This window comes from Watersipora subatra, chromosome 5 (genome assembly GCF_963576615.1).
Source record: "Watersipora subatra chromosome 5, tzWatSuba1.1, whole genome shotgun sequence".
Classification (NCBI taxonomy): Eukaryota; Metazoa; Bryozoa; class Gymnolaemata; order Cheilostomatida; family Watersiporidae; genus Watersipora; species Watersipora subatra.
Window position 1 is genome coordinate 58,500,316 of NC_088712.1, and position 144,179 is coordinate 58,644,494.

Genomic DNA, 144,179 nt, shown 5'->3' on the forward strand with positions numbered 1-144,179 from the left:
TACCCGAGACAGCTATAAACAAAGCATGATCCAAGCTATGCATGAATTTTTATTCTTATTAGGATTGGAAAAAGTAACCAAGAAGTTTTGTACAAAAATGAGAAATGCTGAGCATAACTTCAGTCTGTTAAAGGTTGACTTGCAATAAAATTCACATTTCAGTTATTTAGTATCAAAAGATTCACCATGTCTTACTCTGTTGTGTTGTAGGTGTCAAATACGTGGAAATGTGATTACCAGCTCTTAAAAGCTCAAAAACGAAAAGTCGCCGTAGATTGGAATCTGTTTATTTATCTGACGTAGTCATTCCAGTTTGGTTATCGTCTTGTCACGTATGTTCTCACGTAAATTGAAAGGCCAATAAAAAGCTTAATGTAAAACTTATCGTAGCACTAGTTTATGACAAACTATTCGGGTTTTACCGAAGACCCCGTATCAAATATAGATGCTCGCTACTTTACAGTTTTCTTTCAGCATTATTCAATCGTCAAGTCGTAATCTGATCACGTGACCCAATACTTCGCAAATAATTTTTGCAGTTCTTTTCCATTATCACAGGTAACCAACAGGTTCGTCATGATTATCAGACAATGATATATACTCCTTCGAGGTAAGGTTAGAAAGTTTAACGATTTTTTACAGTAAGTTATAAGATATCAGTGCTAAAAGTGACAGCATTACAATGACGATAAAACAGACACGGAAAAACAATAGACATAGTTTTATTGAATGCGTGAAGTATATTTGTGAAAATATTTCGACGAATGAGGTTGCATGAAAGTGTAAACAGAAACCATCCTGTAACAACTACGTCCCATTTGAGCCGTTTTGGAAAGCGAATCCAAACTACGGCGGTCTCGTGTGGCTGCGATTAACTGTTCGTTTTTGAGTTTTTAAGAGCTTGTAATCATATTTCCATATACTTTGCACCTACAACACAACAGAGTAAGACATGGTGAATCTTATGATACCAAATAACTGTAATGTGAATTTTTTTGCAAGTCAACCTTTAAGCAATATAATTGCGAACCAACGTAAATGGCCCTGATGTTAGAGCTTACCAGTGATCCACTAGTACTTAACGTATGCTATTTCGCTTACACACAATGAAGGCATGAGAAAAGAAAGTAAAGGTAGCATGAGATAGATACACGCATAAGGGAGCCTGGTTCTCTGAAGAACATTTAGCAAATAAAATCAGTAGTAATGTTATTTTAATGTGAAGGGTTGAGACAGCTGTACGTAAGCCATGCAGCCTCGCTTCAAAACTAAGCTATGATATTGCACCATTAAATAGTCGCAGAGATCAAACCAGCCACACTTCATAGAAAAAGGCAGTTTTACTGTTAAAAAATACGTAACCAGTTACAACATATTTATGAAGCACGTACAACTTAGTTAATTAACCGTAACTTAAACTTGAGACTTGACCAGTAACAAAAGTAATCTTTGCTGTCTAAGTTTCGTAAACATTACAGGGGTTCTAGTTGTATTGTGTTTGGCACACGTAACCGATGATGGGTAAACATACTCATGACACAAGACACAGCTTTTCGGCTTCCCATATTTCCACCCAGTCTTGTAACGGGCGCTGCAGTAGGTAATATCAAATGTACGGGTGTTAAGTATGCTATTTTTGAAACGTTGTCGTATGACCAACCATCCCATATCCTTCAAGCAATATCAGCTGGCTCACATGGCGGGGTTACCGGAAACGATGCGCTAGGATGATTGCTCCAATAGTTTGATAGTTTAATAGGGCTCGCTAAAAGAAGCAAAAAGCACAGGCGTATAACTGATTGCACATACTGCGGCGGTGTGCAAACCCAACGTAAACTACAACCTGTTTCCGTGGAAAGTTGAACTAGCATTCCAGAAGCGAATGTACGAGCTTCCCGTAATAGTTTACGACACCAGCAACAAAATGTTATAAAATTCGTTCTACTGGCTAGGATCGGCTTCTAGAGTAACTTACTGTTTACTAAAGACATACATAATCTTAAAGCTGTCTGTAAGTTGTTGAAAATCTGAATGGTACACGTTTAATGATTTACTTATCCTATTAACTCGCACTTTGGACTCACACAGTTGTCGGTGATCTGTAACATCAGATTGATAAGCCCAACCTTGCCTCACTAATTTTTAAACGGTGGGAGATGAGTAAATCAGCAGTTTTAATAGGGTTGATTGTGATGTTTGGTATTGTAGGAGGTGTACGCAGACTCTTTTAGTAGTGCAATTAATGAGAACGTTTCATTTTATACTGAATGAGATAAATCAGCATGAAAAAATAACGGCACTATTTGTGTTGTTCTTAGTGTGGGGATTTCTGCCATTATAGCAAAATTATGCACCAAAGATCTGCTCGCTCGAAGCAGTTCTCCGAGTTACCTCCAAACCACTCCCAATTACTTCAAATTTATACCGTGCATACTTTGGTTTTTGTGAACACCTGCTTTATATTGTCAATTTCATGCAATTAATGAAGCATAACTGTTTGCATAAATACTCAGCAAAACATAAGCAGGTACTAACAGTTTGTTTTAAAAGTTGTGTTTATCTAAGCTTTTACTTTGTGGTTCTTTCAGCTAACTCACATTTGTTGCTCATTAACTAGGTTTAGATTACAAGGATAATAGCAATAATTTGGCTCTAATATTTTGTATACAAGCATAACTAGTTGTCAGTTTAGTAAGTAAGCATAAGCAAAGCTTAATTTGAAGCATTGTTATAGGTGGGTATGGAGAAATCATGTTATGCATAACTAATTCAAATCCATGCACAACATCAGTGTTGAATTTGCTTCTTTCGTGTTATTATATTTTGACTATGTTCAATTTGTGCCCTTTTGCTTAGCTTGTGGGGACTGAATTGATCATTACTGGTTCAGGTTCTAGTGAAGGCAGTAAACTATTAGAAACAAAACTGATATTTACCAGTTAAAGATACTTCTTTATTCTACAAGTCAAACATTAAACAACGCAACTAACAAAATTCAAACAGTAATATTAATGTCAAAAGGTTAAAATAGCCAATAAAAGTTACAATCTTACTCGAACGGTCGTCCATGTTCGTTTGTTCAGTCCTGTAACGCTGGGACTCTCGACAGTCAAATGCGACTATGACACACCACAGGTAAAAAGTTTCAGCGTGTGGTAGAGAGTTTCAGCATGTGGTAGAGGAAAAGAGACTACAAAGGCAAAAGAGGCTCCTCAGCAGGCAGAGGGGAGAGCGCCTAAGCAGGCCCGCGGAAAGAGAGGGGCTCCACAGGCAGAGGAAAGAGAGCCTTAAGCAGGCGCACGGGAGAGAGAGAGAGAGTGCTGCAGGCCTTTGGGAAAGAGAGACTGAGTCATTGGAGCTGTTCTTTTTTATAGTTGTTGATCATTTGGGAAGGCTAGCCTGTAGGGAGTAGATTGAGCATTAAAGTTCAATGCTTTATGTCAGGTGTGCAAAGATATTTTGTTTGTGTAAGTCTCCAGCTAGTGTAGGTGATGTGAACATGTAGGGTGGAGCTCATAGCTTACTCCTGGTATCTAGGTTGTGTCTGGCAGAGGATGGAAGATCTATATACGTGTAATCATATGATTTATCTCCGATGTTTCTATGGTGGTTCTTTGGCAGGGCGATTGACTCATTTTCTGTGATGGATTCCTTCCACATTCGAGTTCCTAATTTGCCTGTGATTGCATTTCTAATTATTGGAGCCTTTGATGTTTTGGGCATGTTGTTCGTGAGCATTGTATGTATATCTTGTGGTTTTTTTTCGCTCTCTGTTTGAATAGATTAGCTTGGCTATCTTGTTTTGGAGATATTTCCATACAACAGCATATTAAGATTCATAGGCAGTATGACATTTAAAAATCTGCTATTTCATAGCTATCCAATTTGATAATGTAACTCTATATATCACTCAAGGTCTAGACCTTTCAGGATTTTACAGTACTTCCTCTAAATGAGTTTTAAAGCTATTTAATTGTACTGTATTCTCTGTAATTCAAACCTGTTTCAAGGTCAAGTACTCACTTTAGTCACCTAATCCTTTTTAGAGCCAAACTGGTGACAACAATTCTGATATCTTGCGAGCTTTTGCTAAAAACTACTCGACTAAAGACAACTAAATAACCTGCTATCAATACCATTCCACATCAATCTGTGAATCAATCAAATCACACAATCAATCACTCTGAAGTAATAGAAAAAATGAGTGTTTTCTGGTTGCTGCGCAATCTTTTCATTATAACAATACATAACCCCATGTTCCCAGATTAAATTCATTTAGTAGCTGTGAAACTTACAATGGTTGTTATACTTTACTGAATACCAAAAAAGAATTAGTCATAAAACCCAAGACAGTTTCATAGCTCTGGTTAATACATTCTAAATGGCTACTCAGGTTATTGTGGGCTTGCAAGTGGCAGCTGCATCTAAAAAAATTTCTATGCAAGCAGCAAATTGAATACATAGACAGTTAAAACAAAAATACTATTGTATTTACTATTGTATTACTATTGTATAGTATTACTGTTGTAGGTTCACAAGTATTGAAACGGGTTGGCCTTAGATATAGAAAAATGGATGACATTGACTTTGATGACACCATTACCAAAAAGGTACGGTAAAAAATGTTCAGTACTCCGGGCTTAAAGGGTTCGGGATAGTTAATAATAGCATAAAGGTACGACCAAATGAGCAAAAATTTCGAAAGTTTCGGTCGAAGTCACAAAATAGACGAAAAACGCAAAAATATTTGTCCTAAACTCACAGAATTGTCAAAGCTTATGCATGCACACCGACGTCGATGAAACCCTTTCAATTGGCTGAACAAATGATTAGCAAGAGTGATTTTAGCAGTTTTCATGATTTGTTTACTTCGACTAATGCAATACTAAAAATACCAACGTAATTCAACATAGTAAATGCAATGCAACTGATTAAAGAAGGTGCCATCTCTATCGCAATCTAATTAATTACATCGCATTTACTATGTTGAATTTTGTTGGTAATTTTCTTGCGTGTCGCTATATTTGTCTCAGACTAAACAAATCACGAAAGCCGTACCTTTAGACAGTTAAACTGCAATATTTTACTGCACACAAAGAGGATTCTCTATTCTGGATGTTCCATGGTTCATGGACGCTGTTGCGACATCTTTACTTGCTGGTTTAACTAATCAACTGTTTTTGTATGTAAGTTATTGAAGTTGACAGGAAATGGTGAATGATAACATCTGTCAGAGTGCTAGAAATAATGGAATGCCAGAATCTGACGTCACACTCGTATGCCGGTAATTTTGGTGGCAGTTGAGTTACAAAGCAAACAACTGTTTTGATCCGAAGAATAATAATAAATAAATATTATTTACTATACATAAAAATGGTGACTTGACCCAACTTTGTTCTACATCCATGCTTGCTTGTTTTTCTCTTATGACTGTAGTATAAAGCATCGTGTTTATAGAATAGTTGGGTCTCTATTTTTAGGCATCAGCAAGAAAAGGTCGAAGGGCACGAGATGCTGATATTGATGACATTATAAATGATGCACTTCCAAGTAACAAAACGCCTCAAGCTGATAAGTCGCCTAAAGTGAGTTAGACAGTATTAACCTGTCATCTCATGACCTTGACTCATAGAGTTGCCAGTTTAGTATCTGTTATGAAAGCTCATTAACAGTGGCCACTTCCCTGAAGTTACTCATTTTACATTTGAGTACAGTTTATATTTTTGAACCTATAAAAACATGGTTGTGGCTATTCCATAGTCTGACAAGAGAAGACAGGTTTGTCATTGCTGTTCAAAGAAGTTTCTGTAGATTCACTGAACTAATGTTACAAAGGAGGTAAAATCGGTAGCTGATATGAGAGGTTATACAAGGAGGATTATACAAATTATATTGTTTCACCCTGACATGCATCACTCAATTCATTAACTATTGATGATAAGATTGCCAAGGCATTCAAGTATCAGGTATTAAAGATGAACTTGCACGACATTTTAGTAGATTTTATCAAAATGTATGTTTCTATTATTTACGATTCTTGTTGATGTTTGAGTTGATCTACATGTAATTGCCAGGTTGTTTCAAGATTAAAATCAGAAAAACTTGATCCCGGTTAAAAATCTTAGAAGAACAATACATGTCAAAAGCATACCGCTAGTTGTTATTGTTGGTATTGTTGATATCAGCTATTGCGTTCAAGTTGCAGTCTTAGGAGTCTCTATTCTGTCAGTCTTTTTAAAGCTATAGACATCATGATTGCACTTTCGTTTGATCTGAGTATCTTAACCGTGATCAAGTGTTGTTAAATTCAATATTGAAACATCCTGGCAGTCAGATCACCTCAAACATCGAAAACAATCACAAATGATAGAAAAATACTGATACTTTCTGATAAAATCTACTAGAATTTTGTGTATGTTTATCTGCAATTGTATATTGTTCACTTTAATGAAGATACATTCATGTGTAGTTAGCCTCGTCTCTACTATCTGTACAATGAACTGGGATGCTGCTGTAGTCTTTACTAGAGTATACAGTCCTATTGTTCCATGTCTAATATGAGCTGTAATTTAATATAATTTATATTGTAAGTGGTGATCAAGGACCCTGTGATGCTAGGCTAGCATTAATGGTGGCCATTTCACCATTTGTGGTGGAGTTTGTAGTTTTAATAGTGGCTGTGTAAATCTGTTGTATTATCTCTCTATAATAAATGAATATATTCTGGTATGGATACTACACTCATATTTTACCGTGTGCTCTGTTGGTCTTGTCAATAGCTTATTACGGTTGTCTGAGTTGTGTTCTCCTTTCATTTGCTGTTAATCTAAAGTTCTAGAAATAGAAGATTAGAGGGTTGGTCTATAGATGGTATAAACTGGTTACTGTGCTAGGAGAGTTGGTCTATTGATGGTATAAACTGGTTACTGTGCTAGGTGATTTGGTCTATAGATAGTATACACTGGTTACTGTGCTAGGAGAGTTGGTCTATTGATGGTATAAACTGGTTACTGTGCTAGGTGATTTGGTCTATTGATGGTATGAACTGGTTAGTGTGCTTGGTGATTTGGTCTGTAGATGGTATAAACTGGTTACTGTGCTAGGAGAGATGGTCTATTGATGGTATAAACTGGTTACTGTGCTAGGAGAGTTTGTTTATTGATTGTATAAACTGGTTACTGTGCTAGGAGAGTTGGTCTATTGATGGTATAAACTGGTTACTGTGCTAGGAGAGTTGGTCTATAGATGGTATAAACTGGTTACTGTGCTAGGAGAGTTGGTCTATAGATGGTATAAACTGGTTACTGTGCTAGGAGAGTTGGTCTATTGATGGTATAAACTGGTTACTGTGCTAGGTGATTTGGTCTATAGATAGTATACACTGGTTACTGTGCTAGGAGAGTTGGTCTATTGATGGTATAAACTGGTTACTGTGCTAGGTGATTTGGTCTATTGATGGTATGAACTGGTTAGTGTGCTAGGTGATTTGGTCTGTAGATGGTATAAACTGGTTACTGTGCTAGGAGAGATGGTCTATTGATGGTATAAACTGGTTACTGTGCTAGGAGAGTTTGTTTATTGATTGTATAAACTGGTTACTGTGCTAGGAGAGTTGGTCTATTGATGGTATAAACTGGTTACTGTGCTAGGAGAGTTGGTCTATAGATGGTATAAACTGGTTACTGTGCTAGGAGAGTTGGTCTATAGATGGTATAAACTGGTTACTGTGCTAGGAGAGTTGGTCTATAGATGGTATAAACTGGTTACTGTGCTAGGTGATTTGGTCTATAGATAGTATACACTGGTTACTGTGCTAGGATAGTTGGTCTATAGATGGTATAAACTGGTTACTATGCTAGGAGAGTTGGTCTATTGATGGTATAAACTGGTTACTGTGCTAGGAGAGTTGGTCTGTAGATGGTATAAACTGGTTACTATGCTAGGAGAGTTTGTCTATTGATGGTATAAACTGGTTACTGTGCTAGGAGAATTGGTCTGTAGATGGTATAACGTGATTATGCAGTTTGTATAGTCCTTATGAAGAGTGCATAGCTTTGGTATCAATTTCTAATTTCTTCAAAGAAACATGTTTACCAAGCTTGACTGTCATGCATGAAGAATAGGACAGTTTGTTGCTAAGGTGTATAGTCAGTTTGCTGTTTGCTCATGAACCATTCTAGACCTCTGGTTTCTTTGTATAGAGTGGGAGGCCAGCAATGAGAAAAGGGGGATGGGGAGATGATGATGAGTTGGACGCTGGCGCATCCAGCAAATCAAAGAGCGGTCGACGGAGAGGAGAGCATGTAGAGGAAACCATCAAGTGAGTCGTGTTATTTGGTCTCAGAGAAATAAGAAAAAGATGTGGTTTTTCATACAAGTCTTGAATTCCTGTGACTCTACCTGGACATGGTGTTTTTTGTAAAGATTGTATAAGTGAACCCGAGTAGCCTTTTCTGGCTGTTACTCACCAGTTTTATTGTCCTTTGCTACTCAAATTATTGATGCGTTTTGATTGACTGGACCGCATTTGTTGATCCGATGTGTGGTACGTTCGACCAATTTTGACAGCGGCTTGGCCAGGTAGTGCGGTCCATCCTTGTTGGTCAGCCCTTGTTATATATCTCCAGTATTTATCTTTCATCCAAGTAGTGGCAGTACGTCTTTTGAACTCGAGCGATCAACACAACAGCTGTTTATGATTGATAAACTATTTTTCTGATCAGAATGTCTTGATACCTGTTCTGTTATTTATTTTTATTGGATTAAATGAATAAGCCTTGTACAGGGTTCTGATCAAATAGCCTACAACAGTAACAAGTCATCTCCAAAATCAGCTAGATTTAATTTCACCTTTAAACACTTGCAAGCTATGAACCTAGCGGAAAACTGCTATAGATAGTGTCATCGATGCATCTGTCTCTAGTGTACATGTGCTGTCAGAAAGGTTTTAAGTTTGATGCTTTGGATGATCAGCACTAACACAAATATTTCATGTTCTAATTTTAAACCCCTATGAAATATACAATTAAAAGTTCATATTGTCTTTGTAAGTTTTACTGAAAATTCTCTATTTAGATTCTTGATGTTTTTAATTTTGTAAAGCCCAGTTGTTGGTACAGCTGGAAAGCTAAACTGAAAAACTTTCCCAAATATATGTTTTGCATCCTTATTTTTCATAATGTTGACTGAATGGCTTTGCAAAACATGTTATATCTGCAGTTTACGTCCTTGACATAACCATTCACAAGCTCATCTGTCCTTATCTGCTCTAGTACGGATATATTGCTTCTATATGAAAAGAGCAGTCAGACGCTATTATACACAGCAACAATAATCAATAATTTACTATTGTTTTTTATTATAAAAATATTATTTCATTATAGAAATTTTAATTTTGTGGAATTTTCAGGTTTCAAGCCAAGTTATGACAATTTGAGATTTTGCATCTGCTAGATTGCCATATTTGTTTATAAAATCTAAGCAGTGTTTAAACGAGAAAATAGCAAATTCAGGGAACGAGCTTAGCTGTCCCAACTCTGTAACATGTCATGGCAGAAATAACGCTAACGTAAATTAGTCTTTATTAAACAGATGAAATCAAACTTCCAACGAGAATCACCTCTTCGTATGAGTCTCGACATATGACATGAAGTTTAAGCAAATATCTATTGTGATATGTAATGTTATTTCTAGCATACACCATGAAATATCTCAAAACATTGCAGATTGTAAATCCCTACATGTGTACGCAGCTCTCCTGCGCATCATTTCGTTCTGTAGGACTTCTCTACAAAAATGAAACCTGTTTTTAAGCTGTTTAATTTTACTGGTGTCTTGTCAAAAAAGTGTACTGTTAATATATTCAAACCTTGTCATATGTTTATTTCTCCGTATACACCCTTTGACATGCGATGTCAAGTTTGAGCAAATATTTCTCGTGACATGCGAAGGAAATTGTAACATAGAATGTCTGAGTACAGATATACTCAGTTCCCCTTTACATAGCTTGGCTCTATCTGGTCTAATGGTGCTTCGCACCTTTTTATTCTAGTTTTATAAAATCATAGATTAGAGAAGACTAGGTTGAGTGGTAAGAAAACGAAGAAGGCAACACTTCTAAAAAAAAAAAAATAATAAAATTGAATGAACTAACATTTGAGGATCAATCGCCCAAGATACTTGATAGTTTCTGTAAGGAAGAAACACAAGAGATTCTATGAAAAGAAAACCTTAAAGGCGTAAAAGTGGAGTGGATAGCCGTGTGTGATCTTTAAAATATGAATGTCAAAATTATCCATTACAGAAACAAAAAATATAATCAAGTTATGCTTAGTTATTTTTCGTGTGGTTATATATTGGTTTTGTATCTGTATAAGTATCTTTCTTGAATTGCCAAAGTTATACCTCCGTTCACCTGTCTTTAGGGTAAAGGGGTTGTGGCAATAACAACCTCTTTTTATGGATGGTTTTATATATTAAGCTTTTTAGATTTTTTATGATTGTTAATTAGTTTTATTGTAAAGCTAACTAGATGAAGTATTTGTCATTAGGTTTTGAGCTGTGTAGCGAATTAGATGAAATGTATGTATTTTTATAAAATATTTTGCTTTAATATATGACAGTTTTGACATACAAAGTGAACCTGAACAGATTAACTTTGGTAGAGTACATGGAAGGAAATCTACATGTAAATGAAGTGTATCAACACATTGAAACAAGTGCGCGAGTGATCGCAATCAATTGTAACTGCGAAATAGTCATTAAATGGTCAAATAAATTAACTTTATAATGCATCTGTTATTATTGCAGTACTTGTTACGTAGCCCGAATGTCACACGCCAGTTTATAGTCTCTGTGACATTTCATATTCATGCTTGCTGTTTTAGCACTGGGTTTAGCAAGTTTGATGATGATGATGATGGCTCTGATAATGGTAAGTTCATTGTTTTTATTCCCTGATTCATTTATAGTCTTATGATTTTATTGGCAGTAGGAGGTGCTTGCTGTTCTGAGAGGTTGCTAGCTGATTGGATTGAAGGTTAGGTATGCAGACTGCAAACATCACTGAGTTGACAATGTAAATATCTTATAACTGAGCTGTTTAAACCTATATATATATATATATATACATAAGTAAAAGCGTAAGATCCGAGCAGAGTGCTCAATGATAAAATCAGAGCAAGTTAAAATCAATAAAACAGACTATAACTTCAGATAAAACACTTTATTACTATTAGTTTCATGCTTGGTAAGAGCAATCTTCAGATTGCTCTTACCAAGCATGAAACTAATAGTAATAAAGTGTTTTATCTGAAGTTATAGTCTGTTTTATTGATTATATATATATATATATATAATGTATATGACCTATATATAGATGTATATAAACTATATATATATATATATATATAAATTGTTTCCTCACCCTTGATATCCTGTATGGGTGGTAATTTCTGCTCTAACTCGGGTCTCCTACCAGAGACCTGGGAGTTTGAGCACTCGCCTCAAGATCTTAGCTGTTCCCAATAGCGCATTTTTCTGCAACTCACGTGAGTTGATTGCTGTTGGTATTTGGGCAAGCCACATTTTATGCACAGGTGTTATTGCGCCCAGTGCCCCAATGACTACTGGAATTACAGTTGTTCTTACATTCCAGCATTTTTCAATCTCTTCTCCAAGAGGGAGATATTTCTCGACCTTTTCTTTTTCTTTGCTGGCTATATTGTAGTCATTGGGTACTGCTATGTCTATTATAGTAGCTCTCTTGTTCTCCTTGTCCACCACCACTATATCTGGTTGGTTTGCTAGGACATGCTTGTCAGTCCGGATGTAGAAGTCCCAGAGGATTTTAGCATGGTCATTTTCATTCACCTTACCAGGAGGTTCCCACCAGTGTTGTGGTTTATTAAGGCCATACTCGTCACGTAGACTTTTATACACAACACCTGCGACATGATTATGTATGCGTTTCCTGCTAGCTTCTTGCATCCACTGATGATGTGTTGGATGGTCTCAGGTGCATCTTTGCACAGTCTGCATCTAGGATCGTCTCTAGTGTGATAGATTTTTGTTTGGAGTTGGCTTGTTGGGAGCACTTGCTCCTGGGCTGCCGTGATTAGCGACTCTGTATTGGCCGTTAGGTTTCCTTTGTTCAGCCACATATATATCTGGTGAAGATCGCCAACCTTAGATATTTGTTGGTGGCATATATATATATATATATAAGTTTAATACTTACGTATGTACACAACTTATGTATATACATAGTTATATGTACAGTGGTGATCGCAATTATGGGACCAATTAAAATAAGCGCATTTTTTGTTGTTGATTCATATATTGTTCCATCGGTATAATGTGAATTATGACAATATGCACATCAATGGAAAGCTCAGAATGTACTGGATAAGAATATTATGTAAAACTAACTGATATTTGCTTTATTTGTTTGATTTTGGTACAATATGGCATTTTTGGCATAAAGTGGTACAAAAATCTAAAACAAAAAACGCAACTTAATTTGACATATTTTTATAACGTAGCTCTATAAAAGTTAATTGGTGGCGTTTTTAAGTTCCTTTAGAGTATTTCTAGCATCTTAGTATTTGGTATGACACCATAAGCCTAGACTGACCTGATAGGATATAATGGGTGCCCATTAAACATATTTTATTACTAGAGTGCACCTTTGGTGGTAGACAGAATGTCTAGAACATTTTCTTTTCAAATATGTATAATATATATAATATGAATGGTCTGAGATTATAGGGAAAGGGAGTTTATGTCATAAGTGAAAAATATTATTATGAAATTACCAGGCGGTCCCATTATTATGATCACCACTGTAAATGTATAAAACTTATGCATAATTATAAACCAAACATATACATAGTTAATTTATATATAATTATACATGTACGTATATATACATAAATATATATATATATGTATATATACATATATATATATATATATATATATATATATCCATATTCCTCTGTTTGTCTACACTCATTTGTTATTTAAAAAGCTGAATGGTTATTAGCATTTATTGTCCACTTTCTCTAGCAGGATATTTGTTCTTGACATGGTTAGACCCTCTTCAAATCACCTTGACCTTGATGGATGAGGGACAATTGCTTGCAGTCACAGTAATAATGTGGTTTTGTTTTGACTTTTATATGTTTTTAGGGACATGCTTGCTTGTTTTCTCTTTAGATATTCCGGTTATACCTGACCTTGAAGAAACTGTGACAGAAGATCATTCTGCACAAATCGCTATTGCACCCAGGTATTTTTGTCACTCTGTGATCATAGTCTATCTCATTACATACTTGCACGCTATGAATTATTCTCACTAACTTTTTTGTTGACACATCTGACAACCTTGTTCAGAGTACAAGAGTGTCTAAAAAGACATTTTGAGTGTAGCATTGGTTCTACATCTGTACATTATTGCGGTAGAATCTTGGTATGTCTTCAATACGCCTTTGTAAAAGGCTTTTATCATTGCTCTGAGTAGAGAAATTTTTATCAAACCTACTTAGCTTCTACTGGCACTGCTATACAATGTGGAATTTTTAACAATTTTGCTGTTTTGTAGTGTGGCTGTGAACAAGGTCACATCTTATCAAGACCTAGACAAGGACCTGCAACGGACTGCGCAGTTCTCTATGATGGTATGTCTGTTAATTTCACTTCAGCTAGCATGTGCTTCACATCTTACGCTGGATGCATGTTTTCATTTTTTGTAAGCCTCTCCATCTCTACACAGGGTATCGGAAGTGGTGTTCTTCAGGCCATCCAGAGATCTTGGTCTTCTTTTTTACCAAAGGATCTACTTGCTTACTCTCTAATTCGTTAGAGATCTAAGGCTACTTTACGCCTAAGGTTTCAGCAGTTGCTACATTTCTTGTTGGCAGGCCTGTAGCAAAGTTAGGCTTTTTCATAGCATTAATTAGGACTGCCTTGATGAGCTCCTCCAAACAAGTAGCTAGCCCTAGAGCTTTGCTCCAGCAATAACAATGCACATGTACAATAGCAGTCCTTTTCATCTAACACTGAGTCATTTTCACTATCACAGTCTTGTGGAACCCTTCTTCTTTCCTATAAAAAGCAGTCAACTTGGAGATTCATCATCATGTCCCTATTTGCCTTTAGAACCTCTGCATAGTTGGTGCTTCTAGCTGACGACCGCCCTGGCTACACTCTGCAGCAGTGGCCGGACCATCGTTGATGGCATTTCTACACATTTTCTTTCTCTTTTCTCCTTTTTCCGCTCTCCCTCTCTCGCTTTCTTTCTCTCTGTCCTGGAATTTACTGCAAGGCAACTGGTCCGCTGAAGGTCTTTCTTTCTACAGTTGAAGCACTAGACTTTCCCACAGTTTCTCCCAAGTTATCTCTTTTTTTCCACACCCTCTGCATCTCTTCTCGGTGCACTCTATTCCCAAATGGTCCTGCACCAGGCAACTCATACGGCAAATTTTTCCTAAACAGTTTTTAAAGTCTGCTAAAGAATGTCACAATGTTCAAAGTTCAAGTGACTGACATACCCAATACACAATCTGTTTGCCCTCTGCCCTGAACAGTCGGCTGCACACCTTATGGGCAACTGAGCTTTAGTCTTCATAAAAAAAACTCAACCATTCGGCCATCCATCAAAATTTTTTTTTTAAACTGGCTAGACAATGGCTACCTTAGGACACTTATATTTTGCTAGTATTTAGTTTCGTGAGTAGCTCGCAAAGTGAAATTTTGAAGCAACTTAATTTCGCAGCTCTGATGAGTGCGAAAATATAGTGATGTGAAAATAAATGCAGTGGAACAAACATAATTAGATTCCTCAGGTTCAGCTCACCGATCAAAAAAATTTCAATTTGTGACTAGTTTGTAATTGTGAACCACAGGTAGAATGGTGTGGGCAAGGTCGATAATGCAATTTGATCGCTTGCTGCCATTTGTTTCTTGGACTATTAACAGGCCCGTTTTCACTGGGGCAGCTGGCCGGCTGAGCCGCCCCAACTTTTTGAGAATTTTTTACGGTAAGTACAGTCCATCTCGGATAACTCGCCCTCAGATAAAATGTAACATTTCATCTCAAACACAAGGTCAACTCAAATGGATTTGTTTGGTCAGTTCCAACGCAATGATAAATTCCTTCAGATAACTCGACCTCAACATCATTTATTTGAAAAGTTATTTGCCCAACGGCCATGGACGCGGTTTTTATCGCTGTAGAATATCACTTCATTCCAAGCCATAGAGACAAACATCAACTTCTAGTAATTCTTAGGCATCATTACTATCATCATCAGAGGCAAAATATTCTTGTTAACGACTTTTATAAAGGTTTGCAGAAGATTAAGTTTTATCAAACACCCGCTTGGCCATGTCCCATCGAAAGCATAAAAGCCTCCGAATGAACTTAAAATAAAATCCGCAAAATTGATCTTTGTTAAAACGCTCAAAAGAAAAAGATGTCTTTTTTCTGAGTGTTTTAACTGCGGTCATGTTTTGCCTATTTTGATTTAAAAACGTCTTGTCAGTCACATCACTTAAAACAAAACAAATCTCAAAAAATTACAAGTTATTGAAGAGGTGTCAGTGGTGAATCCAAACCTTTCCAGAGCCATGCTGCTTGTGTAGTACTGCGAGTGTCAGTGTGTCTTATTTTCTTTCAACACACGGTGCTCACTGCATTGATTGATGTCTCCAGCAAACGATAACGCTACTAATGCGTGTGCATTGACATCAAATTTCTATCATTATAAATCATTCTTAATGGGAAAATAATCATAATTAATTGCAAAATAACAACGTAATAAATTTTGACAGTTAAATTATTTTGTTGGTTTATATTTTAACGATGCTATAGTGGTCGTTAAAAACATTAAAATAATTGTCGTTGTAAAATTCCATTCTACAGTATCAACGAACAAAGCTATTTAGTTTCGCTTTTTCGCTCCTTTGTTATGATAGTTTAGTTTCGCACATGAAACTTTCGCGAGAGGATGACACTGCGAAAACACGAAAGTTAGATGCCGCGAATACATAAGTGTCTTAGGGTATTCATGATAATTAGTGTATGAATTTAGGACAGAACAAATTTTACACCGCAGAAGATGATTTTTTGGGAAAGTCAAAGGTTGACTTGCAACAAAATTCACATTACAGTTATTTGGTATCAAAATATTCACCATGTCGATCTCTGCTGTGTTGTAAGTGCAAAATATGTGGAAATGTGATTGCAAGCTCTTAAAAGCTCAAAAACGAACAGTTAATCGCAGCCATCTTAAAACTGCTGTAGATTAGAATCCCTTTCCAGAATGGCTCAAACGGGACGTAGCTGAACAAGATGGCTTCTGTTTACACTTTCATGCAACCTCATTCGTCGCCATATTTTCGCAAATATTCTTCACGCATTCAATAAAACTATGTCTATTGTCATTACGTATCTATTTCATCATCATTGTAATGCTGTCGATTTGAGCACTGATATCTCGAAACCTACCATAAAAATTTGTTTAATCTTTTAACCTTAGCTCGAAGAAGTGCATATCATCCTCTGATAAACATGACGAGCTTGTTGGTCATCTATGATAGTCAAAAAGGGTTGCAAAAATTTTTCGCGTTGTGTGGCAGGAACTATGGGTCACATGATCAGATTACGACGAGATGATTAGACCAAGTCGAAACAGAACTCTAAAGTAGCGAGCATTTATATTGGATACGGTTTTTCTGTAGCACCCAAAGAGTTTGTCATAAACTAATGCTATGAGATGTTTTATATTGAGCGTTTTATTGGCTATGGAATTCACATAATAACATCATGTGTCAAAATAATAACCACGATGAGTTGAGTATGTCATCAAAATAAAGGGATTCTAAACTACGGCGTGTTCGTGATGGCTGCGATTAACTGTTCGTTTTTTAGCTTTTAAGAGCATGTAATCACAGTTTCACATATTTTGCACCTACAACACATCAGAGTAAGACATGGTGAACCTTTTGATACCAAATAACTGTAATGTGAATCTTTTTGCAAGCAAACCTTTAAGAGAAGTTCAGTTAGGCATCGCCAATCTGTTTTATAGAATTCAGGAGCCCTTTACAGCATAAAATGTTAGAATATCCATCAGTTTATAGAAACTTGTCCTAAGGACGCCCTGAAGCTACCATAACTTTCTTACACAAACTTTTGTCTAGATTTTTCAATGTTCTGTACTGCGATGATATTTAAATATTTATCACCGTTTTGCAGGATGGAGATGTGGACTTGAAGCTTTTAACCCGCCACTTGGTGTCAGAAGCCGATACCGTAGAGGATGACAAGATGTGGCACTGGGATCATCTGTTTACAGAGATATCATCGGAGTTGCAGACGGAGTGGGATGCCAATGATGCGGATAATGCGGAACTGATGGTTTCATAGACACTTGATTTTCTCTATTGTTATCATGGCTTTATTTATTTTTCAAGATCTCGTAACTCCGTCCATTCAGTGTAAATGCTTTAAGCAAGGCTGAGCTGGTATATACATGAACTTGTATTGTGTTCTGACCAATTCGGTTGCTGCTAACAGTAACAGTATTAATTCATTTCACCTCTATCAGTTACGCGAAATAAGTTGATAGAACTTTGCTTCTATATAATTAATTTATTATATCTTGGAGGTGTATTTCATGCATTCAACATATGGACTTAACGATATATTCCAAACATTGATAGTGCTCAAAGTACTTCCTCGATTTTACTCTGGCGTGTCAGGAGTTTCTGTCATGGAATATTTTAGAGTTACATCTAGTCTTTGTGAATGGTTAGACGAAAGAATGTACTATCAATTAATTATTATCGATCAGGCAACATTATAGCCTAGTACAAAGATTACAACAGGATAGTAAGATAGTAAGATATACTAACTTTTCCTGTTAGTAAAATATACTAACAGGAAACAGTGATGTACTATGGACAAAACACAAACATGCCGTGACGTGACGGTAAATTCAACCAGTATGCATAGTGTGTACTCTTGAGCATACATGTAACACTGAATTAATTGGATAATAATCTATCTGAGTACCAGGTCCTGTGAGGATGTAGGCAATCATGGTTCTTCACCACTTCCTATAACCATGATTTGCCTTAGCAGGTTTCAACAGTGGTTTGCTATTGCCTTCTATTGGGTGTTTTTATTGAGACACCATCTTTAGCTAACTGGTTATTGGCTTGCAGAGGAGCTTCTCGGGTATCATAATACAAATATGGAAATACATTTTTCTTGCTGGTTTTGAGTGCGGTTGTTGTTCAGCATTAAAGGTTTTTAACAGCTGTTATCAGCAATGTGTTCAAGGTTGCTTCTATCCGAATACTCAGTTACAGTTTTTCTGTGACCAGAATGTTTTGTTGCACCGCTATGTGTAACAGCTAAATTAATGAGCATAAAGTGTTGCGACTCCAGCTAACAAATCTTGAGAGTTCTAGAAACAGTCTTAATAAAACCTTGGAATCTAAAGATTAAAAATCATTGAAATGTTGTAGATTCATCGGCTGAATAAAATAAACAGCTAGCTGAAATAGAACTACATTTTATACCTGTTTTACCTATACCAAATACCTGTTTTCAACTATCCAATAAACTTGAAGTGTACTACGTTGTCTTGTAGTAAATGTTAATTAAATAATAACCTTGAATGACCTGCTGCTCTGTTTAAATACCGTATACGCACATGTAATAATAGAAGACTAAACTAGAATTATGATCAAAAACTTGTAAGCAAACTATCTATATATATAAATATCAGTGTTTGTCTGTTTGTTGATCTGTCATTTGTGTGTCCAGTTATAACGATAAAGTTATGGGAACAAAAAACCCACTTTGCACTGGAATTGAACTCACAACATCAGGTTTGCAGGCAAACATTCTATACACTGAGCCACACAGGTAATTGCAATACAACGAATTTATTGTACACATAGTCGTTACACCAGTTAACATACACAAACTTGAAGCACTTGCGAAAATAGTATTGATTACTACTAGCACGCTTTAAAACCTTGATTGATTGCATAAAAGATCAATGCGCCATCATGTAATGTTTATAAGTTGGTTTAAAGGATTTTATTATAGTAAAGATTTAGACAAGTTCAATTTACTAGCTTACTAGCTTAAGTTACCCAAATTAACCAATTCCCTAATTTTTACATTGGCTAATTAGTCAACTTAGCCAATGACAACTTCATTACTTGCCGCTGTTTATGAGCTGTTTTTATTCTCCGTGCAACACCAAGCACTTAACTAGTTAATAATAAATACAAGACTCCGCTTGTTTGGCTGTTTACATGACTTGATATATAAAGCTAGACAAATTTTAGATTATCGAAAGTATACTAGTACATTTAAACTTGTAAACTAGTGTAATAGTCACTAGAGCTGAAGCCGCGCTAGGGAGAATTAAAGATATCCTTTCAGTCTCTCATTCTCCCTTCGCTTCCAGTCAATGGCGCAGTTATAGCATTATAGTTATATATTACACAACAGACTCTGGTATAATAGTATTATTGTTTTCATAAATTGTTATTTTAAGGATAAGGGTGTAATGTATGTATACTGAAACTTTCCGGCGTGTAGGTTACTAGCTGTGGCATTTAGGTGTCAGTTAGTTTACTAGTTTACACCTAAATGCGAAGGGAAATGTGAGACAGTCAAAGGAGATATTTTATTCTCTCTCTCTTACGGCTTGTAGCTCGGTGAGGAAAGGCGTATGTGTTTTGTATCCTGCTAGTAAAGAGTTGTAAAAGACCCACTGAACTAAAGGCTCTTTAGTGCACAGTAGTACATACAGCCATCTTTTATTGGTAATCGATAATATTTGTGTATATTTTCATTGGGTAAATCGCATGGTCATAGGCATGCATAAAATAATTTTCTTCCGCCTCTCCTTCATCTTCTAATATCAGCCAGTGCTCCTGCTGCTGACTGACTAGACCCATCAGGTTATTCAACTAGTTTATCTCAGTCAAATAGCTTATCGGAGAAGTAGAGAGTAAAAGAACGTATTCTCCTTCTCTGTTTAATGTTTGTATGAGACTGCCAGCAAATATGTGTAAATATCGATTGCCTAAACAGCATAAAGCTTCGATATGTGTATTTCAAAGAGCTGTATGAATTTAATAAGGTATTGATTGTACATAATCAACAAAATACATTTGCTTGAAGTGGCTTTTGTTAGTCATTCATAAAAGTGATGTAAAACAATGTATTGACACTATTGATAAAAAATTTTTGTAAACATATTTGCCGGTTGGATTTGATTTCTATTAACTCAAGTAGCATGTAGCTTGTTGAACATGGAAGCTGGAGCTGACCAAAGAGGTAGTAGAACATCCAATAGTAGGATTATTTTCAGCGGCAGCTTTTGAAGCCACAGATTCACGGAATGTCTTTTGCTTACCTTCTGTACACCAGGTGAAACTCTCTGTTTCAGAAAACAGGAAAAGGGCTCATGATGGAGATGGCAAAAGCTGTGGATATTGCATGCAGGTTTTGAACAAAGACCGAGATCCTAGAAACCTGGCCTGTGGCCATGCATTTTGCTTCAGCTGTCTAAAGGACGCTCATTCTAGCAGCGATTCAAGTAACATAAAGTGTTCAACATGTGGGTGAGTAAACTATATTTTGCATTGGTCAGCTTGATTTAAAACAGCGTGAGCAAACTTCAAAACAGAAATTTTGTAAAAACCAATTGGCTCATTTTTTCTAAAAGAGTGAAAGATAACAGAGTAAATGATAGCAGAACACAATCATATTTTCAATGTTCCTTTTACTGGCATTTAAGTTACCGTTGACTATGACGGATGTTTTTATCGATCTGATCCTTACAGCTTTGTGTTAAAACTTGCATAAAATAGAATGCAAACTCAAAAGTGATATGATCTTATTTTTATGACTTGATAAAATAACAATAATTAAAGGCTTCTTACTGATCGGCAGACTCTATTTATGTACTGAATGTGTAGTCTCTATGTTATGTTGGTCTACTCTTATGTTGTATTGAAACTGTTTTAGCATAATCTTCTTTGTCTAAGTTTCAACAAGGTTGAAAACAGAAAACTTCATAAGCGGCCATAAGCATTTTTGCACTCCATTTTCCTGCGAGAGTTGCTGGTGATAGATTAGGCAGTGAGAGCGTCTTCTGTTACAGATTGATTATAAAATACAGTCCTATTAAATCAATTCGCTATTGCTCAGCGTTAAGATATAAACTTGAAAAAACTTCAGATATTCACTAAAATATAAGCGTTTTGATAAGTTTTTGACTCATCAAAACGAGTTGTGATCTTTATTTGCATTAATTATTTACGGCCGCAGTTTGAGTGTCATATTTTCTCATCCAATTAGGGAGCTGATCAACCATTAAGCCTGTTCTTTTTTTTCATCCTTGTTATACCATTAAAACAAAAATGTTAGAATGATAATTTAATATATTTAAATGTTTTATTTTTCATAAATGACTGCTTGATTATTCTTCTATGATGTGCTATATACCTCAACCAGAGTTATCAAACAACATAAAGGGGGTAAGAAACGCTGTGCACTGTTTTGAGTCGTTTGCTCTCTGTACGCTAGTAAAAAAAACATAATTTAAAATTCACAAAAGAACACTTCAAAGAGGTTCCTATTATGTTCACAACACACGTTCAACATAAATCTTGCAAAGAACAACTATAATTAAGTTTTCCCACATTATAAATGATTTAATTTTACACAGGAGCTTAAATATATGGTGATGTCTTTATTTAAAATATACTTACAATGATTCTGTCAGCTCTAACTCTCATTTTAGAAAAGTGCAGAGTTGTGATGTCGATGATCTACAGTCACTTGCAACAGCAACTGATGGTACTGCTTCTCCAGACGTCTTATCACTCTGTGACAGATGCCATGATAAATCTGCTGTCAAATACTGCAATGACTGTGGAGAAAAAATCTGTGCAAGACATCTAGTGGTGAGATCTAAGAACTTGATATGAGTTGTCTTTAGTCAAATCACTGATGTACTACATAAAGCTCTACATTTTCTAGATCTTTTCAGAAGGTGCCATGTTTAGGCAATACAGCTTCCGTTCTTCAGTTTTTGCCTAAAACTTCGTATTAAAACTATACTGATTATAAACGAAATGAACAAAGAATCTCAATTAGAGGTTTTCATGTCAGTTTAGATATACTAACTCAAACCTATAGAATGGTAGCAAATATTTGAGTAAATTATGCCAGACCCATTCCAGCCTTCTTCATACTGAGACTTGCTAATCAGTGTCATGTATATTTTATTATAAACTTAATCACAGGTGAACCAGATAAGTATATGCTATAGAATTGATCTAACAAACCATGCCATAAATACAAAATAAGCCTTTTATGTGAATTTTTCAGTATCGAGTCAAATAAAGGAAAATTAACACAAAATAGATTGGAGGCAATGAAACCAGTATTTTTAATCAGCTCTGTGTCTGGTGTTTTTGCTAAAATAATCACAGGATCATGCTTTCATAGATTTCACAGATGTTGCAATCACTGAAAAGCAGCTTAATTTTTGCAACATCTTGGAATGTTGACTGTTGTTTGCTGATGAGTTGTTCAAAAAAAAAGGGTCAGCATTTTTGTAAAAAAACTTGTACATCATTAAAAACTGACCAATGATTTATAACTGTAATGAGTTGTCTCTCTTATTTGTTGTTGTAATATAAATTATATTTCAAAAATAGCTAAATTGTCCTTCAAGTCAATCCATGAGTCCTCATTACTCCATCTCTTTAATTGGAAAAACATGAATTAATTTTTACTTATGTGACTGCATCTTAATCACGTACTAAGCCAACAAACAACTTATTTAATAGTTTGTAATTTTGACAAGCCTATTTATTTTTATTCTGTAGAGTTTCGATTTTCAAGTGAGCTAAAATAATTGTTTTGAGCTAGGTACAATGGCTGCATAACTAACCATAATTGAAGAAAAAATACTGTATTGACAAAATGTATGTAAAGGTTATCTCTGGTTTGATTAATCGAAATGAATATGATTTTATTTTATTAAAGTTTTATTAATCGCTTACAAAAACATTGATTAAAATCTAATACATAATACATGTAGATTATAAGCTTGGGTACAATTTACTCCTAAATTATTCAACAACTAGCCGATTGTCTGCCATTGCACGGGTATTAAAAGTAGCTTATAGACAGTGGCAGGTAATGTAGTTGCCTGCCACTTGCCATTAACCTGGCACATTGCCAAATGGCTAATTAGAGTAAGCTAGTATACGTATTGCTAAACTTACTAATAAGAACCGTGAGAGCAAGCTTTAGTGACGTTGCATGTTACACAGAGTTGCTATGTGGCGTTTAACCCAGATAATGGCTATCTGCCCAATGATTACATTGTATTCGTGTAGCTTAATGGGCTAGCTTGTCGCTTGTGAACAGGAAGTTCTGGGATCAAATCCTCTGTTAGAAGCACCAAACAACAGACTTTGAGATTTATGTATATAAACTGACTTATGTTTGTAGTTCCATGAGGGCTATTTTGAGGAAGCGCATGAGACAGTAGACATTCAGAAATACACAGAAAATCCAAGTTTATATAACAAGGTCCTCACTTGCCTGCACCATGAAAATAAAATGATTACCATGGCCTGTGCAAACTGCTACCAGTTTAACTGTAAACAGTGTAGCATAGAGATGGCGACCTGTTCCAAAGTACCTGATCCTGATGTTCTATTGGAAGGCTTGAAAGGCTCCAGTTATTATTCATGCAATAGGAACAATGTAACACAGTACATTAACAAATTTAAAAGAGGTAGGTATTTGTATTCAAATATCTGAGGACACCTGCTAACCTATACACACGAATAATACCAAAAACTTGGCTTCATTTTTCCTCAAACCAGCCGTCATTCGTTCAGTGGGTACAAAAATTATGGTGAAGTATAAAATAAAGTCAAGAAACTAGTAACTTCTCTGTAACTAGTATTGGTCTTCATGATCAAAAACTCCTTTGGTATTTATCACTGATGACTTCTATTCAGTTGGTTCTGGTTGAGATATATATATAATACTAGCCGAATGCCCTGCATTGCACAGGTATTAACAGACAGCTTATAAACAGTAGCAGGTTATGTAGTTGCCAATGGCTAATTTGAGTAAGCTAGTATATGTACTGCTAAACTTACTAATAAAAGCCTGGCTCTTGTTAGTAAGCTGAGCAATCTCACATTGCTCTCACTTGCAGCGTCACGTGAGAGCAAGATCTAGGGACGTTCCGTGTAACGCAGAGTCGCTAATTCTAATTTAGATAATGACTATTTGCCCGATTAATTCATTGTATCCGTGCAGCTTAATGGTAACCCATTAAGCTAAGGTTTGTCACTTGTGAGCAAATGTTTTAAGATCAAATCCTGTGCGAAACAGATTTTGATTAAATTGAATTTTAATCGTCATAACTGGACATAGGATGCACAAAAAGACAAACACTAAGAATTATATATATAAATTATTACTGTGATGATCATCTAGCTGAGTGAGACTATACAGCTACAGTCTCTGCGCTACACAAGTTTATTAGCTAAATTATATAAGTTGATTGGTATATAGATCTGACTGTTTCTATGGTGACCATAAAATCATGTTTTTAAAGATGATTTTGTTAATCCCTGTTTTCTTGCTTGAATCAAATTGTCTCTGTGAAGAGTGCTCCATACTCAAGATTAAAATTATTTTTAAATATATATATATAAGTTTAATAACTGTATTTGTTCTGAACTGTACACTAATTACGCAAGAGGGTTCTTCACATTACCATTATTTTTATTCAGGTCACGCTTTTAAGTTTCTGGATGAGATACAAGCCCAGATAATCAAGGAGTTTCAAGGAGAGCTGAACAACGCATCATTATTGGTAGATAAATGTGTGAAGCTTGATAAAGTAACTTGGAAACAGCTAGACGCTTTACCCGACCAGTGCAAAAAAATGATTGTTGATGTTGAGGAGAAAGCAAAGGAACAGGTATTCAAATGCTATATTTTTAGTCTTGACCTGGGAAAAGCTTTGGGTAGCCCCAGTGGTATTTATCTTACTCTGCAAAAAATGTTAAAACTTTTCCTAACAACTTTACAAATGCTGATAAATAAACGCCGATTTGTTTTTATAAAGATTTTAAACAAAGTGTCATTTTACTTCAACTGGCATCAACCTCTTTATAGGATGCTGTAAATCTTCAAAATGTAAATTAGTTTAAATGACTACCTTCCATAGGCCTACTCTGCTATAGTGCTGGTGCAATTGTGCTCCATTCAGTACCTATAGGAAATCAATCACCTCTCCTGGCTTAATCTAGTGTCAGCTCATTGAGCAGCAAAAGAAGGAGCTGATTAAAGAGATACAGGAATATGAAACACTCTGGACAAAAAAGATTATTAGCTTCACCGAGAACTTGACACAGACAAGAGAGCAGATTGAGGAGACCATAAAATCAGTGCGAATGTTCTTGAGAGACTCACCGGTAATTGAGCTGGTGAAATCTAGAGAAGACAAGCTAGCTGCTCTGCGCAAGGTCAACAGCATATACCTTAACTCTAGCCCTCTTCCACATGTGCAAAGGCTGAGGATAGGTCAGCGGTGACATTTTACTGTTATTACTGAAACAGATTTTACTTGCATAGAGCAATATGAGGTTACCGACCAGTAGTTAGTTTCTGTCACCCATTATACAGGAAATTGTTCAGAAGAGAAATTTATCATGTTTTCTTTGCTACTAGGTTTTTAGAAAAGCCCTTTAAGTACAAGTCAAGTAAATAGCTCACCATTAAGTCAATAGTATGAACAATTGCAAGCAAAGATCTATTTCAAAGCAGTAATAATAAAAAAATTGGAAATTTTATGTGCTTGACTTTTCTTTGCGATTAAATGCTAAGTATTATAGAAGACTCCTTCACGCTCCATGCTTGACTGTAAAATATGTTCTGCCAAGTAAAACTAAAAACAAAAATTTTATTCGGTTAAAATAAAGCAAAACAAAAATATTTTTTACTATAAAAAAGCAGTCCATTTGACGATACTGTTGGCCTATTGTTGTAGTAATACTTTATCCTAACCTTGACCCTTGGATGATTTTATCTTAACCTTGACAAATAGGGGTCAAGGTTAGGATAGAAGATAAATTCCGATGATACCCCAACTCCTTACATTCAGATTGGTGAACCGGCGCTGTAACACCTGCACCAATCGATCGCCTTCAAGTATTTATGAACAAACGCGCAGCTACCCATTGTCTGTTTTGTCAACACATTTGATGATCTATCACGGCCAGCTATGATGTTATGGAAGTCATATATATATATATTAGATATAACAGTATACGCACGTTACTTTTGAAGATTGCAAAAATATTGCACCCCGCATGAATCGAGCCCATACATTCAGCAGCTGCATGGGTGTGAAGCTCAGAACACTACCATTAAGCCACACGACCACTTTGTCTCTGCCTACAATAATTGTGCTTATAACCGCTACATGTCATGATCTCTCAAACAACAATTATCTTCAAATATCCAAGTATTAACCAATAGACTTTTTGCAAGCATTTGTGGAAGTCTAGGCAAGTGTTTTTCTTTTGCGCCATTAAAGTTTGGCAGATGAAGTATGTATGCTCCCAACTATTCTATACTACGGCAGGGCGACTGCATGGCATAGTGCTTAGTTCGTCTGTTTGTAAAATCAGTGTTTCCGAGTTCACTTCCAGTCAGAAACCAGTTTTTTGTGTGTGATTTATTGCTATAACTAGACATACGACAAACCAACAAACAAACACCCAAATTTGAATATATATGCATGTGTAATTAAATAAAACGTTATATTATATAAAGAATGTTATTCACCTTTTAAGCAGTAGATGCCAATGAATTCAGCATACAGAGGTGGAGGTGGCTGAGGAAGAGCATTTTTTAACCTGAAATGTCAAGGCTGCTCTCCTTGACAACGCTAATTATGATTTTAGTGGTCACTTTCTAATATGCGAACAAACTAAAAAAGATGTGGATTGTCTTAAAACAAACTACTGATTTTGGTAAACTTTTAGCTGAGTTGACATTTACGATAATCATTGCTTAGTTGGACCCTTTGAGTTACATTTTGCCAGCTTTATTTATAAAACAAAAGAGAACTTGATGGAGAATATACATGTGACATGTATACCAGATCTTACTCATCAGTTATGCGATACCCGTTGTGACAGCTTGTTCAGGACAATGAAAAACTTTCAATTTCTGGCTGATATGACAGGTAGATATCTGGCTAAATTTAGGCTCGTAGTTCTAAAAACCTATAAATATTGGCTACTTGTGTCTTTTTGTCCGATTACACATAAAACAAAACGTTGAAATTGATATTTTAGTCATTTATAAACATAAACATCCTTGTCAAAAGATTTCCGATAATGCCGTAAAAAGTAATGTCAAACCTCTACTCTGTACACAAAATTTAGAGTAACGGGAGAGAGCACTTAGCCTGTGTTGTCCTAATTTGTCCTTTTTAGGGAAACTATTCCTACAAGGGTTTCATTCACCATTGTTCTCTGTCGATGTAAAATCGTAATGGTAATCGTAATAGTAAATCATAATGTTTAGGATGCCAGTCTGTGACTATCTTTTATCTTTAATAAAATTACCCATTTCCTATAAATAAAGGATAAGCCCCTCTATAACAATTGATATATTCAGCTTATGTTGATAACCAAGGCTACATTGAAGAGAAGATAACTGCTTTTCACACTTTTCCATCAGCCAGTTTGATGTTTATTATATTTAAATAATGAATATGTATTTTGTAGGTTGCAGCTAGTTTTATTCAATTGACTCGTACTAATCTTCAATTCTACTCAATGTTGACTAAAAAAATTAATTATTATTTTACCACAGCCATGCATTTTATCAAATCCATGATCATGTTATGATAACAGTTACTCTCCAGTTAGACTGCCACTGCAAGTGGGATTGGCAAATATGGCAAATCAATGGGTTAGGCAGGTTGGACGTACTATTTTATACTTTATTACTTATATTTTAGCTGCAGGAATTATTATACTCTAGTTCTCAGGCTAAGATGTAGAATATGCGAATAGGGTTGAAACTGACAATCATACTATGATTTACATCTTAGGTAAGAAAATGAGAATGGAGGTTGAATTCAACTCTCAGCACTCATTTCCTTCTACACGCAAAGACAGCAGCACATCAAGAAGCTACTATGGAGCTAGCCCACCAGAGGAGTACTGTGGACATGAATGGGAAACTCAGGCAGCCGCCTAGGTGTTATTCAAATAAGTAAATATTCCAACTTTCAAAATCACTTCTTGATAAAGATGAAGTTCTCAAAAGATTCCATATCTAACTTGGTCCTGACTTCGCTGGAACATGATTGGCTTAGCTGTTCTTACCAACATATCATTTCTTGAAAGCAGTAGATCTTGACCAATCACAACTGTCGCAGACTGTAAAAAATTGAAAGTGTGGATAGTCGCCCTGGCTGCAGAATTTGTGAGCTCGTGTTTTGTGTAAATGCAAGTAGCATTTTTAGCTAGTATTATTATACATGTATAATTGATTAACATTTGGGTTGATAAACATAGACCTATTAACTATACTATAATTAATAGAGTTATTCATCTAGTATAGTTAATCGGTCTATGTTCATAAATATAGTACTAAGTAGGAATTTTGATATATTTTGTGACATATTTTGTTGTTTGCTGTGGTAGAAAGCAATAAAGATGCACCATAAACAGATAGCCTTATGATTATTATATTACAGTACATAGTACAACAGTACAATAAACCGGCCAGAGGTTTGTGAGGTTTTTACTTCGCTGTTCCATTTGTCTGTCACATAGTCCAATCTTGATCAAAAATATGACAGTCAAACAGACTCATTGTCCTCTAATCACAAACACACAGGAACAACGACTGCACACTTTTGTCTTTTAGTGTTTCTCTCCTCTTTCAGAGTAATAAACATTACTAGACATATAAGCAGAGCAGTGATAAAACAAAACATTCACTTTGTAATTTCTATTGCATGTTCTTGAGGTCGTTATCATATGCAGGAGTCATCTCCCCAGGATTGAAAACCCCAGTTTTCAAAAACAATGACTTCTTTTGAAGGATAGTTATTAGCCTGATCTGAGAAAATTAAAAAGGCCAGTTTTTTTCAGTTTACCTGATTTGTCCGTTGAGAAACTTTAATAATTGGATAGATTCATTTGGCTGGTTTGCAAACGCAAACACTTGAAAAAGAAGTTAAGTACACATTTGTGAATGTAAGCGTAAATCCTTTATAAAGCACAGAGTCTCAGGTCATAAACAACTAGGGGTTAAAGTAGAGCATATAACAGCTTAATTTTTGTGATAAATTTAGTTTGGAATAGACCTAGCAAACCTATTTTACATCATGAAATATACTTCAATGTGAATGCCTGTATAATTAAAATTAATGTTCATTACTAATATTAGTGTTAAAAATAATTTTTCACCTAATTCAGTCAGCTATTGCATATTTTGCATTCAAACCAGGTGCTCGCCATTCTTTAAAGTCTTTCAATACCTAAAAAAAAAAAAATGGCGCTGATAACACAACGACATAGCGTTTAAAGAGGGAGTGTTGGGTAAAAATTGGCTCTTCTAATACAAATATTCTATAAAGATTTATACCTGAACATAATCCGATTTCCTTCTTTTTGAAATTAATACGTATAAAAGTGTCACTTGTTTGCTGAAACATCTCTGTCTTATGAAGGCATTTATTGTTAGCAGCTGCTCAAAAGGTCTTTTCACGCACTTGAAGGTTCCATCCAAATACAGGGTTTTCGATTACTTTAGCTGAGTGTCAGTGGAAAATATTAAGTGCCTTTCACCATCAGTTCGAATGTCCGCCTACAAGAAGTTTTTTGGTATGGCATCAAGTGAAAGCTAAAAAATATTTTAGATACTGTTTTTTTGTTTGCGTCACAGTTAGATTACCATATAAGATTTTCAGATTACCAACCTCCATTTGCAAAAAGTGCAAGTGAAATTGGGTTTTCTGAGCAGCAGTACACTCAATAAGATTATAATAAATTTTTTTAATTAAGGCCGGCTATCTTAAATTTATATTAAAATTATGTATAATAAAATTCTAAGCTAATTCACCTCAAAATCTTTTGATTTTGAATGTTTTGCTCTGTTTCTCTCTTTTATTTTATTGGCCATTCTAATTAAATTTTGTCTTGAAAGACTGCTGCTGGTTGTAAATTTTGTCATAAGTTTTTTTAAGTTATTGTCTACTATTAAAGTACCACTTGAAAAAGGTTTCAGTTTTGCTTTTTTTAAATCTATAATATCAGTCAGATTCATGTACAGCTTTTCCATAGGCTTATCTTTACTAGAAAAAGCTTCAGCCAAACGTTACATTAAATAAGTTTTGAGGATTATTAATGAGATTGAGTTCCTCTAAAATTACTTTTCTTCCCATAGTTATTAAAGCAGTTCGCTCTTGTAGGTATTCTTGTGACAGACATGTGTAACTCGGATGCCTTGTATGCAGATTCAAAACTGTGGCTCTGGTTAGCCTTGGTTCTGCATTCTTTTTTGTTTGCTACAAATCAAATAGACATCTACCATTCATTTTTTGTAAGTTTTATTGACGACATAGCTGTCACCATTTGATGACACAAGTATATCTCCTTGCTGCTTGCTCCCGACTGGATAAATCTCATACTTCACCGCACTAAAAAAATAAATTTTAGTTATGGTTATTTTTCTATAAACCAACACCAGAATCTCAAACATTTGAGACGAGGCAACTGCATTACATTACCGCCATGAACATATAACACATGTGAATGGTACATGGTGTTTTTATTTCTGTTTCAGTTCTGCTCTCCGCTGATTTCTCAGATGTTTTTGGTACCACCTGACAGCACGACTACCTAGATGTTCATCTTAATCTATGCTGAATAATAATTTTGTAGTTTGAATCGATCTAGAAGTTTTGGGCCTGCAGCCATCAAATTTGTATTTTCTTTTATGTAATAATATATATGATAATCATATAATGTAAACATGTAATCATACATAATTGATAAGTGAATCCACATATATTATTGTGTATTTAAAATATGAAAATCACTCATTGTCGTAATGATGATTCATTAAAAAAGCAATAAATTTTTGGGGTCATATTTATTGTATGGTTAGTGCTTATGGTAATTATATTTATTTAGACTTACGTATCATCAATGTCATTGTTGTTAGATAGCATATGTTCTATTGTTTGGCTGTTACTATAACTAAAATTATCTCAAATTTTGTGAGCTACCAGTGAAATAAATTATTTTTACAGTGTTTATGTCCTTGGTAAATCAACAAATGAAGTCTCAAAGATTTTTTGCTTAAGGCTGCAGTCATGACTACTTTACCGCCTCGATGCCGCACCCACATGACAAGTGGGTGCGACATGACATAACATGCGACATTGTATGGGATGCTTTAATTTACAATGTATACATATTATAAAATACATTTGTATATATATTTATATTCTCATATTATAAACATAAATATAAATAAATATATAAATAAATAGTAAATAAATAAATATAATAGATAAATATATATAAATATATATATATTTTTATATAAGTCATATTAAATGTTGTCGCTCGTAAAACGGGTTGTCAGTGATTTCGAAGATTCACATTGTGAGGGAGTTTACTCTATTACTAGTTGGTTAGGCTCATCGAATAGTAGTAGATTCTTGTAGGGATGTGCATCAACATCGATATTTAATTTACTGAATTACTGCATTGACACGCTTTATTGACGAGCAACAGAATTATAACAATGCTCAGAAGGTGACTCAAAGTTTTCTGAGCGTCAGGTGGTTAAAGATTGGGCCAGACAGGTTATGGTTAGAGCTGACAGGCGTCAGTAGCGTTGTGCTGCAGAAGAAGATAAGAGAATGAAGGTAAATTTATCTTTAACTGTGAGTAACCTATACATATATTCTAAGCTAACTAATAATTTTAGTACTCATAAATACATCTACTAATATGTAAAATCATAAATTTCTGCTATCACGAATCATCGTTTCATAACTTTTGATCATCTCACCGAACTATAACATTTGATTAAAATTTTTTTGGCAGCTTTAGCTAGTAAATTATATTTATGATTAGAATTTTTGTTAATTTCTCACTTGTAAAAAGTGAGTAAAATCGACTAATCAATGCTTATCTTTAACTCTCAGAAACAAAGCTTCGAATTGTTGGCTTTGCGTATTTATGCTTTTGTTAAACATTTATTCATTTTTAAAAATACGCTCGCAATCTATCTAACTCTCAAATTGAAAGTTTTTAGTAGATACGTGTTAAAAGGACATATATGAATGACTTTTATTACATTTGTTTTATTGTTAGAGGATGTTTACGGGGCTCATTAACAGAGCAGTCGTGTCGGTCTAGAAACTGCCACAAATGGGAACGAGAGACACGAATGTGTGCTGAACAAACCATAATATGTTTTGTTTGAGTTTGCTGCAGTAGACTAAGTTGTCCTATTATATGAGCTGAAACTATGTACATGTAAATGGCTACGACTTGGATGGATGTCTTTGATAAAAACTTTCTGCTACGATGAAACTTTTTTGGCTTGTAAAAATTGTATAATAAAATAATACTTATTGTTGAAAACAATGCAAAACATGGTTTCCAGAACATATTGAATACATCATAGCTAGGGCAAACCTTTGTCAAAAAAGTCAATTTTTTTACATGTTGGGATCACTTTAAAACACAAAAATACCACATATGAGCACCCTAGGTACATTAATAGTCAAGTTTTAAGGTCAATAAGTTGTCAGTTTTTATCTTTTAGGTCAATTTTATGTTTGAGGTCAAGTTTTATATTTTTGGGTCAATTTTCACTCTTTATGCATACTGGGAATTCAGAATTTCCCTTATTAAGGTATTTGGGTATTTCCCTTTCCTAATGGAAATTTGGTAAGTTTTTTACTCTTGCTTTATTCTTGTTTGTATAGGATGAGTCAGCATGGCATGAGGAAATCTGCTAAGCCACTGGTTGTATTTATAGCATGCCCAATTATATGACTAGTATGCAGTCAGTTTTACACTAGCAAAGATGCCAAAAGCTAAACAATCAGCACATGGGAAGGTTCTTCAGATTATAAGAGAGTTTCCTACCAAGTTTACCAAGACCCCAGGCAATAAACTGTATTGTAAACTTTGCAGTTGTGTAGTAAAATCTTCTAAACGATTTTTTGTGGAAAGCCATCAGAAAACTTTCAAGCACAAGAAACAAGTAGAACAGCCTAACCAGTCAACGCAAAAGTTTTTACCAGTAGCATGCAATGCATCCGATATGTAGCTACATGTATTAATGTTATGTTTTCAAACTACACTTGGATTTGTTAATTTATTAATTTGTTCGATTTTGTAATTAATTAGAAAACTATGTATTTTAAATTTAAAGTCAACAAAGTAAATTTCCCAAAACAAAAAGGTCAATTTTTTTTGATTTTGAAGTCAATAAAAAGTTTGCCCTAATCATAGCCCTGTTGCAATCTGTGCTGGAATCTTTTATGATAAATAGATTTATTAAGTGTAATCAGAGCTGCATTGACAGGTACTTTTGCGTATCTCGACTCAACTCCATCGGACCAAATATTAAATTAAAAAATGTTATGTTCCACCCTAGTAAGTGAAAACAAGTGAGTCCACAAACCGCCAACCAAGTACAAGAATGGCTTTATTAATCTTTTGCCGGAATAGCTAGGTTAATTGATTTCAACGAAAATGACGTCTTGTGTTCACTATTGCGGTCAACTCATAAAACCTTTTGTTTTTTTACTTGAATTAACTAATCGACTGTGACCAGTGCATTTTTTTCTAAAAATTGATACTAATAATAACTAGATAATGTTGACTATACATAAATTTTTGGGATGCAGTTGGTTTCGCCATATAATCAAAGATTTCATTTTCGTAGATGGCGACGTGCTTATTTTATTTAGTAGCTAGTTTCTGGTGTGCATAGCAACTGAGAATTTAGCTGATACAAACGCTGCGATGAAATAAGTTGACTCGACAACCTAATTATCGTAGACCGGCAGAATCATAGTCGGTACTCAAACGTTTACACAGCATTTAGAAAAAATTAATATGACAAGTTTTTAATTTCTCTTATTTGAGGCGTTTGAGAAATTTATAATAATGTATCTGTAGCTAGACTTAAAATTTTATTCTAGCCAACATGAGCAAATACAAAATAAAATATATGCCAATAGAGCCACGTAGGAGTAAACTTATATCACAATAGCCTACGTGAATACGAGAGATACAACCAATATATATATATATATATATATACATATATACACACACACACATATATATATATATATATATATATATATATATATATATATATATATATATATATATATATATATATATATATATACCCAGAACTTGCCTTTTAGTGGAGATTTCGAAAAACACCTTTTATTGGGACTTTGTTTAAGGTTGACTTGCAACAAAATTCACATTACAGTTATTTGGTATCAAAGGATTCACCATGTTTTACTCTGTTGTGTTGTAGGTGCTAAATATGTGAAAATGTGATTATAAGCTCTTAAAAGCTCAAAAACGAAAAGCCGCCATAGATTGGAATCTGTTTATTTAACTGACGTAGTCATTACAGTTTGGTTATTGTCTTGTCGCGTGATGTTCTCACGTAAATTGATAGGCCAATAAAAAGCTCAATATTAAACTTATCATAGCACTAGTTTTTGACAAACATTTCGGGTTTTACCGAAGACCCCGTAGCAAATATAGATGCTCGCTACTTTACAGTTTTGCTTCGGCTTGATCTAATCGTCAAGTCATATTCTGGTCCTGTGACCCAATACTTCGCAAATAACTTTTGCAGCCTTTTTCGATTATCTCAGGTGACCAACAGGCTCGTTTCGATTATCAGACAATGATATGTACTCCTTCGAGGTTTGGTTAAAAATTTAAATGAATTTTTATGGTAAGTTATAAGATATCACTGCTAAAAGTGACAGCAGTACAATGACAATAAAATAGACGCGTAAAAACAATAGACATGGTTTTATTGAATGTTTGAAGCATATTTGTGAAAATATTTGGACGAATAAGGTCGCATGAAAGTGTAAAAACGAAAACCATCTACCACAACTACGTCACATTTGAGCCGTTTTGGAAAGAGAATCCAAACTACGACGGTCTCGTGCAGCTGCGATTAACTGTTCGTTTTTTAGCCTTTAAGGGCTTGCAATCACATTCCCACATATTTTGCATCTACAACACAACAGAGTAAGACATGGTGAATCTTTTGATACCAAATAACTGTAATGTGAATTTTGTTATAAGTCAACCTTTAAGGGCTATTAAATTACAATTGATATATATGTATAATATACTATCCAATAGTCAAAGTTCTTAAAACATATTTACATTGTATATATACATGGGTAAACAATATATATGGGTAACTAACATTGACTATTTGGTATTTAATATACCTATACATGTATGTATCAATTGTAATTCACTTGACCTTCAAAAATTCCCAAAAATAACCATTTTCTAAAATCCTTAAAATAGGCAGATTTTTGAGTGTATATTATATATATGTACATTCTATTATATATTATTAGGTTATAATTTTGATAGAATTTATTGCAGTTCAGTCCGATAGTTTTTTTGCTTATGTACCTAGCCTCTGGATTTTTGTGGTTGTTCTAACACCATCACAACACACTAAACATTATACAGACATGTTCATTGTCACATGTTCCGTAGCTGACTGCCCTTTGTGTTAAATTAATTAGTCCAGTGCAGTATGTCACCTGAAGTCTAATGGGCTATTTTGGGCTGACTCATGCTTCCGAATCTGGCCAGTTCCGGCTGGATTAATGCTTTCAGTATTCTTTGCTTTGGGTGCCATCAATGGAGCAGCAATTATTTTGGTGCAATTTCTGGAGCTTGGCTTAGCGACTCTTGAAATTGGGTGGGTTTATGTCCCATTTTATTGCCTCTGCTTTGGCGTTGTCTGCGGGGAATCAGTGCACCAGATGTTCAGCTCATGACAGTAACCCATTAACCATTTTTTATAACTTTTTACATGCCTGGTACACCATATAAATACACGTCAGCAACTCACCCAGATCAGTCTCTACAACTCATCAAGACAGCAACGTTACAAGTTCGCTCTTCAAAACTTTATTTATCAATTTATGAACATGATACTTTTATTATAGTAGAGACATTTCAAGCAATTATACCTGTTGGATAAATATTTTAAATATCTTCCAAAGTACTAGCAAGGCTCCAATGAGAGGAGAATAGAGGTACGTTAATTTTTATTCATGACATATACATCTGATTTATTTACCTCTTGTAATATCCGCATACTCTATTTGCATATTTTATTCATACATTTTATCCACTGCTGACATCATCATAATCATATTTTACTTTTTATAATTTCTAGTTTTTACGGGATTTACTGGTCAATAAACCAATTATCTCTGTCCAAAAAACAACTCCAAAAAACTCAATATGGGCCTCAGCTACAGTAAAAACTCTACTCCAGAGAGGTTGATGTAAAGATGCGTCGAAGCTTACGAAATGGGTATATGCCCGGCTAAAAGTGACGTCGTCTCCGAAGCAGCCTTCACAGCACCAGAAACTCTAATACCACAAACTCGAACATTAACATTTAAGGATATCCTCATCTACACTATTCAACAACAAGAGCATCGGAATTCATGGTCAGTGGTGAGCGATTTTAACTATACCAGGCATTTCAACCTTTTCAATTTTTTAATAATTGTAAGGTTTATGTGTTCCTGTCAAGCTGAACTTGAGTGTACCGATCCCTGTAGTTTTTGCCTTTGTAGTGGAGTATTCGGATATTTATTCGCTTTGCTCACAGAGTCGTTGTTGTTGGGTACGGGTCGTTGCCCTTTGTGCTTGTTCCGTTTATTTGTGGTGCGCGAGGCGCTGTGTGTTTGGGGGGCTCTCTTTTGACTGACTGGCTCTGTTTTGTGGGGTGGTCAGCGTGGGATAAATCATGGCTTCAGGTGATAGCACTGACACTATTAGTGAACTGCATAGAAGTGATAGGATTAGAACGAAAACTGAAAAGGCTCTGCAGTCCGAGCTGCTTGAGTCCGTTAGGAAGATTAACTCTTGTGTAGTTAAATTTAACAAGCTCGCTGCAGGCCGTGATGTAAACAACCCTGTCATCCTTCCCCAGATTCAAAATGTCGTGTTAGAAGCTCAATCTGAGTTACATGTTCTTATGAAATTCCCCACTCTTGATCAAAATGATGAAATTCAAAGTCTGGCTAAGCAAGTTTCATTGATGTCAGATTATATAACAGCGGAACAAGCTAAAAATAGTGACAGCATTAGCTATCGCAGTGCAACCTCAAAATCAGCACGCTTTAGGTCTGAAAAGGCAATTAGCTTATCTAACGCTTCGTCTAAAAGTTCTATTCGTGCAGTTAGAAGCAAAATTGATGCTGCTAACATTGAAATTGAATTGCAAACATTGCGTGAGCAGGCCGAACTCAAGGCCCAAATGGATAGAATGCAACTTGAGCTCCAGGCTAGTCAACTGGTAGCTAAACAGAAACGGCTTAGGGCTAGGGCAGACATTCTAGAGCAATATGATCCAGAGGAGCGGGAGGAAATAGAAGACGCACTTGAAACTAGGTCCCAGCATGGCGATACTACCATTACTCCTATCCAGTCGGTGGTAATACCTCAACCTGTTCAACCTAGTGTGGTCTCAATTGGCTCCAGCAGAGCTTCCAATGCTAGTGATATCGCTCAAACTATTAGTCACATTAGCGATACTTCAGTTATTGCAGATCAAATAGCTAAGGCCATGCGTTGCAATCGACTACCGGTCCCTGAACCGTCTATTTTCACAGGAAATCCCTTGGAGTATGTAGATTGGGAAATTTCTTTCCGCACTCTTATTGAAGATTCTGGTATTCCTGTATCAGACAGAATCCATTACCTTAAAAAGTATGTCGATGGCGCAGCCAAAAAAGCTATAAGCGGATATTTCCTGCTTAGTGACAGTAATGCGTATTTCAAGGCTAAGAAAATGATCAAAGAAAGATTTGGCTCAAGTTTCGCTGTAACTGAATCATTCCGTGCTAGGCTAAATAACTGGCCCAAAATTAAATCTCAAGACAATGTAGGCATTCAAGACTTTTCGGATTTCTTGTCACAATGCGAAGCTGCAATGGGGTCTCTTGATGAGCTGCAAATTTTAAATGACTCACATCAAAATCGTGCAATGTTTGAAAAATTACCCGAATGGTTGGCCAATAAATGGAAGCGTAAAGTTTTTCAATATCGCAAAACCTCTGGTGGCTACCCTAACTTTTCAGCATTTGTTAGTTTTGTTAGAGATGAGTCTGAAATTGCTAATGACCCTATCACTGGCAGTGCTCCAATCATGAGTCCTACCTATCAATCAAGCAGCGAAAGTAAACGACCGGCTAGGTCATCAAATTGTTATTCACATGCAACATCAGCTAATGCCAATACGGCTGACAAGTTTTGCGGCTACTGTGATATGAGTAATCATAAAATTTTTGACTGTTTCAAATTCGCTAAGCTTTCTCGCTCTGAAAAAAGCCAATACATTTCTGCTAAAAGACTGTGCTACCATTGTTTACTTGGTTCTCATGCTAGAAAGGACTGTCAAAAGCAGTTTAAGTGTCGAAAGTGTCAGGGTTCGCATTGCACTAGCATGCACTTCAATGATCCCTCACCCAAGGTAAATCAGCATCGGGAGACGACCAAATCAGAATCTGAACCCAAACCTAGTCATCAGTCTAAATCCATTTCTACAGTAAATAATGCTATTGCTAAAGTCAATGCACCTAAATCTGAGGAATCAAAGCCTCAACATGTTAGTGCAGAGCTATCACAGCCATCACCTAGCCAAACTAATGAAAAGAGTGAGAAAACCTCTTCTAACTGTAATGCCACAAATACCAAATCTGGTCTGAACTCTATGGTTGTACCCGTCTGGCTGTGTGACTCAAAGACTCCTGAACATGAAATTCTTGTCTATGCCATGTTAGATACAATGTCAGATGCTACCTTTATAACCAACCATGCTGCTAGGGATCTCAACATAACTGGCAAATCCACTTCCCTAAATATGTCAACCATGAATAGTATTAACAGCGTGAAACAATGTGAAGTTTATGGTAGTCTCATGGTTAGAGGCTATGATAGCAGCAATAGAATAGCTATCCCTAATGCATACTCTGTCGGCAGCATTCCCTTTAATCAGTCTCACATACCTACACCTGATGTAGCGAACGCTTGGCCCCATCTCCAGCATCTAGCTAGTGAATTCCCTAGGCTGGAAAATTGCCATGTGGCCCTGCTAATTGGCTATGATGTATCCAGAGCCCTCCTCCCACTAAAATCTGTAACTGGTCCTAATGATACAGACCCTTTTGCAGTTCAGACACCCCTCGGTTGGTGCATAGTTGGTGATACTGGCACGGAACATTTAGCTACACAATCTAACACATGTCACAAGAAAGTTATGCAACAAGCTAGAGGCATTCCTGAAGTAAAAGCTAATTGTCATGCCACTACGGTCACTGAACCTAATCAAAACAAACCCATGGTATCTAGACTTGTCGCATTTTCTACGCTAGAATCAGCTGTTAGGGCAATTGTAAGATTGCAAACTGTCGTACAGCATAAACTGAATCCAAGTGTAACTCTATCCAGCATCGCAAAGCAAAAGAAGGCCACAATTCAGATAATGAAATGGGCACAGCAAGATGTCTTTTGGGATGAATATAAACAAATAAAATCAGGAAAAATTCTTTCAAATAGCAGTTTATCCAAACTTGATCTGTTCATTGATTCTGACAATCTAATACGAGTAGGTGGTAGGCTTCAGAACTCCAACCTCTCTTACGACGAAACACACCCGATATTGCTCCCAAAGAAATCCGCCGTTACTAATCTAGTGATCGATTATTGTCACAAGAAAGTTATGCATCAAGGTAGAGGCATGACCATGTCCGAAATCAGAAATTCTGGGTACTGGGTCTTAGGATGTAATTCCATTGTCGCATCGTTTATACACCAATGCATAACTTGTCGAAAAATACGGCGTCCAACGGCTAATCAAAAAATGGCTAATCTTCCAATCTCTCGTACTGAGCAAACTCCTCCTTTCACTTACGTCGGGAGTGATTGTTTTGGTCCTTTTCATGTAAAAGAGAACCGAAAAGAGTTGAAAAAATATGGTGTTATTTTTACTTGTATGGCCTCTCGTGCGATTCATATCGAACTCGTAGATGGTCTATCTACTCATGCCTTCATAAATGCTCTACGTTGTTTTATCACCATCCGTGGTCCTATCAGGCAGCTCCATTCTGACCAAGGTACTAATTATATGGGTGCTGCTAACGAATTTGCCAAGGCTCTCAAAGAGAGTACAAATACAGTATCTCGCTTCGCCACAACCAACAGTTTCGAGTGGGTCACTAACAGCCCTTACTCAAGTCATATGGGTGGTTCATGAGAAAGACATATCAGAACAATCAGGTCCATTCTAACTTCAATGCTCACAGTCAATGCTACTAGACTTGATAGTGCCACTCTTCGCACATTTCTATATGAGGTCATGGCTATGATAAATTGCAGACCTTTAACCACAGCTTCAGATGATTTTAACTCTCTGCCACTTAGCCCTAATCAAATTCTCACTATGAAAACTAAAGTTGTTCTCCCACCACCTGGGAAATTCGATGACCATGATGTTTATTCACGAAAACGCTGGCGAGTCGTTCAGGGTTTAGCAAATCAGTTTTGGACCAAATGGCGCAATCATTATCTGCATGACATACAAGCCAGGCAAAAATGGCGGAAGATTACTGACAACATTGCAGTCGGTGACCTCGTGTTAGTTTCGCAGGATGACAAAATACGTCGCGAATGGCCACTAGCTAGGGTTGATACAGTATATCCTAGCACGGATGGATTAGTTAGAAAAGTTAGAGTACGAATTAGTAATGCAGCAAACATAACCAGCAAAGGTAAAAGAGTCAACAATGAAACTTGCTTAGATCGGCCGATTCATAAGCTTGTGTTCCTGCACAGACCAGCTGATTCATAAACAGTGGTTGTTTGTCTGTTTTGTGTATAGTTGTAATTCGAGCACATGTTAATCTCATATTTTTAGCCAATATCCTAATAGCGGTATAATATTTTATTCGGAGTCGCCTTCTACTTATTTCTATAATATAGTTAGCTTCAGTTTCTTAATTTGGACTTCCGTCGTCAAATTAATGGGGGGAGTGTAGCTGACTGCCCTTTGTGTTAAATTAATTAGTCCAGTGCAGTATGTCACCTGAAGTCTAATGGGCTATTTTGGGCTGACTCATGCTTCCGAATCTGGCCAGTTCCGGCTGGATTAATGCTTTCAGTATTCTTTGCTTTGGGTGCCATCAATGGAGCAGCAATTATTTTGGTGCAATTTCTGGAGCTTGGCTTAGCGACTCTTGAAATTGGGTGGGTTTATGTCCCATTTTATTGCCTCTGCTTTGGCGTTGTCTGCGGGGAATCAGTGCACCAGATGTTCAGCTCATGACAGTAACCCATTAACCATTTTTTATAACTTTTTACATGCCTGGTACACCATATAAATACACGTCAGCAACTCACCCAGATCAGTCTCTACAACTCATCAAGACAGCAACGTTACAAGTTCGCTCTTCAAAACTTTATTTATCAATTTATGAACATGATACTTTTATTATAGTAGAGACATTTCAAGCAATTATACCTGTTGGATAAATATTTTAAATATCTTCCAAAGTACTAGCAAGGCTCCAATGAGAGGAGAATAGAGGTACGTTAATTTTTATTCATGACATATACATCTGATTTATTTACCTCTTGTAATATCCGCATACTCTATTTGCATATTTTATTCATACATTTTATCCACTGCTGACATCATCATAATCATATTTTACTTTTTATAATTTCTAGTTTTTACGGGATTTACTGGTCAATAAACCAATTATCTCTGTCCAAAAAACAACTCCAAAAAACTCAATATGGGCCTCAGCTACACTTTTTCTAAAATAATTTTATGCATAGTTCAAGGGTTGCCAACAGTAATGTCATGCATACAGTTTCTTGTCAAATCACAAGCATTGTCATTTTTACAAATGGGTTCTAAGAATAACCTTCAGAAATTGTTGAAGTTGCCTATCTGTGCAAGAGCGGTAGATAAGTCACTATTGGCCTCTTAGATTACTGTCAAGTCAATGAGTTTGGGTCACAATGACATTCCAGTATCACTGCTACTCCATGTTTTTGTAAATTTGAGGATTTGCGAAAAAATTATCTGAAGGTGGTTGAATGAAAATTTTTCATTGACAACACATGAGTTGCACCATCACAATGTTGAACATATTTTAATACAATGGAAAACCTTAAGAGCTACTATGCAGAGCATAAGACCTATATTGATAGTTAATTTAGGCATGCCAGTATTACAGAGCTTTAATGGAATTTCTAAATAGATGGTCAGTTTGAGCAATGATATACAGCCCCAATGGGGGCTGTATATCATTGGTTTGAGACTGCTATACGCTGAACAGAGAGGGTCCTGCTAATTATTACGCAACATCAAAGTTACAAGTTTAACAAAATAAATTATGCAAAGCAGATGTTTGTCTGCAATAATAGGATTATATTATCTGCAGAAAATAAAATAGCAAATTAAAGCTGGTTCCATAAAATTTTTCAATTGCATCACAATCAACTTGATATATACAATGCATGCATGGAATGCATGCATTGTATATATTAAGTTTTTCCATGCAGTGTATAGTGGCAAAAGTTGATGTATACAGTGCATGCATTGTATATATCAAGTTTTGCCACGCAGCGTATAATGGCAAAACTTGATATATACAATGTATGCATTGTATATATAAAGTTGATTGTGATGCAATTGAAAAAAACTATGATACCAGCTACATGTATAATTTGCTATCTTATTTGGACTCGTGAAACGATGATGAACGTACATGTATGTTTGTCTAAATTGACCAATTGCCCAAATCGACAATTAACACACATTGACATTGACAGCCAGGGTTCAAAGGTTTAAGAACAAGATATCAGTTTGCATATCCTCTTACTTGAACCTTTAAGTTGTACAGCCAGCACTAATCTCTGCAAGTGTCTTCCCTACTTGTAATTACCTTACTACAACTTCATAGGTAACTAATTAATCATGTTCAAGTTTCTTCAGCCAATGGCAGTTATTCATTCACTTATTTCAGCCAATGGCAGTTATTCATTCACTTATTTCAGCCAATTAAAAAAAATCAGTTCAAAGAAATGTCCCAACAGATGTGATTCCTTAGTGATGGCCCCACTCTTTAGTCATAAAAACCCCTATCCTTTGGAAGGAAAACTCCAAAATACTTCAAAACTTATTTTGTAGTCCCACTGATAACAACTATGGCTAAAAGTATGTATTACAAATACCATTTTCAATAGTTATATACATATGTATTAACTGTATAGTTATTAGGTCTATGGTTGCATCACTCGCTACATCATTTTGGGCAAGTCTGGCCATGTCTTTTTTTCCTGACCGCTTTTACGGAGATCGATTTTTGTCGATTTTAATCTTTAAATATCTTGACAATGAGATCGACTAACACAACAAGCGGCATCTCAACTGATAGACAGAAACAAGCACCTTTTTTAAAAATCAACTAAAATTCGACGCAATCACATTTTTAAGGAGCGGCCACAAAAGCAGATTTTTTTGTTGGTTTCGACGAAAATCCCGAAATGAACGAAAAACACAGAATTATTTGGCCAAAATTCACTGAATTGTCAGAGCTGTGCATGCATACCAAAATCATCGACTAAACGCTTATAATTTGCTAAACAAATTATAAGCGAGCGCGAAATTAGCAGCGTTCGCGATTGGTATAGTCCAAGACACGTATTAAGACACACAATAAAAGTACCAGTGCAATTCAGCATAGCACTTTTAGCAGCAAAACCTACACTTTCAAAAGAGTTTCCTTTTGCAGTACAGTCAAGATTTTTAAGGAATCAAGTCAGTTGCATCGTATTTACCATGGCGAATCTGTACAATAGAGTTGTCTACTCTTGTTTCAATATTACATTGGTGTCGCTTGCTTACATATATGACAATAAAACAGTTGTGCTCGCTCACGCATGTCACCTGGATGTACATCTTCATGCATCTTTACTGTGTTCTAGCACTAATAAACCAAGACTCATTTGCCTTACAAAGCACATATCACATGGTGGCAGCGTAGTGCTAGGGCATGGGTGATGAGGAAGATGGAGGTGAGGCCAAAGCTATAACACTTGATGTTGAACGTTACTCAGCACCTAAGCTAAATCCGTCTGACCGATTTGACTTTTCTGATTCAGGTAAGTGGACTAGGTGGCGCAGCAGATGGTGCACCAGATAGCGCAGATTTAGGGAAGCTAGTGGACTAGATACTAGCCTGTCTTGACAAACTGTTGTTTTTGCGTAGTTGTTCCCCGTCCGCGGGCGAGCAACACAACAGCTTGTCACATGACGTACTGCACCTGATGCATCAGCTGCACTTATAGGGAGTTGTTCTCGTCCGTCTATGCGGCTTGGTTGCGATGTTATGTCGGTCGCTCTATTAATAATCATAACGGATTTCGCGTAAAAAATTATGCAGAAAAAAATAAGATTACAACGTTTAACCAAATACCAGTATCTGTTGTAAACGTTAGTAGAATTCAAGAATAAAATAATTTGAAAATAAAATCTATAAGAACAAATAAAACTGACTGATACAAAAATAGAATTAAAACTGACTGAGCGCACAAATAACGACATGTTTAGTCGCTGTTGTTGTTGTCTAAGTTCTCAAGTTCTACTAAAGTTTACCGCAGAGACTGGTCGCTGGTTGAACGTTATAATCCTATTTTTTCTACATAAATTTTTGCGCAAAATTCGTTATGATTACCAATAGAGCGACCGACATAACATCGCAACCAAGCCGCATAGACAGGCGAGAACAACTCCTTATAAGTGCAGCTGATGCATCAGGTGCAGTACGTCTTGTGACAAGCCGTTGTGTTGCTCGCCCGCGGATGGGGGAACAACTATGCAAAAATAACAGTTTGTCAAGACAGGCTAACTAGATACCAGACCGCAGAAGGAGCAAATAAATACGTTGATCTATACTCGAGGAGAGCAAGCGGAAGATGTTGTTTTCAGTAGAGACATACAGTAGAAGAGACTGACTATCAAACTGTCATAGGTGCCTTTGATAACTACTTTGGTGTTAGAAGGAATTTGGTAGCTGAAAGGGCCAGTATTGCCAGTACCAGACTTTAAGAGAGGATTTAGTTCGAGATAGGTTGATAGTTGGAGTGGCAGATGCCAAATTAAGCGAGAAGTTGCAAGCAGAAGCAGATCTAGCGCTAGATGAAGCAGTGACTATGACCAGGCGGTTTGAGTCGGCCAAACAAGCACTCACAGCAGTTAGAATACAACCAGCTGCAGACATTCATGCTATTTAAGTAGCCCGATAAAAAAAGTCACGCGTGTACAACAAAAAACCATTCTCCAACTCAAATACAAACCACAGTACTCCTACATTCTAAGGAGGACTGTCCAGTTGCTAAATCCCGTTGTGACCAATGCTAGAAATTAAGACACTGGAAGAAAGCTTGTCAAAGCCAGTCACAGAAGTAAAATTGTTTACCGCCGAGATCAACAATCACAGTAACAACAGTAGCACTAGATCATGGACTGTAAATCTAAAGATTGATATGAACAGCACTGTGAGTAACATTCATTTCAAACTAGACTCAGGTGCAGCCGCTACAGTATGTGGGCCAGCTAGCATACCACGAAATGTAACATTACAGCCTGCTGTCAACAAGCTGAGAGGTGCAAGTAACATTGGCATACCTTGTATAGGTCAAGTAGGTGCTGTCTTACGCTATGACCTACTGACTGTACAAAGACTATCCATGTGGTGAAAGGTCAAACCACTAACCTGCTAAGTAAACCTGCATGCCAATGCTTGAATTTGCTTACATGTAATGTTGATGCTGAGTCTCGTGATATAAACAGTGATATAGATGGCTGTAACACGCTGTTTTATGGTCAAAGGTCAATCAAGGCCAAATGTCATATTGAGTTGACTGATGATGCTAGGCCATATTCTAATTATGTGCCTAGGCCTTTTTCATTCCTTTGCTGGAAAAAACTACATTAGAACTTGATCACATGTTATCACTGGGTGTTATAGCTGAAGCTCAGCAACCGACTGATTGGTGTGCACCAATGGTCATTGTTCCTAAGAAATATACTGTTAGAATTTGTACTGATTTTACACAACTGAACAAATATGTGAAGCGTGAAGTTTTTCCTATGGCTACAGTAGAAAATAGTCTTTCTAAGCTGAGTAGTAGTCGGATCTTTTCGAAGCTGGATGCAAACAGCGGCTTCTGGCAATTACCGATGTCAGAGAAATCGCAGCACCTTACCACGTTCTTAACTCCTTTTGGTCGATTTTACTATCGAAAATTGCCATTTGGTTTGTTGTTCTCACTCGAGATTGTTGTATCATATTATCACGAGAAGTATTGTATTACAGAAAACACAGCTAACAGGTAAGAAGCACATTGAGGAACTGACTTAGTTAGCAAGCCGATAGCTATGGGTCATTAGACAATTATGTGATTGTAGCACAGCTAAGAGAAAGTGTGACTGCACAGCTAATATGTAACACATCTCCCTCACTATTCTGAGTTTATGGTTAGTCATGACCTTGCTAGAACTTAGAACTGTCAAAGTGATCAGGTCGTCTTCTATTACGAGTAGGATATCTGGGACTTTGTACTGGCCTCTCATCAGGTACAGATTGGGCAGGTTGGACGTTAAGATCATTCGAAGCTGTGATGATATTGTCATTGGTCGATGTATCATTAACTTGAAGTCTAGCTTGTAGCTGATTGATATGTTGTCTCCATACACCACGATCTGTTCGCACAGCATACAGTATGTTACTCAGCTTGTTAATTATTGTTCCAGGTATCCACTTGAGTCCAGAGCTATAGTTCCTTGCATAAACCGAAGAGTCTACTTTATACCGTGATGATTGAGAAGATGCTTGACCTGGTAAAAGAGTTTTCTTGTTCTGAATTGGTTTTAGCAAGGTCAGAGTATTTCTCGGCTGTCGTCCATGTAGAACTTCAGCAGGTGATTTTCAGTTTAGAGAGGGATGAGGCAAACATCTGTATGTGATTAAAAGCAGTTGTAGGGCAGTCTTCACTTTCTTTCCTCCTGCACAATTCATCTCTACAGATTGCTTAAGAGTCTGGACAAATCTTTCCGCTTCTCCATTCGATGCAGGATGGAATGCGGGTGATGTTATAGGTTTAACGCCATGCATGGTGCAGAACTGATCAAATTCTTTTGACACAGATTGTGGGCCGTTATCCGTAACGATAATCCGAGGAAGACCTTCATGTACAAAGATCTGTCGTAGCACGTCAACTGTGTCCTTAGAAGTAGTTTTTCCTACATCTAGCATAGCAACGTATGGATATCGGGAATGTGCATCCACACAAATCAACAACATCTGACCTTTAAAAGGTCCTGCATAATCCAAATGAATTCATTCCCATGGTAGTTGGGTAGACGGCCAACTTTGGTAAGTCTTGGCCGGGTCACTAGCACAGATTCGGCAAAGTTCACAAGCTTTGATTACCTGTTCTATGCCTGCATTGATGCTAGGCCACCATGCGTATCGACGAGCAAGCTGTTTTACTCTTTCTACACCCTAGTGTGATGTATGCAGCAAGTCTAACACTTTACTCCTCAGAGCCTGTAGAATGAAAACTCTGGTAGTGTCATCACGTTGCAAAAGCACAGCCTCTCCATGAACAAAAAGAGACTCCCTCATATTCCAATATGGCCGCAAATTTTCATAGCTAGCTGTAAGCTTATTGGGCCAAAGGCCATTCAGTATCCACTCTTTCACTATCTGTAGTGAGTTGTCTTTCATGGTTTCTTGTTTAACAGCTTCATCGTTAAGGGAACCATGATCGAGCTCCTCTTGCATAGTGTGTGAGACCTCAATGCTCTCCTTCTCTTCATCATGGTCAAACTTCGGGTCAGCCCCTTTAGGTAACCTGGACAAGCCATCTGCATTGCCGTGCTTTGCTGTAGGTTTGTACCTGATGTCATACTGATAAGCCATCAGTGTGAGGGCCCATCTCTGCAGTCGCTGAGCTGTTAAAACGGGGACATTCTTTTTTGGTGAAAACATGGCAACCAGGGGTTTATGATCAGTCATGAGCGTAAAACGTCTCCCATATAGATACTGTCTAAACTTAGTCACTCCATTGATGATTGAAAGCACTTCTTTCTCTATCTGTGAGTCGTTCTTTTGGTGCACACTCAATGTCTTTGATGCATGTGCTAGTGCTCTTTCAGCTCCATTTTCCTTTTGTAGGAGTACTGCCCCAATTCCATAGTTAGATGCGTCTGTTGCTAAAACCAGCGGTTTACTTTGGTCAAAATGGGTAAGTTTGGTAGCCTTTATGACACATTCTTTAAGAACATGGAAGGCCTTGTCACACTCATCAGTCCAATCAAACTTGACATTTTCACATATAAACTTGTAGAGGGGGGCTGCTTTGCTAGACAGGTCAGCAATGTATGAGCCATAGTAGTTGATCTTGCCCAAAAACGCCTGTAGCTATTGTAAGTTCTGTGGTCATGGAAGCTGTTCAATAGCCTCTATTGCAGAGTTCGAGGGAGTCTTGCCACTCTTGTCTATTATGTGACCTAGGTATTCAACAGCGTTCTTAAAAAACTCGCATTTCTCTCTCTGTATGCGGAGCTCGTACTCCTGTAGTCCAGCTAAGAGTTTGTTAAGATTAGACCAGTGCTCACTCTCACTGCTACCAGTGACAATCAGATCATCCAAGTATGCTGCAATTCAGGTAAGTCAGCAATCATTGAGTCCATACATCGCTGAAACTGTGCAGGGCTTGATGCCAATCCAAAACACATCCTGTTTTAGCGAAACAAACCACATTGAGTGTTGATGACACACAACTTCTTTGCATTATCATCTAACTCTAGTTGCAAGTAGGCATCTGCCAGGTCTTTCTCACTTTTCTTGCCGCCTCTCAACTTTTCTAGCAACTCTTCAAGGCTTGGTAATGGGTGTTGATCAATTGACATTTGTTGGTTCAACATCTTGAAATCACCACATATACGCACTCTTCCATTTGATTTGGAAACTGCTACTATTGGAGCAGCATAATCACTAAAGTCCACATTTTCCAGAACACCAGCTTTAACTAATCAATCTAGCTCTTCTTTTACAGCTTGGCGTCTAGAGAATGGAACTACACGAGGTTTAGAAAAGCTTGGTGTGCTTCCTGGTTTCAAGCGTACTAGTACTTTTAGCTTTTTACATCGACCGAGACCTGCCTTAAAAACGTCAGAGTACTTAGAGGAGAGTGCAGCAATTTTGTCCCTTAATCCAATAGGGTTACTTCCTGTGACGGTACAGGTAACATCACAACTACCCTGTGTCAATATAGCTAGTCCTGCTGCGAGAGACCGAATTTGTCACTCCAATCTAGACTAAAAAGGTTTGAACCTTGTGTTGTGTTTACAACAAGAAGTTTGAGATTTGGTTTTTCCACATCTCCTACCTTCACACTAACTGAACATTGTCCTTTAATCTGTAACTCACTCTGCCCATATGCTTTAAGATGGGTACTGACAGGTAAGAGGGGGATGATCCAAGACTTTGGTAGCCTTGCAAATCAACTATAGATCAAGTAGCCCCTGTGTCCCATTGAAGCATTGCATCATGACCATTGACAACAGTTTTGATCCAAACCTTTCTATTGACTCGTTGGAAAAGATTATCTAAAACTGCATGTACTAAATGATAAGGTTCACTTGCATCAGTGAGCACACTTAACACAGAGTTTTCAACTGTCCTAGCAGACTGTTCTGTCTGACTTTGGGTTGCTGTCTTAGCCATACAGACAGCCTCAATGTGACCTTTGACCTCACATTTCCTGCAGACAAATGCTCTGCAGGGACAGTTTTTTCTGTCATGTTTTATGTAACAGCTAGGGCAAGACTTCAACATACCTGTGTTCTGTGCATTAGCTTGTTGCTTTCCATTGGTTTGTTGACCTCGGCGTGATCTTTGCTTGTACTAACCGGACATTTTGTTTACTGTGTCTTCAATAGCTGGAGAAGTTGTCTACCCCTTGAGAATTTTATCGGTCTCTGTTGTCTGTAGGCGTAGGTTCGCATCCCACTTCTGACACCAGTTGTTGTATTGTATTATTACGAGAAGTATTGTATTACAGAAAACACAGCTAACAGGTAAGAAGCACATAGAGGAACTGACTTAGTTAGCAAGCCCATAGCTAAGGGTCATTAGACAATTATGTGATTATAGCACAACTAAAAGAACGCGTGACTGCACAGCTAATATGTAACAGAGATATTTTTAAAAAAATGTCTAGAATTTTAGGTGATATTGATGGTGTAGTAGTACACATAGATGACATATTGGTAATGAGAACACAGGAACGAACGAGAACACAACTCCAGACTAACTTTCGTGTTACGCAGCATACAATATGCAGGGTTGACATTAATTCGTGGCAAGTGTGCTTTTAAGCAGAAATTTATCGAATATTTGGGTCGCCGCATTGACGCAGATGGTATTCATGTTGATGAGCGTATATCGGCACTGCTAGAGTTTTTGACTCCTACATGTGTGCGAGATGTACGCAGCTTCTTAGACATAGTTAATCAGTACGATAAGTTTAGTTCATCAGTGGGACATATTAGTAAGCCATTGAGAGATCTTCTCAGCAAACAGTCAACTTGGATCTGAGATGCGCCTCAACAACAAGCTTTCAAAAGCTTGAAGATGAATTTAGGCAAACACCAGTGCTAGCTCCTTATGATGCAAAGAGAGAGAGAGAGAGAGACATATCTGTCAACTGATGTGTCCAAAAAAGGTCTAGGAGCAGTTCTGAGTCAAAAACAACCTGATGGTACCCGTAGGTTAGTCGCAGCAACAGGTAGATCCTTATCAGAAGCCGAACGTAACTATGCCGTTATTGAAAAGGAATCTGTCGGAGTTACTTGGGCAATGTCGAAGTTTTCTAAATATCTGGTTGGAATACCTATCTTGCTGGATCACAGAACACAAGCCGCTTGTGTCATTACTGGGTGAACAAGTGATCAGTAAGTTACCTCCACGTATACAGAGATTCAGGCTAAAGTTGACATGTTTCAAGTACAAAATTTGTCATATCCCGGGTAAAAAGAACTGGTCCGTGGATACCATGTCGCGTTACCCAAGTGATGTGCCGTCTGAACAGGACGTGATGCTCATAGATGAAGTAGAAGGCTATTTGAGCAGACGATGCTGATGCCATGTAGTGACATTTAGTTAGGCAAGTTTCGAGTAGCCCAGGACAGAGATGAAGTGCTCTTACAAGTCAAGCACTATGTTTTATCTGGGTGGCCGCACTACCTATCTAACACTGATACTGTGTTGAAGCCATACTTTGAGAATAGACGCTACATCACTCTGTACAAAGGTTTGCTTACTTTTCAGAACTGTGTCGTAATACCCCATGCTGAACGGTTAGAAACATTGCGCAGCATACATGAAGGAAATTTGAGAATGACTAAATGTACTGAGAAAGCCAGACTTTCAGTGTGGTGGCCTTGCGTGACACAGAATATAGAAGAGATGGTACGAAACTGTAGCACATGCAAGGTGAGTGCACTAACTGTGAAAGAGCCATTGTTGCCAACAGCTACACCTACTCGTCCTTGGCAGATATTAGGGACAGATCTATTTATACACAAAAAGAAACATTATCTGCTAGTAACCGACTACTATTCCCGCTATTCTGAATTAGCACAACTTCCAAGTGAGACTAGTAGATGCGTGATTGATAAGATGAAGAATATCTTTGCCCGTCACAGTCTCCCAGAGTTAGTTATATCCGACAATGGATCGCAATACTCATCCAGCAAATTCAAAGAATTTGCTCAAACCTACGGTTTCCAGAGTATAACTTCGTCACCGAAGTACCCTAGAGCTAATGGAACCGCAGAGAGAATAGTTCAGACAATCAAGAATATCCTGAAGAAATCGGAGGACCCATACTTGGGACTGCTAGCCTATTGTATTTTACCTATACACAGAGGGCTGTCTCCTGCTGAGTTACTGAGGGGTTGCAGACTTCAAAATAATGTCGTACAGCTACACTATTCAGCTACCACTGCAAAGAACCACATAAACTTTCAGCGCAAAAATGACGTATATAAAGTAAAAATGGAAGAACAACGTGACACCACACATGTTAAGGAGTGTCCTACACTTGGTAAAGGTAGCGACTTTTATATCCGCGACCTAAAATGCTATGGAACTGTGAAAGACATATTGCCCGGTCGAACATGCATAGTCACAGCTGGCAAAAAGGTACGACGTAATCGGTCTGCCTTAGCGAGCACTCCGACAGAACACAATGACACTACCGGGAATAATGTTGACACTGACATAACGTCTAGTGCGACTGTAGGTAGAGTCACAATCTGTTGTCGATATTCTGCGTCGCAGCCATCCCACAGAGAGATCCGATCACCTCGACGCATGATTGAGGAGTATTAGATTTCTGTATTAGTTTGTGTAATATGCACTTACAGGCAAATAGCGCGGTCTATCATTTGCCATTTATGTTATGCTTTTATGTAGCAGCAGAAGTAGTGCTGTTTGCAATAGCCATTTATTGTACTCAGTCAATAGCTTGGTGCTGTTTATTAATTAGTACATATATGTATATAAATTAGTTGTTTCTATAACAATAGTGTTTTTTGAGTGTCTTGTAATCTTAGAAAGGAGATGTACAATAGAGTTGTCTACCCTTGTTTCGATATTACATTGGAGTTGCTTGCTCACATATATGACAATAGAACAGTTGTGCTCACTCACGCATATCACCTGGACGTGCTTCTTCATGCATCTTTACTGTGTTCTAGCAATAATAAACCAAGACTCATTTGCCTTACTAAGCACATATCCCAGAATCGCGTTAGTATTTTTCTTGCGTGTCGCGTGATGTTCTTCGGACTATATAAATAGCACAAGCTGCTAGAATTGTGCTTGCTAATAATTTTTTTAGCCAATTAAAAGTGACTATAATATTATCACTAAAAGCTATTTTGTTCTAAAGCGGATAGTGCTTGCGGAAGCCATATTACAACTAAAAAGTTCGATTGACAGAAAAAAATGTTCGTTTTTTACTTGGAAGTTCCCTGATCAAAAATTATACATACCTAATTTGCTTCGGGAAAATAGGCTAATACATGTATTTCATAAAGTTATTCCAATAACACTCTTAAGGCCCTAGAAATACTAATGATCGTTTGCTATGTTGTCACGAATCATAAGTAGGCCTATTCAGTTACTACACAATCACGGTAAATTTTGCAAAAATGCGTCTCCAGCAGTCGATCATAGAGTTTCCATACTCATGCATAGCAGTGAAAGGAAAGGTTGTATGAGACGGCCAGAAAATACGTGTAAATATTGATTGCTTAAGAAGCAAAAGCTGTAGTAATGTATATTTTAAATAGCTCTTCATGAGTTTAATAAGGTATTCATTTTGAATAATCGATTAGCGCAATACGATTGTTTGCCATTCATAAAAGTGATGTAATTCAATATATTGGCGTTATTGATAGATATGGTATGTCAAGCTTTTTGCTGGCTGGATTTAACTTATATTCATACAAATTGCTAAAATCTCATTGAACATGGATACTGGAGCTGATAAAAAAGGTAATAGAACATCCTATTGTAGGATTATTTTCAATAGCAGCCCTCGTAGCCACAGGTTTATGAGATATTATCTGCTCACTTTCTGTACATCAGATGCAACTCTCTGTTTCAGAAAGCAGGAAAAGGGCTCACGATGGTGATGAAGATGGCAAAAGCTGTGGGTACTGCATGCAGGCTATAAACAAAGACCGAGATCCTAGAAACTTAGCCTGTGGTCATACATTTTGTTTCAGCTGTTTAAAGGAGGCTCATGCTAGTAGTGGTTTGACTAACATAAAGTGTTCTACATGTGGGTGAGTAGTCTCGACGCTGTGTTGGTCGAGTTCATTTGAACCAATTTAAATGAACTTCTGTTTGTACAAGTTCCAACAAAGTTACAGGCAGAAAGTTTTGTAAGCCTATTGCTCTCCCTTTTTGGATGATAGTTTAGGATGTAACAACCCTTCAAAAGCTGTCTTCTATTAAAAATCAAATATAAAACGCATTCTGATTCGCTGAACCCATTACTGCTCAATGTTAAGATTTAAACCTGAAAGAACTTGAGGTATTCACTATAATATGAGCTGTCTGTTTGTGTCTAGCTCCCTCAACTTAATGCTATGCTTAGCTATATCTTTCTATCTCAGTCTGGGTCTGCCCTGATTCCTGTTTCTTTCGTAGAGTTGCGAATGTAATAATTGGCTTGGTTATTGCTCAGGACCAATCCTGTGGACATAACCAAGCCAACTTAGTCTTTTTCCTATCATAATGTATGTTATGTATGCCCTCCTGTCTCAGGTTTTTGGGGTTTTTGCCCTTATCTTTCCAGGTGGGATTCAGCATGCTGTGTAGTTGTCTCATCATGACTGCATGCGGTCTCTTCACCTGCGTTTGATACACTGTTCAGGTCTCAGTTCCATGTAATGCATAATTGTATGGGCTTGTATAGTTTCAAATAAGGAAGCATTGGTAGTTCCAATTCTGTGACTGAGTTCTTTATCAATGCAGAAGCTTTAAAGGTTGATATAGACTTTCTGCGTTCTTTATGTTTATCTTTAGGCTGAATTTTAATGCTGCTTACAAATGGACGTATAAGCATTAGCATGTCCCCAGCCGAGTGAGCAACCAAAGCGCTGTCCTCAGGGAACAACATCTCAACAAGGAACTTGGTTGTGTGTAATTGAGTTCGACCTGAGAGACTCTGAAAAGATTGGCGCTGTGTCTCGTTTGGGCGTAGACTCCTTCACTGTTGTTTTTAAAAACAAATTTGAGCGTAGCACCAATATATAGTAAAAAAGGGTTGGTACCAGGACACAGCCTTGGTTGACACCATTTTCTACAGGAAACTTCTCTGAAGCATGATGCACTTGGACTACTTAAGCCTGCATTTCATCATGAAAAGATCTTATCAATTTAATAACTTGTCGATGTAGCCTAATCTCTTCAGAACTATCCAGAGACCTTGTCGTGAGATTATATCAAGCCTTGGTGAAGTCAATAACACAGCGTACAAAGACATGATTTGTTCTAAACATTTGTGCTGTACTTGTTGGAGGCCGAACACTATATCTATTGTACTACATCCTTCGCAAAAGGCACATTATATCTCAGCCGGTACATTCGCGATATCACTTAATTGATTCTGTCAAGTCATACACGGCTATAATCTTTTCAGCAATTGAAGAAAAATGCCTCAATAGTTTCACAGTCCGTACAATCTCTTTTTTTAATTAAAGGTGTGATGATAGCATTTTTACAATCCTGTGGCATTTTTTCCTTCTCCCATTTATATTTTTTAGCCGCTGACAACCATATTTTCATACTTCTGCTTAGCTCCCACATTGTCCAATTGCTCTGTTTTCTTTTGTTGAAGGTTGCCTTGCAACAAAATTTACATTACAGTCATTTGGTATCAAAAGGTTCACCATGTCTCACTCTGTTGTGTTGTAGATTAAAAATATGTGAACATGTGATTACAAGCTATTAAAAGCTAAAAAAAAAACCATATAAAAAATGGCCGCCGGTTGGAATCCCTTGTTTTGATGGTGTACTTAACTCGACGTGGTTATTGCTTAACATGTGATGTTAACGCGGGAAATGAAAAGCCAATAAAAGGTTCAATATAAAATGTCTCGTAGCACTAGTTTATGACCAACACTTGTGGTTCTACCAAAAACCCCTTATCGTAAATGCTCGCTACAGCATTTGGCGTTTGACAGCAGACTCTAGAATATCGCCTGGGTGGTCTGCACAGTACCTCTTATGCTGCATTGAATGCCAGACTCTATAAATTCTCCCATTGTTGATGGTCTCCCCTATTACCTTCTCCTTATCTAACTTTTTATTTAGTTTTTCCTCTAGGCCTTCCCGAATTTGGTCGAGTTTCCCATGTTTTTTTTTATTCTGACTACCCTAGAGCAGACTATATTCTGGTCTGTACAGCAGTCAGCACACCTGTGAAGATGAGTGTCCAAAACACCTCTTAGATCCACTTGTTTTGTAACCAAGCAGTTTAGTAGGTTATAATGCTGGATCTTAGATGCATCTATATTGTCTTACGATGATCCTTGATGAAGATTGTGTTAGTGATGAAGAGATTATGCTCTGAGCCGTAAGCAAGTAGAAGTTTATCATTAGAGTTACATTTTCCTAAACCTTGATATCCGATAGCTCCTTGCAAGTTGTGACGATAAGCTAACTTATCCCTGCCTTTGAGTTTAGCCATGGCACACTCTCTGGGAAATCTAGTCAGCGATACACTTTCTGGGAAGTCTAGTCAGCGATACACTTTCTGGAAAGTTCAGTCAGTTTTTGTTGGGTATTTCACTTCATTTCAACAGATTCACTCCTAAACCAGAGCTGGTGTTGCCGGTTTAGTCGCTGACAATCATACCCCTGATGCAGGTAGTATCGCTCTTATTGGTTATCCCATAGCACCTCAAAAATATCAAATACCTTTATCTCTCTTTTGTTCCTTTACTAATAAATTTCCCGCTCCATATACTAAGCAGGTTCAAAACTAAACTGTTTATCAACATTCTGAAGCATGCCCACACTTTAATTTGAAGTTTGTTAACAAATTTATCCTATTACCATCAACGTTAAATATTTTTTTGCCACGTCCCAATTTCTGCCAAAAACAGAATATAAGCAGCGTTGAATTTTGTGTATGTCTAAGAATCTATTGACAAGTTTTCTAAATCGTCTGTTTTATGCGTTTTCAAATATTTTGCTTTTAGCTAGCTGTTGCTTTAGCAGTGCTAAAACATACCCATCCATTCCAATTTCTAGTTTGCAAGAGATGACTTCAATGACATTTGGAATTTTCCTAATCATACTTGTTTATTTGAGAACCTATAACCTCTATAACCTTTGACAGATTGTTCTTGACAATTCTGATTTCCACTTTTAATCCACTCTTTCATAACTTTTTAGCAGTCTTTGTCTAAATAGTCAGAACTCTTGCATGCATAGCATATTTATAACATAACTGTTTAACCTTATAAATGATAACTAACAACTTTTAAGTAATTTCAAACCTTTGACTTATCAAAACAAGTTGTAATCTTTATTTCTTTTAATTTTTCAAAGCTACAGTTTGAGACTCAGTATTTTCTATTTAATTAAAGAGCTGATCAACAATAAAACCTGTTCTTCTGTCCTGTTCATCACTGGTATATTGTTAAAACAAAATGGTAGAATGATAAATCAATATATTTAAATGTTTTTTTCTGCACAACTGATCACCTGATTATTTTTGATTATTCTATCATGCACTTCATACCCCCATCAGAACTATAAAACAACATAAAAGTAATAGAAACACTATGCACTGTTTTGAATCATGTACTTTCTGTACTTCAGTGAAAAAACATAAAACTTGCAAAAGAATACTTTTAAAAGGTTTCTAATAAGTTTGCAAAACATACTCAAGATAAATCTTGCAAAAAATAATTATAAAAAAGTTTTTTCACAGTCTAAATGATTTAATTGCACCTAAAAGCTTGGATATGATATATATTATTTTTAATTAAAATATACTTACAAATCTTCTACTAGCTCTAATTCCTTTTTTATAGAAAAGTGCAGAGTTGTGATGTTGATGATCTACAATCACTTGCAACAGCAACTGATAGTACTGCTTCTCCAGACGTTTTGTTGCTTTGTGACAGATGCCATGATAAGTCTGCTGTCAAATACTGCAGTGACTGTGGAGAAAAAATCTGTGCGAGACATCTAACGGTGAGATCTAAAAACCGGATGTGAGTTTTTTAATCAGTTCGCTGATGCATTACATTAATAAAATAGCTAATTTTTCTTTCAAGTCATTGTATGAGTATATTTCCTCATTGCTGCATCTGTTTAATTGGGAAAATATGAATTGATTTTTAATTGAATTGACTGCATCTTAATCACGTACTAAGTCAACAAAAAACTTATTCAATTATTTGTAATTCTGACAAGTACATCCTTTTTATTCTGTCAAGTAGTAATCTTCTGAACAAACTGAAATATTTGTTTTGAGCAACACTTATGATCAACCAAAAATATACAAAGCCTACTGTGTGTATAAAACGTACATAAAGGTCGTCTCTGGTATTATCAATCGATGTATCCATTTACGCAAACATTGATTGAATTCTAATAATAGCTTACCGACTAGTGTATGAGTGTCTTATCATAAAGTCCTAGACTATTCAACAGCTCCCTTATGTTTGTAGTTCCATGAGGGCTATTTTGAGGGAGCGCATGAGATAGTAGACATTCAGCTATACACAGAAAACCAAAGATTATATAACAAATTCATCACTTGCATGCGCCATGAAAATGAAATTGTCACCATGGCCTGTGCAAACTGCTACCAGTTTAACTGTAAACAGTGTAGCAGAGAGATGGCAACCTGTCCCAAAGTACCAAATCCTGATGTTGTACTGCAAAATGTGAAGAGATACGCGTATATGTCTTCATCAACAGATACTGCAATAAAATATATTAACAAGTGCAAAAGAGGTAGGAATGTATATTATTACCTACATCAAGTAATCTTATTTTTCATAGTTTGTGTTTAGACACGGCTGAGGCATATACATTAACTAGCTGTGCTACCCGGCGTTGCTCGGGTATAAAAAATCAGCTTATAAACAATGAGAGGTAATGAGAGTTGCCTGCCACTTGTTATTAGCTTGGCAAACTCTTCTGATTTACATTCAGAGAACTTTAAAAACTCCCTCATTTGTTATCAAAACTTGCCATCATCTGTTTGATGAGTACAAAAACTACTATATAGCGTAATCTAAAGTTAAGATATTAGATTTATTATTATAACTAGTAAAGTATTTAATACTTTACTAGTTATAGTAAAGTTACTAGTAAAGTATTAAATACTTTATTATATTAAATATAGTGATAAAATATTAAATACGTTATTGGTATGCATCACTGATGACTTATATTCAGTTGGCTACTATACGTATAACACTAGATGAATGCATTGCATTGCGTGGGTAATAAAGTAAGTTTTTGTACCCAATAAATTTAAGTTGAAGCTGAATTATACTAACGCTTAACTTTACTATATTAAAAACCATGCCTGCCATGCTGAAGCCAGTAACAGAAAATAAGATGGCACTGTGATATCTCACCCGATCATGATCTTAAGCACGCTAGATGAAGTGTGAAGCGTACTATTTTAGCCAATTGGCATTAAAGGTGGTCAATTTAATAAGTATTATTTGCACAGTTATTTTATAGTATTGTAAGGTAGATGTGTAATTGATAGTATGTGTGTGCAGAACTAGAGGTCCCGAGTTCAATATCACTGCAAAGTGGATCTTTCGTTCATAAAACTGTATTGTAATAATTTGACAACAGACAGACGACAAACACACACCAAGATATAAATAGAGAGTGCACCCTCGCAGTCGATTTAAATTTGTTCCAGGGTCAACATCGTATGGTGAAAAAATTGTATGAAGAGGCACGTAAACCATGGTAATTATATAATACAAAATTCTCCGGGTAACAATCATCAAAATTTTATACAAGTACTGTACATATTAAAAATTAGTAACAAATTAGTATGTTAACTTTAGTAACTATAGTTACCTACAGTGAATTTAGAATATATTGTGCATTTATTGGTTATGATCCTAAGATTCCACTAGAAACTTTGAGCAATGTTGTTCTTGAAAACATTCTGCTAACACGTAAGGAAGTGAATTTTTTAGCAGGTTAAGAGAAGTTTTCTGATCAATGTCCTTCTGTTTTAAGGAATTGTAACTCCAACTTCGTTATGGGTTTTAAAGGGAAAATGTTACTGTTTCATATGAGAAATGCTGAACTGAGAAAAATCAGTCAGTATGTCTCTTTCAGGCATTGTGAAAATGTTTTCGGCGAACATCATTCCGGCTTCTTTGTAATTTCGGCATACATGAAAAGTACACCGACTGCCAAATTTGAGCTCTGGCGAAAAAGTTGTTGAATTCCTATGGTGAAATAGGATTCAAATGGAGAGGTGAAAAGAATTATCAAGTTCCTCTTCGTAAAGTGAAAAAGTCATATATTAGGGTAATCATATCCTGAGGGTGCACTGTATATATATATATATATATATATATATATATATATATATATATATATATATATATATATATATATATATATATATATATATATATATATATATATATATATATATATATATATATATAAATGTTTATGCATATATATAACAGCTGTAATTGTCAGCTATCTGAGTTCGACTATACAACAATAGCTTCTGTTCCTCAATTTATCAGCTAAATTATATCAGGAAAATTGTTAAATAAGTCTGACCATTTCTATGGTGGCTATAAAATCATGTTTTCATTCAATGATGACTCTGTTAATCATGATCTTCTAAGTATTTTTAAATAAAATGGTTGATGCGAGAACTGTCTCTTATTTTGAGAAGAAGGTTTAAAATCATATGAAAATATGTCAAAAGTCTACAACTCGTGTTTTGGAAACTTGACACTAATTCAGGGATGCTTTTTACATTAGCAATTATTTCTACTCAGGGCACATTTTCCGGTTTCTGGATGAGATACGAGACCAGATAATCAAAGAGTGTCAAGGGAAGCTGAAAACTGCATCATCATTGGTAGATGAATGTGTGAAGCTTGACAAAGAGTCTTGGAAACAGCTGGACACTTTACCTGACAAGTGTAAAAAGATGATTGTTGATGTTGAGGAGAAAGCAAAGGAACAGGTATTCTGATGTTATATTTTCAGTGTTGACCCAAAGAAGCTTTTAATAACACCAGTGTTATCTTTACAAAAAATGTGAAATTTTTCAACAGTTTTGGGCCTACAAAAATACAGTTGGAAATGTTAATAGATAAAAATTTGTAAAAAAACCTTTTACTTCTCCACACTAGTAAAAATCAGGCACATTGAGCTAATGAATATTAAGTGTATCTGAATGATAACATTGTGGCAGCATGTTTACAATGCTAACAATGGCTGAATCAATGCTTGAGTGATGAGAGAGTTGGCGTCAAGCTTGTGGGTCCTTATATATGAAGAGGGGCCCACCCTTTGGCTTTGTATTGGCTTGTAATTTTTTTCTGGCCAGCTACCAGCAAGCGGGTTGCAGTTTTTGTTGATCCCTCAGTCAGGCTATGCCATTCCGTTGTCTTTTTCTTGGGCTGGGTCGTTAGTCTTTTGGTTGTTAGGCCGAGCTGTTAGTTTTTCAGCCCTCTTAGGGTGGGCTGTTGTTCTCCTGGTCTGGTTGATCTGAGCTGTTAGTCCTCTGGTCTGACTGAGCCAAGTTGCTGGTCAGCTGCCTTTTGTCTCTGTCAAGGCAGAGTTGCTGCCAAACGAAAGAAACCAACAGGCGTCACCACACTCTCTCTTCCATTAAAAATCTTCAGAGACGCTAATCTCACTTTTGGCGGTAAAACTTTAGCCCTATTGCACATTGTGGTTGGGCATACCTTGCAATTTTCAACTAGTCTTTTTACCATTGTTGTCAGACCCAGTCAATACCAGGTCAAACAGAGGTGACCAGTTGTTTTACCTACCCCCGAGTGGCCGAGGCATGTGTCTGCCGCATGGTGGGTTCTCATGTGTCTGCTGGGTGTACAGCATGTAATTTGGGCTGGCTTTGAGGGGCAACTCGAGCTTCTAGCACTTCATTCTGTTTTATCTTGAAGGATTTCTGGAGTTTTGATGCTCGTGGTTCCCAACACTAACTGTTTCCAAGTGAGCTCCTCATTGTTGGAGAGCGCCGTACATACATGATGGTGCCAGGTCCTCAACCAGCTGCTTACAGCTTTGCCAGCTCTCATCCAGTAGCGCCTTGAGTCACCACCCAAGTCATGCCAAAAAATCTCACGGAAGCCTTGGCCAGCTCTGGGTCATCCCTTGTATCTGCTTTATTAAGAGCAGGTTGGCTTAAGTGGCCTGCCATTTTACATGCAGTCCTTGTGACCTTTGCCACAATCTTTGGGCTTCTCAAAAGTTCATGCCCAAAGTCCTGGTTCTCCTGAGCCTATTATTCTTTGGTAGGTTTACCATCCCTCAGCTTGATGAGCTCTCATTGTCTGCAGTCTTTGCAGGTCCACTTTGCAGAACCACTTAGTCCATCAGAATCACCATTGCTCAGCCCCGCTCACTGTTCAAAAGTGTATCAATATTCAGCCAAAAATTTTTGCTACCTAGTTGGCGGTTTTTTTTATGGCATAAGCCATGCAGCGAGGGATTGTCTGTACGCAGCGAGATTTGTGGGCCATACAAATTGGCCCGGAAATGCTTGACCACTTAGACCACAGCTAACAGCACTCTTTGAGACGCTCAGTTGTTCCTCTCTGGGTATGCCATCATTTTGCTGTAGTAGATGATCATCCTCTCGCTTCTGTCTTGTACCTTGGACAGCACTGCCGCTACACCACATCCGCTTGCATTCGTGTTTAAAATATACTGCTGGTTTGGATTAGGAAATCCCAAAAAGAGTACCAATGAGATACTGACTTTTAGGTTCTCAATGGCCCCCTGCTTGTTCTCTCCAACTTCTACGTTTTGCTTTGCTTGTCACCTTTTGAGTGGCCAGGTCGCGGTAATAAAACAGGGATATATTACCGGTAATATCGTACCATGCACAACAAATTTTGCAGCTTTTTGACTTTGTGGAGAATGGTCCACTCAAGCCTTTTCAAGATTTGCACCCATCCCGTGATTGCTGAAGCTTCAATTAACAAACTTGAGGCTACTGGAGTTCGCACTGAACTCCTGCACTTAAAACTTTGAAGTGAGCTAGCTTGAACTTTAAACCAGCTTCTTGTAGCCATTGGAATACCTCTTTCGGCCTGTGCAAGTATGTGTCAAGGCCTTGAACAATGACTATGATATTGTCCAAATAAAGCATTTGCATTTTCCAATGAAAGCTATTCAAGACATGCACCATTTGCCTCAAAAAGGTGTCCAGAGGTAACGTCAGCCTAAAGGGCAAGACTTTCCACTCTCAAAATCTGAACTAGGTGGCATAACCCAACTTCTCTTGCGCAACAGCGTTAAAAAGTACCCGCCAGTAACTGCAAATTAGGTTTAACTGGCTTCTGAACAGAGTTTCGAAGCTGTTGTTGATCAAGGAAAGAAAATAAGCGTCTTGTTTGGTTACTGTGTTTAGATATCTATAATCCACACAAAACCCCTACGTTCCGTTTTTCTTAAGACTAACACCACAAAGGAGCTGCAGGCACCACTAAATGGTTTGATCAGTTACTTTTAGGGGATGTTGAACCTGTCAGTCTGCTTCTACCTCCTTCCCTGGTCCCAGGTGGCGGAAGAGTTGATTTATGGACCAGGTGCTTTTCGTTAACAAAAAGAAGTGTTCCACTTTGCAAGTACAACCAATGTCTTCCTCACCTATGCTGAAGGTGGCCTGTTATGAGGTCAGCAAGTTCGCTAACCATTCAAACTGTCAAGGCTGATTGCAGTTCTGCCAAGCCATCTTGAACATGCTTTTCAGGGAAGCCTTCACCCTTAGTCCATCCTCACTGCTCCTCCGGCTTAGCTTGTCTCGGCAGGACAAAGGCAGTTCTTAGCCCACCTGATAGTCTTCTATCTCAGTAGGAATACCTACCGTAGAGCTAGACATCAATGCTTCATGGTCAAAAAGTTTTTTAGGTATCGGGTTGGTTGATACAGATTTTATGTCTAAAATTTCCAAATATCAGACATTTTAAAATTTACAATGCAATTATAATTCTATTCGATTTCTTTGTTATTTTTTACTATTTTCTATCGACTGATATTCATGCTCGCGATGTTAACAGGCGAGTTGTTAAACAGTGCTTAGAGCGCAGGACACAATAGACTGAGCTTTGCCCACTTTACTTGATGGATCCGTGTACCGAAACCCTAACTCGCAGGTCAAAATTCGAACCCGCAAGATCAAAATGCTCAGTTTCTATTACCCGAGTCTCGAGAGAAGATAAAACCGTGAGGTCAATGAGTTTTATTACCTGTGCCCAGCACTAGCCTACCGTGGTGTCAGCTAGGAGTGTTAGGAGTTGCTCAGTTAATGGCAGCCACCTCTTGACTGTGCTTCTATTTGGCTCAGGCTGCTTCAAGCTGGTAGCCAATGGAGGCTCCCACGAACAATTATTTTTATTAACCTCAACCAGCAGTAGTTTCCCATGGTGACTCAACATATAATGACTATCTCTGTCTAGCTGGTACTAGAGTGTTCCTAACCACTTGCGCATTTCTCAGCTGCAGGTACCCATATCTTTCTGTATACTTCAGCTGCCTTCCATTTACTGACACTACAGCTGCAGAAACTTCTTGGAGCACAGATGAGTTATCAAGAAAAGTACCCTCAGAATGGTCTCAAAAATGGTGTCTTTCCTGGTTTAGCTCATGACGAAGACCTTCTCTGCCTTCACATCTTGCAGCCTAATAGGTAGCCGGATGTAGAACGGTAGTCGAGTCCCATCAGCCTCAAGCGGTGGCTACTGCTCTCCTCGATCTAACCCTACACAGCTCTAGAAAGCCAATCAAACACTTGCCTGCTCAGCACAATGGTGGTGCATCCGGTGTCCAACAGGAACTAGACAGACCAGCATTGTAGCTTTCCTGAAAAAAAAGTTGAGTTAAGCCAGTCTAACACCTGTGTTTGGCCTAAGTGATTCTGTCTCTGCCATCTTTTAGGCAAGCATCTGATTTGCATTGCCCGGTGGAAGACTGGAGGTGGTTGGAGCCCATTCTGCTACTTTCAAGGCAGGCATTCGGCAAACCACAGGTTTAATCATCTATGTTTTAGAGCAAGGGTACCAAACTCAATTGTACAAGGGGCCAAAATTCAAAACGCAATCTAGATCGCGGGCCAAACAGGATGAAAGTTTATTGAACACATTAAAACTAAATGCTTTTGGAACATAAATATAGATAAAACAGACAGGACTGTCATTCTGAAACAAACTTCAGGTTAAATTGACCCGAGAAGTACGCAGCAAGGCAGCTGAAGTGTTGCAATATGGGATCTGTAGTTCTGTGCAGTATTATGTCATCAGTGCTTCATATCGATTGCCACAAATAAAAATAATGTAAAATGACTTGTGGGCCAGATCTGAGTACAAGGTGTGCCGGATGTGGCTCGTGGGCCATGAGTTTGACAAATGTGGTATAGAGTCTGACTTGGGCTTTGTAGGTCGCTGTTCTAAACGTGGGTCAAGCAGACGAAAGAGCTGTAGAAATTACATTCAGTGTGCACCCCCTTTCAGTGACAATATCTGCTGTGACTTAGACTAGTTTGGGTATGCAAAAGTCAAAACTAATATGTTGTTGCAGCTACCGTTTCCACTTTTGTGAGAAATCTGGAGAAATCATGTTTTAGAATTTATCTCCCCTGCCAATAATACTCCCCTTCATAGAAGCAGCAGATTTGCAATTTTTTTATAATTATTTTGCCTTGATTTGGTATCTCAGTGGTGAAGTTAAAATTGATCTATTTATTTTTTAAGATTCCATATTCCATGATATATATCATAAATTAAATAATATATATTTGTATCTACATATATATATATATATACTCATGCTATAGACAGTACTGTTTCGGCTATTGACGTTTCATAAATGCAGCTCAGAGCAGGCAAGGAAGATAAATCCCATTGCCAATGAGAGTTGACTCACTGCCGTGAAACAACTACATGTAAGTTGCCTCACAGACGTTAAGAAAGTCAATGTGCTGGCACATGAGTGCTCGAATCACAAAAGTGATGAGCTGTGCACAAGGGCTAATAGTGCCGCACCTCTCACAGAGCGCTCATGTATAATATATATATATATATATATATATATATATATATATATATATATATATATATATATATATATATATATATACAAGTGTATATATACACATGTATATATGTATATACACATGTATATATGTATATACACATGTATATATATACATATATATTTACACATGTATATATATACATGCGTATATATATACACATGTTGGTATATATACACATGTATGTATATGCGTATGTATATATATTTATATGCACATATATATATATACATATACATGTATATATACATATATATGTATATATATGCACATATATATACATATATATACATATATATATGTATATATATATATATATAATTTATTTATATATATACCGAGGACCTAATGATCACGGTCCCAATACCTTACCAACTGCACTATCTGTCCTGTATATATATATATATATATATATATATACAGGACAGATAGTGCAGTTGGTAAGGTATTGGGACCGTGATCATTAGGTCCTCGGTTCAAACCCCAACAAGTGCACTTTTCTGGTGGTCCTTGGACAAGACCCTTGCTTGTATAATGTCTACAACCTCTATGATGAGTGCAATAACTAAAGCCATGCCGGCTCGGACGTTGCCCGGTCAAACAAGGTCCGCGCTGCCTGTAGCTGAACCAGGACAAGGCAGTGAAAAATGGGCTACTGGTTCAAAACGGATGAAATGGACTCGGACTGATAACACGGACCTCATGCAGTGCTACTTTATGAGTGAACCTCAAAAGTGGGGCTATATGGGAAGGATGCGTCAACTGTGGATAAATATGCGCCCTGAATTGCCACTAACCGCTAAGCAACTTGTAGCTCAGAGGAGTAACATAATCAAGCGGCACCTCATATCAGAACTTGAGGTAGATGACATTAGGGAACAGTTCACCCAAGTAACCTGAACCAACGAGGAGTGCATATCATCACACACTGTCACACATACACGATCATGTGTTGACTCACGGGTTGAAGAAGACATGCACTTGGACCTTGACTCAAGGGTGAGAGAGCTTGCGGAAAATATCATCAACAAGATGTCAGCTGCTAATGATTATGGAAGCAGGGTACCACTACGAAAAGTTAGCAAGGCCATACCTAAGAAGCTGTTAGAAGACTGGCACTGGAGTCAATCTCAACTGGATCAATCAGTGAGACTAATGTCTTAATCTACAGTACAGCAACCGTCATCTTGGAGGAGATGGATATTAAGCCAATGCCAACAAGGCTTCAAGCCATTCCATCCTGGCAACTGAGGCTACAAAATAAGATCAAGGACTTGCGCAGGAAAGTTAGTAGGCTCAGTGAGAGATCTAACCACAGTTTGGAGCGTCCAAAAAGGGAAGCCACAATAGAAGCTCTAGAATCTGCCAAACAGCAGCTAGTAGCACTCTCGGCACGACTGAAGCGGTACACCAAAGAGCGGGATAACAAGAGAATGAACAAACTGTTCATCAATAATCCATCTAGAGTGTATTCCCAGTTCAAAGGTGAACTGAGAGGTCAATGTCTGAGCCTCCCCGATCTAGCACTTCAAAGTTCTGGAAGGACATCTGGGAGAAAGAGACTACTCATAACACCACTGCAAATTGGCTGAAGAGGCTTAAAGAGAGCCATCAACACACTGTGGCCCAGCAAGGACTCACCATCAGCAAAGAGGACATCAAGTGCAGAGTGCAGCGTATGAAGAACTGGGCAGCACCTGGCCATGACATGATTCAAGCCTTCTGGTTAAAGAAATTGACATCACTTCACACTAGAATGGCTAAGCAGATGGAATGCCCAATAGAACAAGGTGACCATCCAGAATGGCTGACCAAAGGACGAACTGTACTTCTAATAAAAGATCCAAAGCAGGGGCCGATTCCTAAAAACTATTGACCAATAACGTGCTTGCCCATCACTTGGAAACTGCTCTCAGGAATAGTTGCAGGCAGACAAACTGGAAGAGCACATGAGTCACTATATGACCAGTGCTCAGAAAGGAATTGGGCGCAACACCCGAGGAGCTAAACATCAGTTACTGGTGGATCGGACGGTCTGTCACGACAGCAGGAGAAGGCAAACCAATCTTGCCATGGCTTGGATTGACTACAAAAAGGCCTATGACTCAATTTCCCATAGTTGGATACTTGAGTGCCTCAGTATGTACAATGTTCACCCTGCTCTTGTGGCATTCATCAAGATGTCAATGACCAAATGGAAAACGGAACTGGAGGTTAATGGCAAAAAGCTGGCGAGTGTACAAATTAAGCGAGGCATCTATCAAGGTGACTCCTTATCACCGCTGCTCTTCTGCATATGCCTAAACCCTCTAAGCAATACGCTGGAGGAGACTCAATATGGGTACCAGTTTAAGTTTGGCACCAAGATAAACCACCTCTTCTACATGGATGACATCAAGCTGTACGCTAACAAAGAAAGGGACATTGATTCGCTAATACACCTCACTCAGGTATACAGCAAGGACATCGGAATGACCTTCGGTATTGAGAAATGTGGAAGGCTAATTCTTAAGAAAGGCCATTCTATGCTCACAGATGGCCTAAGAATGCCAAATGGTACCATCAAAAATATAGAAGAAGGGTACAAGTACTTGGGGATTATGCAAAGCAACATCAACCACGAAGCCGAGGTATGTCACAAAGCCATTACCGAATACAAGAAAAGCCTTCGGCAGGTCCTACGGAGCCAGCTCAATGCCAAAAACCAAGTCATGGCAATAAATGCCTATGCACTGCCAGTAATAAGATATCCAGCAGGCATAATAAAGTGGACTGAAGAAGCCATCAAAGAAACAGATATAGCAACTCGTAAACTGCTGACCATGCATGGATCACTCCACCCAAAATCTGATACTACTAGATTGTATCTTGATAGGAAAGATGGCGGTAGGGGACTCAAAAGTGTACAGCAGACAGTGAAAGAGGAGGAGCAAAGCATCAAAGTATATGCAGCCTCCATGGCTATCTCAGATAAAGTTGCTAGCTGAATTTCAATCGGCTGCTCTTACAACGGACCTACGCCCTGATGATGAGGAAATTGACTGGCACATGAAACCTCTTCATGGTGCTTACCACCGACAAATATCTCAGGTTGGCGATCTTCACCAGACATATATGTGGCTGAACAAAGGAAACCTAACGGCCAATACAGAGTCGCTAATCATGGCAGCCCAGGAGCAAGTGCTCCCAACAAGGCAACTCCAAACGAAAATCTATCACACTAGAGACGATCCTAGAAGCAGACTGTGCAAAGATGCACTTGAGACCATCCAACACATCATCAGTGGATGCAAGCAGCTAGCAGGGAACGCATACACTGAGCGGCATAATCATGTCGCAGGTGTTGTGTATAGAAGTCTATGTGATGAGTATGGCCTTAATAAACCACAACACTGGTGGGAACCTCCTGGTAAGGTCAATGAAAATGACCGGGCTAAGATCCTCTGGGACTTCTACATCCAAACTGACAAGCATGTCCTAGCAAACCAACCAGATATAGTGGTGGTAGACAAGGAGAACAAGAGGGCTACTATAATAGATATAGCAGTACCCAATGACTACAATATAGCCAGCAAAGAAAAAGAAAAGGTAAAGAAATATCTCCCTCTTAGAGAAGAAATTGAAAAATGCTGGAATGTAAGAACAACTGTAATCCCAGTAGTCATTGGGGCACTGGGCACAATAACACCGGCACATAAAATGTGGCTTGCCCAAATACCAACAGCAATCAACTCAGGTGAGTCACAGAAAAGTGCGCTATTGGGAACAGCTAAAATCTTGAGGCGCGTGCTCAAACTCCCAGGTCTCTGGTAGGAGACCTGAGTTAGAGCAGAATTTATCACCCATACGGGGTATCCGGGGTGAGGAAACAATTTATATATATATATATATATATATACATGTATATACCAATTTTTCTACTGGTTTTAAAAGAACATTTTACCATATTCAAGTCTTGAGAAACAGAAATAGCCAGGAAGACAGCTTTCCTGCTGGTGCAGCAAGTGCTCAAAGAAAACAAGTTAACTTTGTGCAACGTAGGAGATAGCCCACTTGATCACTGACTGAGTATGATGCTTGCTAGAGCACTGTAAATTCTGGTGCAATGCAGACAATTGCTAACTAGCTAACGCTAATAAAAGGATCCAGAGAAGGTTGAAGTTTTTTTGTATAAAATATGCACAAGAATCAATATAACCATACATATAAAAGTTTGTACGTATTGATACCCTAGAGGGCAGGGCTTTAGCAAGTTTAGTAGGTAATGTGGATGTATCAACTATTTTGAGTACCTAGTTATAGGAGTTACATACATATGATGATTTGTATTTACATAGTAGAAAACAGGCCCACTTGCAAAAACATGGTTAAACAAGAAATAAAATAAAACATAAAATGAGATATATAAAATATGATTAAACATGAAAGAAAATAAAACATAAAATGAAGTGAATGAAACATGAAAAACATGACACACAAAAAGTATAAACAATGATACATATTATACACGTAATGTACAGTATTGTTTTTATGTACCAGTCCACATGAGTGAATTACACACTGGAAATTAAAAATTCTTTCTAAAAAGCTCAATCTAATAATACTTCTTCAGGGGCGCTTTCATTTTTACCTTATTTGCTAGATTCACTGTTATAATTTGTGATTTTCGACACTTTTCTTTTGACAAAAAATCTATTCAATGAAGTCTGTTTTGGATGACTCCTCAAAATTTCTCTATAACAGCTCATGCACCATCTATTAACATTGGTCATAATACAGCCTGTAAGAAACTTTTCTGGATGTTTATTTCAATGAACCTAGTAAGGTTTTCATACCAACTTATAGCTTTCTTGATTTCTGCCGACGTAGGTTTTCTGTCTCTTCTACTTCCTCTCTACCACTAAATTGTTGCTACTCTTGAATGCTGATCTTGTGCTAGTTTATATGTGTATATATACTAGCTGAACAACTCGGTGTTGCCTGAGTATTAAAAAAATCTTTGGACAGAAATTTATTTGTATTTAACATATAACAACATTTGCCATTCTAACTTTTAAACTACATCATATCATGAGATAAGTGTTTTGTGTAGTTTAATTAAATTAAGAGAGAAAATAAAAATGACTGTAAAGGTTTTCAAACTTTGTCAAACAACTTTTAAATGTGATATCATGAGAAAAATGCTTTGAGCAGGTCGAATAAATTAAAAAAATAAAACAACTGTAAAAAGGTTTAGATGTAAATGTAAATAATTAGCAAGTAATAGCTAAATTAAGTTGGTTTTCCTACGATTACAATAAAAGATGATTCGGTAATGATACAATTAATACGAACTGAGAAAACAAAATAAAAATCCTGAATATGTAGAATTAATAACAAAAATTCTTGCATAGAAGTGTGTGTGTGTATAAAAAAGGTTACTGTTCCACCAGAAGCTATCTATCAAAATTTGAAATAAGAGAAACAACGCAAAAATATTTTTTAAAGGAACAAAACCTTTGTTTGTATTTAATGATTGTGGAGTGCAAGACATCAAATCGGAATCCAAAAAAGTTTACTGAAATAAGTTAGTAGCGTAATAAATTTAGATGTAAAATAAATAGCAAATATGTAAACTACAAAATTTGAACTAAAAGAAATAACGTAAAAAGAATTTTTAAACGAACAAAATCTTTGTTTGTATTTAATTATTGTAGAGCGCAAAGTATCAAATCAGAATCCAGAAAACATAATGTAACTGGGGAAATTTTTTCTGAGCAGCTGGAATAAATTTGTAGCGAACTAAATGTAGATGTATAAAATAAATAGCAAGTATGTAAAGTATGAAATGTCGATGCAACGTATATACTTTGGTAACGTATATAATCAGCACAAAAATCGTAAAAATTTTTAAGTTCGAGATAAATTATTAGCCCTAACGAGAAAAAATTGAAGGCGCATCGCATTGCATATACTTAGGTCCCAAAGCTTTTCTGAATAGAGGCATCAAAACTGGTGGAGGCAAAGCTAAAATAATTAGAGTGCGCATGGTGTATACTGTATATGGAAACGTCTTTGATCCCTATGCTGTTCTAGCTCAGTGGTAGAGCGTCCGTCCGGATAAGAAACTTTTTGATGTGTTTGTGGTATTTGTGGCAAGTTAAAATCCATCGGAATGACACACAGATATATCCACACACATACTTTGAGAAATATATACATAGATTTATATTCACATGTACTTCTCAAAGTATGTTTTATGTCTGTCTGCATTTCGGCTATAGCTATTAAAATCTTGGAACAAAGAACCCATACCGAAGAAGATTTGACCTTGGACCCTACCATCCACCAGTCCGACGTCCTACCCAATAGGCCACAGAGAACGAGTTGTTCAGTGGCTGATATAAGTTGCTATATGGAAGCACATACCCACCGGTTTTGCATGCCATGCAGGGTGATTGCGTAAGTAAGTGATTGTCATTAGTTAGCTTACTAAAATTATCCATTGGCAATCTACCAGGTTATTAGCAAGTGGCAGGCAACTCTCATTACTTCTCATTGTTTATAAGCTGATTTTTAAAACCCGGGCAGTGCTGGGTAGCACAGCTAGTATATATACATGTATATATTTCTCAAAGTATGTGTGTATTTGGATATGTCTGTTTGCATTACGGCTATAGCTATTAAAATCTTGAAATAAATAATCCGCATCGTTGAAGATTTGATTTTGGACCCTCTCGTTCGCAAGTCTGGCAGCGTACCAACTAGGCCACAGAGATTGATTTGTTCGCTAGAAAATATATGTCGCTAGATGCGAACAAATACCTAACGGCTTTGCGAACTACACAGGGTTATAGCATAATGTCAGAGAAGCTAGTAGCTTTCATTATTAAGCGTATTCAAATTATTCATGGGCAATGTGCCAGGCTGATAGCAAGTGGCAGGCAACTCTCATTAACGACTAAACATCTCAACTCACTAAACATCCTTTACAAATAACTTGTCAAGGTCAAAGCAACTGAAGAAATCATGCCTCGAGTTAATTTACTAGATTGATGGACATACCAGCAGTTTCAGTTTTAGCTACATAAAAGAAAGCTCTGGGAGAAATTGATTTGTGCCAGTAGTAAATGATTTTTTTACACAGATCATGCATATAAATTCAAGTATATGTCTTGTTGTGGAGAAATGAACAGCAGAACTGCATCTCATCTGGTGGCTCATCTTGACAAGGTGTATCATGAGTAGCAGGTTTCCAACACTTTTCATGTGGCTAATTGAATGTCAGAACAACATGAATGACTGAGGAAGTCACTATCACTTAGGCATTTCAGATGGATAATCCAAAGTGAATAAATGAATGCTTTGTCCATTTGACTAACAAGGGTGAAATTGTGGTTAATGCCTGGCTAGATCCGAATTTAGTTATTTTTTAATCAGACCCCAAGAAACCTGAATAGAAGCGGCTACATCAGTTTTGTACAGAATGCTATACCGGGAATTTTTTCATTTTAATTATAATTAATTTTGTAATTAAAACAGATAATAATCATTTTATAAACTAATTTTAAGTCACATTCTCTCACCTCATACATGTATGCATGTGTGAATGATAAATACCTCAAACCTAAAACAATACTCACCTCCCTGTGTTTTTCCTAGCAAGCTTAATCCTGTTTTTGTCAGTCAGCCTCCGATAGTATGTTATTCTGGGAGCCGAGTTAAAAGCTCACAATTGGATAGAGACCATCCAGGCTTTTTAAAAAGTATTTTTCAGCTTTTTAGAAAGCCACTAAATGTTTGACTTGCGTTTTTAATTAATTTTATTAAATTTTCTTTTTTGGAACTATTTACGTGGGTAATACAAGCCGCGTCAAAGCTCAAACCGTGCATGTATAACACGAAAAAGAAACTTTGGTCAGCCGTGTTTCAATCTTGACTTTAAACTAACTGTGATCACTCAAGAATAAGCCAATTAAATTTAGTTTAAAAAAAGACAACTTCTTGACATCTACTAAACCTGAACTGTAGAAATTCTCCTACTAGTGGAAATGGTAGGCATGGCAACTTATTGAATATAAACTCTACACTGTCAAATCTATCTAGTAACTGCAAAAAAATTGCTACTGAAAAAGGGTGCCTTTGGAAATGAAAAATACACTTTTTGGGCCCACTGCCTATCTCCTGTATTTCTCTCTGATTTGGAATCTATATGGATAAATTCAAGCTTTTCCAGAGCTTCCCAATAGTTGCGGGCAACAACCAAGAGCTCTCTCTTCTGGTTTCAATATATGCCTTCAGCGTTCTTCTGACTTGAGTCCAACCCAACTCTCCTGACCCAGTCAACCAACTGATCTATCTGGTACCGGGGGTTGTATGCTGCATCATGGTGCTTCATGCACTTCATCCTCCACTTCATCCTTTACTGGTCTGCAAAATGTTTTGCTACTACACTGCTCACTCTCCCTGAGTTGCTCATATACTGTCACTTAAAGCAGTATCAAGACGCTCATTCATAGGTTTGTTAGTTTGTGGTTTCTGTTACACTTCTGCCACCATTGTAACAGATCCGTAGTGACCCTTTACTTATAAATACTAATAAGAACCAGCCACTTCGAGCTCGTGCCATGCAAAAACCGGTCACATCAAAGTTCCAGTGATGACTGAGTTGGCTGTGCGCTTGTTGATCTTTATGCATGAAAAAGAGCTTCACCCTCTGACTCGAGGAGTGACTGGTCCTTTTTTTTCGACTGACTTGTTTTAGTTTTTGTTGGTCCTTAAGTCAGGCTAGCCCATGTCGTCATCCTTTTAGCCTGGCTGGGCGGAACTGTTAATCTCTTGGTTCAGTTGGGTCGAGCCGTTGGTCCTTCGGTTTTGCTGGGCTGAGTTGCTGGTCAGCTGCCTTTCTTCCTGTCAAGTCAGGGTCTAAAAAATGGCTTGTCAGCGGCCACCATGCATTGACTTAGCTGTATTAAGATTTGAAACAAAGTGTCATTCATTTAGCATCAACTTCTTTACAAGATGGCAACTAGCTTCACAATTTTCAATTAGTTAGAATTATGTGTACCTTCCAGCTCTGGTATAGCGGTAATGCAACTATTTTCATTTCAGCACCTATATACAATCAATCAGCTCTCTTGACTTATTCTAGTGTCAGCTCATTGAGCAGCAAAAGAAGGAACTGATTAAAGAAATACAAGAATATGAAACAGTCTGGACAAAAAAGATTATTAGCTTCACTGAGAATCTGACAAAGACCAGAGAGCAGATTGAGGAAGCCATAAAGTCAACGCATATGTTCTTGAGAGAGTCACCAGGAGTTGAGCTGATAAAATCTAGAAAAGACAAGCTAGTTGCTCTGGAGGCGGTCAACAGCCTATACCTTGGCTCAAGCCCTCTTCCACATGTAAAAGAGCTAAGAATAGGTTGGTGGTGACATATTACTATTATTACTGAACCATTTTGCTGGTTATTTTCTGTTACCCACCATACAGAAGTGGTTCAAAAAGAAATTTCTGATAACTGGGTTCCCAGACAATTATAAGAATTGGTTATAAACTTATAAAAGTATAAGCTAGGTGTAAGTCTAGAAAATATCTCACCAGTAGTCAAGTCAGTGGTATGAACAATTGCGAGTAGTAATCGATTTCAAAGGTAAATAACAAAATAGTGGAAGGTTCTACTTACCTGATTTTCCGTAGTGATTAGATGCTAAGTATTGCAGGAGACTACTTCTCGCTTGACTTCTATTCTGAGCTTGTGCTGTTAATGAGCAATGATTAGAACAATGTTGGATTATTATTTTACTAAGTCAATGTGATGTTAACCTACTATGTTATTACTCACTATGTTAACTTACTTATTATTCTAACTTTCAAACTTCACATCATGAGGAAAATCTTCTTGTGCAGGTTAAACAAATTAAGAAACAAAATAAAATAACTATAAAAGTGTTTAAATGTAAGTGTGAAATAATTAATAAGTACTAGCTAGATTAAGTCTGTTTTGCTACGATTACAATAAAATATGATTTGGCAATGATACAATTAATACGAACTGAGAAAACAAAATAAAAATCCTGATTAAGTTGAACTAATAATAACATTTCGCTGCATAGAAGTGAGTGTGTATAAAAAAAGAAGTTACTGTTCCAGCAGTAGATATCCATCAAAACTTTGTATACAACAATACTGGTACCTCTCGATACTGGTACCTCTCGATACTGGTATAAATGTAAAAATGAAACATCGAACTGTCTTTGTCTGACCTAACAGATAGAGAATGTGACAAACTGTTTACATTTACGATGGTATTTGAATGTCTATTTCGACTTTTTCTACTCAAAATAATACAATTGTCCTTATGGAAATTATGGGCCTTTACCGATTTTACAAATGAACCTTACAAAAAACCGGAAATGGAAGTTCACGAAAAGCCGAAAAAGCATCGTATTTCGTAGAGTTAATAGAGTTCATAAAGTTCAAAGTAATAACTCTACGAAATATAATAAAAACTACTAACGGAATGCCCGGTGCTGCACGGGTATTAGAAGTCTGCTTACAATCAATGAGAAGTAATATAGTTGCCTGCTACTTGCTATTAGCCTGGCACACTGCGAATGGAAAATTTGAGTAAGCCCACTAATGAGAGCTAAATACTTGCTCTAACAATTGAGCACGCATAAACTTATGCTACCGCTCCCCATGACGTTGTGCCATTTTGTTGTGTCGTAACGGAGAGCGGTAGCGTATTTGCACCCTTATAATGACATATATTGCCTGATTAATCCATCAAGCGTGTGTGGCCTAATTGGTAAAATGTCGAACTGGGAAACAGGATGGTCCGAGATCAAACCTTCTGCAAAATGGATTCTTTGTTCCAAGATTTTAATAGCTACAGCTGGACATACAGATAAAAGGACAAAGACAAACTTTAAAAAATATATAGATGCATATATATTTCTACAAGTGTGATGTTGGACAACCTCTGATAAACAGTCTTTCTTGTGTACTCGATTGCTAATTTTGTTTTATTAAGATAGAGTTTGCTAGATCTTACATTTAAGTCTTCAATAGATTTTTTGTCATAGTTACTTCCATACCAGTTTACCTTTGATGCTTGACATTGCTCTGGCTACAGTTGATTTCAGATAACCTATGAGTTCATCAGGTTATCTCTTTTTTAGTCTTTCAGTTTTTAAAACAGCTGCAGTTTCACTCTGATGCTCATGCTCCTATTTTGGGATAAAATATGCAGAGTTTACTGAGAATGACGAGTCCGCTAAACTTTAAATTTTAGGTAAGAAAATGAGAATGGAGGTAGAATTCAATTCTCGACGCTCCTTTCCTTCAACATACACAGGTGGACTTCATGGCTATAGATTTGGTAAAGAGCTTGAAGAGTACCATGGCCAGGAATCGAATTGAATTTTTGTTCCTAAATTATCAATTGCCTCAACCTATTGATAGTAAATCCGTGCTTTCTTACCCCTAAGATACCTAAACTCGCTATAAACATTTGAATGCAGAGATTTAGTATGTAGCTAGTGGAATGTTTATCAGTATCTGCAGACATCGTTAGTCATAAATTATTGTATAAAAACCATTATAGTTGAGTTCTTTTAGAGCTCTAAATAATAAAATATTGCTTTGTTTCTAAATAGACTGACAGACTTGCTCTAAAAATTTTGCTCTTCATATATGTGATATTCTAGAATGCAGTCATCTTTATGTATTTGTATTTATATTATTTTTATGCTGGTGTGAAGTTTGTCTTATACACTTTCTCATCAAGAGCTAATCAATAATTCTATATATTTCCCAATTATATTTACATCTTACTTTGTGTGAATAAATAATAGTGTGTGAGTTATATTGTAATTCAACAAAAAACTATCAAACTATCAACTGATTCAACATAAACGATCAAACAAACATACATCTATGAGCAAAAATTATTTCAAAAAGGGGAACTCCCATAGAAGCAGGTTTTTTAAAATGTTTGTAAAACAACTATAACAACTATATGATGAATTTTCAGTTTCCATTTTGAAGTTCTCTTTTTGATGGTTCTTAAAATAAACTAGGGTGTTGAGATGACTTCAAAATAGAGTGTGACAATGTACCTTTTGACAAGCTCGTCAGAACTTTTGGAAAACAAATTCAACCCTTCGAGAGGAGAAGTGATCCTAATGTCGCCTCTATTTTACACTTTAACGATATCGGTCACAGCATTTTTTCTAAACCGTCTTCCATATACGTTGAAGTATCAGATTGAGTTAAACAAGGAACTACTATGAGTCGTATACAAATATTAATTATTTTGATGGGGTCACTTATAAAGCTTTAAAAAAAAACAAAGCTTTAAAGTTACAAAAATAGACTTTGATGCGCCATCACATTGACTGCTATTACGTCATACGGTGTTCCTGAAGAGTGTTCTCATCACTCATCAAAACGATTTATTCTTCAGGTCAAATTGTAAACCACATTATGAACAAATCTGAAGCCAATGAATTGAATTAAGACCTTTGTGACTTACCATCACAGTGTAGCTCTGTGATGGTAAGTCTGTTGAGCAAAGAAGAAAGCTCTCTCAATCTCCCGACGCCTTTCTACTAACCCTGACTTCTCGTACCTTCCCGTAACCTCTCATAACTACCTGTAACTACCATGACCTCGGGCATTAGTGTAGCCCGCGGCCCACCAACTCGATTATACAACATGCCCTTTTTCTTTTTCTTTTTTGTATGGGCCACTAACCTTCCAGAAATACATTGGAACTCATTCACCGACTCACCTTGCTGGTGAAGTTTACCTTACGCTTTAACCCAGGTCTTCGTCCATCAACACATCCTGTGTACCATCGCTCTCGAGCAACCCGGGGCTGCCGTCGTACTCGGCCGCACTGCTCTCCTCACTCTCCTGATCCTCCACTCTCACTGTTGTATAAATCAGTGTACTCTTCTCGCTACTGCCAGCTCCATTGCCAGTCTGCACTGGCTTTTCCATCACTCTGACCTCCGCCGCTACCAATACTTTTACCGTGACCACTGTCACTACCAACACTCCTTCCACCAACATCTCCAACACTACTTCCACCAACCCTGACAAGCCCGGAGTCTTTTGGTTGGGTCAGTAATGACTCCTCAACCTCATCTCCGTCTCTTCCGTCTTTACCTCGCTCTCCCCAGTAAGAGGCAGGCTCAACAGGCTTCCTGTGGGAGGTCTCTACCTGGGCCGTAACCGGCTGCACAGGGGATGGCACCACAGAGCTGGGAGTTGGCATAGGTCCAGACCTATCTAGCTCGACCTCACCTGCAACCAGTGCAGGTCTGCTACTAGCAATTCTCCTCTGAACCTCGGCTAACTCCTGCACTACTACCCTGAATGCCTTGACATTTTCCAACTCTATGACTGCTGCCTCTCGTTTGGCTTTCAGCTTAGCTAATTTCTCTTTCGACTTCCTCCGCACCTCCCTTTCCTCTCTTTCAATCTCTGCTACCTTTTTCTCATGACCTTCTCTGTCTAACACTCCATTGCTGGATATTTCGGCTAAAAAAGAGCAAACCTTTTCCATTACAGACACTGGTTTAGCTACTTTCTCAGCACCTTCCCTTACCTCATCGTGACTCTGTTCTCTATCACACCCCATAGACACTTGCACATCTCTGGTGCCTTGGGCTGTCCCCTGTTGGCTACCAATTTCCACGTATTCGCTACTCTTCACTTCCTTGGTTTTGCAAGTCCACCAATCTTGACCTGTGTAACCTCTCTGAACTTCGCTCTCTCTGTCAGACTTATTTGTCAGGTTTTGCAACTCGACATCATCTGAAACATAACTTGACCCAGCAATAATGGTTCTTGACGAAAACGGCTTAACTGGCTTAATACTTCTACACTCCTTAACAGCCTCAAACTTACTTTCGCATACCGCGTTTACAACAGCAAATAATTTAAGCTGCCTTAACTCAGTTATGCCCAAGAAGTTTGTTCTCAATCCTTTCACCACGTATACCTCTGTCTCCATAAATCTATATTTACTTTCCAACTGAACACCTGCTTTACCGACTACTCTTAGCTTACGACCATCTATTCCCGCCAAAACAGTAGATGGCTCCTCTAGCCGTAGGTTCAGCCTTTCGGTCGTCCCCTCGGTTACAGTCGACACCTCTGCCCCAGTATCAAACGTAAATTCAACGTTCTTCCCATTGACCTTCAAAACCTGTACAATTCTCCTTTCTAGTCAACTGTCATCCTCATACTTATCCCTAGAACCAGAGAACCTAACACTTCTGCCCTTACTACTATCTTGGTACCTCTCCTTATACTTCTCCCCCTCAAACCTATCCATACTGTTGTCCCTGTACCTACTAGACTTGTCTCTCATCTCGCGGGAGCTTTCTCGGCCCCTGTACCTCTCCCTACTACTGTCCCTGCTACTATATCGCTCATAGCTATTATCCCGACTATCTCCTGACCGCCTGCTACTACCTCGCCTGTCATAACCTACTTCTCTTCTATCCCTACAATAACGGGATACATGTCCTCGCTGTCCACAACAAAAACATTTAATGGAGGGACAACTCCTCATCTCATGCCCACTTCGTTTGCAATTGTAGCATACTCTACCTTCACTGCCTTCTCTACTGCTTGCTCTATATCTAGAGACATGCCTCTCCCCGCTATTATCTCTATACTTTCTACTGTCACTGTCCTTGTTATACTCCCGGCCTCTTGTCCCATATCTACTAGTATCTTGCTCTTCACTACCATAATACTCTCTACTACTCCTAGGGCTACCCTTAGGGGAAGATCTACCTGCTGAATCATAACTTCTATCTCTATCATTACTCCTGTACTGCACTCGGCTATCAAACTCTGATACCTTTGCTACTTCTCTCTTAACCTCACTCTTTAAATCGGTACTTCTACCCTCACCTCTCAAAAATCTATCAGAGTTGTTGGCCATTTCACGAGCCCTCAATGCCTCCTGCAATAACGCCCAAGTAAGATTGGCATTCTTCATTAACTCTCTGCTTACTTCTCTATCTCTCAACCCGTTAACCGCCACAATAAGGGCAAACCTGACCCTATCATTATCGTTAGTCACCTCTGCATATCTGCTCAAACACTCTACCCGTTGTAAAAACTCTCTATCACTTTCCCCAAGTGTCTGCCTAGCCGTAAGGAACTTATGCCCCTTTACGAACATACTCTCCTGTCTACCATAATAATCCTGTAAAACCTCCACTGCCCCTTCATAAGTAGAATTTACGCCATCTACGTCAAACCCAGCACCCCTCAATACTTCTCTACCACTGTGCCCAATAGCTCTCAATAGTGGCACTAACCTAGCTCTACCTCTCATAATAGGCACTCTGTTGCCATCTTCATCATTTACATAACCTCTCCTCTCGACAGCACTCTCTATACATAAATTCATCTCCTCTATAAATCTCTCCCACGACCCATCACCGTGCTCACCGAACACCAGCTTCGGAAGACCACTCTCCATCTCTTACCCGATACAATATCTCCCTCGCCACAAATTCACTCTACCCCTCTCGTATAAAATTAATGTAACTCCCACCTCCGAATATGTAATAAATAATTACACCTCACCAACACCGCTACTTCACCGCTACAACACTACCCTACCTCACGTTACCTCACCTGCACGCCCGTGAAAGGGTCTATTCAACCGTTTTAACTTACTCCGCAACCAGAAAAATTATCGCTAATGATAACAAAAAAAGAAAAAAAATCAGAGCTTCGTCAACTGCGCCATGTTATATAAACGTGCGTACTCACATGTGGTTGAAGCTAAGAAGAAAGCTCTCTCAATCTCCCGACGCCTTTCTACTAACCCTGACTTCTCATACCTTCCCGTAGCCTCTCATAACTACCTGTAACTACCATGACCTCGGGCATTAGTGTAGCCCGCGGCCCACCAACTCGATTATACAACAGGTGATAGTAACGATCTATCTTCTCATGTATACCGTCACTGAAACCATGGCAACCACTATGGCAACGACGAAGAATTTAGTTCTTATTGATGTAACCGAGTCATTATTAGTACCATTTTGTGGACACTCTTTTACAGATCACGGTCAAATATGTGCTTGTAAAGATTAAAGAATGTCAAAGTTGTGCTCAATTACAGGATTAAATTTTTTAATCTTTCCATAGAGGCGTTCTATTAGAGGGTTTTATGTAAATGTCTGGGTGGCCAAAGGATATGCAAAAGAACATTTTAGAGTACACCCTGTGTGTGGTCATGTGGTGAATACACAGCTCAATCCACAAAATGTATTATGTGTAAATCTTACATGTTGCATTAAAAACAAGTGTTACTTCATGATACAACACTTGTTGATGATTCCTGCAAGTTTAATTGGCTAACAAACAACCAGAGAATTTAAATATTCATGAAGAAAATAGCTGTATTGCTTTTGCAGATAGGTGTGTCTTAACAATAATGAATCTACTGATGAAGCACCTTCTATACCTCACAAAGCTTGGGCATGTCTTAAAATCATTAGATACATAGTAACACATGCAAAATATTGTGTGGGAAGTCAGAGAAAGTACTGAATAGCGGTGAAGACTCTAGCGGCAAATACTCTATGGCAAAATAAGCAAAAGTACTACATAGTTCATAGACAAGAAAAAGTGAGTAAATGCTGCTAAGTAATTATCCAAACAACATGTCAGCTAGAATGCCAGATGACGTGGGCGTAGTCTCTCAACCTGTCAGTGTGCCTGTTCATGTGGGTGAGCTCCCAGCTTCTCATCCAGGGCCCAGTGATTGCTGTGTCAACTGTAAACAAATCCTTCTGCAACAAAAGAAACAATGTTGGTTCAGCTCTTCTGATAAAATTATAAGCATTTTACATAGGTCTTCCAAATTTCCAATTCGCTACTAACATTCATTGGCAGGGTAAATGTTTAAAAACGTCAGACAGCTAACATAAGCGCCTAACTCATAAATTCTGATTTTGAGTAAACTGAAAAAAATAAATTTATGACCAATATATTTTATTTTCAGGAAAGCACTGAATTACAAATATATACAAATTACAATTACAAATTATGCTTGTGTATTGGTATTTGACTTCCGGCACTGGAAAGTGCCTTCTCATGACTTAGGCATAGTTGGTGCATTCGTTGACGAACTTAGGCACATGGTACACGTAAGCGAATGATTGTTTATTAATGGATAGATTGTCCATGCTTATTCTAATGAGGTAGATCGTCAAAGAAGGGGTGGCTGAATGCTGGCAGGATGTGCTTCATTGACTGTAGATCGTTGTATTTCCTCTCCTTGATTTTGAGTCAATCCTGGAACATTGCCACCCAGGTGAAAGGTATGGGTGAAACTGCCACTCTTTGGGGCAGCTGGTTCTATGAGTATCCAGGTTCAAATATCAGTGTTTAGTTCACTTCGCCGTTACTTTTACACTGCAATCCACGTAGCTGGTAGACTGTGGGGTCTCCAGCCTTTTTGCCTGGTCTTATGCTTAGCAGGTAAGAACCCGAGAGCTTTTTGAAATATGTATGGTCTAGTGGTCGAACTGTGTAAGGAGTTGGGCTTATTCTAGCAGTTTGCATAATTACAGCAGTTTTACAACAATAAGTTTTGTTTCTGCATGTAATATAAGACAATATGGTTCATTTATTTCACTTGTTCAGAAATGTATATTTGTACCATTTGATAGATTATTACTGTATAACTTATAAATATGCAGATTTATAGCATGTTATTTAATAGCATCCTTGCGACTATCTTAATACGGCTTACAATGGATTGATGCTCATAACTCCACTTCTATTGTACATAAAAAGCTAGTTTTTGTTGCAAACTGTAGCAGAAATGTTGGTGAGTGCAGTGAGCTTCTATTCAACAATGTTAAATATAGATATAAAAACAAATGTCTTCAAATTTAGAAAGAAATAAAAATTAAAAATGCTAACAAATTTCAAAGGGCACAGGCTATAATATGATTGCTGGTCAATTGCAAGCAATAAATATCAACTGATGGAAATATTTCTCAATTATATTGTTTTTTGAGGCGTATTTATTAAGAGATCTTTGACAAGTTAGAGGTAAGTTAGAAGATTTTTGCATCCAAAAGGTTTAATATTGCTCTACCGAAAAGAGAGAGCAAAATTTAGGCTACATTCCGCTTTGCCAGATACAGGGCTAAATTTATCTTCGAAAAAATCTGACGAGCCATTTGAACAATTGACCATTGACTCCAAACTCCAATTGACCGCTACTACAGAGGAGAGGTTGACAAATAGATTACCATGGAGTTCAATTAGAGGTTTTACGGTATATATTAAATTAATCCTCATTTTGTCTGGATTTCGAATATGTACAGTGGTAAAATCCTGTTTTTAAATGATTATTGACCATTGACTCCAATTGACCGCCACTACAGAGGAAAGGTTGACAAATAGAGTGCCATGTAGTTTAATTAGAGGTTTTACGGTATATATTAAATTAATCCTCATTTTGTCTGGATTTCGAATATGTACAGTGGTAAAATCCTGTTTTTAAATGATTATTGACCATTGACTCCAATTGACCGCCACTACAGAGGAAAGGTTGACAAATAGATTACCATGGAGTTCAATTAGATGTTTTACGGTATATATTAAATTAATCCTCATTTTCTCCGGTTTTCAAATATGTAAACCAAACATCTGTAAAATCCTGTTTCTGAATGATTATGTAAGCTAAATTCTGCACATATACAGTATATGACTTGAAATAAGCAGATAAAACTGTGTGTGATGTGATCATATCTGTATAAGATGTTATCTCCAACTATTAAAAAGGAAATGTTAAAGGTTGACTTGCAACAAAATTCACATTACAGTTATTTGGTATCAAAAGATTCACCATGTCTTACTCTGTTGTGGTGTAGGTGCCAAATATGTGGAAATGTGATTACAAGCTCTTAAAAGCTAAAAACGAACAGAAAATCGTAGCCACACAAGACTGCCGTAGTTTGGATTCGTTTTCCAAAACGGCTGAAATGTGACGTAGTTGTGCGAGATGGTTTCTGTTTACACTTTCATGCAACCTTATTCGTCGAAAGATTTTTACAAATATACTTCACGCTTGCAATAAAAATCATGTCTAGTGTTCTTATGGGTCTATTTCATCGGCATCGTAATGCTGCAACTTTGAGCACTGATATCTCAACACCTACCATAAAGATATGTTTAATTTTTTAATCTTAGCTTGAACGATTGCATATCATCCTCTGATAAACATGATGAGCCTTTTGGTCCGCTGTGATGGTCGAAAAAGTGCTGTAGAAATTGTTCGTGCCATATGGCGGGAATTGTAAGTCACATGATCAGATAATGTTAGTTTCAGTTCAAGTTTGATCCACCGCAAATACCAGACACGCTTTCTTGTATTAAACTTGTTAATTGCAATTCGTCATAATGTCTAACGCGCCACATCGTGTTTGTGCAGCTGCCAAGCTGAGAAGCACCTTTTTTCTTAGCCAAGAGCAGAGAAAAAACCAGACCTTCACCGGGCGTGGAACAGCTGGGTGAAGCTGGATGTGACAAACTTTATTTATTCGCCTGCTTACTCTTACCTTTGTTTTCGCCATTTCAAAGACGACATGTTTTCTAACCGGTTTGCATACTCCACATGTCACCAAAGCATGTGAGTAATTTATTTTATGAACTACTTGTATTAGTAGTAGTAACTCGGGCTATTTTCTGGTATTCTCCTAATAATACTGTCTTAATCTATATTTACTATTACAATATTAATGTCATTTAATTGTAGTATGATATTATTAGTATTTTATCTTTTTAATTACGTGTATTATTCTTATTATAATAACAAAACTAATTCATACTGCATATCTATCTGTAAAACGTAATAGATTAATCTATATTTGATAAAATAATGTTATAAGTTTCATGATTAATTTTGCCAAATTTCTTAACCCCACTCATTTATAGATATGTTATATAAAATAGTTATTGTCATCTTCTGGTATCATCGTTAATAGCATATTAATATTATTAGATGATTATTATTAGTATTAAATGATGAAGAGTTTGTGCCAACCACTGAAGACTGGGAAAAGTTTGAGCGCTATGTTATCCAGCGTCAAACGCTCTCCAATTACATGTAAGATAGAGCTGAACTTAACCAAACTTGACAAAATATAAAGAATATCCATAGAGTTATTACTCACAACATCGCTCCTGAACATCGCGATACCAAGCCACAGCATTTGCCTCTACCAACAAAGAGAATACTTACATGGTGTGAGTGTTAATATTTACCCATAAACTTGGAAAATGTGAGTAAAAGCTTGGCACACTAATTGAATAACAACATTAGTAGTATGTAGAGAGCAGATCTACACACGTTTGCACTTAAAGTGAGATTTTGGGTACATTTTAGCCTGAGAACCTCAGAGAATGGTGTTGTCTGATGGAAAGTTTGGGGGGGTAGGTGTGTGAGTGTTGGGAGCTAAGGTTATGAAGTTTGAGAGAAATTGTGGGAAGGATGCGGTGCTGGTCGAGAGGAATTGTGGGAAGGATGACGTGAAGAGGGCGATGGTTTCGGGTTTCGATGCGATGGGTTTGGGGTTCGGGTGTCGACGAGTTGAGCGATCGATCGTCGAATGGTTGGGGTTGGGTTGGCGACCGGTGGGGTGAACGGTGTTATGTCGTTTCGGTTGAATGAACGCTGGATTAGTGGGGTGAATATCTGGGACATCGAGGGCTGGTTGGTTTTCCGGAGTGGATCTCGCGGATTATCGAGGAGAGCGAGAGATTACCGGATGAGTGAGGGGGTTAATATATGGGACACCGAGGGGATGATTTTCTGGAGATTGTTATATATTTGAAACATTGAATATATATGAGAAAGTGTTTATGTACAAAGTTATTTTTTTGAAGATTTGATGTTTTTGTAATGTTGAAGCTCTTGAATGGTTAAGAATCTTAAGGATTTTATTTTCGAGTTTTTTTTGTATATATGTAAGATTGAAATTTGTTGGAGAAATTAATATGTTGAATGAAAGATCAGTTTTATTACAAAATTATTCACTTTAAAAGATATATTTATATGTATTATTCATTATTTTCCATCATCATTTCGTTTCAATAAAAATAAAATAGTTTATGTTTAACTTGAAATATATGAAAATGTTCAAGTAGATAGGTCACAATAAAGATAATATAGTATAAATGAAACATTGAATATATATAAGAAAATGTTCATGTACAATCTTTAAAACGAAGTTTGTATCGAGTTGTTCATCAATCACTCATCGTCATCGGAAATAGTTATGATAGCAGGATCCTTTTTGCATTGTGCCGAACTCTCGTAAAATCTGCTTGCTTCTTCATGTCCCATGACTACTACATCGTAGTATTCGCGAGTATTGTGAGATGTTACTAGCCCCTTGTATATAATGATACCCGGATAATTCTCTTTCAACGAAAGGGCATATCTCGAAGGCATCGTTAAAGTTCCTTGAACTTCCTCTCCATCAACTTTGGTTGAAAATGCTACAGTTGGTACCACATCCACCTTGCCTTCAGCATCTTTGTATTCACTTGCTCCAACATTGTGATAGTAGAAAATAGATGGTGCTTTGAACTCCTTGAGATGACGAATCTCGAAATGTTGTATAAGATTTTCAAGTCTCTTCGTTCTCAGATTGACTAGAGTACGTTTCATGTCCGAGGGAGTTGAGGTTCCTTCTGTTACTTGTCTTAAGTCATGGTAACTTCCCTGTCCATTACCCTTAGGTTTTAATCCAAGATATACCATAATACTTGGATAAGACAGCGATCCATCTAGAAAGCGTTTTGGAGCAAATACAGCAGTAGATTTACTAATCCCATTTTCCACATAGTTGAAGTGAATGATACAGCACGCTCCATGGAACGAATGAGCTTCTTCCGTTTTTGTCACCTCCATAATCAATCCTACTGAAAGGTCTGTCATTCTCTGCAGTGATTTTGCTTCCATTAAAGTAGCCTTACTTAATGTTCTTAACTTGTCTGCCACATCTTTTGCCTTTTGCTCCAAATTCGTTTCGATTTGGTTGGATTTCTTCTTCTTCGTTGGAGGAGTCGTGTTAGAAAGAGTTACAGGTGAAATTTTCTTTTTCGAGTTCTGAATATGTTTAGGGATATATCCATTTTGCTGGTGAGATATGGGAATCTACAATAGCATTGATTACAGTCAGACTACAATATACATTCAAACCAACTCATTCAGTTAACTCCAAAGAACCAAATTCATCTGTTTTAATCTGAGTAGCGATATAACATACACTTTGCTAAGATATTGGAGTTTGCAATTGCAACGAATACAATCAGCCTAGAACACATAGTTACTACTCAGAAGAGAAGATTCATTGTAACATTCCTACATAACATCTAGATTGAATTTGTAGTACTTACTGTAAACCGTAATCTTTCGTTGAGATCTTGATAGAACTTTTCATGTAAGAGAAATCGACAAGCTTTTCGCTTCCGGTCGCTTATTTCCATTCCATGAGAGCAGTAACTCCATCGCTTCACACATTTATTTGCACATTGTAATCGTTCTTGAAATATCCTTTTGCTGTTGTCTCTGGTACTCATTGTGAAGTTATGAACTGAATTGAAAAGGCATATTCGCCCGAAGGTTTTATAACAAGTAGAAGTGTTGACGTGGTTCATTAATTTTGTGACCTAATGATATATATAAACAGATTTCGCGAAATTCAATTTCGCGAAATTCACTTTCGTGAAGTTCAATTTCGCGAAAGTTGACTATATAGTATATATAATGTGTAATTTCGCGAAATTGAATTTCGCGAAATTGAATTTCGCGAAATTCACTTTCGCGAAATTGAATCTCGCGAAAGTTGACTATATAATATATATAATGTGTAATTTCGCGAAATTGAATTTCGCGAAATTCACATTCAGCTACAAGTACTCAGAATAAATAGTATATACATTCAGCTACAAGTACTCAGAATAAATAATATATGCATTCAGCTACAAGTATTTAGAATAAATAATATATACATTCAGCTACAAGTACTCAGAATAAATAGTATATACATTCAGCTACAAGTATTCAGAATAAATAATATATGCATTCAGCTACAAGTATTCAGAATAAATAATATATACATTCAGCTACAAGTATTCAGAATAAATAATATATACATTCAGCTACAAGTATTCAGAATAAATAATATATACATTCAGCTACAAGTACTCAGAATAAATAGTATATACATTCAGCTACAAGTATTCAGAATAAATAATATATGCATTCAGCTACAAGTATTCAGAATAAATAATATATACATTCAGCTACAAGTATTCAGAATAAATAATATATACATTCAGCTACAAGTATTCAGAATAAATAATATATACATTCAGCTACAAGTATTCAGAATAAATAATATATGCATTCAGCTACAAGTATTCAGAATAAATAATACATACATTCAGCTACAAGTATTCAGAATAAATAATGTATGCATTCAGCTACAAGTATTCAGAATAAATAATATATACATTCAGCTACAAGTACTCAGAATAAATAATATATACATTCAGCTACAAGTATTCAGAATAAATAATATATGCATTCAGCTTCAAGTACTCAGAATAAATAATACATACATTCAGCTACAAGTATTCAGAATAAATAATACATACATTCAGCTACAAGTATTCAGAATAAATAATGTATGCATTCAGCTACAAGTATTCAGAATAAATAATACATACATTCAGCTACAAGTATTCAGAATAAATAATATATGCATTCAGCTACAACTATTCAGAATAAATAGTATATACATTCAGCTACAAGTACTCAGAATAAATAATGTATGCATTCAGCTACAAGTACTCAGAATAAATAATATATACATTCAGCTACAAGTATTCAGATTAAATAATACATACATTCAGCTACAAGTATTCAGAATAAATAATGTATGCATTCAGCTACAAGTATTCAGAATAAATAATACATACATTCAGCTACAAGTATTCAGAATAAATAATATATGCATTCAGCTACAACTATTCAGAATAAATAGTATATACATTCAGTTACAAGTACTCAGAATAAATAATGTATGCATTCAGCTACAAGTACTCAGAATAAATAATATATACATTCAGCTACAAGTATTCAGAATAAATAATACATACATTCAGCTACAAGTATTCAGAATAAATAATGTATGCATTCAGCTACAAGTATTCAGAATAAATAATGCATACATTCAGCTACAAGTATTCAGAATAAATAATATATGCATTCAGCTACAAGTATTCAGAATAAATAATATATGCATTCAGCTACAAGTATTCAGAATAAATAATACATACATTCAACTACAAGTATTCAGAATAAATAATACATACATTCAGCTACAAGTTTCAGAGTAAATAATATATACATTCAGCTACAAGTATTCAGAATAAATAATGTATGCATTCAGCTACAAGTATTCAGAAGAAATAATATATACATTCAGCTACAAGTACTCAGAATAAATAGTATATACATTCAGCTACAAGTATTCAGAATAAATAATATATGCATTCAGCTACAAGTCCTCAGAATAAATAATGTATGCATTCAGCTACAAGTATTCAGAATAAATAATATATGCATTCAGCTACAAGTATTCAGAATAAATAATACATACATTCAACTACAAGTATTCAGAATAAATAATACATACATTCAGCTACAAGTTTCAGAGTAAATAATATATACATTCAGCTACAAGTATTCAGAATAAATAATGTATGCATTCAGCTACAAGTATTCAGAAGAAATAATATATGCATTCAGCTACAAGTACTCAGAATAAATAGTATATACATTCAGCTACAAGTACTCAGAATAAATAATATATACATTCAGCCACAAGTATTCAGAATAAATAATGTATGCATTCAGCTACAAGTATTCAGAATAAATAATATATACATTCAGCTACAAGTATTCGGAGTAAATAATATATACATTCAGCTACAAGTACTCAGAATAAATAATGTATGCATTCAGCTACAAGTACTCAGAATAAATAATATATACATTCAGCTACAAGTACTCAGAATAAATAATGTATGCATTCAGCTACAAGTATTCAGAATAAATAATATATACATTCAGCTACAAGTATTCAGAATAAATAATACATACATTCAGCTACAAGTATTTAGAATAAATAATGTATGCATTCAGCTACAAGTATTCAGAATAAATAATATATACATTCAGCTACAAATACTCAGAATAAATAATATATACATTCAGCTACAAGTATTCAGAATAAATAATATATGCATTCAGCTTCAAGTACTCAGAATAAATAATACATACATTCAGCTACAAGTATTCAGAATAAATAATACATACATTCAGCTACAAGTATTCAGAATAAATAATGTATGCATTCAGCTACAAGTATTCAGAATAAATAATACATACATTCAGCTACAAGTATTCAGAATAAATAATATATACATTCAGCTACAAGTATTCAGAATAAATAATATATGCATTCAGCTACAACTATTCAGAATAAATAGTATATACATTCAGCTACAAGTACTCAGAATAAATAATGTATGCATTCAGCTACAAGTACTCAGAATAAATAATATATACATTCAGCTACAAGTATTCAGAATAAATAATACATACATTCAGCTACAAGTATTCAGAATAAATAATGTATGCATTCAGCTACAAGTATTCAGAATAAATAATGCATACATTCAGCTACAAGTATTCAGAATAAATAATATATGCATTCAGCTACAAGTATTCAGAATAAATAATATATGCATTCAGCTACAAGTATTCAGAATAAATAATACATACATTCAACTACAAGTATTCAGAATAAATAATACATACATTCAGCTACAAGTTTCAGAGTAAATAATATATACATTCAGCTACAAGTATTCAGAATAAATAATGTATGCATTCAGCTACAAGTATTCAGAAGAAATAATATATACATTCAGCTACAAGTATTCAGAATAAATAGTATATACATTCAGCTACAAGTACTCAGAATAAATAATATATGCATTCAGCTACAAGTATTCAGAATAAATAATGTATGCATTCAGCTACAAGTATTCAGAATAAATAATATATACATTCAGCTACAAGTATTCGGAGTAAATAATATATACATTCAGCTACAAGTACTCAGAATAAATAATGTATGCATTCAGCTACAAGTATTCAGAATAAATATACTTGTAGCTGAATGCATACATTATTTATTCTGAATACTTGTAGCTGAATGTATATATTATTTATTCTGAGTACTTGTAGCTGAATGCATACATCATTTATTCTGAGTACTTGTAGCTGAATGTATATATTATTTACTCCAAATACTTGTAGCTGAATGTATATATTATTTCTTCTGAATACTTGTAGCGAAGAAATAATATATACATTCAGCTACAAGTACTCAGAATAAATAGTATATACATTCAGCTACAAGTACTCAGAACACAAGTATTCAGAATAAATAATGTATGCATTCAGCTACAAGTATTCAGAATAAATAATATATACATTCAGCTACTAAATTTCCGTCGTGAGTCCAGTCTGTCAGGAATGTCTTTCTTCTATGATATTCATCGATCATTAAAGATTCACGTTCGTCGATGGATAGATTTTCATTAACATACTTGAGATAATCTTTTGGAGATTTCTGTTCAAGCTCTTTTTGTATACTCAGTGATATAAGTGAATTGTAATTATCTGGGTACTGAGGAATCGTCATCCTAGAATGATGAAATCAAATTGTAAAATATCTTCTCTGAAGTATATATGCATAGTCAATTTACATTCTAACTACATCATTCAGTTTTTTTATCTTACACTCAATAGAAAGTTCAGATTATTTAATGAATGTGTTTTCTGCTTCACTACTCCTCATTGAGATTTCCATACACAGTGAGATACAAAACCTACACTTCAACAAATTCACTTCACTTCAAAAATCAGTCAAAATTGAAAGGGGGATTGAAAACTTGTATAATATTCGATGCAACATCATGATATCGTTCCGAAGAATCCTTAGTTGATGTCGTAAACATTTTCTGAATTTTTATTTGTTTGGGGATGAATGTATTTTGACATATCTTTTGAGGATTGAACTCTTCTTAAATAAAGTTGAACAAACTAAGCAGATATATTTATCAGTTGAAACGGATGATACAATTCTTTGTGAAAACTTGAACAGCTGTGAGGCAGAATTCCAGATGTAAAAGTTAAAAACTCATTTTACTATTCTCTCTACTATTATTCAATTATTAAAACTTTCCACCAATTAATTCTAAAACAACTTACCCCATCTGATTTGCTCCACTCTCCTTCTGAATGGGTAGTTTTCGGATAGATTTCCTCTCTATATTCAAAGTTCAGAGAGATATAATCCAAAGTTCTGAGAGAAGATTATATGTAGATATCCAAAATTTGAGATATATAATCCAGTCAGTCATAGAAATATTTCGAAGATCTGAGAATATCGATTTAATTAGATGAAGTGTTCCAAACTGTATCTTCTATATATGAAATAATTTTATAACTTCAACTTCTGTTTCATGTATATTAACTACAAGGAAAAAAATTATCAACATTGATGAGTCTATCAAGCTTGGCTGTATTTATACTAGTCAAGTTCAAGGAGGTGGAATCTTCACAAAAGCTATAAATTACTTCTAATCCAACTTGTCTCACTCAATTTTCGCGAAATTGAATTTCGCGAAAGTGAATTTCGCGAAATTGGATTTCGCGAAATTACACATTATATACATGTATATATATATTATATAGGCAACTTTCGCGAACTTGAAGTTCGCGAAAGTGAATTTCGCAAAATTGGATTTCGCGAAAATACACATTATATATATTATATAGTCAACTTTCGCGAAAATTGAATTTCGCGAAAGTGAATTTCGTGAAATTGGATTTCGCGAAATTACACATTATATATATTATATAGTCAACTTTCGCGAAATCGAATTTCGCGAAAGTGAATTTCGCGAAATTGGATTTCGCGAAATTACATATTATATATATTACATAGTCAACTTTCACAAACTTGAATTTCGCGAAAGTGAGTTTCGCGAAATTGGATTTCGCGAAAATACACATTATATATATTATATAGTCAACTTTCGCGAAATTGAATTTCGCGAAAGTGAATTTCGCGAAATTGGATTTCGCGAAATTACACATATATATTATATAGTCAACTTTCGCGAAATTGAATTTCGCGAAAGTGAATTTCGCGAAAACTGTTTAGCTGATTTTACAATTTCGTGAACATAAATTACACAAATTTAATGAACCATAACATTGCTTCTACTTACTATATAAGCAACGAGAAAGAATAAGTTTTTCATCTCATTTTATTTATAATAGTTTACAATGTGTGCTCGAGACAAAAACGTGGATAGACTCCTAACTCAGACAAAATGCATCGACACGTGTGTTGAGATATGGGGCTACTGCCCTTGGGGTAGAGAGGTAGATCCTGAAAAACAGAAGGCTTTTCGAAACAAGATCAAGCTTCAAAAGAAAGTAAGTATTACATTATAATATTTTACTAAATTATATTTTTGATTAAAGGAAACTTGAGAATATAAACTACATATTAAATATATTTCGAATTATAGGGTTTGCTTAAATGAAACAATTAAATTATACAAAGTAATTTGGAAATTATTGTAGAAATCATTGGTCATGCAGCGACAAAGAGAAGAATTATTTTGTAACTTCGATGTTACATTGACTTTAAAAGTAAGTATTACATTATATTTATTTCGTCTAATATCGTTGTATAATGATAAAACATGTAACTAAAGATCAAATACATTCAACAAAATTCACTCCAATTGGTATGTAGGAATGTTAAAATGAGTAACAGTCTGTGAAAACAGTAATTAATATTTGTATAACTTCACTTTAAAACAAAAGGTGTTGGAATTGAAATTCAAAGTAAGACCTGACTGTGTTTTAATTTGTCTGCGTATTCTACTCTGACTATAATCATTGCAATTGTAGGATCCTGGGTATCAGCGAACTAAATATAGACCTTTTCGGAGAAGGGTTTATAAATTTGAATCTTCAGTAAGTAGCACATTATATTTATTTCTTTGTTTTAACTGAATATCCTCCTCTGTCTGTGTGTCCTAGTCTGACTATGTGATGTAACATATTTGTTTTTCTTATTGTCTGTATGTCCTACTCTAGCTGATTGCATATCCTATTCTGCCTGCATTACATCTTGCATATCATTCTATGATTTGATGACTAATGCAATTGAAATTTACAATTTAAGTTGGAGTCCATTGTGAATGTAGAGTCTACTATCTCAACAAGGTTATAGTAAACCATCCTGACTGTAATCATTGCAATTGCAGGCTCCCGTATCTCAACAGGAAGATTCCATTCAGAAAAAGGATGGATCTTCTTCTTCAGTAAGTATTACATTATATTTGTTTTTTAGTTTGAATGAATGATCTAATCTGTCTGTATGACTTACTTTTACTATATCTCACTAAAAATAATGTATGTTTTGATTGTAGACAGTTCATTCTCTTTCGTCAATGAAAGAAGAAGAAAATTGGGGTTGAATGATATTCAATATTCAATAGTCTTTTTTTATATTATGTTTTAGCATTTTTATATACAAAACTTTTATTCAATAACATATCCATTGATAGTAAGTTTAAATTCCTATGATATATCATCAAATAAACTATATAAAATTTAATCATAATAACATTTCCTTAACTAATTACTGTCTTGATATACAGAGTTTATAATCTTTGTTTAATTTCTCTCTGAATTCCTTCAGATTGCACGCTCCGTCAATCGTGAAAAGTTTTAATCCTGATGAAGACTTAGAGTTCATGTAAATCTCACTTCGATCCAATATCATGAGAGCTGGTGTCAACCATTGAAATGATGAGGGAATGTTATACTTTTGAGGTTCGATGATCGAACATAATGCCACACGCTCTCCCTTACGTTCAACGAAGAATTGCAACGCAATCTCACAATTGTCATTTTCTTCAGACTTATTTGCTTGTATTACTTCTAACGAAGCTGGAATATCCAAAACTTTTAGATCAATCCATTTCCATGGTTCTTGCATTTCCTTGGATTTAAAAACAGTTGCAATAGGTGACGTAATTTTCTCATCTCCTTCCATATAATTTTCCTTGGATTCGAATAACCGCTTTACTACCGAACTTTTTCTTGATGATCTTCGTAATGACGTAGTTCTGTTCAATCTAGACTTGGTTGGTCTTCTACACTGTCTTTGTTTCATATTCAATTGGGGAGTTCTTTCAGAAATATTGTCGATATTCATACTATTGGAAGTTGACTCCTCAGAAGCTCCAGTAACAATCAACACTAACTAATAATACTTCATCAATTTATACATTATCTTTAAAAAAGTAGTGGATCCATAACAGTGATGGATAATTTCAGAATTTATGAAGACGTTGCCTTCGAGATATGCCCTTTCGTTGAAAGAGAATTATCCGGGTATCATTATATACAAGGGGCTAGTAACATCTCACAATACTCGCGAATACTACGATGTAGTAGTCATGGGACATGAAGAAGCAAGCAGATTTTACGAGAGTTCGGCACAATGCAAAAAGGATCCTGCTATCATAACTATTTCCGATGACGATGAGTGATTGATGAACAACTCGATACAAACTTCGTTTTAAAGATTGTACATGAACATTTTCTTATATATATTCAATGTTTCATTTATACTATATTATCTTTATTGTGACCTATCTACTTGAACATTTTCATATATTTCAAGTTAAACATAAACTATTTTATTTTTATTGAAACGAAATGATGATGGAAAATAATGAATAATACATATAAATATATCTTTTAAAGTGAATAATTTTGTAATAAAACTGATCTTTCATTCAACATATTAATTTCTCCAACAAATTTCAATCTTACATATATACAAAAAAAAACCCAAAAATAAAATCCTTAAGATTCTTAACCATTCAAGAGCTTCAACATTACAAAAACATCAAATCTTCAAAAAAATAACTTTGTACATAAACACTTTCTCATATATATTCAATGTTTCAATTATATAACAATCTCCAGAAAATCATCCCCTCGGTGTCCCAGATATTCACCCCCACTAATCCAGCGTTCATTCAACCGAAACGACATAACACCGTTCACCCCACCGGTCGCCAACCCAACCCCAACCATTCGACGATCGATCGCTCAACTCGTCGACACCCGAACCCCAAACCCATCGCATCGAAACCCGAAACCATCGCCCTCTTCACGTCATCCTTCCCACAATTCCTCTCGACCAGCACCGCATCCTTCCCACAATTCCTCTCAAACTTCATAACCTTAGCTCCCAACACTCACACACCTACCCCCCCAAACTTTCCATCAGACAACACCATTCTCCGAGGTTCTCGGGCTAAAATGTACCCAAAATCTCACTTTAAGTGCAAGCGTGTGTAGATCTGCTCTCTACATACTACTAACATTTAGAAACAATTTTTTTCTTGAAATGAAAATATGTCATCCTTCAAGCAAAATATATTATAATTTAAAATTCTGATTCTTCATCATAATATAGCACAAAAAGGGAGAAGAGAATTCTACATTCTTAGACTAATGATAATGAAACAAATTAATCTTGTATAATGAAGTTTTACAATATGTTACAGTGTATTGCTGAGCCATACACCCTGCATAACGAGAGATTGATGGCAGCAATCGATTGGGAGCTTGATTTGGCAGGTGACGGTGGATGCGATAGTCCGGGGCATTGCGCACTATATGGGGCCTACACTATGATGGATCAGAGCTGCAGTTTAATAGTCAGCAGTCATCTTGTCAAGGTAAAACTTTAATAGATTTTACTTCACAGCCTGACAAAAACCCCAATTTTTTAGTAGTCATCAATACATAAACATGAAAGTGCTGATCTAGCTAAATAATTCATTCAAATAATGTGAAAGTGATTGTTGGTCGAAACTTTCTTTACTTTGCAGTCAATGGAGACCACCAGCTCTAACGCCATAAAGCTAGAAGGCTTCAAGCGATGCCAGTCCGATCTAATTTCCCACGGCCTGAGAGTGAGATCCATTACAACGGATGTTGTTAAAAAGGTTATGTGCATACCGCAAGCTTGTGTTTTGACTTATGCCGCAAATTCGTCGCGGTGAGCGACGGCCTCTACCTGCCTACTTGGTGTCTAAGATTCGGGCTCTTTTCCCACCAACGGATGATAAAGAAGAGTTTGCAGACTTGCAAACAAGATTTGCGGCATAAGCCAAAACACAAGATTGCAGTATGCACACAACCTTTTTCGAGCATTTGGCGATGGCTCTCCAAATGGGAATAGATTATTTACCAAACAATTATTGAAAAACAATAATTGCTGATCATCAAAATAATCTCGATCTTTATATAATAAAATCATAAAACTAATATACTCTCTACTGTAGTAAGTGTACAAGCCAAATATAACAGTTCTTGTGTTCCACGAGTTCAGAATATGTGTGTTCAACCTGCTAATGCTTGACACATTAGCATAGCTTTGGAGTTGTTGGCATTAAATGAAAATCCAACTCACTATGATATCGCAGGTAATTATTCCACCCCAACTCAAGGGGTGCAGGCGCCACAAGTCCGTCCACACCAGGATGCATACACAGGCATTCATGCTCTCCGCGGTCATGGAGACGATGCGCAAACTCAGCATCATGGCAGCACAAACATTCAGGAAGAGATGGCATGTCTTGACAGTGCTTGCGGACACACCACTCTGTAGCCGGTGGTATTAGCTCCTAAAGAAATGAATAGATATGTCTATGCAACCATAGCTAACACATCAGGTCGATGTTATCCAACAGTATATCAGTGCAGCACTAGATTTAAATATTAAAATTGTTAATGTTGTCATTCGAGAAAAATCTGTAATTATTTTTTCGCAATATGAAGCAATAATTATCATCATTAAAATCATATATATATAATAATATTCGTTCTATCACTCTCTAGCTAAAACTATTACTACTAGCTAGCTTGGCACATAAGAGCTGGCTAGTGGCGGTGCTTACTTGCTAGGAGGTTTGATTCTGTTGAGGATCTTTTTCAGATAGAGCGTCAGGCTCGAAACGCCAGGGTCTTAACTCTTCAGAGTTTGACATTTTTTATGATCGCAACTCAGACATGTACACGTACGTTGAAATGTCGGACGGAATGACCAAGCTGAAACTGTAAAGTAGCGAGCATCTATATTTGATACGGGGTCTTAGGTAAAACCTGAAGTGTTTGTCATAAACTATTGCTACGATAAGTTTTATATTAAGCTTTTTATTGGCCTTTCAATTCACACGAGAACATCACGTGACAAGACAATAACCAAAATCCGTGGTTACGTCATCGAAATCAAGAGATTCCAATCTACGGCGGCTTTTCATTTTTGAGCTTTTTTAGAGCTTCTAATCATATTTCCACATATTTGGCACCTACTACACAACAAAGTAAGACATGGCAAATCTTTTGATACCAAATAACTGTAATGTGAATTTTGCTGCAAGTCAACCTTTAAGAATTTAGCTTATACATTCATTCAAAAACATAATTTCACAGATGTTTGGATTACATATTTGAAATCAAGACAAACTGAGGATTAATTTATTATATAGCTTTTAGCTACTGACTAAATTCAAATTCAAGGTAAAATGAGAATTAATTTAATATGCAATTTATGGCTACTGACTAAATTCACAATGAGAAACCTTGTTGAAAGGAGATTTTTAGTTTTCTCACAAATGGGTCCAGTTTATTTCACACACCACTGTAAGTTTCTTATGCTAACTTATGTTTAGATTCTCATCCAGTGTTCTGTACTGAGATGACATCTAAATATACATCACCATTTTGCAGGATGGAGATGTGGACTTGAAGCTTCCAACCCGCCACTTGGTGTCAGAAGCTGATACCATAGAGCCCAGGTGCCCAAATGGAGGCCCGCGGGCCTGATCAGGCCCTCCAGCTGTTTTTATCAGGCCCCCAGCTACTGTAATTTTTTTAAATGTTTTGCAAATTTTAAAGAGTTTGTTTGGCAATGCATTATTGTTATTGTATTAGTAGTAATTATTACCGTAATTTTCGGATTATTAACCGCATCCCTATATAGGTCGCCATCTGCTTTATTTTCAAAAACCGGTAATACAACAATACATAGGCCGCACCTTTTGTATATGCCACAAAACACATGACGGTGCTTTTAACACGGCAGCAACTTTGCTAGTTAAAATGGAACAGTGCCATTGCGCACTGTTTCGTATTAACCGACGCTTTTCAACCCACTGCCTAACAGAACTGTGCCATTAGGCATTGTTTCATTTTCTTTAACCACTAGAGGCACACTAACCGCAGATTCTGGTTAATTCGCCTTATCTGTGAAAGAAAAAACCGCAGAATAGCCGCAGCCTCTAAATCAGCCGCATGGCTCAAAACATCGGAAAAACGTAGCAGCTAATAGTCCAAAAGGTACAGTAGTTATCTGAAATAACCTGACCAGCATTATTGACAATACTGTAGTTTAGTTTTGCGTTAGTGTGGGAGGTTTCTCAGCATAAATTGTTTGATTAGAGAATGTCCAACAGTCTCCCATTTGAGATTGGTTCAACTTTAGTTTTTTACTTACAGGGAATTTTCCAGCTTGCATTTTCAAGACTTCTACTATAACTAATGACTTAAAAAAAATATTTGTGAGCAATCATGGCTCAGAAATTGGTAGACAGAAACAAACCGACGTTTTAATCCAGACTGGACTACACGATTCTTTTTCATGAAGTAAAAGGGAAACCTATATGTTTGATATGCGATAATTCAGTTGCTATAAACGAAGTAGCAAATGTCAACAGGCATTACACTCAAAACCATCCTGACTATGACGGAAGATTTTCATCAGGTACAGCTAGGAGGCAGGAACAGCTTGATAGATTAACAAGGCAGGCTAATGGACAAATGGCTATGATGAAGGGAGCTACAAGCTTGCAACAAAGAGCAGCTACTGCTGGTTATGAGGTTTGTTATAAATTGGCCAAGGCAATGGCTCCATACAGCCACAGTGAGCTGTTCAAAGAATGCATGGTCTCAGCCGTTTAAGCGTTTCACCCTGAAAAGCTAGATATTCAGCAAGCTGTTCAGTCAGTACCACTATCTAGGAATACGTGTGCACAACGGATGGAAGTTATTGCCAATCATGTGACTGAAGGTGTCATATATAACTTGAACAGGTGTGAATTATTTTCAGTTGCAGTAGATGAGAGTACTGACATAAACGATGTTGCTCAGCTGAGTGTGTTGGTTCGGTATTATCTCAACAACAAGTTTAGTGAGGACCTTGCAGCAGTTATTCCACTGACAGAACGAACGACTAGAGAAAATATGTATCAGGCATTCAAGGCTTACATAGACTCCCATAAAGTGTCAATGCATAAGATAATTTCTGTAGCAACAGACGGCGCCCCAGCTATGGTGGGTGTATATTCTGGTTTTGTTAATCGCCTGAAAGATAACAATTCTCAGATGATTGTATTTCATTGTATCATACATGGAAGCATTCCCTGTGCGCAACTGTAAGATGAATATGGAAGTCTTCTGCTAGACATAATGAAACTAATAAACTTTCTCAGATCAAAATCATCTCTACAACACCGCCAGCTTAGAACATTTCTACAGGAGTCTGATTCTCAGTATGCTAAATTGTTAGTACACAACAATGTCGGGTTAGTACCATATTGATATCTTCGAATTAGATTTGACATACTTATTTTCATTACATTATGATGAGGCAAAAAAGTGCAGCAAAGTTGTGAATATTGCCCATTATTTTTAATATACAATGTACTTTAATGTACTTTTGCAGATGACTGAGTAAGGGTAGAGCTTTGCACAGAGTATGGATTGTAAGACAGCATATTGAGCAGTTTCTTAGTGAGATTGGAGGAGATGCAGCAGAACGATTTTTAGAGATTCTCAGATCGGAGCGTTCACTGAGAGACATGGCTTTTCTGACAGACATTTTGGCTCATCTTAATGACCTAAATTTGAGGTTGCAGGGTGAAGGTCGTAATGTGGTGAAACTGTTAAAGACAAACTCCACTGCTTTTACGAGGACATAAACAGTGATATGAACCATTTTCCAATCATCAGGGAGTTGGTGAATGGTCGAGATGATGTCGTGGACCTTACAGCAGCACGGGCTTTTTTCATGGATGTTTTTCAAAGATGACGCGTCGCTTTGCTGCCTTCGATAGTATCAATGGCATTATTGAGCTGGTTGCGTGCCCATTTCAGGCACATCAGCTTTGGAAAGCCCAAGTTGATAATTTTTCTCATGTTCAGACAGGTGTGGCAGAATTAGAGCTGTGTGATTTAAAGGCAGATATACTAGCTAAAGCTCATAAACCCTGCAAACTATTGCAGGGTTCTGAACGCAACCTGCTGTACAGGAAACGTATCCTATGTTATGCAAAATGACAATGCACTTACTTTCTTTGGTACAACCTACTTGTGTGAATCATTGTTTTCAATGACATTTATAAAAAAGTGGGTATCAGAGTGTACTGACAGAGGAACATACTCAGCAGTTCTTAGCCGTAGCAGTAACCAAAGATAAACCAGATATTGTAGCAATATCTGCAATATTGCAGCAATAGCTGCAAAGCAAACTCGCTTCCACGTGTCTCATTAACATTACAAATACTTTTTCTGCACAGTAGCTTTTGTTGAGAATACACCTTGTTAATTTCATGTTTATGTTCATGTATATATGTTTACTTACGCATTACTTAAAATACACATACATTTACATATATACAGCTGTATTCATGCCTGGACCTCCTGATAAGGCCTGGTTACCTGTTTGGCCCTCCAGCAAAAGTATTTGGGCACCCCTGCCATAGAGGATGACAAGATGTGGCAGTGGGATCATCTGTTTACAGAGATTTCATCAGAGTTGCAGACGGGGTGGGATGCCAATGATGCGGATAATGCGGAACTGAGGGTTTCGTAGACACGTGATTTTCTCTATTGTTATTACGGCTTTATTTATTTCTCAAGATCTAATTGTAATTCTGTCCATTCAGTGTTAATGCTTCAAGCAATGCTAGGCTCGTACATGAACTGTTATTGTGTTTTGATCGATCTGGTAGCTGTTAACAGTAACAACATTAATTCATCTCACTTCTATCAGTTACAATAAATAAATTGATAGAACTTTGCTACTATATAATCAACTTATTAATCTTAGAGGAGTATTCCATACATTCAACCTATGAACTTAACCATATATTCAAAAATTGATAGTCTTAAATGATATTTTTCAATTATACTCTGGCGTGTCAGAAGTTTCTGTCATGGAATGTTTTAGAGTTACATCTAGTCTTTGTGAATGACTAGACGAGAGAATGTACTATCGAGTAACTATTACCGATCAGTCAACGTTATAGTCTAGTACAACAGGAAACAGTGATGTACTATGTAAAAAACACAGACATGCCGTGACCGTATATCCAAACAATACGCATAGTATGTAGTTAGCATAACTCTGAATCTTCTACCTCATCCTCTACCTTAAAACCTATTTTGGCTCAAAATCGACATAAAGAACTGAAATTTTTCACACTGCTTGGAAGATTGGTGATCGCGCATAAAATCATTCTGTTTGATGTAGGAATTTTTGAGATAAGGTTATCAATAAAACCTTTTAGAGCTTTACACATTTTGATTTTGTGAATCAGCTGCTACATCAAAATGCTTGTTTTAGTGTCAAACGGAAGCTCAGAATGTGCTTCTAAAAGTGATAGAAACAGAATTGTGATATCAATTACAAAACGAACTTTTGAGCAAAAAATTTGATAACAATCAATATGACAAGACCGAGACCAATGAATTGCAGAATAACAAAACAAGTAATGGTTTTATCCAAAATCTGTTACTATCAATTTTTTTACAAAAGATTTTGAACATACAAGTAAAATCTCATAACAATATATCGTATCTTCTTCTTTCTATAGTCTTCTGTAGCATCTAGAATCCCAAAAAAAGCCGATTTGAGAAAAATGAATTTGAAAAAAAACTCTTTATGCCACTGTCTATGTTGCTCAGTAGTTCTTCAACATGCTGTCGACATATTTTGGCAGTTATTTGAAGCCATGTTCAACTCTTTCAAGAAAATGCCTCCAACCAACTGTAAGAGAAACTCAACTTTACTGAAGCCATTTTCAACTTCTGATTTTCTTTATGCCGTTTTCTCTGTTGCTCAGTAGTTGTGCGACGTACAGTTGACCTACTCCGGCAGTCGCTTAGTACCATACTCAACTTTTTCAAGAAAACGCCCCCAACCAACTGCAAGAGAAAGCCAACCTTACAAATGCTATCTTCAACTTACGCTTTTTATGCTGCTGTCTCTGTTGCTCAATAGTTCTGCGGCGTGCTGTTGACTAACTGCTACAGACAATTGGCTTCTTATCTCAAATATTTCAAAAGAAAACAGCCAATGGTCTATAAGAGGAAGTAAACCTTACCATGATGCTGACTTATTCTGTCTTTTACTGATGCTCTTTCTCTTCAACCTCTGCTCATCTTGCATGCAACTTTTTCTTCTTACCTACAACCAAACCAAAATACGTTTGCACTCTAAATACTTCCGTTTTACTACTAGTGAATACTACTATGCATAATAAATACTCTAATTAGCAATTCACCATACCTCTGAGTTGGGCACCAAATTTTCTGGCCGCATAGGCTACCCCTTTTTTATGCCGCTGTCTTTGTTGCTCAGTAGTTCTGCGACATGCTTTTGACTTCCTCTGGCTGCTACTGACCATCTTTCTCTTCAATCTGTGCTCATCTTTGGCTTTTGCATGCAGCAATGACTTCTCACCTACAAGCGAACCAAAATACTTTTGTACCCTAAATACTTCAGTCTTACCACTATTGAATACCCTCCCAGCCATTGTTGCACTGACTGTCACTGCATGCTTACCATGCCACTGGGTCTTCGGGCAGCGTCGCCAGATTTCCCCATTCAAACATTTATTCGCATTCTGCCTACCCACATTTGCACACCGCTCCAACAATCTCTCATCTGACAATCTCTCGTACACAGGCAAAATCATGCTCAACATAGGATTTGGCAAGTCAGGTTTCGAAGGCGCCATCTTGGTATTCTTATACCAATACCAGCTATTACGAGGACAATAATCATGCTGCGGGTGCGAGTCATCAGACGTGATGTGATACGCCGCAGCCAAAATTGCTTTTTTCCTTCCATCAATGTCACCCGGATTCCCATTGATGGAGTTGAGATAATAAGACTGCAATGTGCTCATCAAAGACTTGGTAAGCTTGCCTTTACTGGAAATAGGCGTCAACGTATTACTACATGAATCTTTGAGTTTTTTCAAGTGAGTCGTCAATTGTTTAGCAACATGATTTATACACTTTTTCTTCTTGTCGCTGACATCACCATACACATTCAGACTGCTCACCGCATCAAACACTGCACTGTCATCGTCACCAAGAAAAACAGTATAACGTAAAGGCCTTGTTGTAGATCTCTGCCTGAAGATTTTTGCTGCTTCCTTCTCCATAGCACCACTCGAGCTGCCATGGTTCTCCTCGCAAGCATCTTGGTGTTTCTTCCAGAACTCGTTGTAATCACTGTCCTTTTTCTTTGGTTCTTTCTCACACACTTGGAAGACGTTTGACATCACTTCAAAGTCTACAACATATCCAGTAAGAACATCTATAGCAACAAATGCACCTTTGCGTGAAGTATGTCCACGCTTCTGCCATGTACCGTCGTAACTCACAGCTATATCTACAGTATCTACATCAGTCCTACGTTTCTCAAGCTTTAGATGCTCTTTCCAAGGGAAGAGCACCTAAAGTTACACTCCTAATGATTCTAAAATGCTCCTCTAAAGCTGTAGCACATGCAGTAGCTAACTTATCTTACTTAGTGAAGTATGTACCATGAGTAATAGGTTGTGGTAATTTTAGATATGAAAAAAGCTACACGCCTGTTCGTATCCTACTACGTTACTCTTACAGGAATAAACAAACATATTATTAATATCGTAAGCCCTACCATTTAACACACTCAGAGATGTGTGCTGCAACATAATTACGACCTCGCAATCATGACAAACTACTTCAAATCAACTAGACACACGGCAGACCTTAGAAATCTCAACTAACTCTACATTCTTAGTAGAACAGGCGAAACAAAGTTTATAAGATACTGGGGTATTTAAAAATTCTATACTGACTACCCTATACCTGCCTGCAAGATTGATAGTTGATAGCACTGACACTGCTTGCGGCAGCATCACCAGAAGTAATGTCAGCACCGGCAGAAATAGAGTCGCTAGCAGGATACTCCCTGAATGTCTCCAGCTTGCGCTTGGACGCGGATTTTAAAGCAACACCAGAATTTGAAGCAACAGCAGAATCTGGAGCAACAGCAAAATCTAGAGCAACACAAACTAGAGTATGAGATGTTGACGGTGCTGATGAGAGAAGAGATGGGCTTGGCGGTGTTGTGGTGGCATCAACTTTCTACAAATAAAACATTATTTATGTATAAGAATTAATGGTTGCAGATAATTTTTTGCTGAGATTTCATATTTATCTTGGGTTCATATTCTGTGATGTATACAGCATAAACAGCATACTGAATCACCATAGCTTACTTCACCACTGATAGAGTGGCCTAATAGAAAACCTTCAAGGCGAATGTTTTGTAGCGATTAGCATAACATCAACTAGGTATCATCAATACATAACGAATATTTTATAATGGATACTATTTGAATATTTTGGTTTAGCCTAATGAAATGGATAGTAGCTGAAAATATTTCTAGTAACTAATTAAAACTAGTCATAGTGACTAAAAATTGAACTGAAAATGAAAATAATAAAAAGTAGCAAAAGATAATGCTAAACGCATCATCAGTTTTTCTAGATGGAAAGACTCTTTTTCGTTTCTTCTTGCTATATTCACTGGGTGTGTATGACTTTACCATTTTGTAAATTGAAGTGATAACTTAGCATAATGTAAGAGAGCTGTGAAAACGAGTGTGGGTTGGTCTTCAGTCAAAGACAAAAGGAATGATAATAGCAATGACAAAACAATGTTTACAATCACTACCCACGTCACCAGCACTTCATTGGTCAATTTTCATTATACATCGATTTTATTTGATAAAAAAAGCAGCTCCGAAGCAAATCAAACCAGCAGGGTTGATTTGCTTCAAGATTGTCTTTTTGGTGGGAATAAAAAGGCTCTCACTCTTTATTAGTTGATTGAACATGAATGTCAAAAGTACCATTGAAAAGAGTTGTTGAGCTCTCACTTGGTATATACTGTAGATATCATTTGATATTGGCCAAAAAGGAGCCATTTATTATGCAAATAAAGAGGTCATAAGGGTTTAATTTTTGCGGGTTTCTTGCAGTTTGTTTCATTACAGGGTGGCAATAAAAGACTTATTGTAAAGTTTGCATTAGTTTCTATCAATGATATGCATACCTGTTGAAAGAGCACGTTCTACTGCTTACAGTGCTTCATAAATCTGTAATTGTAAAAAATTTGACAAAATTCAAAAATTATCATAGAGGCCTGCTTGAGGATATAATACTCCATCTGAGTACCAGGTCCTGTGAGGATGTAGGCGATCATGGTTCTTCACCACTTCCTATAACCATGATTTGTCTTGGCAGGTTTAACAGTGGTTTGCTATTACCTTCTGTTGAGTATTCTTACTGAGACACCATCTCTAGTTAGCTGGCCATTGGCTGAGGAGATAATACTCCATCTGAGTACCAGGTCCTGTGAGGATGTAGGCGATCATGGTTCTCCACCACTTCCTATAACCCTGACTTTTCTTGGCAGGCTTAAACAGTGGCTTGCTATTACCTTCTGTTGAGTGTTCTTACTGAGACAACATCTCCAGTTAGCTGGCCATTGGCTTGCAGAGGAGCTCCTCCGGGATAATAATACAAACATTGAAAGACATCTTTATGACTGGTTTTGATCGCAGTTGTTGTTCAGCATTAAACATTTTTTGTAAAAACTGTTATCAGCAATGTGTTTGAGGTTACACCTATCCAAATACTCAGTTACAGTTTCTGCAACCAGAGTGTTGTGTTGCACTGCTATGTGTAACAGCTGAGTTAAAGAGCATAATTTGTTGAGACTCCGGCTAACAAATCTTAGGAGTTCTAGAAACAGTACTTATAAAAGCCCTATGTTTGTAAAGATCATTGAAAGTTTGTCACTTCATCAGCTATAAATAGCTCTGCGATACGGTTATAAAATACTAGTATCGTCGCAATCTAGTATGCTGTGAGAGGTTGTCAGGTTTGTGAATAAAGCACAGAGAATAAGTATATGCCCAAGCATACTACCATGGTGGAGGTTTTTGATGGATGCTTGTGATAGCGTGCTAGGCTGAATATCTAAAATTTTGGAGTTCAAATCTTATATGATACAATTGTTTTTCTTGACCTTGGATTTAGACAGATGAGCGTGGCCCTTACTATGGTAAGGACTAATATACTGACAGTCTCTTGTAATAGCTAGGTGCACAACTATTCTTAAAAGTGAACAGCTATGTGTAACAGCTGAGTTAATGAGCATAAGTTGTTGCGACTCTAGCGACTCCCAACTTGATAGTTCTAGAAACAGTCTTTATAAAACCCTGGAATCTAAAGATTAAAGATCATCAAAATGTTGTCGATTCATCAGGTGAATAAAATAGAAAACTAGTTGAAATAAAAATATATTATACCCGATTCCAACAGTGTTTCCAATTATCGAATAAACTTGAAAGGTGAGTGTAATACGTTGTTTTGTAGTAAATGTTAATAATAAAATAATCTTGAATGACAGGCTGCTCTGCTTAAATATACCTACACGTAATAATTAAAGACTAAACTAGAATTATGATAGAAAACTTACAAGCAAACTATCTATATATATAAATACCAGTGTTTGTCTGTTTGTTAATCTGTTTTTTGTGTGTCCAATTATAGCGATAAAGTTATAGGAACAAAACTCCACTTTGCACTGGAATGGAACTCATAACCTCAGGTCTGCAGGCAGATATTCTATCCAATGAGCTACACAGGCTATACAATGAATCTATTGTACACCTAGTCATTACACCAGTTAAAATACGCACACTTAAAGTGTTTGCAAAAATATTATTGGTTACTACAAGCATGCTTAAAAATTGCGATTGATGGCGTGAAAGATCATTACGGATAACGTAATGTTTACCAGGTGGCCCTTATTATAGTAAAGATTTATACAAGCTCAAAGGTACGGCCACACGTAAGGAATTTTTAGTTTATTCTGACCAAAATCATGAAATGATCGAAAAACACAGAACTATTCGGCCGAAATTCACAGAATTGTCTGAGCTGTGCATGCACACCGAATCGTTGACGAGATGCTTTTAATTGGCTAAACAAATTATTAGCGAGCACCATTCTATCAGCTTTTGCAATTGGTATAGTCCAAAACAAAAACACGACATGCAAGAAAAAAACTAACCCAATATGCCATAGTAAATACGATGCAACTGACTTGATTGCGCTATTGTTTGTTATTTATTGTTTGGACAGTATGGCTACTAATCGTCTCTTTTTTATAATATTAATTTCTTTTTAGCAGCAAAAGTTCCGTTGTAAAAAGAGTTGCTATCTTTAGTGCAATTAAGTCATTGCATCGTATTCACTATGGCAAATCGCATTTGTATTGTTTTGAGTGTCGCATTATGTGTCTTGGACTATATAAATATCAAAAGCTGTAAGAATTATGCTCTCTAATAATTTGTTTAGCCAATTAAAAGCATTTTGTCGATGATTCGATATGCAAGCACAGCTTGGACAATTGTGTGAATTTCGGTCAAATAATTCTGTGTTTTTCGTTCATTTCGTGATTTTGGTCAGAATGAAAAAAAATTTGTTACGTGTGGCCATACCTTTAGTTACTAGCTTAAGTTACTCAAATTAGCCAATTTACTAATCTCATTGGCTAATTAGTCAACTTAGCAAATGACAACTTCATTACCTGCCAGTGTTTATAAGCTGTTTTTATTCCCAATGCAACACCGAGCATTCAACTAGTTCATAATAAATACAAGATTTTGCTTGTTTGGCTGTTTACATGACTTGATAGTTAAAGCTAGACAAATTTTAGATTATCAAAAATATATTAGCACATTTGAACAATTGTAAACTAGTTTACACCTACATGTAAATGTCACAGCTACTAACCTACAAGCATGAAAGTTTCGGTACAAGTGCATTACGCTCTTATCCTTGAAAATACAGCTTATGAAAACGATAATACTAATATACCAGAGTCTGTAGTGTAATATAATATACTCGCAATAACTCCGAATGCGAGACCATGAAAGTAGATCTTTGATCACAGATATAGTAAACCCTAGATATGTGAATAATAAAAATAAGTGAGGCCTATAAATAGCATGACGCAACATCATGGTGATGTGTAGAGTGAATCAGCTTATCTATGAAATTCTATTGACTTAACACTAAAACCTGCACTATTATTCCATAGGTTGTGCATCTGAGACTGCATATTTTATTGAAAATATATAAAACTTTTATAATGACTTTGGATGAGAAAGGCAAAAATCTTACACACATGGTAATGGATAATACCAATGATTTAGAAGCTTCCTATATCATTGATAATACAAAGAGTGACCAAATACAAATTAAACTAATAACAAACTAATGAATCAAATGAGATTTAGAAGCATTTAAGCAGGACCACTGTATTAAACACCCATTAGACATGACTGAAAATAACTAGACGAGATAGTTGTTGTCTAAGGTTGGTTGAACTAGCTTCCTGCTTTGAAGCTGCATAGTGTATTCTGATTTGAATATAGCGATTTACTATAGTTTTGAGTAGATTGGTGGCATGCACTGTACATGTAAAACCTTGATTGAGGTTATGAAATAAGACATATGTTATTGTCTTTGATGTTGCTTGTTTAAAAACTATCTGTGTGATACCATAGCTCTCCATGTGTGAACATAAGCACTTTTCTGCAGCAATACATATTCGACCTATCACTGGGGTTGGCGTCACCAATCCTCCTCTGTTTTTAACTGAAATTAGGGTTATGTCATCACTACTTCTGCTTCCCACTACTTCTACATCGGTCAAGAACTTGATACAGTCATGGCGCTTGAGTTGAAAAAAAATTCTCATCACCGAACCCCTCATCTTCACCTTCCTCAGCTTTTGTCTCTTCCTTTTTCTATCTAGCCAGAGAATGTAGCGAGAGTTGGCCAGTTTTTTCAGCCCTTTTTGCATTCAGATCAATACAGTTAGCATTGGAACTTGGTGTGATATCTGCTTTTATGAGCAGTGCTTGAAGTGCGGATCTAAAGCACTGCACGTCCGGGTACATGTTATAGCCACCCAGAAATCGTTTCGTGAAAAACAGAGTCTTAATGTAATCCTGGTTGATCTTGAAGGTTAGGAAGTAGTTGATGTAAGGGTAGTTGCTGAAAAGATATTGAGCAATGCCATGCACAGATTTGACTGCTGACTCAAAACCGATGATGGTTTTTCTTATTATTTTCCACTAGCAGCTTTCCGCTTAGTGTCTTTAATTGGCATAGATAGCTTATGATATTGTTGAGAACTTCTTGTTTTGAGCTCAAGTTCTGTCTTTTTATGGGCAATTCAGGATATACCTGGGGTGTTATAGTCTCCTCTGATGATATTTCAGTAAGAATTTAGTCTTATTGTTCCGTTTATGTCTTAAAAACTAGTATGACAAGCATACTTTCACTACCAAACTCATTGCTCCATTGAAGGCTCTGATGCTGTGATGCTCATCACTGCGAGGTAACGTCGTGAAAACAAAAGCCAATTATATGCCTCACTTTTGCTCCATTGAAAAGATAGCTATTCGCCAATCTAAGGTTTATTGTATATGTCTTTAATTCTCTTTTTTACGGCTTGAAGTTCGGTGAGTAAAGGCGTATGCGTTTTGTCTCCTGGTAGTAAAGAGTTGTAAAAGACCCACTGAACTAAAGGCTCTTTAGTGCACAATAGTACATTCAGCCATCTTTTATTGGTAATCGATAATATTTGTGTATATTTTCCTTTGGTCAAGGACATAAAACAGTTTAGATATTGCACGGTCATAGGCGTGAATAAAATCATTTTCTTCCGCCTCTCCTTCATCTTCTAATATCAGCCAGTGCTCTGGCAGCTGACTGACTAGACCAACCAGGTTATTCAACTAATTTATCTCAGTCAAATAGCTGATCAAAGAAGTAGAGTGAAAGAATGCATTTGCCTTCCTCTGTTTAACCCTTTCACTGCCATCTAGGTACAAATTGAGCTTTTGGCCTACTGCCAGCCATTTTATTGAAAATGGCCATTTTGGCTGCGTGAATTTTGGCTGGTCCAAACGGCTCGTCGAGTAAAAAAGGTTGCAGACCCATGGACTAAACCCATCAGGTTATTCAACTAGTTTATGTCAGTCAAATAGCTGAGCAGAGAAGTAGAGAGTGAAAGAACGTGTTCTCCTTCCTCTATGTAATGTTTGTATGAGACTGCCAGCAAATATGTGTAAATTTCGATTGCCTAAACAGCATAACTTAGCATAACTCAAAAATTGATAGTTTACTCTCTCTGAGTACCATGTCCTATGCGGGAGTAAGCGATCATGATTCCCTCCCCCACTTCCTATAACCATGAATTTTCTTGGCAGATTTCAACAGTGGGTTTCCATTGCCTTCTATTGGGTGTTTTTTATTGAGCTATCATCTTTAGCTAGCCGGCCATTGGCTCACAGAGGCCATTGTATTATTATCTCCTCCAGGATAATAATACAAACATTGAAATACATTTTATTACTTGTTTTGATTGCCGTTTCCTGTTCAGCAATAAATAATGTTATTAGCAGCCATAATCAGCAACATGTTCGAGGTAGCAACTATCCGAATACTCAGTTACAGTTTTTCTGCAACCAGAGTGTCATGTTGCAGAGCTATGTGTAACAGCTGAGTTAATGAGCATAAGCTGTTGCAGCCCCAGCTAAAAAATCAATCTAAGGAGTTCTAGCAACAGTATTTATGAAAGTCATTGAAATGTTGTCAGTTCATGAACTGTAACTGGCTTCGCGATACGGTTATAAAAGGCTAGTACCGTCGCAGTCTAGTGTGCCATGATACAACGTCTGAGTTGTGAATAAAGCCCAAATAATAAATGTAAAATTATATTGTATATGCAAAATTATATTGCTATGCTGAGGTTGTTGATTGATTCTTGTGGTAGCGTGCCAGGCTGAAAATCGGAAAGTTGTGAGTTCAAATCTTCCACGATGTAATTTTTTTATCTCCAATCTTTAACCTCTAATCATGGCTTCAGACAGACAAACACGGAGTTTATTATAGTAAATACTAGCATGCTGACAGTTAGGTGCGATGTGAAAGGTTGTCGTGTGTAATAATTATGTGCACAAATGTTCTTAGATGTAGACAAGTGTTCGAGTGGTGAGGTTGATAGTACACTTGGCTGAGAATCTGGAGACCCGATTTCAATTTCCATGCTGTGCCATATTTTTCCTATTGCTCTTAGCGTGGCTTCCGATAGAGCTGGCTCTTATTATAGTAATGACTAGCTGAATGCCCAGCGTTGCATAGGTAATAAAACAATTACCCAACGAATTTGAGTAACTCACACTGTAAGCTAGAAACTTGGCTAGCCTAAATCTTCACTATAGCTGTAACCGTGTTTGGAGCCAGCTTAGTAATGATCAATTGTGCTAATAATAGCCCATAGAAATTTTTCAAGCGCTTTAGGTGTGAGTATTTTAGCCGATGTAATGATTATGACCACAATTAATCCATTGTTTCACAAGTAGCTTGTGTGGCTTAATGGGTAAGCTTGCTGCCTCCAGAACAGGAGGTGCTGAGTTCAACATCAGTACGAAGTGCTTTCTTCATTCCTAAAACATAATTGCATGATGAATGCTCACCTACATGTATATGCTTTCAGAGATGGGTCAAAACCATGGATCCAAGCTCTAGTTGTTAAACATGGTTCTATTCCAGTTTTTGTTTAGTTTGCCCATTTTTGCGACACACTAAAAACTAACTTCACTCTTATCCTTGAAAATGCAGTTCATGAAAACGGTCAATGCAGAGTCTGTAGTGCATACAGCCATCTTGTATTGGTAATTGATAACATTTGTGTATTTTGCCATTGGATCAAGGACATAAAATTGTTTAAATATTGCACAACCATAGTTTGCATCAAATCATTATCGTCCGCCTCTCCTTCATTTTCTAATATCTATGGCGCCTTACAGTGCCTCGCGTTGCGTGTTCGCAACTCGAGTTGTGAACGCGCAACACGACTTTTCAAAAGTAAGGTGCAATATATTGGTATTACGGTAGAATAACCGTAGATCTGGTTATATTAACTAGTATATCAATAGGCACCCGTTAGCTAATAGAAATTAAACTATTAGTCTGGTGGCCACAGGGCATTATCGTGTCAACAGGTGGCAGAAGATGGGGTCTATGGTAACTTGACACTTTTAACATGTTTCTAATTTATTCATTACTAATTTAGTTTTCTACCGCTATTTTAGTTGATAAGCTAAGAGTAATTTGCCATTAAATGGTGAGTAGTTATACAAAAATAAATTTTTTCTTACGCCGTGTGCAGTCAGTCGGACCAGCTAATCAGAGCCGTAGACCAACATTTACCTCATGTTGTAGTACGGGGGTATTAAATTACCCCGATATCAATTAGGTTTGTTGTCAGTTTCCTGTCTCATCGAGCGTCCGCCGGCGTTTGGAGTAATGATCGAAAACTTTAATTTACTAATTATACCGATTTCCAAAGCTAGCTGTCATGGATTACATAATTCAATATAATCAACTACTACATTATATTAGATAAAAGGTTGTTCAACGCACTAACACGTTCAACACTGCATCTTTATGGCAAGTCTGATTCTACAAGTGAAGCCGACGCCAGATACAGGTTGTTCTCATCAAGGACATCTTATGAAAAAAAACCTTCCACCAAGAGGGTTCTCTCCGTCGGCATTTAATGAGGGTCAATTACTAAGCAGCAATACAGCAGTGGAAAATTCAACCATTAATGGTGCCCCCAGATCCCACAAACCATGTCTGGAGTAAAGATGATGATGAGATTTCTGGGCAATGCTTTCCTGATGAGCAAAGAGCTATTCCTAGGCAGCTTGTCCAATGGACCAGTTGCTCATGCAAAAAAAGAGTTTGCAAGTCTATGCGGCTGTGTAGAGTGCAGTAATGAAATGACTGACGAGATTGAGGATCGTAATCAATTAAACGGTGATGATTAAACATTAAGATTATAATTATGTAATAGTTTTATTAAATACTTTGCAATATGCTTTCTAGAAACAATTAACAGTTTTTGATGTATCATGATAAACAGACTATGTACTTTGGTAAACATGCTATATAATAATCATACTAGTCTTCATAAGTCTTCATAGTCTTCATACTAGTCATCATAAGTACTAAGATACCCATACAAAGACATGATATTAATTAATCATCCAGAAAGTTGGTTGTCATCGAACATACTGCATCACACATTCCATCATACTGGTTACATTCAACATTTCAACGATACATGGTTTCAAAATACTGCATAGTTTTAACATGCTACCAGTACAATAAATCTAAAGCTAAGCCAGAAATTTCGCATATTGATGTCAGTTAAATAAAAAAGAATTTTAATAATAATAATTTCATTTAAAAGATTAAGTTTACATTAGATTTGTTAGTTAGTCTGCGTCACAACCAGTGTACCAAATGAGGTATACAGTATAGCCTGTCAATCAGTAGTTGTACAGGTATCAATGTAACGAGTATGAAGAGGGTTTCTGGCAGATCAGTGGCTAAGGTGATGGCGAGAAATGTTTGTCATATCAAGTCCCTGGCGGCCGACTACAATGTAAAGAATCGCATCCATTACAGACAATGAGTTCAAAATACAAAATGATCATATAGACATATAAGAGCTGACATACATTTATGGTGCAATATTTATCGATCATAACCTACCCGAAAAACGATCTATCAAAGCATGTAGCAATAAATTTAAAACTTGAAAATAGGAAGAGCTACAATACTGATTTGAACGTGTACGCAATGTGCATAGCCCTACATAAAAGTAATAGATGTACCCCCTTTAGCTTTAACCACAACAATAATTAGTTAACTCATACATCGCATACTTCTGTAAGGTAATAATTGATATGTGAGTGCTATAACAATACAATATAATACAATTGATTAAAATACAACAAAATATGTATTAATATATATAATATGACACAACATAATGCAACATATCAGTCCTATAGCACAATTCAAATCAGTTCAATACAACAATACAGCTATTATAATACAATACAATAGAATATAGTGTAATAACACAATAATACAGTACTGATAAGTTCTGCGTGACACAATATAGTAACTTAAAACTAACCAAACCATCAGTTAAATAACAATCATACATTTGCATAAAGGTACTACACTTTGTGTTGATATTGGTTTGACGTTTCAAAGAGCAATACAGTCTCCAATTTTGTAAATAGGCGAGCTAAGTCTTAATAAAAATCAGCAGAGGCATTCTATATTACAAATAGTCCAGTATTACTGGTTTATTAAAAAAATACCCAATCTAGGTATTCTAGTATAAGTAAGTATAAGTATAAGTAATATAAGTAGCTTATAATGTTATGTAGTGCTACCGTTTTAGCCTAAAAATTAAACAAATTGAGTTAAGCTATTGAGTGTATGAAACAGTGAGTGTCTGAAGACACAGCAACAATACCTACGACAGAGATTAGTTTATTGTATAGTTTGTAACCAATATGTAAAATCTGGACTGAGAAGTTTGACTTGAAAGTTTTATTCATTATAATCAACACCTATCACTCATTGATCCAACTGACTACAGTACACAGTGAAGGAAACGCAAGATTTTCAATAAAGCAATGCATTTAATCTTTGATTAATTATTCATAAATATTAAGCAAATGAGTTTGCTATCATCTCACCTTATTTTTTTCAGGGGTTTGAGATTCTTTGCAACTTGAGAAGCTCTTTGTTATTTCGACTCACTAGCAATCTTCCTCAAGCATTCAGTGTGGCATTTACATACGACTAACACTGCGAGCTGCGATCTGACTGTTTGTAGATGGTGCTCTACATCTCATAAAAACTTTGGATTATCGCTTTTTTCCGTTAGTAAAAGTTTGTTGACTTCTTAGCATGTAAAACTTGATTATAATGAATTATGTAACTGATAATAGCTAGCTGTGGTAATCAATTTAAATAGAAGATACTAAATTTGCGCTACTACTAACCTACGTATACGGCAGTTTCTAACACGGAACAGCGGAAACAGACTAAGAGCACAAATGTTATCGGTGAATGCAAATACGCCCCGTATTAAACAAATGCATAGATTTATGTTTACCTAGCTGATTTGGCTAATTGCGCATGGCGCAAGGGAAATCTCATTTATGCATTTCTACCCATCTTTTAATGGCAAATAATCACTGCTTGACAAGAATAATTCCGGTAGGTATAATAAAAAAGTTAGGAGATGTTTTATTCTATCCATTAAATCTAAGATTCGTTATACCCCATTGTCGTGCCACCCAGTGTCTGAAGTGGACAGAGATTCTTGGGGGTACTCTCTGTCATGCCAGGAGGGTAGTGTCCAGGGCCAACGGCCCTGCTCGCTGCTCACAGGGAGAGTCTGAGAGGGGCGTGGCCCCTCTCAGTAGAGGGAGGTCCGGGGGTACTCCCCCGAAATTTTTTTAGCATGAATGCCCCTAAATTATGCTGTTTTCCATAACTTAAAATCCTGAGTTGTGTTCAGTAAGAAATTAAAAGTGGGCTTAGCTGCACAACCTGTGTGCTCTATGGCTATGGAAACTCCAGGTTGTGATGTGAGTGAGTCAAAAAACCCTATGGACAGTCCACACAGACCCCAGACACAAGACAGTTCCATCTCCAAGCCACTATGAATATTATTATATGACAAGCTCAGTCACTCACTATTTTTTAAATACAGACTCTAAATTCATGACAGTCACTAATTCTTACTCATTTTTAAAGAAGTTATCTATTGGCCCATGCTGTTTCATTATGAATTGATCGAAAACTGATCGGTTCTCAGGTTTTTAATAAAACAATCTAGTTGATCGGCTATAATAGCAAAAAACTGACTGAAGAAATTGAAGACCAGTAGCGTAATTCTCTCATCCCAAACACGTGCACTGTTTTCAGTGTAACAAACTCGAGCTAATATAAGTTCAGGAAGAAAAGAACAAAACGCGTGAATATTTCACTTCATTCCGGGTTTTACCGCATTTAATAAGATACTAGCTGTGCCACCTGGCGTTGCCCGTGTAATAGAAGAGTATTTGGACAGAAAATTGATTTGTATTTAACATATTACAACATTTGCCATTCTAACTTTCAAACTACATATCATGAGAAAAGTTTTTTGTCTTATAAACAATGAGAAGTAGTGAGAGTTTTACTATTAGGCAGCGAGCGAACAGCTTATCGTGACGTTATGCTATGACCCGCATCATACGTAAAGCAGTTAGGTATTGCTCTGATAAATTGCCTTATATTGGAAAGCTAGCAATTTAACTTCCATGGTCCAGTGGGCTAGGCGTAAGACTTGTGAACGGCTTGGTCCGAGATCAAATCCACATAGGTACGGAATATGAGTTTCAAGATTTAAATATCTATAGCTGAATAACCGACATATACCGGTATACGATACGGCGACATACTTTGAGAAATATATAGTAGATGAGCAACCTTATATGAGGGGGTACGCGTCCTAGGGAGTACCCCCACTAATTCTTCTTAGGGGTACGCCGTACCCCTGCGTACCCCCCCATTTCGAACACTGGTGCCACCTTGGCAAAAAAATGCCCTGTGGCCACCAGACTATATGTATGTACTGTAAAGCTAATAGTGAATTATTAGAATTATACTGTGCCGAGTTTGCAACTCGAGTTGTATGAGTTGTAAATATAACTCGAGTTGCAAACTCGGCACAGTATAATTCTAATAATTCGCTATTAGCTCTAGTTTTGCAGTACATTCAGTTTAATTTCTATTAGCTAACGGGTGCCTATTGATGTACCCTTGTTAATATAACTAGATCTACGGTTATGCTACCGTAATACTGCTACCGATATATTGCACCTTACTTTTGAAAAGTCGCGTTGCGTGTTCACAACTCGAGTTGTGCAACTCGAGTTGTACAACTCGAGTTGCACAACTTGAGTTGTACAACTCGAGTTGTGAACGCGCAACGCGAGGCACTGTAAGGCGCCATAAATATCAGCTAGTGCTCTGGCAGCTGACTGACTAAACCCATCAGGTTATTCAACTAGTTTGTCTCTTTCAAATAGCTGATCAAAGAAGTAGAGAGTGAAAGAATGCATTTGCCTTCCTTTGTTTAACCCTTTCACTGCCATCTATGTACAAATTGAGCTTTTGGCCTACTGCCAGCCATTTGACTGAAAATGGCCATTTTGGCTGCATGATATGTATACAATTTTTTTCAATTTTAAACCCTATCTAAAAGATTTTAGATAGGGTTTTAAATTGAGTTAAAAGAGTTATATATTTTATGTTGCCAACATGTTAACAAACATAGCTATGCAAAAAATTCAACGTCTCTGAACTATGTGCAATGCTAAAGCCATGTGAACCTATAATCGCTACAAAGCTTTAACGATCCTCGACAAAATTCCTTAATCTTGCAAAGCTGTTACTTTTACCATCATCAGAGTCAGTGCTGTTACATTTATTGTCTGAGTATTCAATTAATCCTGAATCTAAATCGGTTATAAAATCACCAACAAAAGCTATTCCGTTTTTATCACAGGAAGCGCTTGCGAAAATCATATTACAACAAAAAAGTTTGATTGTCAGCAAAAAAATGTTCGTTTTGACTTGGAATTTTCTGATGAAAATTTTTACATAATTTGCTTAATAATAATAATAGCTTAATAATATAAGCTAATAATTCAGAAAATTATTTGGGCAACACCCGTACCGCTATCGAAATACCAATGATCATTTGTTATGTTGTCACGAATCATTTACTAATTACACTAATTCAGTTACTATGCGATCACAGTAATTTTTGTATAAATGTGTCAATGGCGGACGATCATAAAAATCGCATAGACTCGCGTATGGCAGTGAAAGGGAAAGTTGTATGAGACTGTCAGCATATACGTGTAAATATTGATTGCTTAAACAGCAAAGCCTTAGAAAAATTTACTTTAAAAAGCTCTCTATTAGTTTAATAGGGTATTCATTTTGAAGAATCGATTAGATCAATATGATTGTTTGCCAGTCATGAAAGTGAGGTGATCTAAACAATGTATCGGTGCTTTTGATGCATATTGTATGTCAAGCTTTGTGCCGACTGGACTTAATTTCTATTCACACAAACAGCAGGTAGCTCGTTGAACATGGATACTGGAGCTGACAAAAAAGGTAATAGAACATCCAATTGTAGGATTATTTTTAACAGCAGCTTTTGGAGCCAAAGATTCATGAGATGCCATCAGTTCTTCTTGTGTACACCAAATGAAACTTTCTATTTCAGAGAGCAGGAAAAGGGCTCACGATGGTGATGAGGATAGCAAAAGTTGTGGATATTGCATGCAGGCTATGAACAAAGACCGAGATCCTAGAAACTTAGCCTGTGGTCATACATTTTGTTTCAGCTGTTTAAAGGAGGCCCATGCTAGTAGTGGTTTGACTAACATAAAGTGTTCTACATGTGGGTGAGTAGTCTCTACGCTGTGTTGGCCTAGTTCATTTGAAATCGTTTGAACGATCTTCTCATTGTACAAGTTCTAACAAGGTTACAAACAGCAAGCTTCGTAAGCCTATTTCTCTCACTTTTTGGATGATAGTTTAAGATGTAACAACCCCTCAAAAGCTGTCTTCTATTACAAATCAAATATAACACACATTCTGTTTCGCTGAACACATTACTGCTCAATGTTAAGATTTGAACTTGGAAGAACTTGAGGTATTTGCTATAATATGAGCTGTCTGTTTGGGTTTAGCTCCCCAACTTCATGCTATGCTTTGCTACACCTTTCTATCTCAGGCTGGGTCTGCTCTGATTCCTATTTCTTTCATAGAGTTGTCCCACGACCAAACATGAGCGAAGCGATTGGTTTGGAGGATTTATGATAAGTGTACATGTGCACACAACTCTCGAAAAGTATTCATTAATTCATTAACGGCTGTCGCAAACCCTTGTACCGAAATCTCATCAACAAATTTTACCATTTTTGTGTGGAGTCATTTAAATATAATAACGATACAAAACACATAAACATATTTAAATATGTTACCAAGTCTTTGAAAGGTTACCGCAAGACCCTAAAACTAACCCATCTGATCAGATTATGCATAAATAGACAGATTAATTTGGCCAAAAATCGCGATAAAAACTTGACAAACTTGTTTTAATACAAATTAAGACCGGCCAACAAAATGCCAATAAGGCCGTGCGACAAATAGTAGAACTATTAAGTCGTGCGCAGTTCATGAAAAAAACGTGCACATTTCACCAGTCTATAGCATTGTCTAATTACCAAAGGTTTCTGTAATTAACGTAAAGTACTAAAAAGTTATCGTTTCTTTTTTGCCGATTTTATTATTCGAATTAATTATTTGATTTTATAAAAAAATTAATATAATATTTAATTATATGGATAATCATTAGAAGTTACAACATCGAAGTATATAATGCTTGTATCGTCTAATTGCCGAAGGTTTCTTTAATTAATGCAGACCGTTTGAGGCATAGACCGATTTACAGGTACGAAAATTTGGTACACAGTGTATCAGCCTATGTTTTTTGTCCAATTACTAAAGGTTTCTTTAAATTATTTAAAACATTAGCCAGATTTCTTTACATCTTATCTACAAGCTAGGGTCAAACTACAATGCCCCTTTGTGACAAGAACATTTCTTTATTTTACTCCAGTTAGCAGAAAACTTCCAGACGCGTTAATGCTAATGCTTGCTTTCCGTTACATATCGCTGTCAAAATCATTCTACATTCAACACAACCAACTTTCCAACACAACTTTCAAACTGTGTATATTACACGGCAGCTTGCCATTTTACTTTTAATATTGCATTTCAGAGATATAATAAACATATTTTATTATTGCTGTTGGTAGTTAAATTACGTACAGTAGGTTAGGCCTACAGCATGAATTTGTATTTATTTCATTGTTGTAAAAAATAGGTTTGAGATAGTAGTAGATTAGGTCTGATTTTTATACAGCTTTTTGTTTTGTCTAATTGACCTTTTGAATTTCATTTCAAAACAACTTGACAACTACCATGAACATACAACCTCCCAGAACACCATGTCGTCGCACTGGCCGTCCACGTGTTTCTCAATCATTACGGAGGAGGAGAAATAGAAGGTCCTCACAGCAACCATCAACATCAAATGCTAATGTTGAACAACACGCTACTCAAAATAACAACAACAACTCATCTGATTCAGATAATTCTTTAGTAGATAATGTAGGTGAAGCCTACAACATCTAATTTAAGAATTCTACTTTTGTAGAATTCTGAACTTTTGTAACTACTTTTTCAACAACCAGCACTATCCTTTTTTTCCATTATTACTTTGGTCGAGGGCTGTACGACAAGGGAATTCTTAGTAAATATAATAATGGTCTTGGTTATTGCTCATGACTATTCCTGTGGACATGACCAAACCATCTTAGGCTTTTTCTATCATAATGTATGTTATGTATGCCATCCTGTCTCAGGTTTTCGGGGTTTTTGCCTTTATCTTTCCAGGTGAGATTCATCATGCTGTGTAGTTGTTTCATCATTACTGCACGCAGTCTCTTTACCTGCGTTTGATACACTGCCCAGATTTCAGTTCCATGTAATACATAATTGTATGGACTTGTATAATTTCAAATAAGGAAGCATTGGTAGTTCCAATTCTGTGACTGAGTTCTTTATCAATTTGGCGCAGCTGGATACTGTACTACTCAGAGAGTAGTACAGTCTGCACAGAGAGTAGTAAATCTGCACAGAGAGTGAGCAGCTTGATGTCTAATAGGATATCTGTTAGATCAGGTGGTGGATGTATAAGCTTTAAAAGTTGATATAGACATTCCGTTTTTTTTTATGTTTATCTTCAGGTTGAATTTTAATGTTGCGCTTACGAATGGATCTATAAGCAGTAGCATGATCTCAGCCGAGTGAGCAACCAAGGCACTGTCACCCTAGATCATCAACACTTCGACAAGGAATTTTGATCTGAGATACTCTGAAGAAGTTGGGGCTGTGCCTCGTTTCGGTGTAGACTTCTTCACTGTTGTTTTTAAAAACAAATTTGAGCATAGCAACAAGATATAGTAAAAAGAGATGGAACCAAGGCACAGCTTTGCTTGACACCATTTTCTAACAGAGAAATTCTATGAAGCATGATGGACCTGGACTACTTGAGCCGGCATTCCATCATGTAAAGATCTTATCAGGTTTATCATCTTGTCAGTGAACCTTAATTTCTTCAAAACTATTCAAAAACTTTGCCTTGAAATTGCATCAAAAGCCTAGGTAAAGTCAACAGCACATTGTACAAAGACATGTTTTGCTCTAAACATTTGTCTTGTACTTAGTGGGGCTGAACACCACATCTATTGTACTACATCCTTCGCAAAATGCACATTGTATCTCAGCCAGTACATTTGCTGATATTATTTTATTGTTTCTGTTGAGTCTTACACAGCTATAACCTTTCCATCGATTGAAAAGAATTGCCTCAATAGTTCCACAGTTCGTACAATCTCTGTTCTTAATTATATGTGTGGCGTTAGCATCTTTACAATCCTGTGGCATCTATTACTTCTCCTATATATATTTTGTAGCCACTGACAACCAGTATGTTCATGCCTCTGCTTAGATCCCAAATCGTCCAGCTGCTCTGTTTTCTTTCGTTAAAGGTTGGCTTGCAACAAAATTTACATTGCAGTTATTTGGCTATCAAAAGGTTCACCATGTCTTACTCTGCTGTGTTGTAGGTTTAAAATATATGGAAATGTGATTACAAGCTCTTAAATGTTCAAAAATGAACAGGTAAAAAAACGGCCGTAGGTTGGAATCTTTTATTTTGATGACGTACTCGACGTGGTTATTGTTTTGACACGTGATGTTACGACGTGAAATGAAAGCCAATAAAAGGCTCAATATAAAACGTCTTGTAGCACTAGTTTACGACAAACACTTCGGGTTCTACCGGAAAGCCCTTATCAGATGTAAATGCTCGCTACAGCGGTATGTGTTTGACAGCAGACTGTAACTTCCTTGTTTTTTTCTCTCACCAATCTGACTTCAGTTTTCTGGTGTATAACTGGCATTTTTTCTTCTCTGGTAAAAAATTTACCTGGTTTGCTCTGGTGTAACATGAAAACATTGGCGCCACCGACTCCATGCAACATTTCCCTCTTTAAGCAGCTGGCTTAACTTCATACCATCCTCTCTGGACCAATCTTAGCATCTCCTGGGTGGTCTGCCCAGTACCTTATATGCTGCATTAAATGCCAAACTTTTTACATTATTCCATTGCTGATGGTCTCCCCATCACCCTCTCTTCATCTAACTTTTTATTTATTTTCTCATCTAGGCTTTATTGAATCTTGTTGTTTTCCAGTGGTTTCGGCCGAGTCTTCCCATGTTTTTTTATTTTGATTGTTACCCTAGAACAGACTATATTCTGGTCTGTACAGCAGTCAGCACCTCTGTAAAGATGGGTTCCCAAACACTTCATAGGTCTACTTGTTTTGTAATCAAACTGTTTAGCAGGTTATAATGCATGGACCTTGGATGCATGCATATTGTCTTATGATGATCCTTGTGTTTGAAGATGGTGTTATTGATAGAAATATTATGCTCTGAGCATGTAGAAGTTTACCATTAGAGTTACATCTTCCTAGACCTTGATATCCGATAACTCCTTGCCAACTCTGACGATAAGTTGGTCTATGCCTGCTTCTGAGTTTAGCCATGGCACACTTTCTGGAAAGTTTAGTCAATGATACACTTTCTGGGAAGTCTAGTCGGTTTTTGCTGGGTATTTATTTCATTTCAGCAGGATGCCCAGATTCGCCCCAAAATTCAAACTGGTGTTGCCAGTTTATTCACCGACAACCATACCCATGATGCAGGCTGTGTCGTTCTTCGTGGTTATCCAACAGCACCTCAAAAATATTGAAATACCTTTATCTTTATTTTGTTCTTCTACTAATAAATTATCTGCCCCATATACTAAGCAGGTTCAATACTATACTGTTTATCAACATCCTGAAGCAAGCACACACTTTAATTTGAAGGTTTTTTAACAAATTTATCATATTATTTTCCATGCTAAATATTTTTCTTACCAAGTCTCAATTTTTGCCAGGGACAGAATATAAGCAGCGTTGAATTTGGCGTATATGTCTAAGAGTATGTTAATCAGTTTTCTAAATTATCTGTTTTATGTGTTTGCAAATATTTTGCTTTTAGCTAGCTGTTGCTTTGGCAGCGCTCAAAACATACCTGTCCACTTCAATTTCTTGTTTAGAAGACATCACTTCGATGAAATTTTCTTAATCATACTTGCTTATTTGAGCCACGTTAATAGCCTTTGAAGGATTGTTCTTAACAATTCTTATTTCAACTTTTAACCCACTCATTCATAACTTTTTAGCAGTCTTCGTTGAAATAGTCAGAACTCTTGCATGCGTAGCATATTTTATGCATAACCGTTTAATCTTATTAGTGATAACTAACAACTTCTAAGTAATTTCAAGCCTTTGACTTATCAAAAAGAGTTGTGGCCTTTATTTCCTTTAGTTCTTCAAAGCTAAATTTTGAGAGCCAGTATTTTTTTTATTTAATTACAAAGCTGGTCACTAATACACCTGTTTTTCTGTCATGTTCACCACTGGTATATTGTTAAAATAAAAATATTAGAATGATAAACTAATATATTTACGTGTTTGCTCTGCACAATCGATCACCTGATTAATCTTCATTATTTTATTATGCACTTATTACCTCAATCAGAGTTATAAAACAACATATAACAGGTAAGATATATTGTTCACTGTTTTGAGTGATGTACTCTCTGTACCTTGTTAAAAAAAACTTGAAACTCACAAAAGAACATTTTTAAACGATTCATATTAGGTTCGCAATACATGCCCAACATAAATCTTCCAATAAAAATTATAATCAAGTTTTTCTACATTTTAAATGATTTAATTGTACCTATAAGCTTGGATATGATAAATTTTTTTAATTTAAAATATACATATAATGCTTCTACGAGCTCTAATTCTTTTTTTTTAGAAAAGTGCATAGTTGTGATATTGATGATGTACAATCACTTGCGGCAGCAATTGACGGTACTCCTTCTCCAGACGTTTTGTTGCTTTGTGACAGATGCCATGATAAATCTGCTGTCAAATACTGCAGTGACTGTGGAGAAAAAATCTGTGCGAGACATCTAACGGTGAGATCTAAAAACCGGATGTGAGTTTTTTAATCAGTTCGCTGATGGACTTCATTAAACCCTACACTTGTCTTAGAACTATTCAGAAAGTGCCGTGTTTAGCTAATACAGCTTCAAGATACTTCAGCATATTCTTTGGCTTTTGCTTAAAAGTTTTTATTAAAATTATACTGATTATAAACGAAATGAGCAAATAATCTCAATTAGAGGTTTTCATGTCAGTTTAGATATACTAGCTCAAACATATAGAATGGTTGCAAGTGTTTGAGTAAATTATGCCAGACCCATTTCAGCCTTATTCATTCTGGGACTTGCTAATGATTTTCATGTACATTTTATTATAAACTTAATCGTAGGTGAACCAGACTAGTGGATGCTATAAAATTGATATAACAAACCATGCTATAAAAACAAAATGGGTATCACAGACTATTTCCTGAATTCTTAACTATCAAGTACAGTAGAGGAAAATTAACTACAAATAGATTAGAGGCAATGAAATTATTTTTAATCAGCTTTATGTCTGGGGTGTTTTTTCTAAATATAATCACAAGACTTTACATGTATTCACTAAATACATGTATAATCACAGCATCAATCAAGGATCAAAAGGCAAGTCAATCTTGGCAACATCTGGGCACGTTTACTGCTTTTTTGTTGGTAAGTGGTACAACGGGAAAAGGGTCGACATTTTGTGTTGGTAGGTGGTTCAACGGGAAAAGGGTCGACATTTTGTGTTGGTAGGTGGTTCAACGAGAAAAGGGTCGAAATTTTGTGTTGGTAGGTGGTTCAACGAGAAAAGGCTCGAGCTTTATACAAAAAAATTGTAAATTATTAAGAGCCGAACCATGACTTACAGTTGGGAAGGGTTGTCTCGTTTATTTGTTTCTGTGTTATATATAACTTTCATAAATAAAATAGCTAAGCTGTTTTTCAAGTCAATGTATGAGTATATTTCCTCATCACTACATCTGTTTATTTGGAAGAATATGAATTGGTTTTTACTTGAGTTGATTGCATCTGAATCACGTACTAAGTCAACAAATAACTCATTCAATTATTTTTTATTTTTGACAAGTACATTCTTTTTTATTATGTCCAGTTAGAATCTTCTGAATAAACCGAAATATTTGTTTTGAGCTTGCAACAATTATGATCAACTAGAAATAAACAAAGCCTACAATGTACAAAACGTACATAAAGGTTATTGCCGGTATTATCAATAGAGGTATTCATTTACACAAACATTGATTGAATTTCAACAATAGCTCACCAGCAAGTGTACATGTGTCGTATCATAAGGTCCTAGATTATTCAACAGCTTGCTTATGTTTGTAGTTCCACGATGGCTATTATGAGGAAACGCATGAGACAATAGACATTCAGCTATACACAGAAAACCCAAGTTTGTATAACAAGGTCATCACTTGCCTGCACCATGAAAATGAAACTGTCACCATGGCCTGTGCAAACTGTTACCAGTTTAACTGTAAACAGTGTAGCAGAGAGATGGCAACCTGTCCCAAAGTACCAAATCCTGATGTTGTACTGCAAGATATGAAAAGATACGCGTATATGTCTTCAACAGATACTGCAATACAATATATTAACAAGTGTAAAAGAGGTAGGAGTGTATAATATTATCTACATCATGTAACCTTATTTTCCATAGTTATATTCTTTTGTGTGTCTAGACACAGTTGAAGCATATACATGGCATATACATCTAGCATATACATATACTATGATCGTTTGAATAATACATCACATTTCTGTATTCATACTTGCTTGCAGAGGTAAAAAAATGAATGTCTTGTATGTCTGTGAAGCCGATGGTTATGTGCTTCTCAACTTCAATTGTATGTAAAAGAAATTGAATGTCTTAATTATCTAAAAACAAATAGACAAAGAGTATATATCAAGGTCTATAACAAACATATTCATTACCATCACCCGACAAACTTTTTTGATTTAATGTACATGCATTCAGAGAACTGTGAAAGCATTTCCTCATTTGTCATCAAAACCTGCCATCATCTGTTTGATGAGTACAAAAACTACTATACAGCATAATCTAAAGTTAAGATATGAGATTTATTGTTATAACTAGTAAAGTATTAAATACTTTACTAGTTATAGTAAAGTTACTAGTAAAGTATTTAAAACTTTACTATATTAAATATAGTGATAAAATATTAAATACTTTATTGGTATGCATTACTCATGACTTACATGTATATTCAGTTGGCTGCTATATGCATAACACTAGATGAATGCATTGCATTGCGTGGGCTATAAAGTAAGTTTTTGCTTAGAAAATTTATATTTAATTTGATAAGTTTTTTTATCCATTGAAGTTGAAGCTGAATTATACGAATGCTTAACTTTACTATATTAAAAGCCATGCCTGCTATGCTGAAGCTAGTGACATAAAAAAGATGACACGGTGATATCTCACCCAATCATGATCTTTAAGCCAGCTAGATGAAGTGTGAAGCGTGCTATTTTAGCCAATTGGCATTAAAGATGGTCAATTTAGTAAGTATTATTTGCACAATTATTTTATAGTATTGTAAGATGAATGTGTAATGGATAGTATGTGTGTGCAGAACTAGAGGCTCTGAGTTCAATCTCTCGGCAAAGCGGGTCTTTCGTTCATAAAACTGTATTGCAATACAGCTTTGCTAGACAGACAACAAACAAACACCAGAATATATATAAAGTGCACCCTCGCTGTCGATTTCATATTGTTCCAGGGTTGGCATCGTATGGTGAAAAAATCGTATGAAGGGGCACAAAAACCATAATAATTATATATAATGCAAACATCCCCGAAGAAAAATCATCAAAATTTAATACAAGTACTGTACATATTAAAAATTAGTAACAAAACAGTATGGTAATCTTGGTAACTATAGTTACCTACAGTGACTTTAGTATATGTAGCGCATTTATCAATTATGATTTTAAAATGAGATGCTACAATGTGCTATGTTCAGCGCTATTACCATAGAGAGTTTCAATGTGCTATGTTCAGTGCTATTACCATAGAGAGTTTTTACATTCAAGACAGACGTACGTATAACATAAACTTTGATAACTTTTATAACATAAACATATAACATTCACTTCACATAAGTTTAGCTTACTAAACACAGACACGTAAAGCTAAGTTTTAGTATGTATTTGTAATTATTTTACTGAATTTCAACTTTTCATCATTAAAATTTTATCACCTGTCAGTTCTGTCTTCTTTTTCACTTGTCGTTTTAGCCGACCTGATTAAAACTTTTTTCAACCTAACTCGACTAGAAATCTCGAGCGACGCTGTTGTCGAAGATATTCTGTTAATACTTTTAAAAGGTAGACTTTTTTTAGCAGGTTAAGACAAGTTGTCTAATCACAGACCTTCTGTTTTAAGGGATCGTAACTCCAACTTTGTTACGGGTTTTGAGGAGAAAATGTTACCGTTTTTCACACGAGAAATTCTGAACTGAGAAAAATCAGTCATCGTGTCCCTTTGAGGCATTGGGAAAATGTTTTTGACATACAGCATTTCGGCATCTTTGTTATTTCGACGTATGTAATAAGTACACCAACTGCCAAATTTGATCTCTGACAAAAATGCTGTTAAATTCATATGGTGAATAAGATTTAATTAGCGAGGTGAAAAAATCATCATGCTCCACTTTGTAATGTGAATAAAGGGTATATCAGGGTAGTCATATCTTGAGGGTGCTCTATACATATACATAAAACAAGTTATATATATATATATGTATATATATGTATATATATATATATAAATATATATATACAGTCAAACATGGATAACTCGTCCACGGATAGCTCGAACACATGGTTAATTCGAACATTTCCTTTGGTCCGTTCCCACGTAATGATAAATTGCTATAGATAACTCGAACTCAACACTGTTAATTCGAACTGTTTTTTTGCCCAACAGCTACCGAAACGGTTGTTTTCGCTTTAGAAAATCACTTTATTCAAAGCCATAGAGGTAAACTTCATCTTTTCGTAATTCATAAGCGTCGTTATTACCACCATCGGCAAAATATTTTTGTCAACGACTTTTCTAAAAGTTTGGTGTTATTTGATTTATACTGCGATACGATGAATAGCACGGGCTAGCCGGGTCACGCGCGCAAGAATTTTCGCCACGCACATACAAAACAAAAATCGCATGTTGTTTTGTATGTGCGTGGCGAAAATCCTTGAGTGCGTGGCGTAACCCAGCTAGCCCGTGATGAATAGTTTTCCGACGTTGATTCCGTGTTGAATCAACGTCGGAATGTTGAATGTTTAAATCGTCTTAAAAATTTTTGTAATTAAACGTATACGTTGTCTGAGCTACAAAAAAACTATTCATCGTTTGACCTAAACACAGAATACGTGTGTACATTCAATAAGTATCTATTAAAAAAGCGTGAGTGATATAGAATGTACCGTAAAACCTCGTAAAACTTCTAATTGAACTGCCTCGGAGTGTTGCTCTTAACGAATCCCAGGTAAAGTAAGGTAATCTGCATAAACTTCAAGAAAAAACGGCAAACTTGATCGTGGGTAAAACCCCAAAAGAAAAAAATGTCTTTTCTTTTGAGCATTTCAACAACGATCAAGTTTTGCCAATGTCAATCTGAAAAACGTCCTGGCAATAACATCACCTCAAACAACAAACCAATCTCAAGTGATAGAAAAATCTCTATACTTTTTCATGAAAACGTTTTAAACTTTACATTAGAAGCATTTAATTTGAAACAAGCTATTTGTGCTTTTGATTTATATTATAGTTTGTATATGTACATGTATCTACTAATAAATAAGTAAATATATGGACTTGTGACAGTGCTCTGATAACTTGAATGCTCTGATAATTCGAACACTTTTGCTCGGTCCCCTGAAGTTCGAGTTATCCATGTTTGACTGTATATATATGTATATATATATATATATGTATATATATATGTGTATATATGAATATATATATATATATATATTGCTATATATATACATATATATATATATATATGTATATATATATATATGTATATATATAAATATATATATATGTATATATATGAATATATATATATATATATATTATAACTGTGATTATCAACTCTCTGCGTAAGACTATACAACAATAGTCTGTTCCCTAATTTATCAGCTAAATTATATTAGGAAAATTGTTAAATAAGTCTGACCGTTTCTATGGTGGCTATAAAATCATGTTTTCATTCAATGTTGACTTTGTTAATTGAGATTTTTTCAGTATTGTTTAAATAAAATGATTGCTGTGAGGACTGCCTTTCATTTTGAGAAGAAAGTTTAAAATCATATGAATATATGGGAAAATTCTACAACTGTCGTTTTTTTAAACTTGACACTAACTCAGGAATGTTCTTTACATTAGCAATTTTTTTCTACGCAGGACACATTTTCCTATTTCTGGATGAGATACGAGCCCAGATAATCAAAGAATGTCAAGGGAAGCTGAAAACTGCATCATCATTGGTAGATGCTTGTGCGAAACTTGACAAAGAGTCTTGGAAACAGCTGGACACTTTACCCGACAAGTGTAAAAAGATGATTGTTGATGTTGAGAAGAAAGCAAAGGAACAGGTATTCGGATGTTATATTTTCAGTCTTGACATGGGATAGCTTTTAATAACACCACTGTTATTTTTACCAAAAACTATGAAATGTTTTTGACAGTTTTGGGCAATACAAAATTATAGTTGGAACTGTTATTAGATAAACACTTGTAAAGAGTACATAGTGACCCTTTACTTCTCTGCACTAGTAAGAATCAGCCATTTTGAGCTCAAGAACATTAAGTATATCTGAATAATAGCAATAATAACATCATGGCAAAATGTTCACAATGCTAACAACAGTTGAATCAAAGGTCAGGTGATGAGAGAGTTGGCTTCATGCTTGTGGGTCTTTATATATGGAGAGCAGCCTACCCTTTTGGCTTGGTATTGGCTTGTCATTTCTTTTCTGGCCAGCTACAAACAGGCCTGTTGCAGTTTTTGTTAAGCCTTCAGCCAGGCTGAGCCATCTCGTCATCTTTTTTATTCATATGGGCTTGGTCATTAGTCTTTAGGTTCACTTGGGCCGAGCTGTTAGTCTTTCAGCCCTCTTAAGTTGAGCCGTTGTTCTCTTGGTCCGGTTGAGTTGAGCTGTTAGTCCTTTATTCTGGCTGAGCCGAGTTGCTGGTCGGCTGCCTTTCTCTCTGTCAAATCGGGGTTGCTGTCAAAAGAAAAAATGCCGCCAGACGTCTCCACACACTCTCCTCCATTAGAAGCCATGAGAAGCTCTAATCTCACTTTTGACAGTAACATTTTAGCCCTATTGAGCTTCGTGGTTTGGCATGCCTTGCAACCTTTGACTAGTCTCCTGGTCGTTGTTGGCAGACCCATGCTAATACCAGACCACACAAAAGTGACCAGTTGTCTCGCCTATCCTGAGTGAGCCAAGGCATGTGTATGCCACGAGGTGGTTTTTCATGTGTCTGCTGGGTGTGCAGCATGTGATCTGGGCTGGCTTTGAAGGGCCACTCAAGCTTCTAGCACTTCATTTTATCTTATCTTGAGTAATTCTTGAAGTTTTGCTGCTTGTTGTTTTCAACTCCAACTATTTTCAAGTAAGCTACTTATTGTTGGAGAGCACCATACATACATGATGGTATCAGGTCTCCAACCAGCCTTGAGTCACCACCCAAGCCATGCCACAAAGTTTCATGAGGCCTCGGCAGCTCTGGGCCATCCCTTGTATCTGCTTTGTTAAGAGCAGGTTGGCTCAAACGGCCTGCCGTCTTACTCGCAATCCTTGTGACCTTTGACTTGATCTCTAGGTTTCTCTGGGATTCATGCCCAGAGTCCTGGTTTGCCTAATCTTTGCCAGTAGGTCTACCATTCTTTAGCTTGCTGAGCTCTTATTGTCTGCAGTATTTGCCGGTATGACAGCTCAGTTCATCAGTGTCACCAATGCTCAGCTCCGCTCGCTGTTCAAGGCTGTATCAATATTCAGCCAGAATATTCTACCTGGTCACCTGGTTGGCAGTTTTTCCTATGGCATAGGCCATGCAAAGATGCATGGTCTGTATGCAACGAGAATTGCTGGCCATACAAATAGAACCAGGAATGCTTGGTTACTTTGACAACAGCTAACAGCACCCTTCGAGCCGCACCGTAGTTCCACTCTGGTATGCCATCATTTTCCTGTAGGTGATTACCTTTTTGGCTCTGTCTTGCACTTTGGACAGCGCTGCTGCTACACCACATTTGCTTGCATCCATGTTTAACCTATACTGCTGGCTTGAATTGGGTTATCCCAGAATGAGTACCACTGAGATGCTAACTTGCAGGTTCTCAATAGTCACCTGTTTGTCTTCTCTCACTTTCATGTTTTTCTTTGCTGGTCACCTGTTGAATGACTGGGCCGTACTAGTAACACCTGGATATATTGGCAGTAGTATCGTACCATGCGCTGGAATCTTTGCAGCTTTTTGACTCATTGAGAAATGGTCCAGTTCTGGACTGCTCAAGATCTGCAGCCATCTCGTCATTGCTGAAGCCCCAAATAACAGGCCTGAGACTGCGGGAGTTTGCACTGAACTCCTGCACTCTTAACTTTGAAATGAACTGGCTTGAACTTTAAACCAGCCTCTTTCAGCCATTGGACCACCTATTTTAGCCTGCGCAAGTATGTGTCAAAGTCATGAGCAATGACTATGATTTACTCTAGATACAGCAACCGCATTTTTCAATTGAAGCTATGCAAGACATGCTCCATTAGCCTTTAGAAGTTGGCCAGCACTAGTGTCAGCCCAAAGAGCAAGACCGTCCACATCTCAAGGCTAGAGCGAGTGGCATAACCCATCTTGTCTTGTGCATCAGCATTCAAAGGTACCCACCAGTAACCACTAATTAAGTTTATGTACTAAAGAATTGGCTGCTGAACAGAGTGTTGAAGCTGTTGTTGATCCAGGGAAGAGGGTAAGCCTTTTGTTTTGTTTGGTTACTGTGTTTAGATATCTATAATAGATATCATACAAAACCTTTACATTCCATCCTTCTTTAGACTAACATCACGGGGAAGCTGCAGGCACCACTAACTGGTTTGATCAGTTATCTTTTTTAGGAAATCTAAAATCTTCGTTTATAAAATCTAAAAAAATTTGTGGTTGAAGTTGATTCATCTTCACTTATGCTTTCTCTATGATCTAGCCATAATTGTTTAGGATCAGACAGATTGCAGCTAATAAGAAAAACAGCAAAAATATTATGCAACCGAGAGGATGAATTTGAAACTGAAGCTTCCTGAAGAGTGTTGTGCCACTGTCTGTCATCTTCTACTATTCCTCGTTTGAGACATGCCTATTTAAATGTTGAGCAAAGTTCTGTCAAAACTTCAAAGCTGTTGAAACAAAGTAGGTCCCGTAACTTTGTGTAGTAAAATGCGCAAGTGAAAACACTCTACGTTTGTTGGATGAATGGTATATACTTTTCCCAGCTCCCCTGATGCACGTATGTGAGATCAGTTTTTAACCACTTTTTCTTGTTTTCTAGATTGCCACTTTTTCTGTGCTGTCCACGTGTCATAATTAGGCATTTGATGATATAGTAGAGCTTGTGCAAATTCGTCGTTTTCGCATGCTTTAAATAATTCCGGTAAAGTAGTCCTTGGTGGTTCTTGTGCACGTTGTTCGATGTTGTCCTCATTGAAGTATACTCACTATCCATTTTCTAGATGTAAGCTAAAGTGTGTTACTGCAGAATGTATCTGATGAATTAGAAAACCTGAGATTCTCCAAACAGCCTCCTTGTTAGAAATACATCTACCAGTTTGAAAGGTCGCCACTTCATCCCTGTTATTTTCCGTTACAAAAGCTGCTTGATCACTACCTTTGTGAATGTTTTTGCAAATGTCTATTATGGATTTAATTGAATGACAATATTTCACATTCAGATGGGTGTTGAAAATTCTAGATAAAAGAAGGCAGTATGGCACAATACATCTGTTGTCGATTTCTATTTCTGTGTTACCGTGTTGAATTCTTGCAAAATGTCCTCCCATCTCTGGCATTCATCTTCTATGCTGTGGATATCCATCATCAGCTATCAGAGTGTCATGGATAAGTTCTCGCGGGTATTGTTTGGTGCATTTTTCCTCTTTCATACAGAGACAAAGGCGATGGAGGTTGTCACATGGTCCATGTATCATTTGCTTGGCAACGATGCTGTACAGAGTCGGGTCCTCTTCTTTATTTGGAATTTCTGCGTATATTATTGAGTTGACCCGTATTGAACGCATTTTTTTTACCAGCCATCAAAGAAGATGACAATGAGGCAGGTCTCTTTTTTGCCATTAAATTGAATAAAGGAAACATTGAGCATCTCCAAAAAATTTCCCCTTTGTTAGCAATTTGAGCAGTAGTTTTATATTTAGCCCAAACGCTCTAGCTACAATTTCATGTCTGTCATGAGCTGTTTGTCCATCTAGGAGATCGTCGTTTATATCTGTCCATTTTGAATTGCACATTTATGTTATAAAGAAATCTGGTCTTTCATGCGGTCTGATTTAGGTCATAGCATCCTGGACCTACTTATGTATGTATCAAGGGCTACCAGTAAAGGAAAAAGGAAGAATGACTAATTGGTCAATGTTCTGTGCATCATCATTTTGTATAGCATCTCTTAGGTGAATGTAACTGTCAGTTCTAAGTCCTCTTTGGTTATGTCTAATATACGACAATCTTTCACTTTCAATTTTTGCGTACATGTCTGTCAGAAATTGATGGAGCAGGTGTCTGCGCCTGTGTAAGTGGTTTAATCCTGTGTTTCGTATCATCATCCTGAAAGCATAAAAATCCATGGCAGATACCGTCTTCCTTTATACTTCATTACCTGTGTTCGGGTCTACTTATCTAATTGTAAGATTTTATCCATCTTGTCCTTGCTAGTATATGACTAGGTACTGTAGCGCATGGTAAGATGTATGCGTTTCAGAAACTCTTGTAAGTCCTGATTGTTGCTTGTGCAAAACGATATCTCTCTTATTAAAGTCCTGTCTTACAATAAAATTTGCTGGTTCCTCTAATTTAGGTGCATTATATCTTCATTCATGTTTTCCAGCTGGTTGCCTATCTGCACAAATCACAATTTTTAAACTCATTTGTTAGATTTTCCATCGATGTTTTAAATTCTTTAACGTAGTTGGCGTAGCGATGGAAAATTTTTTGCAAATCTTGGACAATGTTATGCCTGACACCTGAGACATGTTGACATCTTTGATTTACTTTGTCATCAGAATTGCCCACAAAGAAAGTTTGCAAAAACTTGTTGCTTTCATTTTCAGCTGGCAAAAACAATCCACGTGAAAGATAAATGAGTCCTTGTATACTTTAAAAGTGGGCATAAAACCTTACTCGTGAATTTATTTTGAAAATTCAAAAGATGCCATCTGAAAATAATTGTTATATTTGCGAATATTAGAAAAAAAGTAGTGAGAAGCTGAACTATCTCCAAACATTAATCATTTCAATGGATTAAGGGGTTCAGCAATTGCTGGTATTTTGAATTTTCCATTGGCACAACACATGCCTGGAGCTTCGTCTTTCCACTTTAGTGCTTGGCAATAGCGACAAATTTTATTCATATTTCTTATCAAGCAAAAACAATTGCTCTCATATATTTGAGGCAGCATTAGATAATGTGTAATATCTAAGAATACATGCATTTAACAGATTAATTAAAAAGTATGACCGAAAATGGTAGTATTTTGTGGTTAAAATTTTATTAGAACATTGCCCCTAAAAATGGTTGAATGAAAAATTAATATTGATAAGAAAGATTTGAAACTAAGTAATAATAATAGGGACAAAAAATGACTAATGTTCAAACTTGAAACACAATATTTAAATGATGGTTAAAAATGCATGTTTACATAATAACGACAATGAAACAAACTTTAGAAACTTGTATTATAAACTTCAAAAGTTATAAGAAATTTATAAATGTACATGTAATAAGATAATGTAAACCTGTATATATATAAATGTAAATATAAGAGAGTGAAGAATAACTGATACATGCAATCTTACTCGATAAATTCTTACAGTAATCTTACTGTAATCTTACCAATGTTTGTCGTATAGTGCGAAATTAATTACGAATTACTTATTGGTTGGGTTTAGAAGGAAAAATGTGTAACCTAATACACAAAGCGAGCACTGATAGAAACTTTTGTAAAATACGTGGCTAACGAACGCAATATTCGTCTGTTGAGAAAAAGAAATTGCGCATGTCAATATACTATAGTGATATTAAAATAATTGTTAAATAACAAAATTGAAAAGTATTCATATAAACAAAGAGAACTTAATATATTTTAATAATTTTAAATAGAACTGATTGAAGAAGTTATTTTAATTGAAAAAAATAACGTAAAAGCTGTAAATAAATAAATGAAAAATATTTTGTTCGTAGTTAATGATTGTGGAACGCACGGTAGCAAGAATAAGAATCATAAGAATAATGAATGATGAATAATGCATAAGAATCAAAGAAACTTAGTGTAGCTGGGAAAAAGTCTTCTGAGCAGCTGGAATAAATTAGTAGAGACTAAATGTAGATGGGGAATAAATAGCAAGCATGTAAAACTACAAAATGAATATATGATGCAACTTTATCTTTTGATAACGTATATTATCAGTACACAAAAGGCAAAATTTTAAGTTCGAGATAAATTATTGTTAATTGTCGAAACAAATTAATGAAAAAAAGACAAAGAAGCATCGTGTTGCATATACTCAGGTCACAAAATATTTCTTAACAGGGGCATTGTATTGCCTGAGCGCAATGCGAAAATAATTAGCGCTTGAAGATGCTATATATGGATTATTATAGCGACCTAGAACATAAAGTCTTGTATGGCTCAGTGGAAGAACTCTTAGATTTTTAACTTGCGGTAGCAATCTCCATAAGTTCAAATCCATCAAGATGCAGAATTTTGATTCTAAAAGATTTTAATAGCTTTAGCTGAAACAACTTACATACCGACTTTGAGAACTATATATACGTAGTTTAGTAGCTTTATTTTACAAAAAAATCAAAACACTTTAATTATGTTCTATAACATGACACTGTTGAATTATAGAAAATTATAAGAAAGCTGCTAGCACTGAAAATAATGATTAATAGGACCAATGCTAATATCAACAGTTTTACAAAGCTAGCTGGGTTACTTCAAAATTCCGCACACTCTAACTATTTGTTCAATATGTCGATTTCTTATTCATCATCCTCACTACCGGCATCATCGACTAATGCTGCTTCAATTTTGTTGCAGTAGACGCATCTTAAACGCTCTGTGTAAGGCGGCTTTGCCTTGAAACAGGAAAATACAGGAAAACCTTTATTTGAATGCCACTTTGATTTGAACGCCACCTCTTATAGAACACCACTATAGAAGAAAGGTTGAAAAATACAACACTACCTCTTAATTGAATGCCAACTTTATTTGCCCACCACTTTGACATTCTTTGATATATACAAACCCATCATAAAAAGTGATTAATAGAAAGATTTTCGGCAAGTTAGTACTAATAATAACTCGGCTAATCAATAACAATTGGCTTTTTTGAGTTGCTGTAGTGGTTGCCATGATTTTAGTGAGAATGTACCGAAGAAGATCAATCATCGCAATCATCCAAACGACATTCTAATGTGAAGTCACTACAGTATAAATCCGATCCATCATTTTCAGATTCGTCCATAATGTGGTTTGCAATTTTTCCGGAAGACTTTAAAGTGTTTTGATGAACAATGAGAATACTCTTCAAGAGCACTGCACAACGTAATAGCAGCCATTGTTATGGTGAATGTTAGCTTTAAAATATTAAAAATGTATTTAAAAATTAAAACTTTGTGTCTGTTTTTAAAACCAGATTTATGGTTTTTTCTTTAAAACTCTGAAAGCGACACCATCAAAATAACTAATAACAGTACCACGCTAATATTTTGTAATCAACGTAAGTAGTTTCTTGTTTAACTCGCTCTGATACTTTGATGTATATGAAAAACGGTTTAGTTGAAAGGCTGAGGCAAAAATGTCGATCCACCCAAATAAAAGTGTAAAATATAGGCAACATTAACACTGCTCTGCTTGCAACAGGGTTAAATTTATCTTCTAAAAGTTCTGATGAGCTAGTTGAAAAATACAGCGCCACCCTTTATTTGGGCCCCACTTCTAATTAAACGATTGAATGCCACTATAGGGAAGAGTTGAAAAATAAAGCGCCATGGTGTTCAAATAGTAGTTTTATGGTATGTTCCCTCAACAGCAGGATTTTTGACACCCACATAAAGCTGCTTGCAGAATATCAGGCAGTGTGATACTTTACTGCATGGTATGACACTTGCTGACTCATGCTGGTATGACACTTTACTACATACTCATCGTGATCCTTATCTAGTATCCACCCATGTAAAGAAGGAAATGGTGCATTGACAAGTTTTTTTGTTGCCTCTTTTCGTATACCATAGCTGCTACATAATTGACATGATGCAAATGTTCACCCAGCAACTTATGGCAAGGAGGGAGGAGCTGACTTGCACCAGACTTGGAAACATATACCCTGTCAGTACCTTATCCAGTTGATGTCTGCACCATATTCCGGGATACTGTTTTCCTGCCTATAGAGTCTGCATATGTGGGCCTCACAGAGAGAAAAAATTTACTCCGAAACTTAAATGATTCTCCGAGTTATTTCATTGCCCACTGACAGCTGATACTTGTTTTGATGAGTTTTTCAGAATGACTTTGCATCAAATCCGAGAAAAGCATGTACACCTATGAAACTCTCAGGTAGACAATCTTTGAACTTAGCTGCCATTGCACTGACATTCAATAGCCACTTCTTGTTCCTCTTTCCAATACAAAAACAGAGTCGTCTTTTGATATTCTTACCATGGCCATGATAACAATGTCTGTGTCTAAAGATTTAATCACAACTTGTCAATAGTCATCAGCAGCATGACATGTATGCAACAACAGACATGTCTGCCTTCTCATAATCACAAGTCAACGTAGGCTCCTTTGCAGATAGGTACCAAGTGTGTGATGATCTTCATGATGTATTCTGTCGAGACAAAGTTGATCAATATTTTTACCATTTATACAGCCATGTATCGAACAGGGTGTAGATATACTTGTCGTAGTTTTTTTTATCATAGGCCATCTCTAAAGCAACTGTGTATTGATCAAAGTGTAGTAGTATACGTGCGTTCTGTTGGATGGTAGAAGCATTCTTCAATCTACCTGCATAGGTAGGCAGGTGAACCACTCGCAGAATTTTCATGATGTTCACACTGAGCCATGGTTGAGCATATCCCTAGAAAGAGTTCAAACTAGATAAAGGGTTGTAGCTGCTCTCAGAATGATGCGATTCTAATCATTTGTAACGTACCAGTACAAACTGAACTGCAAATAATGCAAAACATAATATATAAATAACTTGTCATGGTCAAGGCAACTAAAGAAATTATGCCAAAAGGTAGTTTACAAGATTGATAGACATACCAGCAGTTTCAGTTTTAACTACATAAAGGACAGCTCTGGGAGAAGTTGATTTGCATGAGTAGTACATGACCTTTTTCATAGATCATGCATATACATTTAAGTATATGTCTTGTTGTGGAGAAATAGACAGCAGAACTGCGTCTCATCTGGTGGCTCATCTTGACAAGGTTTATCATGAGTAGCAGGTTTTCAACACATTTCATGTGGCTAAATGAATATCAGGACAACATAAATGACTGAGGAAGTCACTATTACAGTCAGGCATTTCAGATGGATAATCCAAAGTAAATAAATGCATGCTTTGTCTATTTGACTAACAAAGGTGATTAATACCTGACTGGATACAAATTTAGTTATTTCCTAATTAGAACACAAGAACCCTAAACAGAAGTGGCCCCAACAGTTTTGTACAGAATGCTATATCAGGAATTTTTCCATTTTAAATATAATTAATTTTGTAATTAAAGCAGATAATAATCATTTTATAAACTAATTTTAAATCGCATTCTCTCACCTCATACATTTATGTATGTTTGAATGATAAATACCTCAAACCTAAAACAATACTCACCTCCCTGTAGTTTTCCTAGCAAGCTTAATCCTGTTTTTGTTAGTCAGCCTCCGATAGTATGTTATTCTGGAAGCCGAGTTAAAAGCACACCATTGGATAGAGACTATTCAAGCTCTTTAAAAATTACTTTTTGGTTTTCTAGGAGTGATTAAGTGTTTGACTAGCATTTTAATTAATTTTATTAAATTATCTTCTTTAGAGCTATTTGTGTGGGTTATACAAGCTCCGCCAAAGCTCAAACTGTGCATGTGTAACAAACAAATAAACTTCGGTTAGCGTAGTTTTGACCTTGACTTTCGTAATAAAGGGAACGGGCTGTGACTCACTCAATAATGAGCCAACCATGTTTAATGCAAAAGGAGACAATTCTTTAACATCTATTAAACCTAGACTAAAGATTCTTCTTCTATTAGTGGGAATGGTAGGTTTGGCAACTCATTGAATATGATTTCTACACCATTGAATCTATTTAGTAATTGCAAAAACATTCCACTGAAGAGGGGTGCTAACGGAAATGAGAAATAAACTTTTTTGGCTCCCTGCATATCTCCTGTCCTTCTGTTGGGTCTGGTCTAGCATTCATGGTGTTAAATTCAAGCTTTTCCAGAACTACCTAATAGTTTTGGGTGGCAACCACGAGCTCCCTCTTCCAGTTTCACCATATGCCTTCAGCATTCTCTTGGCTTGAATCCAACCTAGCTCTCCTAGTCCAGTCAACTGACCAAACTGTCTGGTTACGGGGTTGTAAGTTGGGGGCTTTCATACAACCAGTAGTTGACCTAACTGTTGAGGCTTTTGGTGGTTCCCAATCCAAAAGCTACTTGCTTGAGTAGCCCCGTCGGATGTGGCTTTGCTTCTACAGCTCCTGCAGAGAAGGGAAAGGTCTTGGGTGAAGCCATCTTTTGTGGGCACTGCACTGGTTCTGCTGCTGCTAAACCTGCTTCTTCTACTGCAGCACCAAGAAGGTGAGCTGGCTACAAAGTTATTTCTACCATTGACACTTGCTAGGCTGGCCTTATCTTCACAGCCCTGACCGATGCGTGCTGATTTTCTCCAGTTTTTATCTGAAGATACTCTTTGGCAGCACGCACCGCATCGGTCAGTGTGGGTGTGGGCACTGCCAGTAGGAGTCATTGCAGTCAAGGGTTGTTCAGCGTGTTGTTGAACATTTCATTGGCCTGATTTTGGTGGTAGGTTTGGTGTAGCTTTGGCAGACCATCACACACCACTACGGCTAACTGTTTCACCTTTATGGCATGCACTTGAATGGCAGCCTGGGCTCTCCTCCCATGGGTACTTAGTTCTGCTTGAGCCTGCCTGGGAGACAGGCAAAACCGAGCCCGGAGCACAGCAAATACAGCATCGACCTAGTCAGCCTGACCACAACTCCCTTTCTCTCTTTTTAATTTTTCTCATAGGTGCAGAGGTGAAGCAGCCTCTGTCCACCGGTTGACCCCAACTACCTCTCGGAAACAAATTATAAAGTATTCTACGTCTAAAGTATCGGCATACTGAGGTACTTTAAACTGATGAACAGAGATCTGAGTCTTCAGCTCTAGCATCAGCCTGTTCAATACGTCGACCAGATGATTAGTGTTTATTAAGGCTATGTCAGTAATCATTGCATGATGACCTTGTCCAAGCAGATATTTAGAAGGCTGGCTGCCTTTTTTAAGACAGCTCATTTTTTACTGGTACTCAGAATGCTTCGCTACTACCCTGCTT

The 144,179-nt window shown here is 36.5% G+C and overlaps 6 protein-coding genes across 8 annotated transcripts in view; 5 read left to right on the forward strand and 1 right to left on the reverse strand.

Moving 5' to 3' along the window:
* Positions 1–1,876: 1,876 nt before the first annotated feature.
* Positions 1,877–17,799, forward strand: LOC137396786 (intraflagellar transport protein 43 homolog). Its single transcript, XM_068083096.1, has 8 exons — positions 1,877–2,011; positions 4,531–4,610; positions 5,481–5,585; positions 8,202–8,320; positions 10,887–10,933; positions 13,219–13,291; positions 13,604–13,679; positions 17,261–17,799. The coding sequence occupies exons 2-8, from the start codon at positions 4,572–4,574 to the stop codon at positions 17,429–17,431; spliced, it is 630 nt and encodes a 209-aa protein (XP_067939197.1). The 5' UTR covers positions 1,877–2,011; positions 4,531–4,571; the 3' UTR covers positions 17,432–17,799.
* Positions 17,800–20,346: 2,547 nt separating this feature from the next.
* On the forward strand, positions 20,347–28,360 carry LOC137397527 (TNF receptor-associated factor 3-like). The gene is made up of 7 exons (XM_068083819.1): positions 20,347–20,371; positions 20,484–20,658; positions 21,843–22,005; positions 23,567–23,855; positions 24,871–25,061; positions 25,393–25,666; positions 28,212–28,360. The coding sequence occupies exons 1-7, from the start codon at positions 20,347–20,349 to the stop codon at positions 28,358–28,360; spliced, it is 1,266 nt and encodes a 421-aa protein (XP_067939920.1).
* A 16,132-nt stretch (positions 28,361–44,492) lies between these two features.
* Positions 44,493–78,233, forward strand: LOC137396845 (uncharacterized). Of its 2 annotated transcripts, XR_010978628.1 has the most exons (6): positions 44,493–44,628; positions 54,214–54,394; positions 58,160–58,322; positions 61,139–61,329; positions 75,557–75,830; positions 77,704–78,233. XR_010978628.1 is itself a non-coding variant. In XM_068083156.1 (4 exons), the coding sequence occupies exons 1-4, from the start codon at positions 58,922–58,924 to the stop codon at positions 77,829–77,831; spliced, it is 762 nt and encodes a 253-aa protein (XP_067939257.1). In that variant the 5' UTR covers positions 58,912–58,921; the 3' UTR covers positions 77,832–78,233. The 2 variants fall into 2 exon arrangements, 1 of the variants encoding a protein (XP_067939257.1); XM_068083156.1 differs by lacking the exons at positions 44,493–44,628; positions 54,214–54,394; positions 58,160–58,322 and adding an exon at positions 58,912–59,090.
* A 996-nt stretch (positions 78,234–79,229) lies between these two features.
* LOC137397528 (RNA-binding protein 25-like) lies at positions 79,230–81,921 on the reverse strand. Its single transcript, XM_068083820.1, has 5 exons — positions 81,758–81,921; positions 80,709–80,929; positions 80,106–80,234; positions 79,746–79,958; positions 79,230–79,345 (listed from the first exon to the last, which is right to left on the reverse strand). Exons 1-5 carry the CDS (start codon positions 81,919–81,921, stop codon positions 79,230–79,232), a joined length of 843 nt encoding a protein of 280 aa, XP_067939921.1.
* A 12,961-nt stretch (positions 81,922–94,882) lies between these two features.
* On the forward strand, positions 94,883–96,193 carry LOC137396989 (uncharacterized). 2 transcript variants are annotated; one of them, XM_068083272.1, is made up of 5 exons: positions 94,883–95,064; positions 95,215–95,283; positions 95,548–95,613; positions 95,907–95,963; positions 96,072–96,193. In XM_068083272.1, the coding sequence occupies exons 1-5, from the start codon at positions 94,912–94,914 to the stop codon at positions 96,117–96,119; spliced, it is 393 nt and encodes a 130-aa protein (XP_067939373.1). In that variant the 5' UTR covers positions 94,883–94,911; the 3' UTR covers positions 96,120–96,193. The 2 variants fall into 2 exon arrangements, with proteins under 2 accessions (XP_067939373.1, XP_067939374.1); XM_068083273.1 differs by having other exon boundaries at positions 96,076–96,136.
* Positions 96,194–121,190: 24,997 nt separating this feature from the next.
* The window catches only part of LOC137397529 (probable E3 ubiquitin-protein ligase MID2), a 23,956-nt gene continuing 967 nt past the window's right edge, over positions 121,191–144,179 (forward strand). Inside the window, exons 1-5 of the mRNA XM_068083821.1 lie at positions 121,191–121,215; positions 121,328–121,508; positions 127,114–127,276; positions 128,615–128,900; positions 132,726–132,916. Coding sequence (XP_067939922.1) covers positions 121,191–121,215; positions 121,328–121,508; positions 127,114–127,276; positions 128,615–128,900; positions 132,726–132,916 — 846 coding nt within the window. The remainder of the gene's footprint in view (positions 121,216–121,327; positions 121,509–127,113; positions 127,277–128,614; positions 128,901–132,725; positions 132,917–144,179) is intronic.

What these genes read in the sequence shown, in the direction of transcription:
- LOC137396786 (XM_068083096.1), top strand. Translation starts at nt 4,572, where the DNA reads ATGGATGACATTGACTTTGATGACACCATTACCAAAAAG. An exon ending in TGATGATGGCTCTGATAATG is followed by an intron (nt 10,934 to 13,218) that starts GTAAGTTCATTG and finishes TTTTCTCTTTAG; the next exon opens with ATATTCCGGTTATACCTGAC. An exon ending in CTGCGCAGTTCTCTATGATG is followed by an intron (nt 13,680 to 17,260) that starts GTATGTCTGTTA and finishes ACCGTTTTGCAG; the next exon opens with GATGGAGATGTGGACTTGAA.
- LOC137397527 (XM_068083819.1), top strand. Translation starts at nt 20,347, where the DNA reads ATGGAAGCTGGAGCTGACCAAAGAG. An exon ending in AGCTGGAGCTGACCAAAGAG is followed by an intron (nt 20,372 to 20,483) that starts GTAGTAGAACAT and finishes TCTCTGTTTCAG; the next exon opens with AAAACAGGAAAAGGGCTCAT. An exon ending in TGTGCAAAGGCTGAGGATAG is followed by an intron (nt 25,667 to 28,211) that starts GTCAGCGGTGAC and finishes TTTACATCTTAG; the next exon opens with GTAAGAAAATGAGAATGGAG.
- LOC137396845 (XM_068083156.1), top strand. Translation starts at nt 58,922, where the DNA reads ATGGCCTGTGCAAACTGCTACCAGTTTAACTGTAAACAGTGTAGCAGA. An exon ending in TATTAACAAGTGCAAAAGAG is followed by an intron (nt 59,091 to 61,138) that starts GTAGGAATGTAT and finishes ATTTCTACTCAG; the next exon opens with GGCACATTTTCCGGTTTCTG. An exon ending in TGTAAAAGAGCTAAGAATAG is followed by an intron (nt 75,831 to 77,703) that starts GTTGGTGGTGAC and finishes TTTAAATTTTAG; the next exon opens with GTAAGAAAATGAGAATGGAG.
- LOC137397528 (XM_068083820.1), bottom strand. Translation starts at nt 81,921, where the DNA reads ATGGAGAGTGGTCTTCCGAAGCTGGTGTTCGGTGAGCACGGTGATGGG. An exon ending in GGAGAGGTACCAAGATAGTA is followed by an intron (nt 80,235 to 80,708) that starts GTAAGGGCAGAA and finishes GTTATGTTTCAG; the next exon opens with ATGATGTCGAGTTGCAAAAC. An exon ending in TAGCGAATACGTGGAAATTG is followed by an intron (nt 79,959 to 80,105) that starts GTAGCCAACAGG and finishes GCTCTTTTTTAG; the next exon opens with CCGAAATATCCAGCAATGGA.
- LOC137396989 (XM_068083272.1), top strand. Translation starts at nt 94,912, where the DNA reads ATGTGTGCTCGAGACAAAAACGTGGATAGACTCCTAACTCAGACAAAA. An exon ending in AGATCAAGCTTCAAAAGAAA is followed by an intron (nt 95,065 to 95,214) that starts GTAAGTATTACA and finishes AAATTATTGTAG; the next exon opens with AAATCATTGGTCATGCAGCG. An exon ending in ATGTTACATTGACTTTAAAA is followed by an intron (nt 95,284 to 95,547) that starts GTAAGTATTACA and finishes TTGCAATTGTAG; the next exon opens with GATCCTGGGTATCAGCGAAC.